The sequence below is a fragment of the Akebia trifoliata genome, chromosome 3 (genome assembly GCF_017979445.1).
Source record: "Akebia trifoliata isolate Shusen 1 chromosome 3, ASM1797944v1, whole genome shotgun sequence".
NCBI lineage: Eukaryota > Viridiplantae > Streptophyta > Magnoliopsida > Ranunculales > Lardizabalaceae > Akebia > Akebia trifoliata.
This window is the reverse complement of record NC_141377.1, coordinates 37,428,486-37,557,509: the sequence shown is the minus strand read 5'-3', so window position 1 is coordinate 37,557,509 and position 129,024 is coordinate 37,428,486. Positions and strand designations below refer to the sequence as shown.

The following is a 129,024-nucleotide window of genomic DNA, read 5'->3' as shown; positions in this document are numbered from 1 at the left end:
GTAAGATGACAAATGTATGCATGAGATGTTAATCTATAAGCATAGTAAAACTTTATAACTAGTGTGCATGTAAAGGGAGTGTATGCATGTGATGTTCCCTTGTTGGAGTTTAACGTTGGAAAGATGACATAAGGATTATCCTATAAATGAGGATATTGTTTTTGTATTCCCTTTTTAAGATGTAATGCATGCGATTCCCTTTGTGCCATGGTCTTTTATTGGCAAGTTGCATGGGAATCATCTTATGAATAGAGAAACCCATTTCATTATCATTATCATGCATGCATAGATAAAACTAGATATTTGGTGGCCTTCCTCGTAGAGAGGAATCCCATTTATCATCATCACCATGAATGGTGGGTGTGTGTGCCAAATGTGTACATATGATGAATGATGAGATGAGACTCTCATCCTTTTTAGTCAAACCACCTTACACATTTCATGCACAAAGTTTAAGTTTAATCCATCAGGGATGAATGACGACTCTCTATTACATCCTAAGGTAGTCTAAAAAAGAAAATAATAAATGACAGTGGGGTAGAAGAGGGATAGGGGGATGCAAGACCATTAAAATTAAGCTACCCTAACCCAACTTGGAGACTAGATTTTTTTGTTCTTTTTATCTTCCTTCCAAGGCTTTAATGGAAGTTGAAAAGTTAAAAAAAGGCTGGAGGGCACGTAGAGAGTTAGTATGAAATGAGAGAATTGTGGAGAGATGTTGGCATAAGTCTAAGGGTGAGAGAATGGTGTGTGTCCCAACTCAAGGGAGGGTTCCTTATTTATAGAGTTTTGGGACAACATTTAGGGGCAAAAGGGTCAAATTCTAAAGACTTCAGATATTGACACGAGATTTACTTGAAATGCATTTGGGTTTTCTAACTTTTAAAGGGTAAATAATGGAATGTAACATGGACCTCTAAGATCAAGTCATTTGGCCAAACCCATATGACATGATCTTAATAGTGATTGGGTGGTAGGTAAAAAGTAGTCTTGAGAGAATAAAATAAAGGGGAGACATTTGGAAATGTGTTATTTTGTTTTTGTATAATTATCTCAAAAAGTATGAGCAAATGGGAAATGTGAGGTGGTTGGTGAAAAATAATTTAGGAAGCATATATAGGTGGATGCAGTGTGTAAAGGTGATGTGATTGGTGAAAAGTTATTTTTGGACCATGAATTAGAGGATGTTATATGTAAAAATAAACTTTGATTCTTTCGTAAATATCTCAAAAAGTATAAGAAAAAATATAATTTTTAAATGGGCTCTCTTAGAGAGTGACATGTGGCAAAAAAAAAAAAAGACTAAATACATGAACTTTAGTTCCTTTTGTCTTTTGAGGGAAAAAAGTCTATTCCCATGTCTTTTGAGAAATTTACAATAAACCCAAACATTTGTCTAGTTAACTCTGCATTCAAGGAGGGGTATTATAGGAATTTTTCTAAGGTAGTTAGCTCACCAATGGGCTTTGAGTATCAGCCACTAATGAAAGGTTTCTTGAAAATTGAGAGTTGAAGGAAAATGCCAAGGGCCTGTGTGGATACACCTCTCCGTGTAAGAGCAAAAGCTCAATCACTCCCCGCAAGAGCAAAAAACCTATCCGCGGAAGAGCAAGTCCTTGAAGCTTCTCCACAAAGAGCAAAAAACCTCTCCCCGCAAGAGCAAAAACCTCTCCACGCCAAAGCAAAAATCTATCCAAACGTTTGCTACCTCCCAGCAAGAGCAGAAGTCGTTAAGAAGCTCTATCCAAACGCAGTGCAAGTGACATAGCTTTTGGGAGTACTAATGGTAGGATTCAAAGTGTCCTGTCTTTGAATAGATTAGTGACTCATGGGCCAACCCGATACACTTTGGGCTTCTTAACGAGTTGTTTCATGCTTTATGGCCGAATTGATTGTGGGCTTTTTGGGTTACAACTTGTAATGTAAATATTGGCCCAATAATTTCAACCCTTTGACTTGTCTAGGCCTTGGCCTTGGGCTTTAACCAAATTCTTAGAACCTTCTGTTTGGGTTGGGCTCAAACAATTTGGGGTGTCTACATTTCTATCTCTCCATCTATTTGTCTTCTCAAAATCATTGATTTGCATTATTTGATTGCCATTTATAATTATGTTTCACGATAAACTAAACAAGTCTCGCGACAACAATATAATGGATCAAATTAGGACTAATAATCATTTTCATATGAAATAATAGTCGTAACCAATGGATTTATACATGTAAGAAAAAAATGGTTGTAATTCAACAATAAAATTTGTTGAAACTTGTTAGTTTGAAAGTGCCAAAAATCAACGAGTGCTCTCATATCATGTGTATATAAGATTTCAATTCATGTTTAATTTGATGTTCTAACATGGATTTTCATAGTGGGAGTCTAATTTCTTTCTTTTATGGGTCCATTAACTTATAAGACACAAGAAAAAATTCTTGGTCTATTTTATCCTCGTGTTATAATTATATTGCATCAAAACCCATTCATAAAAAAAATGTTTTCTTATATCTTATTCATCCATGGGGTTACTGTTAGTAAAATTAGAGAGCTGTTGTTGGTACCCCAACTTTTACTTATTACATCACACCCTAATCAAAGATTGAAACACAAGTTTTTTTAATTTCTTACTTCAACAAAGCATTATTACACATTCAAACAGACTTCAACAGTTGTTTACAATTAGGATTAGGCACGTAAAATCCTAATCTAACAATTAAAAAATCTAAACAAGAGAGAGAGTTTCTATTGGCACCCCAACTTTTACTCATTTTCAACCATTGACTTGTATTTTTTGAATTGGGGTGTGATAAGTAAAATTTTGGTGCCAATATTAGCTCTCTAAAATTAAGGTAAATAATTGGCATCCATATGATGATCACCATATTTATTCATATCATTTTGGGTTTGTAGGTAATACACAAAGTGATGGGAAGAAGGTGAAAAAATGCAATTTTCATATCTGATAACAAAGTTAGAAACGTTTCAAAAGAATTCACAAAAGTGGAGAAGTAAAGGATTGTTGAAAACATTTTCCACAATGACCACAAAAAATAAAAAATAAAAAAACAAAAAAAAAACGAAGAACATTTTCTTTAAGGGTAAGATTCTCTTTTTTGCATTATAAGATGTAACACTCCATCTATAGTACATGGGCCTGCATCATTATAAGGTAACTTATTATCATTTCTACTAACAAATGAGAAAAAAGAAATAGGAACCCAAACCTTTTTTCTTTCCCTCCATCTAGTATCTAATTCTTTTTTATTATTTTTTTCTTTTTCTTTCTATTCTCTATTTTCCTAATAGCAAGAATGTCTAGTGAAATGCTCATTGCCCCTAACCATTTTCTGTACCAAGTACTGGATGAAGCCGAACTCTCTTGTTCTTAATCCAATTTCGAATCCAAATCGTCTCCTCCCCGGAGATTGGGAAGACCATTTCACTTTTTTCTCCATGTCGTTAAATCCTTCAGTGTGCTCTAAAAGCGCTTATGAGGGGCCATAAGAGCCAAGGTTTGAGATTGGATTGGTGCCCACCAAGTCCAATTTGAAAGATACCAATCTAATCCAAAAAAAGAAAAAGAAAAAGAAAAGACTCTAGAAAATCTAATGATCTCATTTTATATGTATCACAATAATATATTATTTATCTATAGAATAAATCTTAATCGTTGAATTGTGTGCATATACTACATTTTGCCGTCGGCACATCATCATCTTTGAGAGTTAAGGGGGGTAAAAAGAAAAAATAATAAAATTGAAGGGATATTACTAAAAAAAAATCTTTGGAGTTGAAAGGGTAAAAGAGAATAGATAGGAAATTTAGTGGGGTATTATTGAAAAAGGGAAGGAAATTGGGGAGGAGGAGGAAAGTAATTAAGACAATAAAATTAAGAGTGTTGATATTTTAACTAGAAAGTCTTCACTTAGTTGAGGTGTTACAGATATATACACTATGTGAAAACTGAAAATTTTGACAAGAAATTCAATAACTTAGAGCCATCAAATTTCTCCCATCCCCCATCGAAAAAAAAAATTGACAATGAAAAATTTGATGCCTTGATCTGTCAAATTTTATGAAATTTGACGACCTTGGACTGTCAAATATATGATTTTTTCACATTGTGATAGAACTGTAGATCTATTCCGCGGGATACACAAACACATATCTTTTATGAGAATTTGCATTTGTATACCCCGAGAAAATAGATCTATGGTCCCATGTCTGTAACACGTTAACCAAGTATTGATTGAGTGAAGACTTTCTAGTTAGAATATCATTATTTTAAAAATAAAGGGAGAGGGGAAAGTAATAAAGTGGAGTCATAATAGTTGGATGAGACACAAATAAACCCTACCATTGTGTTTTATTATATAAATAATCAGATCACGTGTTTTCTTGAGTCAATCATGTTTGTGGAAATGTCCCATATTATGTTGATCGACACATTCTCTCTACCATCCAATTTTTGACTAGAGATTTCTAGGCCTGTAAAATTCGATAGAAATTAGTGTGATTGGATTCTTGATCTTACTTGTGAACATAGACACACTGTGGAATTAAGTAAATCCTTACATTTTTTATATAATTTTTATTCTTTCTATTGCCTTGTTTTTTCACAAATCAAATACAAGACTACATATTTTTTGAAAGAAAAATACAAAAAATGATCGAATCGATCAACTCAATTGACTCACTGTTTCGACACGTTTAAATCAACTGGGACTGAGTCAAGTTCGAAAATCATGGAGCTATGTTAATGATGACGACAACATAATTTCCCAAGGCCACTCGATAATATTCCAAGTTGTAGGATAACTTATACTCGTTTTCTCTTTCATGGTATGTAGATTTACACGTGGCAGAGAAATACTGACTAATATCCTTTACTTTTACCACCACAAATCTTATGTTGTCGCATGCGTTATCTCTAACCCATATTATGCCCTATTTCCTCAGCCACAAAAAATTATATAAACATACTGCAATAACATGAACCCTGTTATTTAAGAAAATAACAAAGATACCCTTTAATGCTTATAAGGGATTCTATACATGTTAAAATGCACTTAATACACATCCAAAACAATCTTTTGAAGGTATTTAGGTAATAAACAAAATTTAAAAATAGTAAAAATATAAAATTTTGGTGCTATATATTTAGAGAAAAAGCCTTACCCCGTCCGCATTAACCCACCCCCCCCCGGAAAAAAAAAAAAAAAAAAATTGTAGTTCAATTGGATTCGATTGGATTTTGTCTAAAATTGACTAGAATGCAATGTGTCAAATCAATTGAATTAAGGGTTTAAGCTCATGGATACTATCTTTATATGAATATAAATAAAAGTATTTTAAGAAAATTATACAAATATTTTTAATTAATTTTATAAACATATATCGATGCAACCAAATTGTATCAGGATCCAACCAATTTGACAAATACTCGATCCAATCATTAGTTAGATTTTCAAAATATTGATTTTTTTTTCTGTTGACCAATCTGAAAAATGTGTAATACTGCTAAATTCTTTTTTTTAAAATGATTTTTTAATGGGTAAGCTGGACTTCAACCCATGAGTCTATGGCAACCCTAACTAATGAGTATTGACCATAGTTATAAACTCGTTTTGACATCTCATCTCAGACGAGTTTTCTAATACGTTTGAAATGTCTTGTTCAACAATGAGAAAAATGAATGTGGATTTTAAATCTCGTCCAATACATTAACTTGTTTGTCCGTCTCATTATTGGGTGATGCCGAGACAACTGGGGGGATAAGTCTCAGGTAGTGTTTGTTTGCGCTATTTTTCAGCGTTTATTGCTGAAAAAAAATTAAATAGCGCATTTTTTGTCAAAATAACGCATTTGTTTACTCTATATTTTCAGCGCTTATTACTGAAAATAAGGTAGTGTTTGTTTGCGCTATTTTTCAGTGCTTATTGCTGAACAAAATTAAATTCAGCACTTTTTGTCAAAATAGCGCATTTGTTTATTCTATATTTTCAGCGCTTATTGTTGAAAATAAGTGAAAAAAAATTCAGCACTATTTTGATGTTGAAAAAAAGTGCCGAAACAGTAAACACTTCACTTTTTTCGACACGGACAAGTATGCCCTTCATTTTTTTAAGTACGGACAAGTATGCCCTTAAACTTAAAATGATATTACCTTTTATATCCCATGGATAAGTATATAAGCACCTCACAAATTAATAAACCCACACCATGGCTAAATTATTTTGTCTTAAATGTGTTAAAATTTTTGGAATGAGTTGATTTTTGGTGAGGATGATCTCCTCATTAGTATATAAGCACCTCACAAATTAATAAACCTACACCATGGCTAAATTATTTTGTCTTAAATGTGTTAAAATTTTTGGAATGAGTTGATTTTTGGTGAGGATGATCTCCTCATTAGTATATAAGTACCCCACAAATTAATAAACCCACACCATGGCTAAATTATTTTGTCTTATATGGGTTAAAAGTTTTGGAATAAGTTGATTTTTGATGAGGATGATCTCTACAATGAAGAGATCATCCTCACCAAAAATTAGCCTATCCTGAAACTTCTAACCCTATCAAAACAAGTTCAAGGATCGCAAATCGTCATTTTTTTTTTTTTGAAAACTATTTTTAACGGGTTAGAAGTTTCAAAATGAATTGATTTTTGGTGAGGATGATTTCTGAACCATATAGACCATCCTCACTAAAAATTTGCTCATTCCAAAAACTTTAAAACAAAAAATATTGGCTATGGTGTGGGTTGCCCTTATTAATTCATAAGGTGCTTTTATAATTATACATCATTCATTTCCATCGAAAATTATTCATCCAAAATTAAGTTCCTTTAATGTTAATTTTAAATTTTGGTGATTTGTATGACATTATTATTTTTAATTTGAAATTTGTGGGTTTTTATAAATAGAAATTATTATTTATAAATTGAAGATTTGAATACTATTTATTATTTAAAAATGAATTGTATTTTAATTTTATAAGAAATAATATATTTTATTGTGTTTACTAAGAAATAGACATTTGAAACATACAAAGAATGTACAATATGATTGTAAAAATAACAAAGACAATTTACTAGCTTTAATAATGTGTAACAAACATGATTCAACATCTAAACAAACAATTTTTTCAATACTTAAATTCAGCGTTTAATGCTATTTAGCACTTATTTTTTTCAATTTAACAAACAACACCTTAGACGAGTTTTGAAACCATGGTCTGACTGAGTCACTTTGCATTCGTAATTTTAGTCAAAATGAGGGTCATTTATTAGGATATTTGAAAAAAAAAAAATCCCCAATTTCAGGCTGTGCTTATATAACTTCAGTTCTAAAATTAATCAGACTTTCACGGGCTCTGTGTTTCTCTGCAACTCTTTGAGAGGAGTTCAAGAGAAACTCGTTTTACCCTAATTCACCTTCACCTCTTAATTCTTCTCTGTATCTCTTTGAAACCTTAATTTCCTCTTACGAAGACACCAATTCTCTTCTACAACAGATTTCAACAATGGATTTAGCTTGCAAAATTCAATGTATGGATCTCCGATCGAGTTTTCTCACTGGTTCAGCTCTTTTGGATGCTCGAAGAACCAATTTTCAATCTCGTTTCCGCCCCATTTCATCTTCTTTAATTCAGACCAGGAGAAGCACTGGTACTGAGGATTTAGTTAAATTTACTACTATTTTGAACCCTAGACAGAAAAACCCTATAGTTTCAACTAGGGCTTCTGCGGTTGCTGTCGAATCTACAACTGAAGAAGATATAGAATCGCTGTTTTCGGATACTTCGGTTGATGAGAAACAGCAGAAACGGAGTCACAAACAGTCGGGTAGTGGTGCTTCGGGTGTTTCTTCGGGTGTTAGGTTAGAAAACATAAGTAAAGGGTATAAAGGTGTCACTGTTCTGAAGGATGTGACCTGGGAAGTGAAGAAAGGTGATAAAGTAGGGTTAGTGGGTGTTAATGGTGCAGGGAAGACGACCCAAATGAGGATTATTGCCGGGCAAGAGGAACCTGATTCGGGGAATGTAATTAAGGCAAAACCCAATATGAAAATCGCCTTCTTGAGTCAAGAATTTGAGGTGTCTCCGGGTAGGACAGTGAAGGAAGAGTTTCTGAGTGCGTTCAAGGAAGAAATGGAGATTGCAGGGAGGTTGGATAAGGTGCAAAAGAAGCTCGAGGGTTCGGTGGACGATTTAGTTTTGATGGGTAGGCTTTTGGATGAATTGGATTTGCTTCAGAGACGGGCGCAGGCAATTAATTTAGATGTGGTGGAAGTTAAGATCAATAAAATGATGCCTGAACTTGGATTCACTCCTGAAGATTCTGATCGATTGGTAGCTTCTTTCAGTAGTGGATGGCAGATGAGGATGTCGCTTGGGAAGATTCTTCTTCAGGTATTTTTCGTGTTTGCTTGATGTAATGTTCTTGAATTTAATGACCTTGTCAACTTGATTGAATTGGACAATGGGTGACTTGGTATATTTGTCTTCTTGAATTATTGGCTTGAAAGTATGTTGCTTTTGATTATATGCACGGTTATAAAATTGTTGTTATTTGTTGGTTGTTGACAATTTCATGTTTGCTTTGATTTTGTATACCTTGTCAATTTTTTAGAATTGGGCACTAAAGGATGCTTTATGCATACTAGATGTTCCCTGATTTTGTCCGTGTCAACAAACAATTCGAAATGACTTGACTTTTTTTGAACAAGTCTGAGTCAAATAGCAATGATTTGAAGCACTTCTTTTTATTTTTACACTATTTCGGAAAGCCAAGGACTTAATCATATGGATATGTAAAATGCATGATTTCCAATCCTAGTAGGAATAGTAGGGAAACTGATACTCAATTTTTAGTGAGTAAACAGAATTCCATACTTGATCTCAGAGTTGCCATGGCATGGAAGAAGGGGGAAAAAGCACACTTGGACAATGCAGTATAACAGAGAGTTGTATGCTGCATGTGGGAAGGATGAATTGCTCCCGGGGAAAAAAAAAGTCCATTGATTCTTTTCTAATTGGTTGGATTGTAGATGTAATGATTTAATTCATGGGTTAGGTCTCTGGTTCAAGTCCAGGATGGCTTCATATATCCATGTTCTTGAATTTATATCCTTGAAAGTACATTTCTTGGATGGACGCTAGCTTTTGATTATATGCAGATATCATTTGTTGATTTTTGACAATGTATGATCACTCACAGGACCCAGACTTGTTACTTCTGGACGAGCCCACCAATCACCTTGATCTTGACACAATTGAGTGGCTTGAAGGTTATCTTAACAGACAAGATGTGCCTATGGTCATCATATCTCACGACAGAGCTTTCCTTGATCAATTGTGTACAAAAATCGTGGAAACGGATATGGGTGTTTCCAGGACATATGAGGGGAATTATTCTCAGTATATTGTTTCAAAGGCAGCATGGATAGAAGCTCAGTATGCAGCATGGGAGAAGCAACAGAAACAAATTGAGCAGACGAAAGACATAATAACCAGGTTGAGTGCAGGAGCGAATGCTGGCCGTGCATCCAGTGCAGAAAAGGTATATAAAGATCTATTGACATTATTTTAGGTTCCAACAATTGAATAATTTGACATTCATATATAATATAACTTTTTTTTTTCAGTTTCATATCTGAATAGAGTACCATTTTTCTTGATGTACATCTTGTTGTTTTAAAAAAAATAAAAATGGTACACTCATTTGGCTACTTCAAAGACTTGTTTTTTTACTCATGAAATATTTATATAATTCTAATATTAGATTATTTATAGTTTGATTCTCTAATCTCTTTGACGTGCCATCTATTCCATAGTATTACCTATATTGGTTTCTGTTCATACCAACAATTTCTGGAATGCTTGTGTAAAAACAGAAGCTGGAAAAACTTCAAGAAGAGGATCAAGTTGAGAAGCCATTTCAACGGAAACAAACAAAGTTCAGATTCCCAGAGCGTGGGATGAGTGGAAAATCTGTAGTAATGATTAAAAATTTAGAGTTCAGTTATGGGGAAAAGGTGGGTATATTAGCATTATTTGTTTCCCCCTGTTTATAATCACATCATATTTGCCTTTAAGATGTGTGCGTTTGCTTTTCAGGTGCTATTTAACAAGGCAAATCTTGCAATTCAGAGGGGTGAGAAAATTTCCATTATTGGCCCAAATGGATGTGGAAAGAGTACTTTGCTTAAAATGATTCTGGGTTTGGAAAAGCCATGCGGAGGTGAAGTTGTGATGGGGGAGCATAATGTTCTCCCAAACTATTTTGAGCAGAATCAGGTTTGTCATTTAGTAATGTAGTTTTGTTTGGTATGATTATCATTGGGGTTTTAGTTTAAGCTTTATCGTAAGCTGTAAGTTCTACTCTTCTACTATTCTACATTGGCATTTATTGCTACTGATGGACTAATTAACCTCCATGTCAGGCTGAGGCTCTTGATTTGAACAAAACAGTGCTTGAAACAGTGGAAGAAGTTGCAGAGGATTGGAGACTTGATGACATAAAGGGACTCCTTGGTCGTTGTAATTTCAAGTCAGACATGCTTGATAGGAAGGCTGCCCTTTTGAGCGGTGGTGAGAAGGTAATTTGGATGAGTCTTCTAGTGTTTTTTTAGCTTATCATGGGTATCCCCACCCTTCGCGTGAGACTAATCCCACAGTCACATGCACCGCCCCCTCAGAAAGTCCTACGAGAACAGAATAGTACCTGAACAGTACAACAGTACCAAATGAATGTTTGGTGAATTTTTGGAAGTATTGAAGTCTGTTAACTGCCAATCACTTCGCTTTGGAGAGATTTTTGAAGGTGCCAGTGTAATATTGTAGTAAGGCAGATATAATAGGGGAGGAATATATCTAGAAATAATCTATGAAAAAATCAAGAAATAGATCTATGTTAAGAATAAACACTAGAATTTTAGAAGGAAGAAAACATGAATTGGCTGTACTAATTATTATGCTCTTGAGGAGGTAGTTTTCCATCTCTGGTCAGGTCTGCTATTTTAAATTGAGAATATATCTATCGATTGATTCAGGCAGCATTTTCTCTAGCCACACACCTCCACTTATTTTTAGAACTTCTTGTTCCTATCCTATTATTTTAGTTTGCCCGTGATCCTTGTCCCCTTTTCCCTCTGACTTCTTATTAGTAGTCATTTTCAGCGGTCTTAATCTTATATATAGGGTCCCATTCGGCAGCCAACGTTGGGAGCCAAAATTTGTCCTATATGGGTTAGAAGTTTCGGAATAGGCTGATTTTTTGTGAGGATGAGCTCCTCACTATAGGGGATTTGACACATTGCAAAACAACTTTGAGGTCGTGGGTTCAAGTCCAGCTTTACCCGTTAAAATTTTTTTCGTTGTCCTTCAATATTGTTTTTCTTTTTTCAAATTGTCGTTAAAAACTTTTAAAAAAAAATGGTGATATGTTTCATGCGGGTCCTGCTTCTGGTAATGGGTAGCTATGATATCAAATATTGGCTGTATAATTGAGGAAGCCAGTAGATTTTGTTGTTCGGGATGGATTGTGGAAAGGCATCTTTATGCAATGTTGGTTTAGTTTTTCTTGTTCATTTAATAGATGGTGGTTAGAAGTGTGCTATATTTAGGATTACTAGTTGACATGTTATAAGGGTACATCTCATTAGAGTTTTGCTATGAACTGGCTTTTGGACATTAACTTTAACGGTGGATAGTTCCTTTAATGAGTTATGGGGTGCATGCATACTACCTACATTTTGTGGTTATGATTGTTCTTTTTATTACTAAATTGTTTACTAATCTTTTCCACATTTTTTGGCTTAACTTTATATTCTGCCAATCAATAACAAAAATTATTTCCTGCTGACTGGTGTAGGCACGACTTGCTTTTTGCAAGTTCATAGTAAAGCCATCAACTTTGTTAGTCTTGGATGAACCAACCAACCATTTGGACATACCATCAAAAGAGATGCTCGAGGTACAGCTCTCTTTTCATTTTTATCTGCAATAAACGTTATTTTATTTGTTCTTGTTTTCTTCTACCATAATGAATATTACTATGTAGTGATTCAGAAATTGGAACCCTTCCTTTAGTTATTGTGGAAATTTTTTCTGATGTTCTAACAGGAAGCAATAACAGAGTACAAGGGAACTGTCATTACTGTTTCTCATGATCGGTACTTCATAAAGCAAATAGTTAATAGAGTAGTGGAGGTTAAGGATTGCAAATTACAAGATTATGCAGGCGATTATAATGTAAGTTTAAAAACCCTTATGCTGTGATTCTTTTATTAGAACATTTTATTTTGCATAATACATTATTGAAGATTTTTCTCATGTAAGGATGGGAGGAGTCCTAGACACTCCTTTGAGCTTCCTTTTCTGCTTGTAACTGCTTTTCACAAATCAAATTCTCGTATCTATGAAATAATAAGAAATCAGATGCTTTCTTCTCTGATTTGAATGGTAAATATGAATTACCAACTGACTTTGATAATTTATCACTTAGCTACTTAATTATATCCATTTTGGATCTGATGGAACTTTTGTGGTTTACTTCAATTAATTTTTACTTAAAACCTGATTAACAATTACTTTGAAATCTTGCAAAATTACCTATATCCAAGTGTCAACTACATTGAGAGTTGATGATTGTTGTGAATTACAGTATTATCTGGAGAAAAACTTGGATGCTAGAGAGAGGGCGCTTGAACGAGAGGCAGAACTTGAGGAGAAGGCCCCTAAAGTAAAATCCAAGTCTAAGATGTCGAAGGTAACCACTCCCAACCCATCTTAAATTTCAAATAATAAAGAAAAAATAGAATGACTTTTTTTTTAAAAAGAATGTGATGGTGCTGACTTTATACTATTTATTCCTTTACAAACGAACAGGCAGAGAAGGAAGCCCAGAAGAAACAAAAAAGAAAGGCATTTCAGGAGGGAAAAGCAAAATCGAAAGGATTGAAGAATGCAAAACGTTGGAACTGATGATAGATGATGATGCTCTTGCCTTCTCTGTTGATTGATCATCCACTGTAATTATTTCCCTCATATTAAAAGTTTGAGCAACCAAACCAGCCCCAGGTTCCCATTGCACTTGTGTATATTTTTACATAAAATGAAAAGTACATGTTTCATGCAAAATCTATGATTGGGAGAAGCTGACCAAGATTCAGAGCTCACCAGGATGCCTGATGATCTTATTTAAGCAATTTCTTGTATTTTTTATTTATTTATTTAAAAACTCCACAACTACCCTCGTAAATAAAAGTTATCATGAATTCGCGTAAAATCTTTTCTTCAAAAAGTCAGTTTTACCGATGGTGTTACATGGTATTACTGTTAGCTATATTTTTATTGAGGTAAAAGTTTGGAGCATGGTTTTAAATCTCATCCAATACTGAGTATCGTTAAGAAACGATACCGATATATAGGGTGTCTCAACAATCACATCATCTCGTGAGATAAATGAGATGTCACAGACGATATTTTACAAATATGGGATGAATCAAGAAAACTCGCCGAGTTAATCAAGGTTTTGTACATTTTGATTAAAATAATTAATGTTCTTTTAGAATTATGATTTTATGACTAAACATCTTCTAATTTACCTTATTTCATTAAAAAAATATAATTATTTTAATTTAAATATATATAAATCAATCATCTAAACTGAGTGAAATAGTTTGTCTCATCCAAGACAAGTTGACTCATCTAAGACAACTCAGTCTCGTCCCTGGACAAGACGGTGAAACTGAGTTTTGAAACCATGGTTTGGAGCCAAATTTGAAATTTTAATGCCAAGTTTTATACTGCTCTTAAGCTTTTGATAACTTTTTGTTAATAACCGAGGTATCCTTGTAGATAGCGGACTGGGCCTGTATCTGAGTTTAGCACAATCCATAGACCATGGCTAATCTCAGGGCATGTGCGACGCCCGCACATCACTCACACACACGGTAAGTGAGGGTGCTCTCTCATGAGGTTTGGACAACTATTTGGTGTGTCAAGTCATTCTGTTAGGGATGCAGTTCTGGCTCTCAAGCCCCATTATGAAGCTTTGGGAGCTGATCGTTCTCCAATACCTACTAAAAGCACATTGAAATCCATTTTCATAAAGTAGGAAATCTGCTCTTTATGAAGAACCTTACTCCAATGGTCAATTTTTTATCCTGAAAGATATAACTATATGTTTAATTGAGAGAAGATGGTGAAGGTGACCTGGAATTACATATTGGACCAAATGAGTCTTGAAAAAAGATGCCCTTGAACTAATATCTAACAGTGAAGATAAAATTCAAGAAGCCAATAATAATAGTTCCTGATTCCTTTCCAATACACCAGAGCAGATCAAATCTTTTTGAAGTTTATAAATAGATATTAAACATTCACATCGTCCAAAATAATAATTATAATGAAAATTATGGACGACTATTGCAACCAGAAAATAATAGTGGAATGAAAAATTAAAATGACGTTACAACTACATTATTCATTCGAAACCTTTTCGATATATGAAATTTTAGGTGTTAAAAATATATCAAGTAATTATTATATTTTATTTTTATTAGGATATGCATTGATTAGTCAAGTCATAGCAAGATTGAGAACTCCAATCAAGTTATAAACATAACATGTGATTTTGAACATGAGTTACCAAAATTAGTCTTAGTATTTAGGAAAAATTACTTAAAGGACCTGGACGGAGGGAATTTTTTCTAATTGGCAAAAATTTCTTTTCTAATTGGTCTTTGAATTCCACTCATCACATTTTTCACAATTGAATGCTTTAATTGTTTGATCTCACTGTTTTCGTCCAAAAAAAATTAGATTTTTGACATTTCAATCAAGTTTCAAACTCCATTCCGTCAAAAATGATATAAGAAGAAAGAAGAAGTCATTTTCAAGGATTTTTTCAAATTTTTTGAAGACGTATGTAAAAAATTAAGATTTTTTTTTTCTTTTTTAATAAAAATTGATCAAGGATGGTTTTTTTTATATTTGAAATCATTTAGACAAGTTATTATCTCAAGTTTTTAGTTGATTTTTCAATGTTAGTAAAAAAAACTCAAAAAAATGAAGATGAATAAATTTTACCAATGTCAAGTTCATTTTTTATTGTCGAATTCAACATTTTTTAAAAGATTATCGAATTCAACCAAAAAATTGTAGAACTCGACAATAAAAAGGGCGAGTTCAATAATATAAATGTTTACCTTGACAATAAATAAAAAGTGGTGACCTCGACACTAAGAAGGAACCACTGAGAAATTAAAAAGTTTACTAAATAGACTAATATTTATATGAAGTTATAATTGTCTTGAAGGTGTTTGTCTCATACCATGCCCCAAGCCACGTGCCTTTTGAGAAAGAGACCTCATTCGTTATTTTTCTACATTTAATATTTTTAAAATATATATTATTATTTTTTTGTTATGTTTTTTCTATCTTCTATTTCTTTTCTTTTTTTACAACTCAGCATGCAAAATAATTTAAATATTTTAAAATAGATTTCACAGAAAATATAATATTATATAAATTTATTGAATCAATTTGACACAATAAGTTTTTTGTAATATTTAGTGTTGTTAGAGTGCAACTTGGTTTGGGTTGATTTGATTTTGAGTAAAATCAGAATCCAACCGACCAAGATCAGTTCTATTATATTAAAACCAAAATCGAACCGAACTGAGCCGATTTTAATTTGATTCGGTTCCATGGGTTGCCAAAAAAAAAAAAATCATCAATTAATTAAAACAATGCATTTTAAAATGAATTTTTGAATTGCACGAGAGCTGTACGGTAGCCATCCCAAAAATCTTTGGGTTAAGCCGATGATGATACAACAAAACTTGCAATTATTCAAAAAAATAATATGCTTCAAATCTTGTAGAAAACATTGCTTTACATTGACTCACCATTACATTGAAGATGTGGAAGAACAGAGATGAAGGCGTACATGCTAAAAGAGAGTAAGAGGCTGAGATTCTGAGCATAAATTTAATTATAAATAATGAAAATTGTGTGTTATTATTAGAATAATAAAGGAATGTATAATTAAGCTTGATTAACCTAATGTACATTGTACCTGTAAACCAGAACAAAAAGAGTCAAAGAGGTAAGTAGGGCCTCACCCCATAAACATTATATTACAGGGCCTTCTTTCTTGCTGCTTGAAACAATGGTAAGCCTCTCAAGTGACTAGATCAAGAATAAATTAAAAAAAAAAAAAAAAAACCATAATAAACCATGTTAGTTGCCAAAGCCAAAGGGCGATTTTCTCCTGCTCCCACCTTCTCCATACTGCTCGTTCCATTTCCTCAGCTCATTCATGCTTGTAGCATCATATGCAACTGACGCACCCACCTACTCAAAACCAAGGGGCAGTCATAAACAGGCAGATTTCCATAATTAGAGATTGAGCAGAAATGTTGAACTGCTCTTCTGCAATCCTGAATTTTTATATTTGATATGTTAAAAAAAATTCATTAAAACTGAAAGAGCTAGAGCCATAGTCACGAAAGTCGCCGTCTTTTTAAAAAAATTATGTTTAAATTACAGTTTTATAGGTTGTCAATTAAATCATGAAGTTTTGAAAAAACAAACGCATTTTAAATGAACTTCACGATTTAATCATCCAATTCTTGGAGGGTTTTTTCATTACGTGTTTTATTTTTTTAGAATTTAAAAAACCCCAAAGGATGTTTTAACAATTTAATACAAAATTAAAAGGTAATGTTTTAATAAAAATAACCTTCTCCAAAACTAAAATTGAACTCAAAACTCAGAAATCATAACAGAGCCGTAATTTTTTTCTTTTATGATATATTCTTATACTTTAAAATAGGATTTGATGATATAAATGATAACACCACTTAGTACCAAAAATTATGTTGTCCTAATACTAATTGGATTTTTTTTTTCCCTTCTCTCTCCTTTGCCGACTTATTCCCGAACCCCTGACTTGGTGACTATGGCTAGAACTGCAGCAATACTAAATTGCCCCTTCTACTGGATGGATGTGTTTTGACAAGATACGATCGGAAATTCAATGCAAGAGCCATGCAAATTTTTATTGTTTGTTCTTCCAAAGTCAAGAAACTGGTGCAAGTTTAGAGCCAACCTAAATTTGTGAAACTTTTAAAGCAACATTTCCCATTATTGAGTGCTTAGGAAATGCTCTCAGCCACAATGAAGAGGTACTGTTCGTGGATTTGGCAGTATTCCAATTAGTTTTAAGATAAAAAAGGTTAAAGTATACTATAGTATGGTGGAGTGCACATTGGGTTTATGCTTTGTATCTTATGATAAGAACATGTATGGATACAGAGATTGAGTTATGCATCAACATGCCTGCCCTGGACCCAAATAAAACTATCTCCCCATAAAAGAAAAGAAAGAAAAAACTATTTTATCTAACAAAATTGAGGACAATAATTTTCTAAACCCAAGCAGCTAACATAAAATTATCAATTTTTTTAAACAATGACATACAATGAATCCAGAACCTATATTTCAATTTATCAGTGGACTAAGATAAATTGGATTAAGAGAAGAATACATACAAAAGAATAATGCTGAGGGAAAAGGGAAGGCTCAAGACAAGGTTAGGTACAATTCATAGCATTGGTCAATTTGTTATTGGACTATATAAATTGAATTAAGGGAAGAATACACAAAAAGGAACAATGTTGAGGGAAAAGGAAAGGCTTACAACAAGGTCAGGAAGAATTCATAGCATTGTTTAAATTATTAGTGGACTGATACAAACTAGGGGTGCAACTTAATTCAGTTCAAACTGAGAACCGAACCAATCCGTGAGTTTTGGATTGGGTTGGTTCGGTTTCGGATTAAAAAAAATTAAGAACCGATAGATTCGGTTCGGTTTTCGGTTCAAGGTTTGTAAATAACCGAACCAAACCAAGAACCGAACCAAAATAATTTTTAAAAATAAAAAACAAAGAAAGCCCTAACCCTCTTTACTCTCTCTCTCTCTCGTCTCTCGTCTCTACGACGGCTGCAACCTGCAACGCGGCAATCTCTCTCTCTCTCTCGTCTCTCTGCGACGACTAGTGCCTCTCTCTCTCTATCGTCTCTACGACTTGCAACAGCCGGTGCCTCTCTCTCTCTCTATCGTCTTTGCAACCTGCAATGACCGGTGGCTCACTGCCCCTCTCTCTCTCTCTCTCTCTGCAACGACTGGTGCCTGTCTCTCTCTACCGCCTCTACGACCTGCAACGACCGGTGCCTCTCTCTCTATCTCTCTATCGTCTGTGCGACCTGGAACGACCGGTGCCTCTCTCTCTCTCTTTCTACGGCTACGAGTTGCCTGTAATTGCGTCAACGATGGTTCATTTCTCTCTCTCTCTCTCTCTTAAGCTGCAAAAACAGATGAGAGAGATAAGGGAAGATTCGATCGGAAACAAGGGAAAGAGGCAACCCATGGGATCGAACCGAACCAAACCGAATTAAGTTCGGTTTGGTTCTAGATTAATTTGGTTCGGTTCTGGTTCTCATATAATAGAACCGACTTGGTCGGTTTGGTTCTGATTTTACTCTAAACCGAACCAACCCGAACCAAGTTGCACCCCTAACACAAACTGAATTAAGGGAAGATATGTACCAAAAGGACAATGCTAAGGGAAAAGGAAGGCTTAAGACAATTCCATGTATGATTCATGGAGTTGGTGAGTGGTACCTCTAGCAGTTTTTCAAAAGCTTAAGACGCCTTAGGCAAAGAAACCCCCTATCTCCTTTTCTTTTCAATACTGTGGCTGAGACACTTGGAAGATTGGTGAGTAGGGCAATTGAAAGGGGTAGTTTTCTTGCCTATTACCCAATGAAAGAAGACCAATGATTTCTCACCATCAATTTGCTACGACACTCTAATTTTTGTGGATGCTTCCCTTATTCAGCTTAGATTCGTTAGAGACTTATTATATTGCTATGAGATGGTGTCTGTTATTGCCATTAACCTGTTAAAAAATAAGGTCTTTGGGGTTAGGGTCACGCCTTTTAGCCCCCGAATTAGCTAGAGTACTGGGGTGTGAGGAGGACAATTTCCCTTCTCACTATCTTGTTCTCCCTGTAGGTCCTCTCCATACAAATAGAAGACAATTTGGGATCCTATTATGGAAAGAGTGGAAATTTAAGTTCTTATTGAAAGGGGTTAAATTAACTCTAACGAAAAGTAACTTAGTGAGTACTCCAAACCATTTTTGTTCCTTATTTCAATTCCTAGAAGTGTGGCAAGGTGCCTAGATAAGTTTTCTCGTGAAACCTTCACCATCTAATTACTAGACACCAACTTCGCTTGCAGAACCACCACCTAACAGCGCCCCCCCCCCCCCCCTCCAAAAAAATAAATAATAAATAATAAAAATAAATAAATAAATAAAATTAAAAATACTAAGCACTTACTTGTGACCAGTGTTTTCAGAGGTGTAAGCCTCGAGGCGCGCCTCAAGGCAACGCACACCAAAAGGGCACCAAGGAGTTGGGGTGATGCGACCAAACATCTAAGTGTGGTTGAGGCGTACGGCTTATTGCAAATAATGTTTACTGTTTAGTGTTTTTATCTTCTATTATTTGTACAGGCGTTTACGTCCATTTACTCTTTTATATATATATATATATATATATATATATATGGGTAGCATTCGGAGGCCCTAAAGAGAGCCAAACATTTTTCAATGTATGGGTTAGAGGTTTTGGAATGAGCTGATTTTTTTTTTTAGGATGATCTCTATGATGAGGAGATCATCCTCACCAAAAATCAGCCAATTCTAAAACTTCTAACCCCATCAAAAGTGGTTTACAAAAATTGGATGGTCCACAATTCTTCAACTTGTAAAATAGGGTTAGAAATTTCAGCCCATTTTGAAACTTCTAACCTCTATTTTCAAAAAGAGCCTCCGAGCGCTTCCTGATATATATATATATAGGACTTGACAATCACTTTCTACAATTCTTTTTGGTATCAGAGCCCTAGAGGACCCATCGTCCCCCCCTCTTTGGGTTCCTTCTTCGATTGTTTTTTTAGGACCTTGAAGTCTCTCCCCTTCTCTTTTCTTCTCTTCTCAACATCTCTGGATCTTAAGACCTAATAACCTAGGTACAACTTCATTAGAAGGTCTCCCCTTCGGGGGATTTTTCTTATTCATATTCCCTTAATCGAGTGTTGCGATAGGACTTCTATTTTTCTTCCACATGCTGCGACAGGTTTCTGCGTTGTGTTTTTACCCTATGTTAGAATTTGTGCCTGTGATAAGGCTATTTGTGTGACGTCTAGATCCAACGATAGGCTTCTGCCCTGCTCCACCCTGTGACAGCAAACAGCCCCTGTTAGGCTGTGTTCTGCCCTGCGACATCAAACAGCCACTGTTTGGCTGTGTGCAGCCCTACGATAGCACCTAGGGCAGTTTTTTGTGACTTGCGACAGCAAACAGCCACTGTTTGGCTGTGTACCCGCGACAGCACCTAGGGTAATCCCTTGTGCCTTGTGACAGCAACCAGTGCTGTCTTTGACTGTGTAGAACCCCCTGACAGTGGCTAGGGACCCTGCGGCAGCGGCTAGGGACCTGCGGCAGCAGCTAGGACCTCTGTTTGGTGGTGTGAAGTTCTCTATAGCACCTAGAGTGACAGTGTTGGCTTGCGGCAGCAGCTAGGCTGAATTTTTTGTGGTTGGTTTGCCTTGTGACAGCTACCATAGTTGCTTGCAATAGTTCTTCGTTCTTTGATCGAAATTATTAGAGATCTCCCTTCAAGCCAAAGTTTCTTCCTTCTTATTTGTAATAAGCAATGACGTCGCATCAAGAGACCAAGTACTCCAACACCATTCTTGGAGCAAATTCCTCAGCCCAATACATTACTAATGCTCTATTAAATGGTCGAAATTTTCAGTCCTGCTCTCGGTCTGTAAGACTTTATTTGGGTAGTAGAAGGATATCTGGATGGCTTTTGGGCACCATTAATAAGCCACCCCTTACTAATCCCAAAATTGAACAATGGGAGCTTGATAACTGCACCATTTTTTGTTGGCTTGTTAACTCCATGGAGTAGCGCATCTACACTATGTTCATGTTTCATGAGACTGCCTCCCCTTTGTGGTCAATCCTCACTCAGATATATACGCATGCTAGGAATGACTTAGGGGTTTATGAACTTTATTAAGACATTGCCTAGGCTACTCAAGAGACTCAAAACGTCGTTGACTACTTTGGACTTCTTCAGTCCCGTTGGGAGGAACCCTCTCACTATGAGTCTATGGCTGAGTTGTCTGCAGAGGCAGCCGGACATGTGGTTATGAGGATTGCTCGACATCAGACATACTAATTTCTCATGGCTTTACGTATTGAGTTTGAGGCATTTCAAATTCAGATCCTTAACACAGCCCCTTTACTTTATTTATTTGAGACATTTGCGACCATTGAAAGTGATGAGCGTCTTTGTCGTGTAGTTCCTTCTTAAACAAAGGCCCCTGACATTATCTCTACTCCAGCTACAGATCAGATGGCTTTAGAAGCCAATTTGGGTTTTTTTGACTCTCGTACTCAGGGATCTAGGAATCGAGGTCGTGGAGGCCGTGGCCATGGTAAAGAAAGTGGTCTTACTTGCAGCCATTGTGGGAAGATTGACAATGAGAAGGCTCGCTGCTTTCAACTCTATTCTCATTTGTTGTGATCTTCTGCCACCCCTTCTTTGGGACAGTTTGCTCCTCGTGCTACTGTTGTGGAATCATCATCAATTCCTCCTACTAATACGACACTATTAATTTACAACAACTTCAAACTCAAATTGTGATTATTATACGGGATCAAATCCATTCTCATACTCATTCATCTTCAACTGTCACCTGAATTACCATGCCCCCAAGTACATCTTCTGCATTTCATGTCACTCAGTTTGGCTCTACTCGCCTGACTTGGGTAATTGATTCTAGTGCCTCTGATTACATAACCGGTGAGTCTAGCCATTTTACTTCTTCTATTTTTCCTGATACTCATAAGGAGATTCGCCTTGCTGATAGCAAGGGTACCATCCCCTTATCCTCTGACTTTTCTCTTGATCCTGTGTTTCATGTTTTTAACCTATCTTTTAACTTCTTGTCTGTTAGTAATACTACTAAGTCTCTAAATTGCTCCGCAACTTTATTCTCCTACTCACTGTATTTTTCAAGACCTAACTTCGAGTAGGATTTTTGGCAAGGGGTATGAGAGGGATGAGTTGTACATGTTTGGATATCAACCAACTGCTGTTCCGACTTCTGTGCTTCCTCTCTCTGGGAGCCATTTTTTTTTCTCAAACTTCAGATTTATGGCATGCTCACTTAGGACATGCAAATTTTCAACACTTATGTTCTTTATTTCGTGCGTGTTTGATTTAACTTAAAAACGCTGCGTTTTACTACTTTTTAGCGTGAAAACGCAATTACGTGCCATGATGCGCGTTTAATTCAACTTCAAAAATCCGCGTTTCAAAGTTTTTAACGCAAATTTGTGTTTTTAATCGCAGTTTTGAGAAACGGATGAAAGGAGCTTCTCAAAATTGCATTTAAAAGCGCCGAAGTGAAATGATGTAAATACCCTTCATCGATCTCTCTCTTCTTCATTCAATGTAAGTCCGACTTTGTAAAATAGTAAAACCCAATCGATCTCTCTTCTTCGTTCAACCTAAACCCCACAGTAGCTGATGATCGCCATTAACGACCGTAGGCATCTCCGATCAACGCCATCGACTATAAATTGACGATGGCATCTCCGATCAAAAGCATAGATGCGATGTGTAGAGGAGTTTCAAAGATGCAAGAGATGATGGTTTGATCTAAGAAGAGTGGATCTTCTTGAAGTAGTTCAATTAAGGAGGTTACGCTCCCCTTCAAAGCTGCTTCACAAAGCTTTTTCTCCATTTTGAGATCTTTCTCTCTTGCTTTCGCTCTCTCTATTATGGATTCAAGTTCTACAGCATCATCTTTGAGAAGAAACTTTGAGAGTTGTTATTCGTACCTCATACTTTTACTTATTACACTCCAATTAAATATTTAAACGGTCTTGGTTTGACTCAAATTATAATTTTAACATCACAAAACATTATAACACTAGGCACCCATTTTTTTTTTACTTATTTATATTATTTTTTTAATCGGGTGAATCTCCCAGTCGTGCATTGAATATGACAAAATTATGGTTTCGATACATTGTTCATTTTTTATAGAATTATAATTTTTTTTTAATTAAAATAATTATTTTTATAATTTTTTAAAATTAAAATAAATTTTTTTATATAAATTTATTATATTCAATGTAATTATGTATTTATAAGGGTATTCTGATAATTTTTTATACATTCTGTGTGCACTATCAATCTTAAGGGTATTTTGATCATTTTACCCTAATACAGTAGAATCCAGAAGCTGTATCAAACAATAATTACCAAATTCTGGTAAACAACACAACACGTTTACAAAGCTTTATCAAACAAGCTTTTCAATGTTCCAGCGTTTTACAATTGTTTCTGACAGCAGATTCTAGTAGATGAATCAAATGGGGCCCTCCTGTTTTAAAATTTTCTTGTAGTAAACACAAGTTTTAGTGCTCTGTGTGTGAGCTTTCTAAATACACATACTTCTTATATTCCTCGCATGCATCGATTAAAGCAATATTTGATTTAATTCATTTTGATGTGTGGAGACCTTCCTCTGTTACTATTTTTTATGGTCATAGATATTATGCTACATTTATTGATGACTATTCTCATTATACTTGGGTTTACTTGATGCATTCTTAAAATGATTTTTAATAATTTTCTTAAAATGATTCAGGCTCAATACAACATCACTGTTAAATCTCTTAGGTTTGATAACAAGGGGATATATTTTTTATGGGATTCGATCCCATCTTCATGAGTATGATATGCTTCACCAGTTGACTTGTCCCTATACTCCTGAACAAAACGGGGTAGCGGAACCCAATAATCGCCACCTCATAAACATTGTCCGTTATCTTCTTCGAGAGATGCATGCTCCTAAGTTATATTGGAATATGACAATCCTCATTGCAGTTTTTCTTCTTAACCGCGTTACGAGTCGCATCTTAGGGGAACAAGTGCCTCTTCATGTTCTTCGACCTAATAGCATTCTCTTCCCCATTACACCTCGAGCTTTGGGTGCACTTGTTTTGTTTGCGAAAGGATCCCTCATCGCACGAAATTGTTAAAGTCATTCGGTATGTTTTCTTAGGTTTCTCGTCTATGTCAAAGGTATATTGTTGTTATGATTTCATTTCTCATCGTGTAATTCATTCTTTGGATGTCACCTTTTTCGAAAATGTTCCCTACTACTGTGCTATATCTTCTTTGCAAGATCCCTATATGATTTTCTCTCCATCTCCATCTTCGTCACCACTGCAGGTTTACTCTCGTTACTCTCATCCCTCTCCAATCTCCTCCTTGGACTCAGGTATACCCTTGCCGACACCTACTCCTATTCCTTCTATTTCTGACTCTCACTTGCCTATTGCGCTTCACAAAGATAAGCATGGGTGTGTTACCAATCATCCTATTGACAAGTTTGTTTCCTATCAGTGACTCTTTCCCTCTTATCAAGCCTACTTTGTCGCTATTGATTCTATTCGAGTTATTTGATCTATATTAGAGGCGTTGCTAGATCCTCAATGGACTAAAGTCATGACTGCTGAGATGGATACTTTGTAGAAAAATCACACCTAGAAACTTGTTCCCCTTCCATCTGGGGAGCGGATTATTGGTTGTAAATGAGATTTCATTATTAAATATCACGCAGATGGCACTGTTGATCGGTACAAGGCACGACTCGTTGCTAAGGGTTTTACCAAGATTTCAGGAAAAGATTTTAGTGCTACATTTGCTCCTGTAGCCAAACTCTCAATAATTTTCTTCTTTATCTCTTTAGCTGCATGTCACTCGTGGCCCATTCATCAACTCGATGTAAATAATGCTTTTCTGAATGGTGATTTAACTAAGATTTTTTACATGTACCCCCTCTTAGGTTTCGTCTTCAAGGGGAGAATTCAGGGAAGGTCTGTCGTCTTCTCAAATCTCTATATAGCTTGAAGTAGTCCCTGCAAAACTGGTTTCAGAGTTTCTCTGAGATTATTTTATTTATAAAATTTTCTTTATGCCACTCAGATCATACTTGCTTTGTTCGTCAAGGAGTGGATGGTCGTTGCATCATTGTTTTGGTTTATATGGATGATATTACCATGACTGGAGATGATGCACAAAGGATTGACAGAGTAAAGTAAAGATGCAATTAGATTATGCTTTTGAAGTTAAGGACTTGGTTCCTCTCAAGTACTTCTTGGTATAGAAGTAGTCCGTTCTTGTAATGGTATTTTGCTATCTTAGCGTAAATACACATTGGATCTTCTTCGGGATACTGGGATGCTTGGTTATCATCCTGCCTCCTCACCTATAGATCATAATCATCTTTATGCCGAATTTGGTGATTTTTTAACTGATCATTCTTATCAGAAACTCGTAGGCCGTCTGATTTATCTGACTAACACTAAATCGGATTTGACATTTGCGGTTAGTGTAGTCAGTTAGTTCATGCATGCTCCACGCACCTTTCATCTTGATGTCGTTTGTTGTATTCTTCACTACTTGAAGTCTCGTCCTAGTCTTAGATTTTTTTACTCGTCTACTACTCAGTCATATTTGTCCTGTTTCATTGATTCTGACTATACTGGTTCTGTTACAAATATGAGATCTACTTATGATTTATGTGCTTTCCATGGTGGTAACCTGATCTCATGGAAAAGTAAGAAACAAAATGTTGTTTCCCGTTCATCTGCTGAAGCTGAGTATCAGGCTATGGCCTTTGAAACTTGTGAGTTTATTTGGCTTAAATCCTTACTGATGGAGCTTGAATTTCCTCTCTAGTTCTTCCACTTTATTTTGTGATAACAAGTCTACCATCATGCTTGCCTCTGACTTAGTTCTTCACGAAATGACCAAGCATATAGAGGTTGATGTTCCCTTTCTCAGGGAGAAAGTTCGATCTGGTGCTCTTCAAACGGTCTTTGTATCTTCTTCAAATCAGCTTGCCGATATGCTTACTAAGTCTGTTGGTCTTTCTGTCACTAACTCTCATCTTGTCAAGCTAGACTTAATCGATATATTTGCCCCAACTTGAGGGGAAGTATTGCCAATAATGATTACTATTTAATGTTTTTCTGTTTTTCTATGTACGTTACGTCCATTTACTCTTTTATTAATATATATATATATATATATATATATATATATATATATATATATATATATATATATATATATATATATATATATATATATATGTCAAGCTCTCATTATGAGACTTGACAATCACTTTCCACAATTCTTCTCGCCTCAACTGAGGCGCAAGTATTTGTGTTGAGGTGTAAGCCTCAGATGTAAATCTTTTTTTAAGTTGGGACTATCTTTGGAATAACTAGGTTGGGAGTCATAGGATTCATTTGATTGGATGAAATTCAATTGGCACCCTAGAAAGGGATAATGGTCTGAGGAGACAGGTTGTTCATCAGATAAAATATAAACCTGTTCGGAAAATCGTAATGGAGGTTTGGTTACAAGAAGGGAAACTTGTGGAAGCAGCTGATTAGATAAAAATAACGTTCTACGAATTCAGGTTAGGATCTCATACAAGTACAATGTTTGTTAGGGAATTCTAAATGTTAATAAATGAATTCAGAAAGTGAATCGGCTTAAAAGTAAGAAAGGGTGACAAGGTCCAATTTTCCAAATATTGCTGTTGTGGTGAATTCCCCCCTAGAAGTTCCATTTGGAGAGTTGTATGTGCTTCTGATATAAAATAAGACACTTCAGAAATTCATTGTGTGGTATGAGGGTGATCTTTCTAGGAATTTTGGCTTCAGGAAAAGCTTCAATGACTGGGAAATTGACTCTCTGGCTTGCCTATTTAGTCACATCTATGAGAATCCAATAGTTCCTTCAAATGAAGGTATTCGGGTGTAGACCAGTATGCCTCATTTAGTAATATATTGGAAAGTAAAGAGAAGAAATTTTCTGAAGACACTCTTTTGGCCACAACATTGGACATGAATTATGTAGCTATTTCCTAAGATGCCTCATTTAATAATAATTAAGGTAATCAAGGGAAAAGAACTTTGTATACCTTCGCTTTTGCTTGAATAAAATCCTCCAAATACAGCGGTCTTAGTACTGGAGCTACAATGTTCATGCCCACCTGAAGAAAAGATGGTGATTAGGCATTAGACCAATGACCAAATCATAGAAAGTTCAGTTCATAACCATTTCTTGTATTGAAGGTGGTCGGTGGCAGCACACACATGATTAGCTATGACTTCCAAACAAATCCTCGACAATACGATACCATTATGAAAATATTTTAGTCAGAAAAGAGTATTTAAATGTTAAATTACAACTTCCAAGAAACATGGGAGGAAAAAGTCTTCACTCTGATTTAATCACATTTTAGTGCAAATATTTTTGTCTTTTTTTCTTTTTCGATAGAGTATCAACTGTTTGTTCAGGTTTGGATTGGACATCGTTTAGTAGGAAAGGTAGTGCAAGGGAGAAGGGAGTAAATGTTAGGATGGAAATGATGACCCACAGTATCAGAGTGTAATTTTAGAGAGGTAATCAGAGCTGCTCTAATATCTGATTTTCCAGGACAACAAGAACCGATCAGATTCGCAGCATGTGCCCACCCACCTTTATTCGCAGCTGTCCCAGATTTTTTACCGTTGCCAACTGAACTAATTTTTGGGTATTTCATTGTTGATTATGCAGCCAAAGAAGCAATGGTGTGTACCAACTTTAGATGCATCTAAGGTACATGGCTAGACCATATTAGGCTCCTCACAAAACAGAGATGTGGCTTCAACTTTAAAAAAAAAAGTGGGTGATTGTCACACATCTATTATTAGTAGTATCTGAGCTTGTTAATTTTAATATTTGGAGTCTTTGGCTCAATTATATTTTGAGAAATTCAAATTAACAAAGAGTTCATCCATCTCACTGAAGTATTGGCCACATAGCACATGTTTAAGAGTTTTTTTTTCCGTTCTCTCATCTTTGAAAGGAAACCACAACAGTTGCAACATGTCAGCTTCCTCATAGGATACATCACCCAAGGGGCTTAAATGGGGGTCTGACATTATCAATCTATTGAATATTAGTGCATTAGTGTTTAGGGCCAACAACAAGAGTAATATCTATTTCTGGTCATAGTATTGTCTATACACCATTTATAAAGGCTGCTTCTATTTCTTCTTTGATTAAAAAAAAAAATAGAGTAACTGTTCTATAATTTTGGATGATTTTGAAGCAGTAATCAATTATTTGCATACACAATACGAGTAAAATAGCCTGTATTGCCCCACACAGTTACGAGTTTTTTGTGATCACTAAGCATTTTCATTTTCAGGAATTTTTCCAGTAAACCCATGGGGGATAAAGATCAGGTCAGGAATGTGTAGAGGAAGAATTGAAGGGTTCTTCAATGAACAGGAGAACTCACAGAAATGATGGTTCTTCTTCAATCATCAAGAGCATTTGGTAAATGCCTGGCTGACCAGTTGCATTAAATATCTAATTAAAGAAAAAATTGAGTGCATGCATGTATAATCATGGTTTTAAGTCCATCTCAGAATGTCTCATACGTCTAGGGTTTGACAGAGACCACTTATGTCAAAACATCCATTTTCTTTTGGAATGTCTCGATTTAGACAATCTCAATTTTCTCTTGACAAACAATGCCTCGAGACAAGACTAAAAAGTTAAAACCTGTCTTGCACCAGTCCATGAGGAGGCGGCAAGTTTGGGTCAGTGTCTTAAAAATATGATTCAGAAACAGAGGACAGTAAGATCGGGCATGTAAGTTCAAGGCCCATACCTTCTTTTCTTCTTCAAGAAGTTCTTGGATGGGCCTATATGCTGCAGCAGTACAGAGGTTCTGCACAAGAAGAAAGTATAAAAAAAAACAAGCATAGACACCCTGAAAGCTCCTAAATAATTACGATGTTACCTTCAAATCGCTCCCAGAGTATCCTTCAGTAGCATTGGCAAGTTCGTCATATTTGAAACCCAATTCTAGGTTTTCTTGGGAAAGAAATATTGTTAAAATTTTCACTCGGTTCGCAGCATCTGGTAAATCTACATATATCCTGCAAACAAAACTCAACATAGCTGTAACTTGTAAGCACAATTCTTTTTTTGATAAGTTAAATATTTTATTGATAAAGAAAAAAAGGTGTCAAGGTGATCCCCAGAATACAACAAAAACTTATCAAAGAAGAGCAAAAAAAATACAACCCCCTAGTCAGCCTCCAAATTACAAATATGACCCCACCTTACAACAAAATCCTCAACGGAAATCCCTTTAAATTCTTTGAAAATCTTTCCCCCAAAAAAAACCACCACCCCAGAATTAATGAGACAAGATCCTGCAACGAAAGCTCCTTCCCCTCAAAAGTGTGTTTGTTTCTCACCTTCCATAACCCCCAGCAAATGACGAAAGGAAGAAGGCTCCATAAAATACGCTTGAAAGCTCTGAAGGAAACACCCCAACACACCCAAGACTTGAAAAGATCCCTGACTGACCTTAGAAAACAACCAACCAAGCCAAAGAGACTGAGGAAATGTACGCAATGCAACAGAATATGATCGGCAGACTCCTCGTTCGTAATACATAGCAAACAACAATTAGGAGTATCGAAACCTCTCTTGATCAATTGGTCCAATGTGGTTAATTTGGTCCAGAGTTGTGGTACTAGTATTGGTAATAACATCTAAAGATGAAAGAAGACTGAGCTCACAGACAGGGTGTGGAGTTGGCAATGACACGCACACACAATATATCTCCTAAATTATGAATTAATCTAATCACATGAGAGCAACCATCGGAGGCATAGAATATTGATCAGACATTTGCTGAATTTTTTTCACAATCTAAAAGAAAATGATAACATCAAATGGATAGACATGCATCATGGAGACCCTCTCTCCAAGATGGAAGTCATCAATAGATGGGCGCAGAACCACTGCCTGCATGCTAAGAATTATATTATTCTGTGTATAAACAGTAAACTCGGTGGAACACACAACTATGGATTTAGTCAAAGATTGAATTGGGAAGCACATGCATGTCAACAATCTTACCTTCTTGGCAAGCGGCGGATGACAGCATCATCAAGGTCGAAAGGTCTATTCGTAGCACCAACAATGAGGATTCTTTGACTGTCTTTTGTCCTCAGTCCATCCCAAGCTGCCATAAATTCATTCCTCATTCTTCGAGTTGCCTCGTGCTCAAATGAACCACCACGGGCACCGAGTAAACTGTCAACCTATATGGATGAAATCAAAAGACTAAGAGAAACAATTTCTTGTGATATAGTGAAGAAAGTGATCCTGAGGGGAAAAATAACAAAGTTACAGATTGAGAATGTCCTTAATAAGAAGCTTCCCTAGAATAAGATCTGTGCATAATGTATGCAGCTACTAATTTAATTTGCTATCCTAAAATCCTCACCTCATCAACAAATATAATTACAGGGGAAAGTTTGCTGGCAAAGGAAAAAAGAGCCTTGGTAAGCTTTTCGGCATCTCCAAACCACTGATTCAGAACAAATGGAAAAAAGAACAGTTAATATATCTTACTTGCATAACAGGAACAATCATCTGATCAAAATAAGAACCATGATTATCAGTCAAATGGACTACTAGCAGTCAAGTTAAACAGTGAACCACACAATTAGGCTCAATTCAACCTAAAATACAACCTTTGTCCCGTGCTCCTCAAAACAAAAATTATTTTTGCCAGATCTTGTGAAGTCCCTAGTAGTGTTTAGAACATCTGAGCCATTATGCTTAAATATTCAGATTAGATTTCCTCATTGTGCTTACATAATTCACATAATTTTTGCTACGTAACAAAACATTTATTTAGAAAGCTAAAGACTTATTCAGGGAGAGAATTCTCTATGCATGAAGAACCACAGTTTAAACCTTGATTTGCAAGATGATCAGTTCAATGGCTGAAGCAAAAAAAGAATACTTATGTACAAAGACGTTTTATACTTTTGATTTGCAAGAACATTGACTAGATGCTAAACATCTAACAAATTGGTTAAACACCAAAAGGGAAGAATATAAGACGTGGTGTATGACAATCTCACAATCTTCACAACTCCCTTTCATAGGTACCAAGGAATGGTTGACCACATAAGCAAGATGGTGGGTAATCATTCACTTCACATGCTCCAAGGCAGGCTAATCATTACGTGAATACTAGAAAATTTGACATAAAAATTTGACGGGCCAAGGCCCACGAATTTTAGACATTAAATTTTGACGGTCTAGGACCGTCGAAATTCTTGATGTTCCCAGATTTGATGGCTTAGAACTGTCGAATTTCTCTCATCCTTCATTAATTTGATAGTTTCGGCCTGTCGATTAAAAAAAATTTGACAATGAAAACTTTGATGCCAATTCAACCTCTTGGTCCGTCGAATTTTGTGAAATTTGACAGCCTAGAGCCGTCAAATTTGGGCTTTTCTCACATTGTGAATGTAATGCTCCAAGGACTTCACAACTCCCTTCCGTCAGTGTATTTAGGGTTGCCTTTGGGGGCAGGCTCAAGAAGTAAAGAAGTGTGGGATCCTATAGTGGAGAAGGTGGGGAAGAGATTGGGCTCGAGGAAAGCAAGGTCTCTTTCAAAATTGAGTAAATTAACACTGACCAAAAGTACCTTATCCGCTATACCGGTATATCAATTATTTTTATTCCCGTTACCTAAAAGTGTGGAGGTAAGATTGGAAAGGTTGATAAGGGATTTTTTGTGGATTGTCTCGGATGGTAAAAGGAAGTTCCATTTGGTGAAATGGAAGACAATTTGTTCGCCAAAAAAGAATGGGGGCTTAGGGATAAAAGGTTTTAAAATGAAAAATGTGTTATTACTAGGTAAATGGCTTTGGAGATTTAGAGAAGAAAGGGTGAGCTTGTGGAGGAAGGTTATTAGCGGGAAATATGGGGAGAAATTGTATGGATGGGATAGTAAGGAAGTGAAAACACCATATGATTGTAGTTTATAAAGGGGAATTATGAGTGTGTATCCAAAATTCAAAGAGTTGGTGGCTTTTAAATGGGGAAGTGGAGAGAGAATTCGTTTTCGGGAGGATAGTTGGTGTGGAAACTCTTCACTCTCTATACAATTCTCAAGGATCTATGTGTTGTCTTTGAAAAAGGAGATCACGATTGCTGATTTTCTGAACAACTCTATTAACGAGGGTGTATGGGATTTTGACTTTAGAAGGGATTTTAATGACTGAAAAATTCAAGAGTTGGCAAAGTTGATCTTCAAGCTTGACCAATCCTTCTCGGAGATGGTGGAGCCTGATATAAGGGCATGGACCTGTACGAAGGATAGAAAGTTTTCAGTAAGCTCATTCCTCGAGTCGATTTCACTGCAAGGTGCTCCCTTCCTTCCTAGTGGGTCCCATATGAGGTCACAAAATTCCATCAAAGGTATCTTTCTTAATTTGGTTGGCGGCATCGAATAAAAAGTGTGTTCCTTGTGTTTAAAAAGTGGGGCATCGATTCCTCATTTGTTGCTTCATTGTCCTTTGGTGTATAGGATTTGGATCCATTTCTTGTACCTATTCAATTGCTCTTGGGTGGTTCCTATCACAGTTTTGTCTCTTTTCCAAATTTGGCACAATAATCCTTTTGTGGGTAAGAAAAGGTTCTTATGGTCTATTACCCCCTTTGTGGTGTGTTGGGTGGTTTGGCAAGAAAGGAACAGAATAGTTTTCAATGGGAAGGAGACGGGGCTTCAAGATATTATCATGGAGGTGCTTGGCCTCATGTTTTTTTGGAGTAAAATGGAGGCGGATTTTAAAGGGGTGTTCTTTGATGATTTTGTACTTAGATGGGATGCTTTGTGTGATAATTATTTGCTTTCTTTTTAATTTGCATTGTATGCTGTTGTTGTACCTTGGCTGGTTATCTCAACCAGTCCTTCTATTCATACAATTGATCTACTTATCAAAAAGAAATGTAAGGGTGGATTCACCAGCAATGGATGTAAAAAACAAAATGGAGATATAGAATTTTTGCATACAAAAATCTCTTCCATAATTTTATAAGTATCTTTTATTAATACAGTGTATTTAGAAGGTTACGTCTCAGGGAAAGAGGAAAAAACAGTGAATCGAGAAATTAATAAATGCAAAAAAAGAATTCTATCATGGGTTTCAATTGCTTAGGAGTTGCTCTCTCCCTTCCTAGAAAAGCCAATAATCCAAGTGATAATAAATGAGTCAGCAACACATGAAAAGGAGCAACATTCTGACTGGAAACAGTAAGACCATCATAAATAAGGGCACATGGCTATCGCTTTGTTCACACCCTATTACTGGTGACATAATAGGCAGTCTGTCTGGCATGTGAACATTGAAATTAAATGGAGATAGAATCAAGACTTCATGGTACCTTTGATGTAAGGGTCGAACCAGTTATGCTAATAAAATTGGCTCCTGCTTCTGTTGCAAGTGCTTTAGCAAGAAGGGTCTTCCCAGTCCCTGGAGGGCCAAAAAGTAGTATTCCTTTGCAAGGCTGTTACCAATTTTACATAAATTTAACTCAGTCAAAAGCGCATTTCATGGGGCTATATATAGTTAGTTAGTTAATTAGCCTCTATGTACTACCCATAGTATTAAATTTCAACATGTTTCCATGAAATATACTGAAATGTTTCCATTTCCACAAGTTCCAACTCTAAATTTAATCGACAGTTTCTTTTTGTATATATTTGGTGGAAAACACTCTTCATTTCACGAAATATGCTGATGAATAGTGAATTTCGACTGAAATTATCAAATTTTAAGTATAAAAAATGCAATATTTCAGTGAAAATATTTCGATGAATAGTAAACTTTGATAATAAATTTTTTTTAATGAAACTGAAAATTTCTTTTAGAAAGAACATGTAAATTACACATAGTATTTACTAATAAAAATTACATATAAAATATTGTTGATATTCAATTTCGCACTCCATAGGATAATTTATTGTATTGTGATGACTTAATGAGTGTTTTTAATGCCTGTTTTATCATTTCCTACAGGGTCAATGTAAATTTCTTCAATATTTCTGTCATTTCCATCATTTTAAAAAATTGTATTAATTTCAAAACCGGTCGAATTATTTCCATTTCCAAACTAATTGAAATTTACGTTGGTACTACCTTATTCTTAGTCCCTGTTTGTATCTGGCATACGAATATCATGTTCGATTATTGAAAAATATCAGACCATTCTGATATTCCCAACTTCATGAAAATTGACTTGAAATTGGAAACATCTGGATTGACCCATCCAACCGATAATCAGGCCAACTTTTGATATGGTCAGTAATTTTGAAACAGAATGGTTTTGGATAGAGATGACTATCATAGTTATACAAACTCATTGTAGGGTATGACAATATTCATATGGGTTCCACGGGAAGAGTACAAATGCAAATAAGAACAAGAAGTATAGTCTAAGTCATATATATTACCACGATACCTAACAACTAGAAACAAGTGCAAAAGAAATACAAAGCAACATATACCCGCAATAGACTTCCACGAGAGAAAAGCTCTGGTCTCCTCATTGGGAGAGTTACAAGTTCATGTAGTGTCGTTTTAACATCCTCAAGAGCACCAATATCGTCAAACTTGACTCCAATTTCACCGGGTGCGACCACTGCTGAAAGGAAGTTGCTCTCATACTCATCCTTAGCAAGACTCTGTCATAATTCAAAGGTGTTAAAAATAAAAATGAGAACCATTCATTCTAATACATAATTTTGAAAGTCGACCAATTGGGAAATATATACCTTCAGACTTTGAGAAGGTTTCTTGGATATCATCTCTTGTTCCTTTAGCCTCGAAATTGCAATTTCCAGGCTTCACATGGAACATAACAGTAATCAACTAACAGTTGACACCAAAAAACAGTGACTAATAATATATACAAAGAGTAACTACCTTTCATGGGGCACATTCAACCTTTCCCCTTTTATAGAAGGAAGAAGGCAGGACGACAAGTAATGATTCCTAGCCCACCCAACGACTTGCTCGGCTTCTACATGAAAAAAAGAAACCAAAAATGCAACGGGGAAATAAATTTAATATGGTTATCAAACTTTCAACAAAAAAAAAAAAAGTAATACGGTTAGCAAGACATCTAAATCTCTTAATGATAAACTTGGGCACTTGAATTTTTTGTATAATCAGTTAATGAAGATTAACAGATTGTTAATCCCGAAGAAATAAATGTCAAATGAAAAGCACACAGCCGGTACACAAACTTAACCAACAAATACATAGTGAGTCAATAAATGTCAGTCTTGTCACGTTGTCAACAATACACACCCACCCACCCACCCCCCCCCCTCCCCCTGACCGCGCCTGCGCCCGCCCACCCACATATATATATATATATATTAAGGACCAACTATCTCTGTGGACCATATGTCAACGTGGTGCCCAACTACACCATCGGGTACCACATGTATGTAGAGCATAAAATTTATGAACTCTCTAAAAAACAGAATTGAAAACATAGATTTTTTTCACCGTTGGATTTAAATGTTAAATTTTAAATCTAGGATGTCAATGACCGTCCATTTTTAAACTAAAGATCTGGCGTCAAAACATGTTTTGTTTTTTTTTTTTTTTTTTTTTTTTTGGGGGGGGGGGGGGGGGGGGGGGGTTTCAAGCCCAATCTAGACCACAATCAAGAGGCTGAGTTGTGATTTGGAACAATGGCGCAGTCCACGTGGCCCAAATGTTGACCTCGGTCCATGCAACCTTTTCCCCATCTATATATATGGATCGGGTTCAAGAACCAATAACATAGCCAACGTGTTTTGTCCAATCTGGGCTAAAAGTTTCAGAATAGACTGATTTTTTGTGAGATTAATCTCTATGATGAGCAGATCATCCTCACAAAAAATCAGCCCATTCTGAAACTTCTAGCCCCATCAAAAGTGGAAAACAAATTAACGCCAAAAATTGACGGACCACAGTTCTTCAACTTGTAAACTGGGGTTAGAAATTTCAGAATGGGCTGATTTTTTGTGAGGATGATCTCCTCACTATAGAGATCATTCTCACAAAAAAAAAAAAAAAAACAGCCATTCCAAAACTACTAGCCTATATAGGACAAAACATGTTAATATATGTATAAACTATAAATGGGGCCCCAATGACCATGCTGGACAATTCTTAGTTCAAACTCATCAATCTTGACAAGGTAAATGTAACCTATTCACAAATGGGAACCCAAGACATGAATCCACGGTGCTGTGCTTTTGATACGAATATTTCCTCTCGTTACTACTGATTGTAATCTAAGTATGTTAAAGAAAAAAAATAATACAAGAACCTAGGTCTGAATAATCAAAGATAGAAAAAGAGATACATTATGACATCAGAATTAAAATGGCAACTGATTCCCTATGGATTCTCTCTCCTGTAAGACTGCATACCTCAGAATTTGACTCCTGAAGGATTTGATTCACATGTTTCACCATAAGATGAATTAAACTAATGTGACTAATTAATTTAGCTTGACATTCATGCATTGGCTAAGTCATATGTTTGATCATCTGAGCATGTGAGCCTACATGAGAATTACACCCCACTTAAAATTTGTACGTTAACTTACATGTTAAAGTATTTGAAATCATCATATTATTAACAAAGAAATTTTGATGACAATATCACATAATGTTCACAGAGTTAGTTTTCAAATTTTGGCACTTTTTTTTTGAATTCATAGTAGTATGAATTACTATGTTTTTTAAAGATGCATCACTATAATTTTTTTCAGTAAATAATCATTATAAAAGTAAACCTATAACATTAGTAGCAACCGTCAGTTAGGAATTGGTTATTTCAGAGAATTGGTCCTTAGTGCATTTATGTCTCTCCCTAATAATTTGAATGTATCTTTTCTTTTTCAAGGCCTTTAGAGTCTAATTTTTCCCAGTATTCATAAGCAATGTTCAATGATTAAGCATGCATATGCATCTTAGTCCTTACTTGATAATTCATGGAACAAAACCACTTGCAAAATACCGTACTATGAGGTACTTTCTAGTTTAATATTTTACAAGGCGTCGAGTGTTGCTGAGAAGTACAACCAGATATCTAGTCAGAGTTTTTACAACATTCAACAAAATACAAAGAAGAAGGAACACATTTTTCAAACAGGTCCACAAGACAGTACAGAACCATCCAACTAACACGTGAATTTTCAGGGATTGGTATAAAATGTTCAATCACATATGAAGGGTTGAGACTCATTGCAATTCATTAACAAATGCAATCTCAAGACATTGGCAGAAGAAATGATTGATAATAAACCTAACATATCTGTCCATCAATGTTGAGAAAAATAAAAACCGATACCATTTTAAGCTTGCTCAAACTAGAAAAGTGATTCAAAAGTTAGGCAGAAATAACAAGAAGGAAGTCCAAAGATCCGAACTAAAAGTTCTTGTGAACTTCCAGATAAAATGCCAAAATCATTCAAGTCCAATATAGATGCATGAAACTATGTTGAAACATGATAATTTTTAGGTCAAAGTGGAATATGTAAAAATTGTGGCACTTTAATTCCTTACTCCGCTTAGTAAGGATCACACCATCAGTATTTACATGAAAAAGCTCCATGCATGATAGCTCATGCTCCTCTAGAACCTGCAATTCATAAAAATTAAGTAATTAGTCCAACTGATCAAAGAGATTCAGTAATGTATGAACCCTAAACCAAAGGATAATAGAACACACAAGTAATGCACAAGCCAATCAATAGATGTGACAAGTAAAACTGAACTAATAGTAACCCACTCCTACAAAGCATTCCTTACAAATATGATCCTTACCTTGTGTAGTTCATTTATATTACTCCTTGATATCACAATTCTTCTGTCTTCTTCAAGCTGTTTATTGAATGTTCCAAGTAGTTCCTCTTCCTGCTAAAAACATGGACCAGTAGTAAAACAAAACAGGCATAGCTTGCACTGAAGAAGAAACACTTGTGATAAGAAATGATTTCAACAGTGTTGCAAATAAGTTATTATTTCCAGAAAAAGGCATATCTTGGTTGTTCTTCTAGTTTGTCTGTTTCTTCTTGTTTCACAGCCAATAGAAGAAATAAAAGTTCCGTATGTGATTTCATAAGTTCTAATATAGAACAATAAAATAATTACTAACCACTAACCCAATTGCTTATCAAAATAAAATAAAATGCTCTCAGTTGAGGAGTATTGATCACATAAAACAGAATAATTTTAAGAATCCCATTAACTCATCATTTATTCTTCTGAAGAGCACCCTCTCTCTCTCTTTCAAATTCAATCTTATCTTGGTTCCCCCACACATAAATCACTATCAATGGTTGACTAATCCTTTTGTGAAATATATGGATGCACGATGTACATACCCAATTGTAAAATGCTAATAAACTCAGTGTGTGTGCGTGTGTGTGTGTGTGTGAGAGAGAGAGAGAGAGAGAGAGAGAGAGAGAGAGAGAGAGGGGGGTTAAGGCTGGCATAAGCCATGGTTGAAAGTGAAACCTTTAAAGTTATTTCAATCACCAACAAGGAACTAGTTTTGTTCATGTTTTTCTACAGAACACTAACCTATCCCAGGTCAAACAAGAAAAGTTAGTGCTTAGTGATTGTGAGATCATGGAAAAATGATTAGTTTCCACGATTTAATCAAGATTGTCAGAAAATGTTGGTGTTTGGATGCAGTTGCCTTGGATAAATTTTTCCTATAGCCCAAAAATAACAGAGTTCATCAGATTCAGACTACTTCAATTCATGAAAAAAAATTGTCATAGACATTTCTTGTGAATTGTTTTTTAATTTCTAGAACTTAATCATAAAATATAACAATTAATATAATTTTCAATTTGATCAACAAGCACATGCATTTTAAACATAGGTACTCCATTTAAATTTCAAAATCAACCTGAACCTGGATAACCCCAAAACGGACCCAATATCTAGACATTAATTACAAAATTATTTCTAACATATTATGCCTCATCCAGGTAAACATAGAAGTTACACACAAAAAAATTATTTGTTTATTCTTTTTTCTAACTAGATGCTTTATTATAACAAATTACCCAGCTATTTACCTTGGGTGGATGAATGCCTACAACATTGGTGAAGAGATTATACAATTCACTATTATGTGATCTCTTTGTTGCTTTCAATCCATCTGTAAGCCGTTTCAATGAAAGAGGCTGCAGGATACAATGTGATATAGTGGTCAATGTTAAAAAGAAGAACAGTAAAATGCTTGATGAATGGAACAAACTGTGTCAATATCATACTAACAACTAGTGTACACATTTTTCCATGACTGATTCCTTCTATTAAAGAGTATAATGGAATAAAAAGTAGTCTCAGAAAATTTTAAAAAAAATGTCTCAGAACAGGATCATCATATTCGGGAAAAAAATATACTAACAGATATATGAGCGAGAGAAATATAAAATTCCGATGAATAATGTTTGAGATATCAATATAACCATTAGAAAACAGACACCTATGCACATCATAAGATGGAGTAGCTTAAAACATGTTTTTATATTCAACAAGGAGATCTAAACCCTATCTAGAGTTCAACCAAACTATAGTTTGATTCTTCAAACTAGGAAGCATTAATAAAGTCTATCCGTGTAGAAGAAAAATGCCAGGCATCACAATACCCTTCCTCCATTCATCTAGCGTCTTATATTTTCTTTTCTTGGTTTGATCCTCACGTCATGATTTTCGGCCTCATGAACAATATCAAAGATGTATACAAAACTGAAAAAAATATCGCAATCCACACTCATTGGTGAATAGCTCGCTAGTTGGGTATTTCGAAAGCTTCAGAGGCTGAGGAAAGGTGATCTCTAATAGAGGAAGCCCTAAGCAAGAAGACGAAGAGAGTAATAGTGTAGTGTCCTATAAGGATTTAGAGTAGGGGAAAGGGGGGCATATATATCCCGCCTACACTTTGTCAATGATACTCTTTGTAGGGGTGTCTCACTCTCAATTACTTTGAGATGTCCATCATTGACTCGAAATAGTGATTGGGTCGTGTAATAATCAAGAAAAACGCTAATGTTCAGGGTATGGGAGGTGGGAGATATTGGTTGGCTAGTGGCAAATTCGGGATGTAGGGTGAGGTTTTTCCTTCGACATCTTCACCTAGGCTAGCTACAAACCAAAGGAAATCTAGGATCCAATAGTGGTAAGATTTAAGAGAATGTTGCCATCATGAAAGAAAGGCAACACGTCGAATGGGGGTAAGCTCACTTTGCTTAAAAGCACTTCCCCCAGTCTAAATGTGCATTTCTTATCCCAACGTGCAGCTATCAGGCTAGAGTTGTGGACAAGAAAGTTCTGGTAGAAAGGTCTAGGTGACGAAGATAAATACCAACTAGTAAAAATGGTGTTTTCTCCAAAGAGGGGAAGGAGGGTTAGGGTTAAGAAATCTTAAGACTTATCCATGGAGGCTTGAGAAAGTGGCATGAGAGGCTTGGGTAGGCAGTACACAACTTGTGGAGGTCTATAGTCGTGACCAAATAAAGACCTGTCCATGATGGTTGGGAAAGAAACATGGTTAGATAGGCACTTTAAAGTACGTTTAGAACTCAAAAGGAATTTGTGATTCATTATTGAGAAAGGGGAATGGGTTCTCTATTGGGAAGGGTGTGAGGTCTCTCTTCTTAAAGTAGTTGAATGTTTTTATTGTGAAATCAACAAAGCTCCTTAATTCTATGTGCCATCAAAGACATGCTTGTTTTTTTGTTTACATATGTTCTAACAAAACAAGAAACCTTGCACCCTATATTCATATTGTTGTTTTCATTTATAAGGTTTAATTTCATCTTCTTCTAGGTATTTCTTAAACACATGCAACAAAAGTGTCGTCGTTTTGGCGCTTCTGACATCACATAGCCCTGTGTGGCTTACACACCAATGGTTGACCTTTCAAGATTTTCTCCCCTTCTTTTAAAGCAGAAGAGCCCTCCATTGAAGGATTAAATGAATGAAGGCAATGATCTCTAGGAAGGGAAAGAGAAGTCGCAACCACTCATGTATCATTTACTAGTACTAATTTCTCAATAGCAATGTATCCATACATTAGTTACCAATCCACAATACCAAGGCGAATTAAATATAACCCAAGAGCAATGAAACGGCAATATCAAGGATTTGTGGTTGAAAACCATAGATTATAAGTTTGTTCTACTTTAGGAAGAGTAGGGGAAAGACTAATTGGGTGGTGACGAAAAAGAAAGAAAAATTACAGAGAAAAGGTTTTATTGGCCATTGTGAAAGATTTCAACAAGGCTAATTGGATATGTGAAATGTAAATTTTTGTAATAGGGTGTTGTAATTAGGTTTCGGGGTATGGAATAGGATTAGGTGACAAGGTATAAAGTAGATTTGGATAAGAGATTGATGGTATAGGGTGTTTATGGTGAATGATGATTGGATGGATTTCTTGATGGGTTAAAATCAAGAATAAGAAAACAAACAATAAAAAAATATCAAAAGAAGACGTGGTAGATTCACCTTGGGATCACAAGAATCACACCAAGGGCTTCCATGGCATCAGTAAGTTGGATTCCTCCCAAATCCAAGCAAACCAACAACAACAAAAAAACGGAAACTTCTGGAAATATATATATATATATATATATATATATATATCATATATATATATATATATATATATATATTCATTCATTGTCTTCCTAAAACAATCTTGCATTATGTAAATAGAAAAGACCAATTGCTAAAACCTAAATGACTTCTAACTTGACTCTACCCTATACTCCAAGGTAATAGTGTCTTTCCTGAAATAGAAACTTTCCAATATAGTAAAATTTTCAATTCGACAAAAAACTCTTCTACTAAACTTAAAAAACCTAATAATAAACTTCTAAAATAAGACTCAAAATAACCTAAAACAGATTAAGAGTTTAAGGAAAAGAAGAAAAGGGGATTATTTAAAAGGCATATCTTGATTTGTGTCCGGCATTAACCTTCTCCCTTATAAATCTATTTATATTAAGGCATATGGAAATGTTTTCTTTCACTTACCATTTATGTCTTTATTTATTTTTAATCTAAAAATTCTTAAATATAGTGAAAACAATTATTGTATTATATATGTGTCTAGACATGTCTGCATTTCAAGTTTCCCGAAAGTCTTGTGTCAGACACCTCAACTATGTAGCAAACACCAACACATATCTATGTTGCTACTACATAGAATGCAGCCATCAGAAGAAGAGGGGGGGGGGGGGGGTTCATGGTTCAATACGAAAACCAAAAGACAAGCATCATCACGAGTAGGAACTTAATGTAACTGATGCACAATTTGTGTTATGGTTGAAAGGAATTACCAACTTGCCAAGACGACCGAGATTAGGGAGTATCATCGTCTGCCAAACACCATACAGAATAATTGTCATCCATAGAAGAAAGATCAAAGGTAAAGAATTGAACATATCCACATAAACAGAAATTCCTACAGAAAGCAATCCCAGGATGCTTAGACAAAATAAAGAAAAAGGCACTACGTCCTCTACAAATTCATATTGAAACAAACAAATTCATTGAGAAATTCTTGAAACTTACAAATTTCTCCTTCTCCTTTGACCCTGCTTCCACTTTGTTCTGTCCACAAATCAAAACAACAGGTCCCGATAGCCGGTCAAACATTTCCTCCACCTTGTGGACAAACTCTTTACGATTTGACTTTGGAACAGCCCTCGACAACCACTGAGAAGAGTCTGGAAAATAGACAATAAGTGGTTCCAAGGATGGCAGAATCTGAAAACATGGCAAAAGTTCTTGTTAACATTTTATGAAAGAAAATTTCGTACAAAAACAATAGGAGCAGGAAAGATAATAATGAACTGTAATAATCCACCAAACATTAGAAAGGCAAGACATTATACTCGATATTCCTAAATCTTACATTAAACAGCCAATCAGTTTTCCTCTTGTCTAGTTTATAACTAGGTTGAACATCTCACCTCACATAGTGCCTCCATTGCAACATACCAATCTTCTGCCTGAGTATCAAGATCATGCTCAATATCCTGAACTGGAAATAAAACAAAAACCACTCAGACTTTCTCAATTTAATGGACATGTCAAGTTCAACAACTTATTATGACCTTTCTGAAAAATGAATTGAAGTTGACGTGTTCATAATTCAATGTAATCTCTACTGTTAGTAATCTATGCACATATAAGAAATTAAGAACGAAGGGTTATAAAGACCACAATCTCCCATTTGACGTTGAAGAAATACAAGGAAGCACTGGAATCCAGTACCATCCTAAACCTGTAGAAGATAGGTCTTTAGATACTGAAGCAACTGACAAGCACAAAATCTTCCTTGAGCTCAAACTTAACTGCCAGCATTGGCAAAGACACTAGACCCATATTTACCATAACCAGCTTAAGATGCAACATGGATGCAAAACATCAAAGACTGTAATAATAATTCTTTTATACATTCGGAAGTCCAAAGAGCCGGTGAAAAAGTCCAACCCTTGAACAGCATTGCTATAAACCAGGAATGTAGCAACACCATGAACCAGGAAATAGAGACCATTAGTCATAGATTTTTATAATGGTTTACGGCCTTGGTCTCGATACCCGGATAGTCAAGGCTGATTCAATGTGGTTTCCGAGTCATACATGGATCATGACCCAGCTCGCGGTGAGACCAAGATGACAGAGGCAAGTCAACATGGTTTTGAGCCAAACTTAAAACCACAATTGTATCCAATAAATCTTAATAACAACTATCCTAATCAGGATCTTATTGGAAGTAGGACTAAATCAGGTCATTACCTGAGAGGCCATAATTCAAATTTAATGAATATTCATTAACTGAATTTTCATCATCTTAATAATCGAAGCCTTGTCCCAGATATTGGAGGTCAGTTAAACAAATCCTATTGCTACATTCAATTTTGTGCCACATCTTTTGTTATTCAAAATGGGTTCACATCCACTTTTAATATCCCAATCCATGTTCTTTTAGGTTTTCCTCTCTCTTTCAAAACCTTCTAACTAGGGCTATAATTAGTGTATGTTGAACCTGCCCAAACCCAATCAACTTTCACTTAGTTTATTGCCTATTGGAGTTTCTCTTACATTTTTCTCGAATGTGTTCATTTCTAATATTATTCTTTCCAAACCTGTCCACCCATCCATCTCAACATCCTCATCTTTGCCACGTCAATTTGCTAACATGATATTTCTTGAATGCCCAACATTCATCTACATAAAGCACAGTTGATCTTACTGCCTTATAAAAAAATTATCACTTCACTTGATTGGCATGCATCAGTCATATAACACTCTAGAGGTGCACATCCATTATAATCATACAACTCTAATTCTACTGACAACTTCCTCAATCTCCCCATCCTTATTTATAATAGGCCTGAGATAACAAAGGATTGGCTAAATTTTCAGACAATATTTTATCAATATCGCTTAATTCAATTAGCCAAAAAATTAAAGACACAAGAGCAAATTTTTTTGTAAATGGTCCGAAGTTATGTCCATTAGCTTGAGCTGGATAATTTTAAATTGTTTTAACTTGGAACATCTAAATGATCTCTTGCAGTATGTTACAAAAGCGTCATTTCCATGCTTAGAACAGCGCAGGTTTTGATGGTTTTACAGTTTCAAAGAGTGAGAGAGAGAAGAGAGAGAGAGCACCTGAACAAAAAAAGCAAACTAAAAGCAACAATGAAAAATAAAATATGAAGATAAAAATCTTTGAAGTCCAATTCCATCAAATACATTTATTATGTTCAACTCACTATGATCTTCAATTTATTGTGCAAATCCTGAAATTCACCTTTTTTTATGAGTATTGATTAATGAAGAGGACAAGGAGGACTTGGAAATACAATAACAACACAAATAATCTCTCTCTATGTACAAGTTCCCATCTATACATAAAATACTTAAAAAAGAGCTCTCTAAACTCTTTGAATTGTTTATGTCAGAATTTATATTATTGTAAAAAGGGCATATTGGTCTTTCGACCAAATTTAATATAAATAGGGAGAGAGGGAGACCTCTCTTCTCATCTACTTTTCTTCTTCTCTTCGCTTTTCCATTCACCTAGATTTCAGAACTCTAATCTAAGATAGAGATGTAGGGTTCTTCCTTTCTTATTCTTTTTTCCTTCCTTCAATTTTTTTTATTTTTTCTCTTGGTTGTTCACTTGGTTTTGATCTTAGTGTGAACAAAACCATGTGTTCTAGGATTTGTTGGTGTGTGTTCCAAACCTAGATGTATATGTAAGGTTTGGTTGAAGGTTTTTTAGTGTTGGATTGAAGTTTCAACGCGATTGGAGCTAGTTAAAAGTTTAGAGGTTGAAACCCTAACTTTTGGGTTTTTGATTTTCTTCACCACCGTGTGCATCTAGGCATCCCTACCCAAACCACACCACTCATAGGCTATTCCCTATCATCCTCCACCTTTATTTTGTTCATTTGGTGCTCCGGCAAGTTTTCAAAAAAAAAAAAAAATCGAGTTTTGGCTTCGACGAATAGTGGTTTGTGAGTTGAGTCATTTCTTATGAAGTGAGGGTAAACATTCATGGGATGGTGTTGGTGTCTGTGTGATAGCAGTTAAACTGAATGACACCAATTATCTTCATTGGTCATCCTCCATGATGATTGTGTTAACCACGAAGGAGAAACTGTAACATATCACCTCTAATCCTCCAACCACAGATGATAAATCTAATGAAAATTGGGTGACTGAAGATGCTTTGGTTATGAGTTGGTTGTTGACTAGTATGGAGCCAGTGATCAATGCCAACATCGTATTGTCTTCAACTAAGGCTATCTGGGATTCTGTAAAGGAGATGTACTCTAATGAACGAAATGTCTTCAGAATTTATGAGATATGGGAATCTATCTTTACCCTAAAGCAAAACGGGAAGCATGTTAGTGAGTATTACAGCTCGGGGACTTTGGGAAGAGTTAGATAAGTAGAACCTCTCACCACTAGTTTAGAAGCACAAAAAAACAACATGAAAAATTTTATACAACAAAATTTCTGTCTGGATTGGATGCTGAAATTGAACCTATAAAGAGTCAAATATTGGCTAGCGAAACTTTACCTACAATTGTCAATGCCTTTTCTCGAGTTGTACAGACTGCACCTACCTCATTTGTGGCTTCGGGATCTTCATCTCCTATTGGTAAAGATTCCTCCGCTCTCACCACAAGCAGCCCCCACGGTGGTGGTAGAGGATGTGGTAATCTTAGTGATCATGGTGGTGGCCACAAAGGTCATGGTGGTGGCCACAGATGTCATGGTGGTCGTAACGGTGGTAGAGGCACAAACAGTAATATGAAATGCACATATTGTGGTTTCAATGGTCATACTGAGAATTTTTGTTGGGACAAGTGAGTAAGCCTACTTGAGCCAATCAAGCTACTGAAGAGTCTTAGCAGATTGGAGAGTCTACCATTCTGTTTGTGCCGATTCAACATGAAGCATCAGATGGTTCACAATCTCAGAGAAATCTAATTGTCCAGATGGCTCAGCTTCTTCAGATTTCTTTGCGTCATCTAGTACATCCAATACATCCACACTTGCCAATACAAATAATTCTACTCTTGTGGTTGCTTAGTCACCATTTACCTGGGTAATTAACTCAAGAGCTAGTGCCCATATGTCTAGTATACATTCTCTTTTTTCCCAATTTTGTTATTCTAAGTCTAATATTTTCCCAATTGATGGCTCTACTAGACCTGTTTCTGGAGTGGAACCATCTATCCCACGCCATCTATATCACTGTCATCTAGCTTGTATGTACCTAATTTTCCTTTTAATTTGCTAATTGTGAGCTAGGTTACTAAATCCCATAATTGTTCTATGACATTCCTTCCATTTTCTTGTGTTATCCAGAACCTCAAGGCGAAGAGGACGATTGGTTTGGGGTATGAAGCGAATGGTCTATATTACCTAGATATGAGAAAGGTTGAATCGGCACTAAGCACATCTGTTTTCCCATTGCAATTGCATTATCATTTGGGTCATTCGTCTTTAGTTAAGTTGCGCCAATTGTTTCCTAATTTTTAGCAGGTATTGAGTCTTGAATGTGAGGCTTGCCAATTGCACAAGCGTCACTATATTTCTTTCCTTCTAGAGTTGAGAGTCGTCAATTGAATAAATTTAATCTAGTCCATTTGGACATTCAGGGACCCTTAAGGATAAAAAGTATTTATGGTTTCTCTCACTTTCTTATCTTTGTGGATGATTTCTCTCGCATGACGTGATTATTTTTATTAACGAACAGATCTGAATTTCACCATGTTCTTACTACATTTTATAATGTAATTCGTGTTTAGTTTGGTACACTAATAAAGAAAAATTCATTCTGACAGAGCCCTTGAATGTATGCAGACTTCAGTTCAGAATGTTTGCTTAGCTCATGGCATTATTCATCAAACCTCGTGTGCTTATACATCCCAACAAAATGAGGTAGCTAAGTGCAAGCATCATCATTTATTAGACGCTAGCACAATTATATTTAACATGGATGTGCCCAAAACTAATTGGTCTGATGCTATCCTCACTGCTTGTTTCCTAATTAACAATATGTCATATGCTATTCTTGGGGGGACCATTTTCTGTGTTATATTCTTTTGGTCAGCCCTTTCATCTTCCACCGTGTGTATTTGGTTGTGTCCTTTGTTCATAATTTGGAACTAAGTCAAGATAAGTTGACTCCCCGAATTATCAAGTATGTATTTGTGGGTTATTCTCACACTCAGAAAGAGTATCGCTGCTATAGTCCAGAAAATCGTTGGTTCTATGTGAATGCGTGTATGTCATTTTCTTTGAGTCAACACCTTTCTTTTCAGAAAGGAGGAAATTTTTTGAGTTAGATTTGTTCTCTTTGAGTCGGGTAGTTTCTTCAATCTACCCTTATTCCAGTTATTCCTTCACCTATAGATGATATTTCAGCTCCGTTGCAGGTGTATTGGCGAAACAGTATGAGAAAAGTAACATCAGAGATACCAACCCCACATCTAACGTCTTCTAGTCTTGAGGCTCCGAGACCAACCAATTGCTCACAGAAAAGGTACTCGAGCATGCACCAAACATCCTATAAGTAATGTTTGTGTTTCTTCATCGTATCTCATCCACGATAAAGTCTTTTACCTTGTCCTCTGTTTCTATTTTTCCATCTTGTACAAATGCATTAGCTTCACTTAGTTGAAAGTTGGCTATGGATGATGAGATGAGGAACATTACAGGACAGCCAAACATGGGAGCTTGCATCTCTACCTCCTAGTAAGAGAACAGTGAGCTATACATGGGTCTATGCCAACAAATATCTCCTCGATAGGTCACTTGAAAGGATAAAGCCAAGGTTAGTAGCTAAATGCTACACTCAAACATATGGAGTTGATTACGTGGAGACTTTTTCCCCAATAACTTGCCTCAACTCAGTTAGGATACTATTATCTGTGGCTACATGTTGTGATTGGCCTCTTTATTAGTTAGATATCAAAAATATATTTCCTCAAGTAGATCTGCAAGAAGAAATTTATATGGACCAGCCCCTAGGATTCCTGGGAAATCAGACAGACTAAAGAAGTCCATTTATGGACAGATGCAATCTCCAAGAACTTGGTTTGACAAGTTAAGCTATTTGGTGTTAGATTATGATTCTCAGAGATCACCTTATGATCACTTAGAAGAAGGTACGTTATAGTGCTTATTGTGTATGTTGATGACATAAAGCATTTCTGATAGTAACTCTGTAGGGATAGCTGAGTTGAAAACTCATCTTACTAAGGATTTGGGGGGTCCTTCAGTATTTCTTGGGTATTGGGCAACGTTCAGCAAACAATCTTAGGGGGACAACGTTGGGAGACAAAATCTGTCCTATATGGCCTAAAAGTTTCGGATTGGGCTGATTTTTTGTGAGGATGATCTCCTCACCATAGAGATTATCCTCACAAAAAACCAGCCCAATCCAAAAAATTTAAGCCATATAGGACAAATTTTGTCTCCCAAAGTTGTCCCCCTAAGATTGTTTGCCGAATGCTCCCGTATACATATATATGGGTCGGGTTCAACAGCCAAAACTTAGGGAGCCAAAGTTTTGTACTGTATGGGTTAAAAGTCTTGGAATGGGCTATTTTTTTTGTAAGGATAATCTCTATGGTGAGGAAATCATCATCTAAAAAAATCAGCCCAATCTGAAACTTCTAACCCCATCAAAAGTGGTTTACATAACCTTGGCTCCCTAAGTTTTAGCTGCCAAACACTATCCTAAATATATATATATATGAGTTGATTACATACAAAAGATGATAATTTTTTGTATTAAAATGAGATAATGCAATCAAATAGAATCATACTGTGTATCCAATAAATAGATGGTTTTGCAGCAGTTTCTGCACTTTTTTCATCTGCCTCTCCTCTTGTTTTCTTTTCCTTACTGTCTAGAATAACCGCTACTCGGTCCCCATTCACCTCATACACTTCTCCACGTTGACCGCTGGGCAAAGACCTGCAGAAGTATCAAACTCTGAGTAGGTAACTAGATTTCACATGCAATGATCCAAGAACTAATCACAGCAAGCTTTTAAAAAGCCAAGAACTAATGGCATAATTACTAATATACACAAGTGAAATATAGTTAAAATAAAAAAATAAAAAGAGAAGTAGGTGCCAAAGACATGGAAAGGAGGTGAAAGAATTTAATCAGCAAAACAGCAGATGTCTCAAGCCAAAGCAGCATAGTTTTTACACAGCAAGAAATGAGATACCAATTCAACAATAAAATTTATTCATAAAGGACAACAAAGCACTTGGAAAGAACCTCAAAAATCTTACTACACTAATAGAGGCAGATTTTCAAAAGGGGTTTCACATGCTGGGTTACAATCCTTGGCCTTTGTGTTGCCATGCTTAGAAGTTGGAAACCAATTTCACCATCCAGGCAGGTTAAAAATCATGTAATGTATGATCATATCATGCTTACTGTAATCATATAAGTGTTTCCTTACAACAAAACAAAGATCTGTTTCACCCTCAAAAGGGGAAGGACAACCACTCTCCAACCTATGAATGAAGCTCGGGTGCTCAAGTCACATGTTCTATAAATGGAAGGGTGTGGGCCGTTGATGCAAGTTAGAAGCCTCAAGTAAAATAGGAATGTGGTGAAAATCTAGTCGAAGAATAAAAGTTGGAAAACAGACGAGAAATGTTCCATCCACTCACTTGAGAAAAGAAATCTATCTGATCTACTGAGATCTGGATTCTCCTAATTGTTGGACCTTGAGGAAGCTGCCCACCCCCCATAAGCCAGTTTTAATTGATAAAACTCACCAAAATCGTGTGAACTTCTTGTCACACAACTCCTTACTCTTTTCCAACCGAAAAATCTAATGATATTGCAGTCGATCCAAAAGACCAGTGACATCATCTAATGCATTAAAAAATTGGGTTGTATATCTACTGTCATTAGGACCATACACCCCCGCAAAAACCCAAGGAAGATCCTTATTAACACAACTACATGAGACGAACAGAAAAAGTTCCCACAAAGGTGCCTATGGTTGGAACGTCTCACCACCAACATCCTTCAACCCCACACTTCAAAGATGATTTGATCATGCATGCTCTCGAGTTTTGTTTCATATAAAACGATGATGTAGGTCTTCATAAATTGATCAAAGACCACAACTCCCTATCCGTATTACTTAAGCCCCTAGGCATTCAACAAGAAAATGTTTTAGCTTCATTAGATACCATGAGACCTTCTCTCACTACTATGCTCACTGAACTTAGTGGATGAATCCCTTACCAAGTTAGCTTTCGAATTCTAAACTTCTTTGGCTAACTTAGAATTTCAAACCTTCCTTCTTGAATTAGCCTGAGGCTCATCCACACTATCCAGCATGTGATGATAAAAAACATCTAATTCCTCCTACTCGCGATTTGAATTACTGTGCTTCCCACAGGTCAAAAACTTAGTTCATTTCCAAGCAGTCTGATTCTCCACTTCGCCAACAAGCACAACTCCTTATTTTCCCTTCTCATGGTGGATTTGAGAAGAGAAAATAGATCCCCTTCGCAATTTCAGGACGATTTTAGTAATGCCACCAAAACGACCACACCTGCCTCCTAGGACCTTTATGGTAGAACAATGAGTTATTTTTCTCTCCTCTTTAGGGAATAAGGAATACAAAGTGACTTTGATACTATACAACCTCATTTCTGATATCTTTGTCCTTCCAGTTTCTGAATCTTCCTCCAAATGTTTTTACCTCATCCCACAGGTTGGAGTAATTCTCAACCAAATTATTATTATTATTATTATTATTATTTTGATACATGGGTATCAAGACTTAGTTCACCTAATCCCATGAACAAGCCTGTTACCACTTCCAGCACGTGCCTTGTGTACCTGGCCTTTTAAAGCACCAAGGTGGTGGCTAACAAGGGGTGAAGTGATTCGAACTCAGGACCTCTACTTCCTGAGGCATGGTCCTGGCCATCTAACCAACCCCTTGTTGGTTATTCTCAACCAAATTATCTCCTCTGGGTGAAGATGGATAATGGGAGTCCAAGGCTCCAAGCTGCAACTTGTGGTTCTTCATGATATTTTAAAATTGATAAATTCACTGTAGATAGAACCAAGGTATTAAATTTCGATTTCGGTGTCTATTTTGATTAGTCTGGAAATGGAAATATTTCGTGAAAATATTTCAATCACTGGAAATCAATACAATTTTTGGAAATGACAAAAATATTGAAGAAATTTTCATTGACCATGTAAGAAATGATAAAATGGGTATTAGAATACTCTAATTAAGTCATCAAAATATAATAAACAACTATATGAAGTGTGAAAGTGAAGATGAACAACATTTTACTACACATAAGCGCAAGTATTCAGAGTCTGACAGTGAAAAATAATAACACTTTAATAGTAACAACTAATAAGAATAATAACATTGCGTTAACTACATAGAACTTAATATGTGAAACACTATAATGAAAAAATTATTAAGTATTGCATTCATGTGTTATTTCTTTCATTTTTTTGAATAATATGAATTAAGTTGTTAATGTGTCAGTGTATCTAACTAATTAAAACATGATTGACTGTGTGCATGCTCATATACACACTAATATGCTTTTAGAATACATCAAAATAAGATAAAATTGATAACTAACTACCATAACACATTTATACTAATGGACGAATTTTATAAGCAATTTTTTATTAGTAAATACTGTGCAATAACTATTAGTGTAGTATCTTCATTCTCGGGCAAATTGGTTGCCCAAGAAAAAAAAAAATTTCTTGTTTTTTTATAGGTAAAAGCATATTATATTAAGAGAGCTGCTATTAACACACCAACTTTTACTTATAGCACAACAATATATATGTAAATGACTGCTTAGTTTCAAAGGATTGATGTGTTGTAAGTAAAAGTTGGTGTAGCAATAGAATTTCACTACATTGAGATGACCAGTAAAAAGTATACAACCAGAAACATACAATTTAGACACAAGGTAAAGAACAAACCCAATCCCATCTACCCAAGAAATCTTCAAAAAAGAGACTGCATTCTCAGGCTAGTTGGTTGCACGAGGAATAAATTACCCTTATTGTTGTCATAAATATAATTCTGCATATATACAATAGTTACATACTTTGTTTTGTCTGTGAACATGCATATAATATATAAGGTCATATGTCCTCTCTATCTTCGCACATATATGTTTGCTTCTATGTTATTCTTCAGTAATTTAGTTTTAAGGTGCTTCTGCCTTCTCACTTTATAACAATGCTCTCTCTGACCACACTGCAGCTTTAGGAACTTAAAAAAGCATGGTTCCAAAGTTCTGTTTTATCTAAGCAAGGCCAAGGTGTCTCAGTCTTGGAGATTGAAACAAAAAAAGGCGGGGGTTGTGTCAGGTATGATGTCGCCATTGTATCGATTTTTATCATCTCTTCTCAGTCAAAACATCATGGTTTTTCAACTGATGGAGACTGTAAATCATACTCAAAAGCTTGTGTTGCCTATTGCACCCTATTGGATTTTGTTGTTGGCTTGATAAAACAGTTCGCAGAAGAACCAAAGTACCATAAACACTAAACATACTGCTTCAAATAAATTCTCTCTGAAAGTATCAATATTGCTTGCTTTCTCACATAGCTCTGCAGCCTAAGTTCAGATGTGAAGCAGGGTCATAAAAATCACATAAAATACGTCAACCAATATGTAGATGATAATCTTACATCCTGAGCTTGCAAGTTGCAATCTTACAGAAGCTAATACGAAAATGTATTCAAACTAGAAATTTTTTTTTTCGAGGGAAAAAAAAAGAATGTCGAAGTTTAGAATTTCCCAAAGGAAACAATAAAGTTCATTGCTCATAATATGCCCAGAACCACTGAAAGGAACTGGTATAAAACCCACAATTACTTTGCTTAGCTGGGAAGCCAAACCACTAACTTAAGTGAGGATGACGAAACTTAGTAATTTGCTCTAATGGATTTGAATATATTTATTGCATCCTGACAGATGACAGACATTTAGACCCTATGAAAGAGATGAACATCTAAATCTTTTATATCCTAACAGATGAGTGCACACAGTGTCTTCTCCAGAATATCATTACGGTGCCATCCAAGTTTATCAAGATTGGATACATCTACTAGCCCCTAAAAATCCCTCAGCATCCTAGGAACATCAATAATGACTACTAAAGAAATAATCAAATCATCTTAGATCCTCACCCGAAAAAAAGAAAAAAAAAAAAAAAGTAAATAGCACAGTGTAGTTTCAATAAAGTGCCAAGAGTTAGAGGATGTCCAACTCTCTACCCAACATTTATCCTCTTTACAATGGGAAGACTTACCAACCCACCTGGAACGGATAATTGTATAAGCACTTGTTGGACCATCGGATGTAGGTATTTTCCCCAATATGATCCTGTGATGCAATATATATGATAACAGTTAGGACTGGGTTAATCAGCTAATGGGGAATTAGATAATGATTAAAAAGGATTTTGTTTAGAAACATCAAGGTAATGGGGAGGGAACTGAAAGACGAAAGAATTCCTCTCAGGAAACAAATTTCCCAGTAAGTATGGTTAGAAGGCATAAGTCATGCAACAATAACATTAGATTCAAACAAAACTCTTCCAAATAACTATCCAGACACCACAGGATCCCGAGAACTCCTAGCTGTTAAAAGTATGATTCTCAGCAGTCTCGCATGATGGCCCTAAAGCCACTACTAAAGTGCATAACTAATCTCAAGAATTTTATAAAAGAGAAGCTCTTTTACCTAAGTTTTCCTAAAAAATATTTATTATCACATCTGTAAAATAAAAATTAAAAAGGGTAATTTTAAGGTCATTTTTTGGGGGGCAGATGCTAATCTTACAATAAAATTCTGTGTACCCTTTGTTATAGAATCTAAAAGAAATCCATGTTTCATCATTTTTTTCAATGGGTAAATTAAAAAGGGAGAGTACCAAAGATACAAAATACAATAAACCTCTAGGCATAGAATGAATCACTTAGACGGAATCACACCATAATACACCAGCAGAGTAATGGCCAATTGGAGAATCCCACCAAATAGACAAAATCATCAAAATGACAATCCTTGAACTCCAGAAAAATCGACAACCATAAAAATAAAAAGCTTTGATCATTGCAACCATTGCTTCAGCATTCCCTTTCTTGTCCTCAAATACTCCTCTATCCAAATTTTAAGGTCTTGTCTTGAGGCAATGTCTGAGTCAGGAGATAACCGAGACTATATTGATCAAAACATTCCAAGAGATACCAAAACATTCTTAGATAATCTGAAAATTTGAGTGTTTCTCTGTTAGTGTTTAGTTTCACACTTGACCGAAACTGGAATGTCTTGGAAGAAACATCCAGAGTCGGTATAAATCTCCAAACCATGCTTCAATCATTTATGAATGGACAAGCATACAACAAAAGGAGGGATCTCCAAAGTTGTTTATCTCTTCCATAGACGGCCTTTACATAACACCCAGCAAATAACTCATAACCAAATTCATCAATGCCTATCTCATTGCAAAGGTCAGGGAAAACTCCAAACAAATACCCCAAGCGAAAGATTAATGGATGAGTACCTCTATCTCATCTAAAACTTTATATACATGATGCACATGTTTTGAATATAAATCCTCTGTTGACCAAGTCATTTATATTGAAATCGTTGTCCACCATCCAAGCAAGAAAACACCATGTACAGTATTGGGGATCTCCAAATCAACTTTGCTGGGAAAGGTTCAATCTCCTTTGATATATCTCTGAGAAAAGATCTGACCAAGAATTTCCAGTTTGAGCTCCATTTCCAAACTCACTCATCTGAATCTGAAAGATAAATATCATTGCCATTGATCTTATTATTAAGTCATCATAGTATCAATCACCCAATTAGTTAGCCTCTTGATACTCAATTCCCAAGAGGCCAAGACACACCAGCACCATCAACCTCCACACATTAGCCAACCATGCCCTATGGACAAATAGTGATCATGGTTTTTAAACTCGGTATCTCGTCTCGTCTAGTTCAGCTCCGATACCAAGTCATCTCGGATGAGTTTTCCGATACGTTTGAGACGTCTCGTGAGACAAATCAAAAAATTGAACGTGACTCATAAATCTCAGTCAAAAAATGACTTTGTGAGTTGGTCTCGTCCAGCTCTGATACCGAGTTAACTCGGGCAATACGTCTCAGTCTCGAACGAGTTTAAAAACCATGATAGTGATTAAAGCAAGGGGGAAATCAAGCCTCATGGTAGTCTCACCCTTAAGAACGAGAAAGTGTCTATAAGTTGGATGTGGGAGGGAAACTAGAACTTGAACTATTTTCTAACTGAAAGCGGGAACGGGAATGGCATGCGAGGTTAAAGTTTCTATTACTAGGGTCTCACCAAACCATATATCCTCCCAAAACCTTACTTAGGCACTCGAACAGTTGAAACCACCTTGAAGCTAATAAGTTCTTGAATAGATTGAGATACCTTATCACCCCTTCCCATTTTCTGTCCCATAGGAGTCCTCAGGATTTTGTATACCACCCAAAGCCCTCATTACCAAACTTGCAATCAATCACCCTCCTTCACAAAGTATTTGTGCCATCTACTTAACACAATAACTATTTCCCAAGCAACACACGGTTCAACTCCTTAAAAAGTTAAAATACTAACTTCCGGGCAACCACCCTATTTAGAATTACAGATCGTGTCACACTACAAGAATTGGCGGGTTATTATCATTCCCGTCTCCACGCAAGAAATCCATCACCCACTACTCTAACCGGTTGGCTAAAAATCATGAAATAAAAATAAATTGATGCGGGAAACAAATCAAGCCAGCAATCACAGTGAAACCGGAAATTTTGGAATTATTTAGGTTATAACTTGTTTGGGTCTAGAGTTATTTTTTATCCCATTTTATTTTATTTTATTTTTTAGATGTCTTTTAATTATTTTAGAAGTCATATTAGTTTCGGTACTACTCACGTTATTTTTACTTACGTCTTATTTTGAAGGGTCAAAACAATTTTTGTGTCATTTGATAGGTTATTCAATTACCTATCCAACAAGCCAAAGATCTCAAAATTCCAATGAATTTTGAGAAAGTTATGGCCTAAATACTGATGGAGTGTCTGTCTTATACGGGCTTGACTTCTCAAGGTCAAAAGAGTCAATTTTTATGTAATTTTAGGATTAGGGTCTAGATTCTAACCTATATGTATCCCCATTGTAATTGTTTTTAACAGTTTATGGAATAAAAATAAATTTTGCAGCTCTTCCAATGATTGGAGACCATCCATATTGATGTGATTCCAAGATACTATCTTCTTTTTATCTTTTCTATCTTCCTCTTCTTCATCTTCTCATATTTGCCATTTAAATTGTTTTCTTGATTTTCTTGAATCATTGAATCTTGATTTTCTTGAATCTTTTTTCCCACAAAACTTAATCCTTACCCAAAATCCCAAACCAAATTTCCTTGATCCCCTTCTTCGACCTTCTTAACCACCTAATTAGCCTCTCCACCACCCTTCCCAACGTAGAATAACCTTAGAATCGAACAGATCTAAGTTGTCCTACATCATAAATAAAGAGGCATTCTTGTGAATGTACCTTTGATAAACCAGCCTTCTCCCAAATCTATTGATGACCAAATCCCAAATGGTCATTCTCTTGTAATTCGCATTCAATGAATGACCATGATAAGTGAAGGGCAACTTGCCACCAGACATCCAAAATAAACAGCATATTCCTCCAAGGTATCACAAACAACCAACCCTGGTTGTTCAATCTTTTTGGCACCCATGAAATCATACCTTATTTAACTTCCTAAAAAGACCTACTACTACCATTTGGCTTCAACCAATATGGCATTCAACCAAGAGAAACTCTCAGCTAAGAAGGGCACCTTCATCCATAAACACACTCTCATTATTGAGAAGATGTACTCCCGACCGCATCCCTCCCCCCCCCCCCTAAACAAAAAAAAAAACTCGTAAGGGTGGGTGAAGGTCCTGAACCCTACAACCACCAAATGTGGGCTTCCTTCTCCCTCTTCTAGCATGATCCTTAAAGATGATCACTTCTATAGATCTGTCATTTTTGGTGATGTAACCCTCAAGTGAATATTCAAAAATAAATAAAAAAGCATGCTGGCCGCCTTCAGTTGGAAATATATTCAAAGTTTAACAAAGATACATTTTTGGGTGCTACTCCTCTTGGAGGATGTGAGAAACACCATCAACCTAGGCAACAAAAGATGGTAAATCACATCATGATGCAAAAAAACCATCATTGTTTCAGCATTTTCTTTACAAGTACCTTCAACATATTGAGATGCCCCAAAGGAGCAAAATACATAAAAGTCAATTGTGATGGCTTGACATTCACAACGATGATTGTAACCAAAACAATGACGAGTGATATTGTGCACATTGGAGGCTCTAAATGGATGGATGAGAATAGAGATGAAAAGGGTGTGGATTATGGTAGTGAGAAAACATGTGAATGAATGAATTCTAAAAGAAAAAATGGACCAATATAAACCGGCGGAATAGGATTCGTGCAGACAACCCCAAACATATGGTACACTTTGTTGATTAATTGACCATTTCAGTGTTTTATTAAACCAAGCTAACAATGGCATGCTTCATTACCTGAAAATTACGTGCAGATGTAGAGCAATGATGACACAAGATAGCTACTAACAAGACTGACTCAGTTAAGAGCAATATGCTCGGATTCATCCCAAAAATTACCTAGTGCATGTGGGGGGGGGGAGGGGACAGCACATGCCCCAAGGATCAGTCGGGTGCTCTAAGAGGCCCGGATACCTCGGTTCCTAAAGATGGAGAAAAAAATAATATCAATATGCTCTATTCACTAAATATTTAAGCTAAATTCTAAGATACTCTGTCCTGATAAAGAGTTGAATCAGTTTCAAAATTCTATCTTACCAGAAGGATAAAAACATTTATTATTATTAAAAAAAAAAAAAAGACCAACCCATAGTCCAATAATAGCATAAATCTTAATTGTATGCTCATGGACTACACCACAAATACATTTGTATTATGTACTTCATATTTCCAATGAAATTGGTCAGTTGTCAGGTGGGATGTCCCATTTCCAGATCTTAAAGAATACCATCAAACAAAAACAAATATATGCCTCAACACCAGAGGCTTTAACCTCCACCACCGAAAACGATAAGGGAACACATGCAAATGAGAAATGCACAGCTGACAGTAAAAAAACTAATCAATGTTTGAGACAAATTGGATTAAAAACAAACAGTCATCTGATTACATATATATACATATAGCAAATCTTTAAACCCCATAAAAATATTTCATGGTGTGAGATCTATTTGGGAAGATCCTATGGTAGAGATCAATTTCCTCTAAAACAAAAAATCTACTTAAAACTAACCCTTTTCTATTTTTTTCAAATTCTATAGACATTGTGCGGTGAAAGATGATGTTGCACATATCCAACAGTGGGAAACTCTCCCAACAATAACCATCTAAAACTAACACAAGTACAAGAAACCACCCACTCTCTTCAACTCTCTCTAAAACCACTTTCCACTCTCTACAATAATACTTAAATCAAATAGATAAAAAATCAAGAACAACACAAATTAGAAGAGAAGAACAAAAGAGATGAGAAGATTAAGCGATGGATTTGTCTAAATCATTGGGGGGTTTTTCTAAAGGTATATTCTCATTTATTGTGATAAGAATCATCTTCTTGGTGTTTTTGTTGCTCTGTAATAAAGTTACGTCTTTGTAAGGTTTAATTTATTTTATTTAAGTTTTTCTCTCTGGATTCTTGTCATATATTTTTATTTTTAACGCGCAAGGAACACATGCACAAGAAATTTAAAGGGATTTGGTTTTTGAATCACTATTGTTTAACTTAATTGGATTTAATACCTTATCAATTTGTTTAATTTTCAACGGGTAAGGAATATACAACATGCAAGGAACAAATGCACAAAATGACCCGTGGCATAGGCACAAGCATCTGCTAGTATATATAATATGTATAGAGTGCTTCAAAACTATAAATATCACAAGAGTGTCATCCATAATCAGATTAGTGCTCCAAATAGAACAGTGATCTGAAAACGGAGAAATTTCAGTGATTTGGCATTGTGAACATCTTACAGAGACAATCATGATAACTGTACAAGATGAAAATATGAAGCATGAGGCACCTGTTATCAGCTTCAACACGTACAGAAGGCCCAATGTATTTCACCCGATCCCCTGGAACAGATAACCAAAACTAATAAATAGAACTCCACAACCATATAAAAACAGCCTTACAATAAAACCAAAAAACTTCACTAAAATACAAATGCAGGAAACTGGGTTTTAACAAATAGCTACAAGGAATGTGGTTGACTTGAAATTTGGAATGACACGCATCCCAAGGATTTAGGATCCAGAAAGGACTGTCTTTATCCTCAAAATCAATCCAACATTATCAATAAATAAAACTATTGTTTAAATTGTTGTCCGCTTCAAAATATCATCACTGAAATTTCTTTGTTTTCATATCATTGTTCTATTTGGTTAGTCTAAGACACTGTTCATTAGGGAAATCTTTTAAATGTGTCCAATTATAGAACCATTTGCATTGGAAAGAAAAGAATTATTCTACATCTCTTTTAGTAACTAAACCCTCATATTCTACATCTATAATACGTATCTACCATAAAAACCACTCAAAAGAAATCAATTTTTTTTTTTTTTTTTTTTTTGCATAAGTAGAAAAGAACACAAATTTTGCTAGAGTATGCACAACTTGCATTCCTATTCATTAACGTTGGAAAATGCTAATTTGTGCACACCTTGCATGAATTTGGAATGCTAGAAAGAAAGCAAGCTACTCAAAAAGAATAAAAAACAAATCCAAGGTGTGCAGAATGTAAGATGAATTCAAATGCACTTATATTCATGTTTGGTACATTTCCTGTGGCGTTTCTTAAGAGTTTCCAGCTCATTACCTATAGTGTGTTTCTCAGATTTGGGAAAACTAGATTGCAATAGTTTCCCTAATGAGATTTTGCCTATTGGTGTAAGTGTGAAGGCAAGGTTTTGATCTGGGTCTGGTATTTTTTATTTTTTTTTATAAATATAAATTTTATTGACAGGAGATAAAAGGATACAAAGGCCAGCCGAGAAAATCAACCAAAACTAACTCTACCATACAACGAGTCCCATCTAAAAAATGAAATCATCAAAGAACACCCCTTTAAAGTCAGGATTTAATTTGCTCCAAAAAAACAACCTAAGAATGTTGATCACTATGTCATGAAAGTTCGCTTCTTCGCCTTTGAAAACTCTCTTATTCCTTTCCAGCCAAAACCCCCAACAGATTGCAAAAGGTAATAACATCCACAAGATTTTCATTCTCCCCGAGAGAAAGTTCAAATCCCAACCTTGAAACAAGGTGAGAATCAAGATTGGAAGGACCCAACAAACTCTAAAACAGCCGAAGAAATGGGTCCAAATAGCAAAGGAAAGATTGCAATGTAAAAGGATGTGAGCCACAAATTCTCCAAACAATTTACAAAGAAAACAAAAATTCGGAGACACAACCTCTAAGAATCAAAAGAACAAGCGTGGGGAGTCTTTTTGTGCATAGCTAACCAAGTAAAAAACGCACCTTGGAAGGAACCTTGGAGCCCTAGACTAAGGCCAACCGAAAAATTGACAGCAGATCTATTAGAGTTAACCAACTATGAGGCAAAAGATTTAACAGAAAAGGTCCTCCTTTTAGTGAGAGTCCGCTCCCTCTTGTCGTCACTCATGTTCTCCCATCGAACCTAATCAAGCTAAGTCATAAGGTCTATTAGGTCCTGAAACTCCCAGTCATTGAAGGATCTCCTAAAACCCAAATCCCACGCAAGATCATTCCCTCAAGTTTCAAGAATGCAGCACAAGGCAACCCCATTTTAGAAAATAGATTATAAAGGCGAGGGAATTGTAAAGTAAGAGTTGCATCTTTGCACCACCAATCCTCCCAAAATCTGATTTTGTCACCCTTACCCACCCTAAACTTGACCCAATTCCTAAACTCGGACCTTACCTTCATGACACCCCTATACACACTACACCCATACAAAGACTTAACTTCCTTGCTCTCCCACCCCCATCCTTTGACGCCCAAACTTGGCTTAAACGACCCTATCCCACAAACTTCTATTCTCAACACCATACCTCCACAAGCATTTGCCTAACAAAGCCTTGTTTGCAACCCTAAAACCCCTAATCCCAAGGCCCCCGATCTTCTTAGGCTCACAAATCATCTGCCAATTTACTACGCGCATCTTCTTATCCCCATTTTTATCATTCCACAAGAAGTCCCTAACAAGCTTGTTCAATTTTTCCTCAACACTCCTCGGGATTGAAAACAACGATAGATGGTAGACCGGGATGCTAGAAAGCATGCTCATAATCAAGGTAAGTTTGTCACCCTTAAATAAATACTTGCCTTTCCAAGAGCTTAATCGTTTCTCCATTCGCTCAATCACCGAATCCCAAATCGTCTTATTCCTATACTCTGCTCCAATAGGCAAACCCAAGAACGTTGATGACATGGTCTCCTATTGACAACAAAAAAAAACAGCCTATCTCAACACCCCTTCAGTCCCTCCCAGTCCAAACATCTTACTCTTATGGAAATTGATTCTGAACCCCGAAACCGCCTCAAAGCAACACAACACAACACACCCCTCAAAAACTTCACTTGCGACTCTTTTGCGTTCAAGAAAACTAATGTATCATCAACAAAATGGAGGAACGACACATTAGACTCATTCTACCCAACCGAAAAACTCAAGATCATTCCAAGACTAGTAGCTCTCTTAAGGAAACGACCTAACACTTCCACAACCAACACAAACAACAAAGGAGAAAGGGGATCCCCTTGCCTTAAACCCCAAGAGCTTCTAAAAAAACCAGATGGAGTCCCATTCCCCAAAACTGAGAAGGAAGATGTAGAAACACATTTCATCACCCAATCAATCTGATTAACCCCAAAACCCATGCAATGCAATATGTATCTCAAAAAATCCCAATTCACATGATCATAAGCTTTATGCATATCAATTTTGCAGGCTAGGCCTTGGTTCCCTAAACGTCTACTAGATTCGATGTATTCATTAGCAATTAGAACTTCGTCTAGGATTTTCCTACCTTTAACAAACACCCCTTGTTCCATGCCAATTAAACCTTCAACCACTTCCTTTAATCGATTTGCCAACACCTTCACTATTAGCTCATAAGTCGAACTCAAAAGACTAATACGGCTAAAATCCCCGATATCCTCAACACCTTGCTTATTTGGAATCAAGGTGATGAAGGAATTACTAAGGCCATAATCCAAATATTTCCTCTCTTGAAGATCCTTAATCACCAGCATGAATTCCTCTTTTATCGTTCCCCAACAGCTTTTGTAGAAAGTCATCTGGCCCGGGCGCCTTTTCCCTACTCCTTGAGGCTAAGGCCCTAGGCACCTCCTCCTCCTCAATAGACCTTTCTAACCAACTCCTTTGCTTGTGACTAATCGAGTCAGATTGTAGTAGCTCTGGCATAGGGCGGAATGGTTCACCCTCCTCAAAAAGCTTCCTACAAAAATCAACAAACCCCTCTTTAATGTTACCCCCCCCCCCCCCCTAAATGTCCCCTTCAATTATTATGTTACAAATATGATTCATACTTCCTTGGGCATGTGCCATTTTATGGAAGAACTCTGTGTTGTTGTCCCCTTCCTTAACCATTTAACCCTTGATTTCTGTTTCCAACACACGTTTTCCATTAAAGCCACTTTTTGAAATACCGCCTTTAGATTATTCATTGTCACAATTTCATTATTTGTAAGACCCTGACCTTCTTCCTTCCAATCCAAAAGCCTTATGTCTTCCAAAATTGATTTCTTCACACCCGCAACTCTCCCAAAGAATTCCACATTCCGAACTTTGATTTTATCTTTCAAAGCCTTAAGTTTTCTTTTAAAGATAAAGCTCGGACTCCTGTTAAATTGGAATTCTTTTCACCACCCGTCTACCTTCTAACAGAAATCATCATGAAACAACCACATGTTTTCAAATCGAAACGGGTGAAATCTTAGAGGAAAAAATCAGCTTGAAGGACTATGGGGCAATGATCCAATATCGGGTTAGAGAGAGCAAATTGAGATAACCCTAAGTAGTGCTCTTACCAATTAGGGCTACAACTTGGGCAAGCTAACCCAAACTCAACTTGAGCTCGACCTAATTGATGGGCGAGCCTAGGTTGAATCATATGGAAAATGAGTTGAGCTTGGGCTAGGAAATCTCAATCCGAATTAAATTCGGGTTGAGGCTCTGGGCAACCCAACCCGAACCCGATGCTATATATTTATATACAAATATTTTTATTTATTTAAAAAAAATATTAGTTTTCTCTTCCTAAATATATTTGTAAAACTAAGGAAAAAAATTTATGGATTTGGAGGTTATGTGCAAATTTATTTACTAGTGATTTTGTTTTTTTTTATATTGTATTTCTTTTTTAAGATATAAAATAAAATTTATGTGTTGATCAAAATGAAATCAGATTTGCTCAATTAGTCCAACCTGCCCAAAATTACCTAACTTGGGCTAACCCGAGCTCAACCCAATTTTAGAAGCTCAATCTCGGGTTGAGCTTAGGTTAATGAGCTTTAACTCGATGGTCGGATTGAGTTGAGCTTGGGTTGAGGGTTCTACAACTTGGGTTGAGCCTCGATTGACCCTCCAACCCACTCAGGTTGTAGCCCTATTCCCAATCCCCTGAAACCAAGAATCTATCAAATCTAGACATCCTAATTGATTCTTGATTGTTGGACCAAGTAAAAGACTTTCCTTCCAAAAGAGGGTCCTCTAAGGCAAACTGATTGATAAAGTCCCAAGGTCCCTCATATTTTTAGATATGCCTCTAGCGCCAAATTTCTCACTCATGAATCGAACAGTGTCAAAGTCACCTCCAATACACCACGGATTATGCCAATAACCCGCCACATCCCGCAATTCCTCCCAAAAATGATGTCTCTCAAGCCTTTTATTTGGGCCCAAAGGTTGGCGAACTACTACGATCTATAGATTCCCCATCTATATCCAATCCCAACAAGAATAGAAGCGAGTCACTTCCGGCTTGGCTTGTAGTCGTAGTTTTTTAGTCTCCGTAGTCGGCATTCCTACACACACACGCTCGCCATAGATTCCATGAAAACCCAGCTAAAATCATCAACTAAGTCCTTACACAAAATTGAAACTGTGAATGCCCCAACCAAAAAATCCTCCACTTGAATTCTATTTCTATTCCACATTTCAATAATTCCCCCAGAAGCCCCAAGAGAGGATTGTCAATGCCACCCCACAATTCCTTGATCAACGACTCATCACACTTTTTTTAATTTTGATTCCTAAATAGCTACCACACAAGAGTTAGAAGATCTGATCATAGATTTTACCGCTACCCTTTTCTTTCTAGTCCCCAAACCCCTAACATTCCAAGAAAGGATTTTTAACATTACGAAACTAAACCCTATCATTGTCCTTCTCCTTAATCCCTCAATATTGAGCAATGCGTCGCTCACTCCTAACAAGACCCAAAGCCTCCTTAACCAACCTTGGTCTCTTCGTGGAGGATGGCTTTAGAGCTACTTGGTCCCCAGTCATCGTATCCTGAGAACTCCCACACCCCGAAGGTGTGTCAGACCTCCTTTATGCATCCACTTGTAAGCAATTTGTTCAGTTTTATAGGAACCTTCAACTCTCTGCTATCTCCGACAAACACCTTAAGAATAAGAGTTGGTTGGCACTGCCTACCAATTGGATACACTCCCATTGACACTGTTAAACTCGGTAAGCTATCCATGAGCCATTGAAGCATCTCTTTTTCTAAAACCTCCCTACCCTCCTTGTCAGTAAGATCATCCTGTTGAGATGGACCAACTAGGTGACTCAACACGGGAATCACAGCTTCTTCCACACCCTTGTTTGCCTAAATGATGCCCTCCCGAACCTTATGGGAAACCGACCCTTCCTCCCACAAGAGATCTCCACACTGATTGGGATCCTCAATCCCCACAGACCTGCCGGCTTATTATGCCGCTTACTTACCTAATGTATACACTTCGCTACGCTTACTTTCTTTCAATACAAAGAGGATAGCGGCAGACTCAACCCAACCTTGGCTACCCTGGAGAGACCTCATCATACTCCTTTGGGGTGGAACCTCACTACCAGGACCCTCTCTTCTGTTAAAGCTCTCACAATCAGAGGAGAGCAAGACCCAAGAGATTCTGAAAAAAGGATAAAAAAGTGAAGGAGAAGAAGAACAAGACAGGCCAAAAACTATTAAACTTGAACCAACCAGCTAGATTTTTCATACAGGAAAAATTGAAAGAGATTAAGATCTCACCCGGTATTAGTTTACCACACACAGCCTTTACCACCTCCCCAATCCTTTTGGGGGAATTGTATTTCTTGGTGGGAAGGTAGAATGCCCAAAGCTATTAAACTAACTAGACGGTCCACCACTTTGTCAATTATGATTCTAGATCACATTTTACAATAAAATGAAAGTTCTTTAGCAATTATTTCTCACAACCACTTTTGCACGTTGGGAAACTTCTGTGGGGTCGGGCACGCAACCGTAGTGATTGATCCACATCCAAAGAGGATGGGGGGTACCCTGCATTATCAGAAAAAAAAAAGTATGTCCCACAAAACTGCATTTATTTTCAGCTCAGTAACTATGTTACCAGGTTTGTCAGTTCACTCGGTTTGTGGTTCGCCACTCTAGAAAGAACCCGGTTTGTGAGTGTAGGAAGAGAGAACTAGTTTCTCAATTTGCTAGTTTGGTTCACTTATATATATAATTCATGCATGTAAGCAAGTTACAAGTACAATCATAATGTTTAAATAGTCATAGTGTATACAATGATCTAGATTCCAAAAACAGTATGCTTAAAATAAAATGTCCAAATATCAATTGATTAAAATGTTCATATTGGAGCTAATAAAAATATCTTACTGACATAAAATTCCTTAATCAGTATTAATTTCAATTACTTTGTAAGTTCAATTTCAATTGGTTTTTAAGTAACATAGAGCAGAACCTCATTTCCTGCTATCTATTGAATCAAAGGAAGCAACAAAAACATTGCATACCACGAAACTCCTAGTCAAAAATAAAAGGGTGGTAGGTAAGGCCAGAAAATTGCCTTTCTTAAGTGGCGGTTTCGATTGCTCTGGCGATTGAGTAGTCTCTGATTTCACTGATTCAGAGGTACTTTCCGATTCTCCAGAAACTCTCTGACAAAAATGTTAATCCAGAAATAAGGAAATAAATACCATTTTAGACGCTCATGGATCAAAATATAAATGTTAAATGTATAAATACGGCTCTCGAGCTCTTAAAACCCTAGAATCAAATCTAGATAGAAATCATAGTTAAAATATCAGTCTTGAGATAGGTCTCAGTCAGTTAGTAAAATCATAACTGAGACAATAGGGGAGACATACCAAGATACACCCCCAAGGCAAACCCAAATTCTCATTCCAATAATCCACCGAGACCGAGATACCTCCATCAAGACATTCTAAGATAACAAAATTTCGAACCATAGTTGGTATTATGTTTCTAATTTAAAATATGTTAAAAAGGTGCCATTTTCTCTTCATTATGGTTCACGAAATCCCCATAATGAGTAAGCAAATATCATTCAATAAAGAATTACTTTTATGGAGTAAACATTTTGATATGAACAATATCTATGTTATTTTTTTTAATAAGCAATAACAATATCTATTATTCATTACCTTCTCAAAGTCCTCGAGACTGTATGGGACCAGCTTTTTAAGGGCTTCAGCAGATGCCTGCACATCAATACTATCATCTTCACTGTCTGATTTGACCTCATTGCCACTTGCCCAGTCTTCTTCATTGTTTGCATCATTCTCATCATCAACCTCTGACTCCGAAGTGCACTCTTCCCCAGATTCTGCATTTTCATCATCGGACTCACTTTCAGAAGTGCCTTCTTCGCCAAAATCCTGAACCAACATAACAAATATTCAAAATGAATGAAAAACAAATATATATATATATATATATATATATATATATATATATATATATATATATATATATATATATATATAAAAACACAATAGCAAGGGCCATTTTCATGCTTACATAAGGAGCAAGAACATGGCTGTCAAGCACCAGTAAAGGGACTTGTAAATCCCGTGCAAGTGCCTTCACTAATCTTTCTCTGTAGAGCTCCGTCCCTGTAGACAGTTGTTATGATCCAAACAATTAACCCAACATAAAAAAGTATTGGATAATAAATCTGAAGGGGGGTTATAGTAAATGACTTTGTAAACAACCTGGGATGCTCTGAAGTAATATTCTCCCACTCGAAGAGTTCAAACGAGCACCATAAGACTCGGTAAACTTCTTGTGCTTCAGATGGGAGGTAGCACATTCCACTAATAACCTTTTTGTGTACTCACTACAACAAGAAAACTCCAATTACAATAATATATAAAATCACAACATATTAAAAACAACTTAGAGAGGAGGAGAAGAAGGAAATTACTGAATGTAGTATGGAAATGTTTCCCATGAAACCATAATTTTTTCCCAAGGAACCACTCTTCGCATGAACTCATTTTTAAACCTTTCCCGTCTAGATAGAAAAGGTGAATTTCTCTTTTTACTCTCAAAAGATAATTTCTCATTATTCAGCCACTCCTTCTGATCTTGTTCTCCAAGCCGAGCATGAGCATCACTGTTGCTTACATCTGCCCTAACTTTCTCATGTGTTGCCTTCCCCTTATCAAAGTTAGCAGCATCTTTTACCGGTACATGTTTATCCTCACTTGCATTCCTTCCATCACCTTTGGAGCTATAGAACCGCGATGTATTACATGCCCAACGTGTATTAAACCCCCCAACTGTGTAATTATTCCGGGTAACTATAGTTGGTGACAAGATCAGATCTGACACAAATTTTCTGATCAAGCTGTTCTGTGATTGTTTATCTCCATATAAAGCCGTCTTGCTACAAGATCGACATTGGGAGAATTCCCACCGATTAGACCTAATTAAATATTTGCATGGTTGAAATATAGAATCCCAATTTTGATTCTTGGACTTGAACCGCCTTGCATACATTGCAGCTCTTTATTTCAAAATGTTGAATTTTATGGCACAAGTATGCTTCCTTCAGTTCATCTTAATTGCCTGAAACTTCAAATAAGTGAAACTTAGATTAATTCACCACATTACTTAGTAGTATAAAACTATACCCAATACAAATATATCTAAGGAAATTAGCTATGCTGCTTAATGGTAGAAAATTGTAGACAATGCAAACATATCCAAGCATCAAAAACGAATATTAACAATAGTAATCCCTCAAGAAAAAATTTATTAGTGTATGTATCGAAAAAGCTGTAAGCTTCATCGAACTTCTGGAAATTCAAATCTCTAATCGAGTTTCACTTATCAGATCTCAAATACATGGATAAAAATGTGAGCTTTGAATAAAAAAACAATCGAAAATAACAAGCAATATGGATTTAACACTTTGGTGAAGCTCAAAACGCCCAAAAAATTGGATCGAGATCTAAAAAATACGTTATTTGATACAGAATACGAAATCAAGTACAATAGAAGCTAAAATTGATGAGTTTCTGTGAAAGAAATTACTGGGGGAAAAAAACGAACTTATGCAATAAATTCCTCAATTTCGAAGAACAAACAATATACAGTAAACTACAAACACATAAAAATACATATTTGATGCAGAGAAACCCTAACCGAAGAAAATATACAGAGAGAAATGGGAATAAAAACCGACGTTTCTAGGGTTTGTAAGAGGTGAAGATGAGAGAGAGAGAGAGAGAGACGGTTTACCGAGTTTCCTTGTCTGGTCTCGTGGTTTTCGAGCTTTCCCCCTCGTTCTAAGGATTGAGTTTAAGGTTTTTTTTTTTTTTTTTTTTATGGTGAGAAGAGTATCTCATTCAAACAAACTCTCCTCAAATCCTTCATACTGAAGAAAAACTAGAAATAGAAAGCGAAGGGAAGGCTCCAATGATCCACAAATACACACTGGACTTGGATTAGGGCTGCGGGTGCGCGGTTCGTGCGGGCTTTGGTGAGCCCTAACCCAACCCTAAATAGCCGTGTTGTACTATCGACCAGCCCAAACTTTCATTGGGCCTAAGTTGGTTAAGTTCATGGATCTTATAATTTTGTATAAATTCAAGCTTTGGTGAGCCCAAACCCAACCCTAAATAGCCGGGCTGTACTTTGGACCAGCCCAAACTCTCATCACACCTAAGTCGGTTAACTTCATCAAGCGAACCACGAACCCACCGAATTTTGATTGAGTTCAACAAACAAAATAATTTTTTAATTGGTTCATTGAACCAAATCTATTTATTATATTTTTATTTTTTATTTAAAATTTTGATTAGTATATAAATTTATTTATATTAAACTTATAATTTTTAAATATATGATTGTACTTGAATTATATATATATATATATTTGCTCTGGTGAGCCACACGTGTCATCCCACCCGACATGTGTACAACATTAAATAGCCACCTTTTGGTGGAAAGGCATATAGAGTTTCGAAGGCATGACCTAGGAGCAAACCCAATCAGCGTTGATTGTACTTGAATTGTATGCATGCACAAGTGAACCAAGCTAGCAAATTGATCTGGGAAATCATAGCAAACCAATAAACGAATTATCTCTACCTACCCCTACAAATTGGATTTATTTTAGAGTGGTGAACGACAAACCCGAATTCAAACCGAACGAACCAATGAACCAGGTAACATAGGTTTAGAATCAATTGATGTTGCTTTTTATCAAAGTAGGGATACAATTCCCATATTAGTTGAAAAAAGTTTAAAAATAAGAATTATTTTTTGTTTTGTGGGTATATTTATTTCTTTGTTACAAAGATCATTCATTTAATTATATACCATAAACATAGATAAATTGTAATTGCGGGCTGGATTGGATTAGGTTGGGCATTGTTAGGCCTCAGATCGGCCCGGATTTAATGGGCTGGATAATTTTTAAGCTAACCCTACATAAGTGATAATTTTTTTTTTTTTTCTTTTTGATTTCCCTTTATACTTATGGTTGAAAATTGGATTTTTTTTTTTTTGTTTAATTTATATGATTTTATATTTTTTAAATATTTTTTAAGATTGATAATTTGAAAATAAGGCATGTGTTCGAACCAGTTTTGGATTAAGGGTGAGATGAAACAGATCGGATTCGATTTGCACATTCATTAATCTGATCGAATTGGGTATATGTTTAAAAAAATTCGGATCAATATTGGAGTGGTATTGATCCTGTACCGAACCGATCCATTATCAGCCCTTACCATCCCCCACCCCCTCCTCTCAACCCACACACATCAAATATCCACATGTTTCATGAAATTCAAATTATTATCCAAAGAAAATTTTCATTTTGAGAGGGAAAATGTTTTCTGATTAAAACCATTGGGACAATGGGACCATTACTCCAACTCCCAAAACTAAAAATCATAGTAAATTTTAAAACTAGGCCATACAAGGACATTCAACATTGAGTTGAGTCAAATTGACAACCTATATATGAGTCAACTCGATTAATCAAATATAAAATATACTAAATTTATATATATTTAAAAAAAATTAATATTTTAAAATAAACAAAACATTTATTTTTATCAAATAATATATAAAACCAAATAATGTGGCCAATTTTTATTGCTTGACTGGGATAGTTGGTTCCACCTAATTTTGGGATTGAATCACCTTGAAATCCAATTGAGTCGAGCCAACTTAGTCAATCTTCAAGTTGACTCGACGATTTTTAAAACTATGCTAAAAGCCAACTCTATCTTCTTCTTTTCAAAATCCTAAGTCCACTTTCCTAACTTAAGCCCACTGAATCCCTAAAGTCAAAACCAACCATTCCCAAGTCCATACCATTTTTAAATTCATCATAAACCTTAAACCCCTTCACCCTAAGGCCATCTCAAACCTATACTAAGTCTAAGCCCCATCAATACATTTCTTATACACTCTCATAACCATTTTAAGCCCATTACCCCAGCGTAAGCCCGATCCCATATCCAAGCCTTCAATCCCGACCCATTGACCCATGTTAAGACCTAAAAGCATAAAACTCATTCTCACACCTCTCCAAAATAGGGCATAAGTCACCCTCCAATTGGTCTAAGTCAAAATCCTACATTTACTCTTACTTTTCGATTTTTTTACAAATTAAGCATATTTTTACTCACTCCATCACCTTGTTACATATCACACCACCTCCCCCAATATCTAAAATCAATCTACCAAATCCCATCATTTCCCCCGAAAAGTTATTTTCCAAAATATTATGAAAACCATCTATTCTCACAAGTCACCACCACACCCTCTTTAACTTGACTTTCACTCAACCGTCAAGAATGACCCATATGATACAACTCATATGGATTTCAACTAATAGCATAAATCGAAAGATTCATTCACCCATTTTCCATTTTCATGCCTCTAAAATCCAAAAATCCCATGTCCTTTTCCACCTTTCTTAGGTTTTGACATTTTTGACCCTTAAAGTCTCACATAACCTCTATTAAAATCTCCCTATCACATGAGAAAATTCATGCTCTCAAGCCCTCCCTTTTCAAACTCAAACTTTACAAATTTCTTATTCAAAAAAATCATTATCAGTTTCTATCTTTTTCCTCTTAAAACCACTTCTTAGAACAACTCCATTGAAGAATTGAGAAGAAAAAAAAAATCAAGCATACAAATTGGGTATGGGATATTAGTTTATTTTATTTTATTTTTGCATTCCCCTCTCCCTCTTTTATTTATCTTCCTCCTGTTATTTACTTTCTTAGACAACCCTAGGATATTTTGAACACTTTAACTCACTATCGGTAAGTTGAACCTCAACCTTGGGCATAAAATGCTTGAGGCGGCTAAACCAAAATGGTGAGGATTGAAGCCCTCTTAACCCTATATCATGCATCATAATGTGTAAGATACTCACACCCACATATGCATGGCAATAATGAAGACATGTGTTCCCCTCTTTTTGTGTTGAAGCACAAAGTTTCTAGTCATGACCTGCATGCATTAAGACTAAAGTGTTAAGGGAATTTCAACCATGGAATGTCCCTAAAACACATAGCCCAATATCTCAATTTCATGCTTTTAAGGTGTAGACTTGCAAAGGGGTGTCCTTCTCAATAAGATAATCCTTTGTGTCTCACATCAACATTAAACTTTTTTTTCCTCAAAAGAGTACATTATTCACTATTTTCACACACCACCTCTAACATGCATTCTATCATGCATTTTACTTAAAGTTAAAATACTAAAAAGAATGACAAAGTTTGAAGGTAACCACCCTATGGTGGAGAGGATAAGGGTGTCTAACATATTCCTTATTCTCCAATTTGAGTTTCTTACCTAGACTCTAGGTAGACGTTCCCCTTATCCATATGAGAGTCATTATAATGCCAATGAAAATCAATTTTTTTCAAAAATATCCCAAGTAACCATTCACACAATTTATTAAAAAAGAATGGTAACCACTCCAAACAAAGAAGTAACGTTTTATTCTTAGTTAAAAATCATGTAACTACACTATATACGTTGACAACCAACATCACCGCCATTGAAAAGTTCCTGCATGATGATAAATCTTTCTTTTTCTATTTCTCAACTGCAAAAAAAGGTTTCTCTCTAAACTTGTTTGATTAGATTTTAGTTGTTTAAGCTAGGTTTTGTGGTTGTAATCCATAGGCAAAGTTCAAACTTCAAGTTTCATCTATGTTGAGGATGAATGTATATTCTATAATGGTTTCTTTGTCCAAAAGCCACGATGTTCCTATCATGACAGTTTTGATTTCCCATGTCTCCTGTGGCAGATCCGTATGGTTTTCACATCATTTGATGACATATGTTGAACAACAAGATGTTAAACCTATAATTTGGTATGCCCCCAATGAATCACACATCTTTCCTTATTTTATAAAGTTGGAAACTATCAATAAATGGTTCAATCAATTATATAAGGAATCCCAATTTTATTAGATTTCTTAAATGGGTAGATTCTTTTAAAGGGAATTAAAAGTCAACCTTGATGGATAGGAAATCTTCTAATAGAGAAACTCTAGGCCCTTTTGCTATCATCTATATAAGAGGAACGATACTATCTTATCAATGATGATTTTGAACTCTTAGGCATCCTTGTTCTACACTAGAACTAAGGTTTTGGTGATTGAGATTTTGGCTTTACCATCAATAACAATTTTTGGCCATTCCATAAAGTAAAAAATAGTGAAAAACGAGTGTCTAGATAAAAGATTGCACACATAAGGAGTTTGACCGATTGGTTTATGCGTTTGGATTTTTTGACTCTCTCTTGATCCATTCATTGATAGGCAACGTGGAAAAGTACATTATAAACTCATTTAATATTATATGCCATTGGTGTGAACTTTTGATTTGGATTTGATTCAACAATCAAAGAGACATTGAGTTCATGATTATTATCAGCCTTTTTTGCATTATTATAATCATGGATTCAATGTTGTAATGTAGATTTTAGTCTAACAGTAGGTATCAAAGTGTTTGTTTTCGAGTAATAGATTGGTAGGAAACTTAGCTTGAAACGCTTACAAGTTTAGGATTGTCCAATAGAAACTTCAATTTATAACTTACAACAAAAGAAATTAGATCTAAGGACATTTTTAGGGTATTTCATTTGTTGTCTGAAAAAATCTAATAGATATAAGTTTTATTGCCCTAACCATAAGACGAGGATTGTAGAAACCAAAAATGCCAGAATCCTGGAAAATGACGATATTAGTGGGAATAAAGAACTAATAAAGGTAATTATTGAAGAAGTAAGAGTAGACATCTTATTAACTCTTCCTCTTCAAGAAAATGTTGATTCTCAAGTTGCTTCACAACTTTAGGAGGATGGTCAACATATAAACGAGAATGATTATCCACTTCATGAAGAAATAATTAAATCACCTCAACCACTAGTTTTGAGATTTGAAAAGGAAATGAGACCTACCATTTCAGATAATTGTGTGGTGTATCCACGAGAATTTGACTTTGACATTGGGGTAAAGAAAAACCAGATTATGTTTTCACAAGTCATAAAAATAGTAATTATACTAAATTGATCGATTCTATAAAAGAAGAGTTGAAATCAATTTATCAAAATGAAGTTTGAGATCACATTAAATTACTTCATAAATATAAGAAAGTCAATTGTAAATGGGTTTTAAAGACTAAGTTTGACTTAAAGGCAATATCGAAGGATTTAGGGCTAGACTAGTGGCAAAATATTTCACTTAGAAGGAAGGCATTGATTATAGGAAAATATTTTCTTCAATTTCAAAGAAGGATTCCTTAAGAATCATCATAGCTCTAGTAACTCATTTTAATCTTGAATTGCATCAGATGGATGTGAAAATAACATTTCTAAATGAGAATTTAGATGATATAAATATACATGGAACAACAAAAAATATTTACAAAAAATAAAATGAACACTTAACTTATAAAATTAAGAATTCCATATATGAACTTAAATAGATTTCCAGATAATGGTATATTATGTTTAATGATACCATAACTTCATTTGGATTTAAGGAAAATATTGTTGATCAGTGTATATATTTGAAGGTCAATGTAAGCAAGTTTATTTTGTTGGTCCTATATGTAAATAATATTTTACTTGTTAGTTGTGATCTTAGTTTATTATGTGAGATTGAAGATTATCTCACTAAAAATTTCAAGATGGTTAATATGAGTGAGACAACTTATGTGATAAGAATTAGATATTTAGAGATCGATCTCAAGGCCTATAAGGATAGTCTCAAAAATATTATAACAGCAAAGTCTTGGAAATGTTCAATATGCAAAATAACTCAATCGAAGACACACTCGTAATGAAAGGAGACAAGCTCAACATTATTCATTGTTTGAAGAATGATTTAGAAAATAAATAGATAAAAGAAATTTCATATGCCTCAGTCATGAGAAGCTTGGTGTATGCTCAGAATTGTACCAAACTAGTCGTTAGTTTTGCAATGGGGATGTTAGGAAGATACCAGAACCATCCAGTGATGAATCTTTGTAAAGTTGTAAAAATGGTTATGAGGTGTCTTTAGGGAAGAAATGACTATATGCTCATTTACAAGATATCACGCCATTTAGATATTGTTTGTTACTCAGACTCAAATTTTGCGAGATGTTCAGATAACAAAAAATCTACTTCAAGTTTTCTTTTTCTGTTGGCCGATGGAGTTATTCATGAAAGAGTGTAAAACAAACAGTCACTGCTTCATCCACAATGGAAGTCAAGTTTGTGACATACTTTAAGGCTACAAGTCATGATCTTTGATTGTGGAACTTCATCTTAACACTTGGTGTTTTCGACTTTATTGTCGATCCATTGAAGATATTCTATGACAATATTGCAACAAATTTTTTCTCTAAGAATGGTAAGTACTCAAGTAGTTCAAAACATGTGGAAATGAAGTACTTGGTGGTTAGAGCAAGAGTCTAGAAACAACAAGTGTCAATTGACAATTTAAGCACCACTCTTAAGATTTCTAATCCATTGACGAAGACTTTACCATCAAAGACATTTAAGGAACATGTTATTAGGATGGGTCTGTTGAGGAAACTATGATTGTAATGGATATTTGGATTGAGTGGTTATTGCAATTGATATTAGCTTTGTGCAATAATAATATTATTTGTTTTTTGTTTTATTCCTGTTTTCCAATAAAATATGTACATATTATGTTTGGATGTGTGTTTAATAGGAATGTAGTGATAAGGCAAATTAAAGGGGTTATTTTTTTCGTTGCTAAAAGCCTTATTATGCTTATTCCTTATTTTGGAGTTGGATCAAGGTAGGTTATTTGGGGTGTGATACGTGAATGAGAGTATGACATAGATGACATATGATCGCCATGAGTTACATGAATAATCTAACTTAATTAGATGTCATTGTATCTAATAAATTGGGTTATTAGGAAATTTTAAATTGTGATCGTGCAAAGATTTTTATGATGGAATCCAATATTATTTTCAAACATCTCAATGGGCCAAGATGGAGAATGTTAAACCCATGGTTTGGTGTGGCCCAATGAATATCCCATTTTTCTTTATTTTAAAAAGTTGGAAACCATCAATAAAGGGTTCGGTCAATGATATAAGGAATCCCAATTCTATTAGGTTTTTTAAATAAGAAAATTCTCTTAAAGGAGACTAAAGGTAGTCTTTTTTTTATACTAGTAATTAAAAGCTAACCTTAATGGATAGGAAACCTTCTAATAGAGAAACTCGAGGCTTCTTGCTCTCATCTATAAAAGAGAAACGACACTCCCGTATCAATGACGATTTGAACTCTCAAGCATCCTTATTCCACACTAGAATTAAGGTTTAGGTGATTGAGGTTTTGGCTTTACCATCAATAACAATACTTAGCCATTTCACAAAATAGAAAGAGAAAAGTTTGTATGTCTAAATAAAGGACTGCACATGCAAGGGAGTTCGACCGATTGGTATATGCGTGGATTTCTTTAGCTCTTTCTCTCTTGATCTATTCATCGATAGGCAATGTCGAAATGTATGTTCTAAACTTACTTAATATTAGATTGTTAGTGGTGTGATCTTTTGATTTGGATTGTATTCAACGATTGTAAAGCTATTGAATTCATGATTATTATTTACTTTTTTTCGCATTGCTATAATTATGGATTCGACATTGTTAAGTAGATTTTAGTCTAATACCAGAAACTTTTAATGAGTATTCCTCGAAGGATGAATATCAAAACATCCAAAATGTACTGAGTAATTGTGACTTAGAAATTAAGGGTAAAAATCAAACACAACCCTCCTGAGATTGATATAAAGAAATTGCCCATATATTCTCTTTCATTGTCGCTTAGTTTTTTAATTTTTATTTACTCCCTTCACCCTCTCCATCTCTTTCTCTTTGAGAAATTAGGGTTTCTATATGAAAATTTTGGATTTGGATTGGGGAAGAAAAATCAAGCGAATCAGATCAATTTTGGATTCTTTGAATATTTAATCGGATCGAATTCAATTAAGAATTAGTTAATCTACTTGAATCAGATCGGATTTGGATAATAGAGGAGAATTTTTTGTTCGATATTAGATTGGTACCAATCCAGTACCTAATCGATTCATTGCCAGTCCTCATTGAAAGGCATGTCGAAAAATGCCTCAAAATAATATTTTAAAAATAACCCTTATACGAGGCTTAGGGGTTAAAAAGATCTATTTATATGTCAATGTTCATGTTTTATTGGGATTCACATCAGAATTAGACGGAGACTCAACAACATTTCCTGTACCAGAGATTAGAATGATTGTTGAAAGTCGTTGAAAATTATATCTATTTAACACGCAAAATTGATAGTAAACGAGGAAAATAAAAAAAAAAAAAGAAGAAAAAAAATCAATGGAATTACAAATATTGCTAAAATACTGTGTAACTTGCTAAGAGGTATATATGAGAATCTATATTGTATTGTTGCATTATTCATAGTTTGAGCAGCCTTTGATAGGTACCTTTCCGTTGTTGAATTCAAGGTATTAGAGTAATTTCAAATCTTTTGAAATCATGTAAAGTAATTAAGATTTTCTACCTACATATTCAACATTAAACACCCTAAAGAAGAAGCCGTTTCTCTTCACATGTTTGACTCGTGCAATAATGGAAGAGATGGATGAGAGTGACTTGTGAACAATAATAGATATTTCTTTGGATTATCAAAGTATATATATATTTGAAAAGTATTTCTACTTATTCAATAAAAATATATTCTAAATGAACCTAATTGAGCCTGAATTACAGTCAGAGGGCAACTAATGGATTAAACAAGATCTAAAATGTGAGGAAAATAAAAGAAGAAGAAAAAAAATCAATGGAATTACAAATATTGCTAAAATACCATGTAACTTGGTAGGAGGTGTACATGAGAATCTATATTATATTGTTGCATTGTTGGTAGTTTGAGTGGTCTTTGATAGGTACGTTGCTGTTGTTGAATTTAAGGTACTAGAGTAATTTCAAATCTTTTGAAATCATGTAAAGTAATTAAGATTTTCACCCTACATATTCAACATTATACACCCTAAAGAAGAAGTCGTTTCTCTTCACATGTTTGACTGGTGTAATAATAAAAACTCGTGCAATAATAGAAGAGATGGATGAGAGTGACTTGTAAACAATAATAGATATTTCTTTGGATTATCAAAGTATAATATATATATTTGAAAAGTCTTTCTACTTATTCAATAAAAATATATTCTAAATGAACCTAACTGAGCTTGATTTGCGGCTAGAGGGCAACTAATGGATTAAACAAGATCTAAAACATGATTTATTTTACCAATAAAAAGGACTTAGCATCTGATATGTTCAAATTAATTAGGGTTTAAACAGCCAATTTGGGTGCAAATGACAACTTACAAGACCAATTTTCGATCAATAATGTCCTCATTCAATAATTAAGATCAAATGAGATAAAATATATAAATTATATCATAAATCTGTTGAAATATAAATTATATACCTATATTTTGTATATATATATTTTTATCAAATTTGATTTTAATTAAAAAGTCAAAAATCTGACAAGGATCAAATCCAAAACCATCAGCTAAAAAGGTCATACTTGGATTAGATTGGTTCCATATCGATCCAATCCGGCCCATCAATTGATTGTTATTTTTTCAAGGGCCTAAATAAGGTAACGTAGAACCAAAATCGTTAAATTTTACTGATTTTGGTTCACAAATTAATGGAATCAGAATTAGAATCATCATTTTTTTTTTCTCAAGGGCTTTTGATTTTCAATCGATTTGATTCCAAGCAATCGATTAATAAAATGGATCCTGAACTGGTTTTCTTTTAAATGGGTATGTGTTGAAATCCATATGACCCATCTAACCATAAATATTCCAAAATCAAGGGTATTGTGGTCCATCTAAATAAAAACAATTACATTTGAACAATCATTATTATTGTTGTACGAAGAGTCTGACATCGTGGGCTCCGTTGCATTGTTGAGATGTCAAATATCGGCTTTGGAGAATTCAATAATCGAACTTTAACTGATAATAACATGCCACGTGTCTATTGCATTGATTTTGGTGTAATTTTTGTCGTTTATGAGTTGCAACAACTACTATTTTCCGGATCGCACCCGAAGCGCGGCGGATACGCGGACCCTAAGAAACGTCAATTGGTAGTTAAATGTACTTTTCGAATCCGAAACTCTTACTCGTCTTTCGTGCATGTGTCCAATCAATGAAAACCACGTGTCAATAAATGAGTCTTCTTCTCACGTGTGCAAATGAATCGAATAATATCCTAAACACCGTATAGGAGACACAGAATTGGTTATGAATCCGAACCAGTCGAGCCGAATCGAATGAGGACATAATTTGGTATATGGAAAAAACTTGGGAGCCGCTAGGCTGCTTCAAATTTTTTGAAAGAACCCTCTCATTGAATTACACGTGGCATTTTCAAGAGGTAATCGAGTACTGGTAATATGACACTGGTTTTGGCAGGAGTGTAATTTGGTTTGGTTTGAGGTCAAATCATAACCGACTTGACCTAGGTCAATTCTATTAAATGAGAATCAAAACTCAATCAAATTGCCATATAATCAAATCAACCCAAACCGAGATAAGGTTGGTTTGGTTCGGTTTAATTCTACGAATTGTCAATATCTTAAAAATCTAATTGAATAAACACATTTTTAATAAAAATTACTAAATATGAATATGAAATCTCATATAATGGGTTATTAATCTATTCATCAATAATAATAAAAATCAGTAATGCATTTATTCAAAAAAAAAAAAAAAATCAATAGTTTTTCCATCAATTAAAGAAAGTCATTAATCATCAATTCAAAAAATGTTATTAATCTATTCATAGAAATAATAATTAATTTATCCATAAAATATTTGTATAGTTTATTAAAAAGATTAATAATATTAATTTATAAATTTATTGATGTAAGGATTTGGTTTGATTCTATACAAGGCATGAACTAAGAATCAAACTAAATTGGTCGGTTCTCTAATTTATTAAGCTGGAACCAAACCGAAATTCATTATAAACTGAATCAAACTAATCCAAAGTATTCAATTTGATTCAATTCTCGGTTTGAACCAGACCAAGTTGCACTCTTAGTTTTTGGCTTATGCTCCTAATGTGTTTGTTAACAGTTCAACAAATATTTGACATGTTGCGCGAATGACATCAACAATAGGAAGAGCCTTTTTCTGTTACTTATAAATTTATTTTTTTAGATTTCAAATCTTAAAAAAAGTTGTTGGGCCCACATTAATTATCACATTAACAATCCATCACCACAATCTTTTAGATTTCATGGTAATACTCATATTAAAAAAAAATTAAATAAATCTAATTTTTCAAGTTTGATCCTAGGTGTTGAAAGCAGATAGCCACCGAGTACCAAATTTAAAAATAAAATTCAACGATAAAAAATAAATATTTTTTAATTTTCTTTTTAAAATTTATATAATTTTGTCTTCTATAATTCCATTCTATCGAAACATATTTTTAAATGTCAAAAGGTGATCAATAAGAGAAAATTTCCTTTTTTTTTTTGTCACTATGGACAGGAAAGAGAACAGGGCTAAGGGACTTATGTTAAAAAATGATATCATATTATCAAAATTCTTCTATTATGATTCGAAGGTGTGAAATAAATTTAAATTACCACGTGTCTTGCAATAAGAAGGATTTCTTCAAAATTTCGAAGCGGCCTCACCGCTTCAAAATTTTGATGAGCCAAAAGGTCGCCAGACGTCATCCAGCACGCCGTACAGGGAGTGGGCCCTACAGAGTCGGAAGCTTTATTGGCGCAGCGCGTCATAATCAAGCTAATTGACAAGCCGCCGTCTGACAGCTCAGCAATTTTTGTGTATTAGGGAAGCCGAATCCAAATATTCCATAATTAACAAATTAGTCCCTCTATTATTCCTTGTATTTGTGCTTCGATAACTCTGATTTTTTTTTTTTTTTTCATTTGTACTCGTAGGTCGTCACATCTCTCTCTGTCTGTCTGTCTCTCTCGTGATTTTGTGGTCGAAATCGAATTATTTCTCTGTAAATCTGCAAATCTTTCCACGGATTTGCTTCAGATGCCTCTGCAATCTTTTAGGTACCCGCGCTTTGCTTTCGATTTTTCTATGTTAATTCTAGTTTGAATTGTGGAAGATTCGGTTTTTTTTTTTCTTTCTGGTGCTAGGGTTTGCTCTATTTGATGATTTGGTTTCTGATGCATTATTCTTTTCTGTATCTGTGTCGGTTGTTTGATTGATTGGTGACATGTTTTTTATTTCGTGATTTTTTTTTCTGGTTCTTTGGTTGCCGTTCTTGTGAATTTCAGGTTTTAAGAATTCGGTAGTTTAGAGTAGACAGATTTGTTGTGTTTGATACTGTTTGAGCTGTTCTTTTGCCTTTAATTCTCTTTTTAAATGGGAAAATATGTATGTTTGGACGCAATAATAGATCTGTGAAAGATGTTTTTCCCTCTCACTCTGAAGCTTGAACTTTTGGATTAGATCGAATTTCATAGGGGGATAGTTATGGATACCCTTTTTTCGTATTAGGAAGGAGAATTCCGATCTGAGATTCGAAGGTAACTGTTGAGAAGACCTCGGAGTTTACTTTTTTTTGTTAATTTTTTTTTTTTTTCAGATTAAAGCTTATTGTTTTCCTTCTTTATTTTTCCCCTCAGTCTGAAGCTTGAGCCTTTGGTATAGATTGAATTTCAAATCTAGATAGTTATAGGTACCCACTTATTTCTACCAGAAAACTGATTTGGTTTCTCGATTTGATTTCAGCTGCTGAAAAATCCGTTTGATGTAGTTTTTGTTGAGTTTATTATTCAAGAGCTCAAAGGGATAATAGAGTGGAACAGGTTGCCCTTGGATTTTCTTTTACAATCTTTACGGAGTTTTTCCTCTATACCTGAATTTTGAACTTTAAACTTCTAAATTAGGTTGGAATTCAGAGAGACAGTTATACATAGCATTTTTTTTACTCTCTTTGGGATGTAGATTTTCATTTTTGGTTTGAATGCGAGTTTGTAAATAATGGTGGGCCTTTTGGAGTCCTTATATTCATTTTTAGACTTTCATGTCTTAATGGAAATAATGAATTATAACAGTTGATGTTGGAAGAATAAGAATTATGTTGGATAAAAGTCGTTTAGGGATTATTTATTGGATTATAATAATAAAATGAGAATAGAATAGGTTAGGGCTCAGGCCCATAGTTCAATTGGTTTGACACATTGCAAAGCATCTTTTAGGTGGTTCAAGTCCAGCTTACCTATATAAAAAAAGAAAAGAAAAGGTCAGTGCGTTGTAGGAATGGGAGGGTGGTAATGGGATATTTTTTTTGATATCTGGGTATCCCTGTAGACAGTGGACCAGGCCCGTATCTGGGGTGTGCTCAGTCCATTGACCATGGTCTTGTCCAAGGACTAGTCCCGGGGCATGTGCAACGCCTGCACATTACACGCACCTGGTAAGTGAGGGTGCACCCTTGCGGGTGGCCTTATACTGGGTGTTGAACTCATGACCTACATGCATTAACCGCTTATCTGTCCGAAATTGCCATTGAGCCAACCCCTTGGGGTATTTATATTAAAAAAAAGTTAAAAGTTTTTTGCCTAATAGGCAAAATTTTGACTGTTGGGCAAATAGGTTATTGCATACTGCAGATGCAATCACATTTTGTAATATCTAATGGTATAACGATCTAATCTCATATGCCATCATGCCATATGTGATCCATATGACAACTGTGTTAGGAACGAATGAAAAGGTTCAATGATGTTTTACTTTGATGGGAAGATTACCTTGTTTCCAAATTTCGTGTAATGCATTGTTAAATAAAGGGGTACGCTGAGACAAAAATTTGCTTTTTCAGTTTTCTTTTTCTTATATATATTGTTTCTGTTGAGCTCCCTATTCTTTCTACATAAGGGTGGTAGTTTTTGTCAAAGGAAAATTTAAAATGTTGGAGTGGATATGTGGATCAAAAGAGGGTTGGTGGAAAAAGTATTTCCATAAATTCAATGCTTGATTTTTAGTAAGAATTATATGATTTATTTATTTTGTGTTGTTATATAATCACATGCGCATGTAAACTTTTTCTTGTTTTCCAGGAGTTCTTTGAAAATTTCCTTTTTAGATGGGATTTTTTTTGGTATGGTTTTTTGGTCTGTTTGTTTTGTTCTTGGGTTGCCTTATCTTTCTTGTTGCTTTTTGGGTTGTTGCTTTGACCTTGCTTTTTCTTGTCCCCACCCCGACTCCCTTGTTCTCTTCTATTTTCACTATATCTATAAGAAAAAGAAAAAAAAACATAGAAAATTCTTATAAAGTGGTGATGTGGAGGAGATGACGTGACCTTGATTATGGATAGTGGGGAGATGGTTCTTATTGATTTGTTACATCAATTGAGCAAGTCAGCTGTAGAGTAGACAGTTATTTTCAAATATATTGATTTGGAGGCAAAGCACACTCATAAATCATCAGGGTATGAGTAAACTTGGTGTTTCTAAAATGCCATGTTCTGTTTGAAAAGGCCATCTAGTGATTTTATATAATTTATGGTGGATAACTGGTTGTTTCTTTTCATGAAGTTTTGTGATTATTAATTAATTTGCACTTTCTGTTAAGTTGTTTAAATGGATTATTATTATTTACAAAGTTGTTATTTATTTTCTTAACTATGAAGGAACATGCCTCGATTGAAGATACATTTCATGCTACAGTTAAATGGCAACATAGGATTTCATGTTGCCGACAGTAATTGGGTTAAGGTGTAGACAGTTATCATGATTTGTTTTTTCTAGAGTTTCATGGGGGTGTTAGATTGACGCCTTGCATAGTTTTATGAAGTATTTAATTTCTTGTTTGTGTCTAGGAATATTGTCTGTAGCTTGCATATACAGTAGCACAATTGGACAAAAATCATCTCAAGTTAGTGCAACGAGTCTGTTGCTATAGATCGGGAGAAGGATGTGGTTCAGTGTATGAGTTCTCAGTTGCATCCATTTATGTATGAATCCATTCTTGGAATTGTGAAGGTTTTCCTGTAAATTACTTGTTTGGATGAGTTGATGGAAGAAGGAAAAAAGTCTGCAAAGAGAGTCGCACACAGGAGTCACAACAGTCAGATTTTATAAACAACATGGTAAGGAAGAATGTCAACCACTGATAAAAGAATGTCTTTTCTGACAGGGAACATACATGATTAATGCAATAAATTGGGAAATCAGAACACTCGAGGATCTGAAAAAAAGACTATTGAGGGTTTTTCCGATGGGTCAAAGAAAGAAGTGCATGGAGGCCAACAGTGTTTATTCAGTTTCCTGGTAAGTGTATTATAATCGAGCAAATTGGTTAGTGGCATTAAGTTTTTCATTCTTGAGGATGCATGCTGTAATTCTGTAAACAATCTCGCCTTGTATTTTTCTTTGTGGCATTAGGAAGGAAAGGAAGAGAGTAGTCTTAACTATAAATTTGATTCATGTATAAAATTAGGTAGAGTAGATGCTTTATTATTCCACAGACCAGTGACAAAGATTTCTATAGGGTTTGTGCTGGACTTATCAAGACAATGGCCAGAGTTGGCGAGAAGTAGCAATAGTGCAAAGAATCCATGGGTAATGTGCATGATACCACAAATTTGGATGGTAGCTCCAGTGGTGGAGCAACTATCATCCAGCCCTGGTGGAGTGTGGAAGAAGCCACAATGATTAAAAGATATTTGTATAATTGTTCATTAAAAAATTGAGATTTTAATATAATTTGTATTATAGGTTATCACACAGTCTAGCTTAAAATCTGTAGAAAATGCATGCAGGTCCCCTAGTAGAAGGAGATTCTCTGAATGAGGCAATATGAGCAAATGGGCACTGAGAATGGGTCTGGGTTTAGGAGGATGCATCCGTGCTTGGTTGATACTTAGTTGGATTCTTGGACATGTTTTTCTGCTATTGTTTCCTGTTGTATAATGCATGTCCATAAACAAGCTGTTCCTTCAGGCATTTTTAAATAAGTCTGCATAGGTGGTGTTGTCTAGCCTCCTTAGGTATGGATATGGAAGATGAAAAGGATTGGTGCCAAACATGAGACCTACATTCTTCACCTATCTGGACAATATGGAAGAATATCCTTTGATGGGCAATAAACCAAAATCCTGCGAGTGACACAACTCCTTAACATCTGATGTATGGCCATGGATCATAATATTGTATCTTAGTGCGAGTTGAACCCTTTTATACAATATATATATTGATACAGAATCAACATAGAAAGAATTATGATATAATTCTCTATACATTCACAATGCTTTGATACATTAGTCCAGAGTCCTGTCTTTGTTTGATGCATAGATAACCTAAAAATGCAATATGCTAAGGCACAGTATGAGCTTACAATTCTGTATAATGCCTATATAGTTATAAGTGTAGTGTATTTTGTTCTAAGATATGATAAGTTAGGCTAATATACGCTTAGATACATGACCATAAACTTATTTTATACTTCGATATGTTAAATATAAGCAAGTATATGCGTGACAAATTAAGGAACAAATGAGAAGTACATACTATGGTGGGATCTACATGGCAAATACATCTTTTATATATGTGGGGCTGGAGGTCTTCATATGGTCTAAATATATTTAATAATGTAAGTTCGTCGATCTTCCATATACACCTATATATTACATGACATATTTATGCACTTAAGTCTCAGAAGATGTGTTTTGGCTTCTTGCCAAATGAAACTAGAGTTTCCTCTAGAAAGTACAAACAATAAGAGACATTTCTGAACATCCTTGTAAGATTAAGTATTTGGACCATAATGTTATATTGAATTAAGACTCTATGAATACTGGTTGTATTAGTTGGGTAATTATTAGCTTTCTTAGTCAACTAATCATTGAATTGAGAGTTATCTGATAGTATAATCTGATTTCCTTAATGTTTGTTTAGATGAATTAATTATTTTAATATTTCTTATATGGTTTACCCCCTTCTTTATTAGGATTAATGAAGCGTAGTGGTTCTCTGACAAGTAGCAAAAGGCACTCTGCAGATTTTCTCAGTGCATCGATCTTGACGGCTCTCATAAAAGGCTTTTATCCCAGAAACGTGATAAGATATTTGGGGAACTGAGTGCTTAGACAATAAGTTCGGTGCCAATTGGTGGGCACCCAGTAACAATGGACAGGTTGGACACATCGGGCTTTGTAAGTGGTGGAGCTCACATATTACAATTTCTTAAATTTGTACATGCAGTTTTACTGTACAAACCCACTTTGGAATAATGGTTGCGAGTTTGTTTGGCTAAGGGGGCTTTCATTCCTAGGTTAGGAGGTTCTCTTGCTTGTTCTTAGGTGCAACGACGCTAGTGTTTTCAGATCCCAGACATCCAGTTTTGGTCTGTTTTTTCATAGACATCAGAGAATGGATCTTAACTTGTCAGGTTTTTTCTTCCCTGGTAATGGTGAACCTGCAAAAAATGACAACTTTGGTGATACTTCATTGTGTCTGGACTTCCTTGGCTATAATACAAGCAAAACGGCTAGATCTGGTAATTTTCTAAGTAACAACAGTGTTCTTTCCACCGAAGTCCCGGATGACGGTTGCAGGTTGGTCCTTGGATTGGGACCCACTCCAAGTTCTTATTGCAATGATTATTACCCTACTGGGGTTAACACAAGCAAGAACTTTTCCACTTTTTTTGGCCAAGAACTGAATTGTGAGGGTGATTTGGGGATTCTAAAACTTGGACTTTCTAGGGGCGCTGAAGTGGGTGTGCATGAAAATTCAGTTTTGGGTCCTGCACAAAGTGATCGGAACACATCTTACCTCAGCCAAATGTCTACTGATGAAAATAGATTTTTCATTCCAGTTGATGAGGGTTCCACTTCAGCCAAGAAATCTGGTGGTTATATGCCGTCCCTTCTTCTGGCTCCAAGGCTGGATAGTAGCAAAAATTTGGTGGAGACCCAAGAATTTATGGATCTTGGGGAGAAGGCCCATTATCATCATCGTCCTCACCCGAGTTCCGAGCCTTCAGCCACCACAGATTACTCAATGGGAACAATGTCTGAGCCTGCAATTGCAAGGGAATCTTTAGAACATCGGAGCCACCATCCTAAGAAGTGTAAGTTTGATAGATGTTCAAAGGGAGCACGAGGAGCCTCAGGTCTCTGTATTGGCCATGGGGGTGGGCAGAGATGCCAGAAACAAGGGTGCAACAAGGGTGCTGAGAGCCGAACTACCTACTGCAAGGCCCATGGGGGAGGTAAGAGGTGCCATCACTTGGGTTGCACCAAAAGTGCCGAAGGGAAGACTGATTATTGCATAGCACATGGTGGTGGCAAGAGGTGTGGGCATCAAGGATGCAACAAGGCAGCCCGGGGTAAGTCAGGGCTTTGCATAAGGCATGGTGGGGGCAAGAGGTGCAAGGTTGAAGGATGCACTCGCAGTGCTGAGGGGCAAGCCGGATTGTGCATTTCACATGGAGGGGGGCGCCGATGTCAGCACCCAGGATGTAACAAGGGGGCCCAAGGGAGTACCAGGCATTGCAAGGCTCACGGTGGTGGTAAGCGGTGTGTTTTCGCTGGATGCACCAAAGGTGCCGAGGGGAGCACACCACTGTGCAAGGGTCATGGTGGGGGAAAACGCTGCCTTTTTGATGGAGGGGGGATATGCCCGAAGAGTGTGCATGGTGGGACTGATTATTGTGTTGCACACGGTGGGGGCAAACGTTGTGCCGTTCCAGGCTGCACGAAGAGCGCCCGTGGCCGGACTGATTGTTGTGTCAGACATGGTGGGGGCAAGCGGTGCCGATTTGATAACTGCGGGAAGAGTGCTCAAGGGAGTACGGATTACTGTAAGGCGCATGGCGGGGGTAAGCGCTGCACATGGGGACAGGGCACATGCGAAAAGTTCGCGAGGGGAAAGAGTGGGTTGTGCGCAGCACATGGAAGCATGGTCCAAGAAAGGGACTCGGGCAAGAGCAATCTGATTGGGCCGGGACTCTTCCGTGGGCTTGTATCCGTTTCTACACCATATGGGAGCAGCTTTGACAATGATTATTCTTCTTCAGGAGTTAGTGCTGTTTCTGATTGCATCGATTCAGCAGAAAAGCCGACGAAAGGGAAGCAGCAGCTCATACCTTCCCAAGTCTTGGTTCCTCTGTCGATGAAGCTCTCGTCCTCTTCAGGACAGATGAGTGCAGAGCAGGAAGAAGAGGGAGGAGGCAGTGAAGGTGGTAAGAGCAATAGCTTCCACTTTGTGATTCCTGAAGGTAGGGTACATGGTGGTGGGCTCATGTCTTTACTTGGTGGAAATCTGAAGAATGCTATTGATGGAATGTGATTTATACGTATGTTGGTGTACTGTAATTCAATCTCTCTCTCTAAGGGTGAAAAAACTGTCTATAGGTTGTTTTGTCATTGTTTTTGTACAAGACTCTCCTTAGTTTCAACCTTTGATATACTTGTGTGGATTATTATTATCATCATTGGGGGAATCATACTTTTCACCATTTATAGTTTGTTTTGTTTTGTGTATATAGTGGGGGTTTGTTTCTTCTTAAAGCTTTCAAGCCGTAAATTTCTGTAAAAAATTATTCAAGCTAGTGACCCTCTGTCATCCTTGGCTTATAAATTAGGTCTTGATGAATGGATTCTTGGTTCATTGTGGGTTAAAACAACAGATTTGCTTCTCAGCAAACATTGTTTCCATATCATGATAGTATACAAAATGTATCTAGGGCCGTCGATAGATACTTGAAATTTCCAATTCGATTTGAAAAATTGGATATTAAAAAATACTGGATTCCAATTCGGATAATATTTTAAGATTCGAATGAGTTTCAGATTTGGATACATCTGATTAGATATAATGTTATATATAATAATAATAATAATAATGATTATATTTATTAAATAAGATAATTATTTGTTTTTTGTTTAAATAGAGATATCGTCCCTTCATTTTCTTCCTCGTCTCGCCTAAAGGTTACGTACCAACAAATGTTTGTGATTAGTAGAGATTCTCTGAGAGATACTTCATCCAACGGAGGGGTGGGGGGGATAATTATACGCACAGAATATTAATGCTGCATTCATCACTCTATGAACATGTCTACAACTGTTTCTCCCAAATGTTGAAATAATTCTTGCATCATAAAATTTCCTTCATTATAATCCAAAGTACAAAGGAACACACATGATCTTGCACAAAAAGACATGAATCATGATCATCAGATGGTGAAGAAGGAACATGCCTTGTCGGAACCCAAAGAGAGGGACTTGTGTTGAGATAGGGATGATGCGACTATGAGTGTGAAAATGATGTTGAAGTTGAGTGGGTAATGACCGAAAAAATGGGAAGTTCTGTGGGTATTCAGGCTGAAAAATCGAATGGAATGGGGGGTCTGGGGGGGGGAGCTAAATTGAAGGTAAACGTAAGTGTTGGGGGGCTGTTTTGGGGTGTCAAGAGAGAAGGGAAATGAATTGTTGGGGTGTCAAAAGATAGAAGGAATAGGGACTGTTGGGGTTGTTTTGGGGTGTTAAAAGGAAGGAGGAAAGGGACTGTTGGGGCTACTATGGGATTGCTATGAACGTATGGAAGAGGTGCTATGGGGCTGCTATTAATAGTGATTGAGGGGATTGCCAATGGCAATGCGTGGAGATGATTGGAGAGGAAGATGAAGGTTATTGTTGCTAGTGGAGCAAAAGAAGAAGAACGAGGATGTGATCTGTGGGCTTCTGGCCAAACAAGATAGGAAAAAAGGACAATGAGTCTGTGGGGCTTCTGTCCAGGTAACTTTAGATTCTTCCTTTTCTCTATTCTATTTTTTTTTTCTTTTATTATCTTATTCTCCATTCATTGTCGTGAGTCTCCCTAGTCATCTCCTTCTTCTCTTCAATTTTTGTTGTTGTTACTATCCAAAAATGTGTGTGTGTGTGAGAGAGAGAGAGAGAGAGGAGAGAGAGAGAGAGAGAGGGGGGGGGGGGGGGGGGGGGGTTTATGCTCCAATGTGTGTGTCGGGTTAGGTCTGTGAAAGAAGGAAAAGAATGAGATGAAAAGAGAAGGTGATTGAGAGGTGATGAATGGGGAAAGAAGTGGTTAGTTTGTTAATGGAATGGCTGGAAAATGAGGTAAAAAACATGGCTGAAAGATCGAGGGAGATAAGATCTTTGAAGGTGCTACAATAGAGAGGTTGTGAGAGTGAGAAAGAGAAAGAGAAAGAGCAAGAGGAAGTTGAAGAGGGGGGAGAGTTTAGCCATCCCAAGAGCATATAAGAGAGTTTCTAAATTTTTTTGATGTGCGTGAATATTGTTAAAAGTTTATTTTTTATTATGTTTCTTAAGAATCGAGGTTTCTAAGTAAAAATCGGATATTAAGGGAGTATTTTGATAATTTTTGTAATTCGTTGTAAAATTCTCCGTTTTCATAAATTTTAGTCTCGTTAGACTCGAAATCACATTCCGAGACTAATGAAGATATATATTTTTTTTAACATTTCATAGGTGTGGAACCCATAAGGGGTATTTTCATCATTTTATTGATTTTTTGAATTTTGGTAAGTGACACCTTTTAGTCTCAATGTGATTGTTTCTAAGTTTTGAAGTCATATTTTCCTAGCATTGCGAGGTATCTAGGTTATCGAAATGTGTGACGAACCTAAGTATATGTATTTACTAAATCGAGTGTAGATTGTAGCAATTTTAAGAGTGCGTAATTTCTAAGTCAAGTATGTCAAGAGAGAGAGAAAATCACAAGGAATAGGAAAGAAGTAAAGGGAATCGAAAGAAATCAAAAGAGGGTCTGTCACAAGCTTTCGACTTTTCACATATTTTGAGCTTATCATTAGGAATTTACAGAAACTGGGTGATAGATTGTTAAATCAGACATATACAAAAATAGGGTGTCTACACACTCATTGCCAAATTTGCATAATGAGTAGAAATTGACTAGAGTAACTCCCCTAATAATGGTAGATCCAAAATTGACTAATGGATTTTGGGTACATCAGGTACTATGTGAAAATTAAAAATTTTGACAATAAAATTTGACGGGTCAAAGCCCACAAATTTTAAAAATCAAAATTTGACGTCTCATGGCTATGAAATTTTTTTTATGTCCCCAATTCAATGGCTTAGAGCAATCAAATTTCTCCTATCCTCCATTAATTTGATGGTTTTGATCCATTGAAAAAAAAAAAAAAAAAACTGACAAAGAAAAATTTGATTCCTTGGTTCGTCAAATTTTATGAAATTTGATGGCCTTGGCACGTCAAATATAGACTTTTTCACTTTGTGCCATTGACATCCTTACTCTCAATCATCGAAAGGGAGACATATCTATATTAATACATACTTTTCAATCATTTATAAATTAGACCCCACACCTTACCTAATTCCTACCAATCTGACTCAATTATTAAATGTTTCGTGTACATTGGGTAATTGGGTAATCGAGTAAACAAAATCGCAACCTCCAAATACATCATTGAAAGAATATGTAGACAAATTAAGTAAACCTAAGGCCACATTAATAATATCCAATTATTCGCAAGCCAAAATAATAAAAACTACTAAATTGAATTTTTTTTGCTTGATGGTGCTTCCTTTCACTCTTTAGTCCTTAATGTTAGTACCGTTAAAGAAATTACTATTCATCTTCAAGAAATCTATGCATGTAGGACAAAAAATGTTTGTTAAAGTGTAGGGTAAAGCTTAGGGTGCTGAACATTTCCCATATATATATATATATATGTATGAACATATACAGCAATGGAATAAATCAAATTGAAAGAAAAGTCAAATTTAAAAAAAAAATAAAAATATATAACTAATATGAAAATATTTGTATATTAATATGTAGCTTGTGCAAACCCTCTACCCGAACTCAACCAGAATAAAGGTCAGGTTGAGATATTCCAACCCAGGCTAAACTCATTTTCTACATTGCTCAATCCAAGGTTGCCCATCAATCAGGTTGAGCCCAAGTTGAGCTCGGGTTAGCAGTCTAGGTTGTAGCCCTAATTGCAGTATTGCTAACTTCTTTGATCCTAAAAGATTGTTGAATCCTGAGAGTAGACATCCAATCAATTTTGTAGCATCTGTGTGGAGGGGACAATTTTGCCTTAGGACAACGAGTTGGACTCATGCTTCAATTTCCAATATCGATTCTGATTCTATTAAAGACTAACTAATAAGTCCTTCATTCTTAATTTTTATTTAGATTCTAAAGAAAGGAACCACATTCGTCTGAGAGATAGTGTGGTACTTTTTACTCCTTTGGTTTATTTTTAATTGCAACATTATACATTTTTTGGAAACATCATATTTAAGCATGACTTTCAATCTCTGGGTGTTTGTTTGGCTATTATTTTATATGTATTTTGTAAAGATTTAGCCCATGGTGAATTCATCACTTTTAATGAACAGACTTAATAGTGTAATCAGCATTCCTTAGGACCCACCGATCTCCATAACAAAAAAAAGAAAAACCATCTTATTATATACATTCCCATGGTTGAGATAATGTAACAGCTCTAATGGTGATAATGGGCTTCATGGGGTATGCAGAGATACTCTTGGCAATTTTATGTTTCTTATTTCTTAGTCATCTGAAGAACAAGGGCCTCCCGACGAATTGGCCTCTCACTGGAATGCTACCTGCTATTCTTGTTAACATCCACCGCATTCACGATTGGAGCACACATCTTTTAACATTGAGTGGGGGCACCTTTCTGCTCAGAGGACCATGGTTTACTAACATGAATCTGGTCCTTACCAGCGATCCATCAGATATCCGCTATATCATGAGCACGAACTTCTCAAATTACCCCAAAGGGTCTGAATACAAGGAGATTTTTGATGTTTTGGGAGATGGAATTTTTAATTCAGATGATGATTCATGGAGAACCCAAAGAAAAGTCGCCATTTCTCTCATTAAAAATCACAAATTCCAACGGTTTTTGGAGAAGACTAGTTGGGAAAAGGTGGAGAATGGGTTGATCCCCATTCTTGATCATGTCTCCAAACAAGGCCTTGTGGTGGACTTGCAAGACTTATTTAAACGATTCACGTTTGATAGTACGAGTGTGTTGTTGTCTGGTGTCGACCCTGGCTGCCTCTCGAATGAATTGCCAAATATTCCGTTCCTAGAGGCCTTCAATGATGTTCAAGAGGTGATATTTTATCGAAATATGGTGCCAAGTAGCCTTTGGAAATTGCAAAGGTGGATAGGAATCGGGAAAGAAAAGAAAATGAGTAAAGCTTGTGATATCCTTGATGATTACTTAGCTCAGTGTATCTCTATAAAACGAGAACAATTACTGAGCAAAAGTGCAAGAAACAAAGAACAACAACGACAAGAAGAAGATGATAAGGGTATGGATTTGTTATCATCATACATGGAGGAGGAAGTTGAACCTTCGGGACTGAAATCTGATAAGTTTTTGCGAGACACAATATTGAATCTCATGCTTGCGGGAAGCGACACAGTCAGTGCATCTCTCACCTGGTTTTTCTGGCTGGTTTCGACTAACCCGTTGGTGAAAATTAAGATTATTGAAGAACTCAAGTCATTGACCTCATCAGTGAGTGAAGCAAACGAGGTGAGGATGTTTGACATAGAAGAGTTAGGAGGGCTGGTTTATTTACATGGAGCCTTCTGTGAAGCTCTACGACTCTTCCCATCGGTACCATACGAACACAAGACCCCTTTGTGTACAGATACCCTTCCTAGTGGCCATAGAGTCAATCCAAAAACGACGATCTTGCCATGTCTTTATGCAATGGGAAGGATGGAGGGGATATGGGGAAAAGATTGCTTGGAATTCAAACCGGAGAGATGGATTTCCGAGAAAGGGAGAATCAGGTATGAGCCATCCAATAAGTTCATAGCATTCAATTCAGGACCCAGAACTTGCCTAGGTAAGGACATCGCTTTCACTCAGATTAAGTTGGTTGAGGCAATCCTGATTTATAAGTACAATTTTGAAGTGGTGGAAGGTCATCCTGTGACCCCAAAAAATTCTATAATACTTCACATGAATCATGGCTTGAAGGTTAGGGTTACAAGGAGATCCATATGATGAATGGGCATGGCCATATGTAGCAATTTGTATGATGTTTTGTTACTCTAAATGTTGGGTTTCTATTTGTTATATATTGTTGAAGTGATAAATGGTCTATCTTGCCTCTAATCTTTTGCTTTTGTTTTGTTGTGTTGTTATTCTATTGATGAGTACTGAAATTTGGGTGCATCTCACCTTTGGCTGCAAGGCCTTGGTTGGACTTTATCTTTCAAATGTATCATACAACTGGATGATTTTTAATTTTGGAAACCTGCCCATTTACATTGGTGGACTAGAAATCTTTTATCAGGGCTTTCGAATTTTATATCAGTGTTAAACCCTGCGGACATGTTTTAGCAGATAGTGTTTTGATAATCTCCATCAGTGTCTTGGTTATGTGAGAGATCTCGTAAAGGTAGTTTTGTTGATTGGTTCAAAGTTTCTGTATTTGCAGTATCTCCATTTGATGTTGGACAATAGGACAAGTAGGCTTACTTATAAAACAAAAGGAGAGTTAGGTTTTTCTTCCTTTGTCTTCCCTTACTAAAAGAAACTAGTGCTAGGATTTGGATGCTAATGGGATGAGTTTAAAACTAAGTTAAGGATAGGGTTTAGGGTTGGGAATTTGGTATTAGATAAACTAAACAAAAGAAATGTGTTGTCTACAAGGGCGACCAATTGTTAGGTTAGGATAGTACAAAATGTGGTGCCTACAAGATGATAGTTGATAAATTCCCTAAGTATTAATTTGGTAGGTCTTGGGGAAAAAATCCAAGCAAATATATTGACAACATCAAGGATATGTATGTTGGAGTCATAACTATTGTTATGACAAATGGTGGTAAGATTGGGGATCTTCCAATTGCCTTCTGTTTACGCCAAGAATTTGCACTAAGCACGTCATATCTTTTTCATCTTGTTATGGATAGATAAATTGGTCATATTCAAGGACAAGTCGGGGTATATATTATTTGCGGATGATGTAGTGTTGGTGGATAAATCTAGAGGAGTAAATTTAGCACTAGAATTATGGAGGGAATATGAATACATAAAAAAAACAAGGGTTTAAGATAAGTACACTAAAATAGAATCTACACAATGAAACATTAGTCAATTCACTTCTAGGGACGAGTCACTAGTTAAGATTGACGGGCGAACAACATCCCAAAGAGACAAATCCATTATTTAGGTTTAGTTATACATAAAAATGAAGGAATTGGTGAGGACTTGACCTATGGAATTAGTCCCAGGAGGATTAAGTGGAAGAATGTTTTTGGAGTTATGTGATCGATTTGTACAGGCATTTCTTGAGTGTTATGTGGTTGATATGTACCACTCAAACAAGAGGGAGACATTATTTAGATCAGGTATGCTTTATGGAGTTGAAGGTGGGCTGTAAAGAAACAATACGTTCATAGAATGAGCATTGTAGATATAAAGATGTTGAGATAGGTGAGTGGTAAGACTACAAAATATAAAATAATCCGTGAGTGTATTCAAGGAGATTAGGAATAACTCTGGTATGGGATATTGAGATAGTAGGGAAAAGTCATTTGAGATGATTTGGAAGGATACAAGAGGAAGGCCAAATATGAATAAGATGGAGGTAGTAAGAAAATATACAAATAAACATGCCTTGACTTAAAATATGGTTCTTGATTGAGTTAAATGGTAAGATAAGATTCATGTTGCTGACCCTAGTAATTGGGATAACGTGTATACGATGGTGATAATGGAAGCTGTTTATCTTAAAGTCCTTAAAACATATTTAGAAATGAAAAGTTCATGCTAACCTGACCGTTCTTTTTAGCTACCCATATCCAAGGGCTTTGGTTTCCTGTGCAAGCTACCATCAAAATTTAGTTTAGAGATTCAATAATCTTTCATTGGGCTTCTCTCTTTTCTCTCCTAGTTGCTACTATCTAATTCTGGCCAACTATTTCTTTATAATCTTGTAATTCTACTGCAGCGGTATCTTGGTCGATCTTTTTATTCTAATCCATAATTAACCGATTATTTCTTTCCTTGAAATTTTTCCTAGCAAGTAATTCCTTGTGGAAGATTATGCTATTGACATATTGTTTCATTTTCTCTATTTAATTTCTTCGCATTTTTAACGTTTTTCTTCGTAGGAGCTCTAGCATGCTTTGTAACAGGGAAACTCCATTTTTTGAAAATTTCATCTGTTGGACACCTTGTTGTACTCACTTGCTCAAATTGCGTCAATAGACTTGGGGGTGAGTGTGTTTGGCATTTGATACTTGTGTCCCACACCAAAACATTTGTTTCTATGACACGACTAGCATGGGGTCTGTCCTGTTTTTCCTCCATAGGATTTCTAGCATACAACATAAGAAGGTATTAAATTTTCATAATTTTGTGAAAATTTCGCAAAAATGTCCCTTTATTGACATAGAGAGGCACATGCGTTTCTTTGAGCAAAAAATTTCTATCAAAATCACAATTAGTTTTGTGAAATTATTGACGAATAGCGTATTTCCACTGAAATGATAGAATTGCAGCATATAAATTGCATTATTTCCTCAAAATCATGTCAAAATATTTTGAAATTTAAGGAGATCAAACTTTTCAACCTTGTAAAACCCATCCAAATGGTATTGTTCCTTAAAAATAGAGTGTTGCTTGCAATTAAGGTAACAAATAAATAATATTTAATATTCTAATTAGTTGAAAATATTAGTATTTTATCAATTAAAAATTATAAAAATAGATAAGGACGTATGAACTGAATGGTAAACAGGAAGGTGCTACCTTCAGTACCTTGGTGAGGTAGTCAAGTCTATTGAGTGTAATACTACAGTCCCGAGATCAAAATCCCCCCTTCACCTGCTTGCTTATTAAAAAAAAATTGAATACGGTTATACATTTGCCTAGACTCCTTAATAGTTGACCAACAACATTATGAGAGGGTTAGAAAAGAAGATGATTTTAATAAAGCATGTAGTAGCTTATCTTGTGTTGAGTTATAAAGGAAACATAGGTCTATGATGTAGTTACAGGGCATTTGATCTTTGCCTTATGCAGCTAACAGTCATTTTCTCATTCTTCGTGATAGTTTAGTATAATTTCATGGGCTAAGGATGCGTTCCGCAATTCTTTTATAATTTCCTAAAGTTTCAATAAATAATTTCTCAACATCTACATTATTTCCACGATGTCTCCATCATTTCTTTTAAAAATGTATTATTTACTTTCCTCTATAACAAGATTTTTGAAAAATTTCCCATGTTAGACAACTTGTCATACAATGTTGGAAACACATTGGGTTTGACTCTTGATATCTGTTTGACAATCAGTGAAATACCCTATCTTCTTTGGGTTCTCCATGAATCATCATCTGAATTGAAAATCCCATCTGCATAAACATCAAAATTCTCCATGAATTCAGAAGACCCTTCTGGGTAATTCGACAAGTTTGTGTTCATGACGTAGTGGATATTGGCAGGATTGTTAGTGGCCACTAGGTTCATGTTAGTGAACCATGGTCCTCTGTCCTCTGAACACACTCAGTGCTAATATGTGGGTGCTCCAACTGTGAATGCGGTGGTGGACGTTCACAAAAAGAGCGTGGAGCATTCCAGAGAGAGGCCAATTCGTTGGAAGCCCCTTGTTCTTCAGATGGCTACTAAGAAATAAGAAAAATACAATCGACTAAGAGTATCTGAGTATAGCCCATGAAGTCAATTATCACATTTAGGAGCAGTTAAACAATTACTTAGCACAGTTTGCAAAACTGGTGGGGGGGGGGGGGGGGGGGGGGAATGCTAAAGTGACTTGAAATAATACTCAAAGTAGCACTTGAGTGTGGAGAAAACTGTAGACACTTTTTCTCCAAGTACGAGTGTTATCACTTGAGGGCACTCGATGATTCTCTGCGCAATCATGTGCTACTTTGAGCCACTGTATCAAGGCTCTTATGATAATTAGCCATGATGAATGCACGTGGTAAATCATATGCGGTTGACGTGGCAAGGGCACAGAATTATAGATCTTTTTCTTTGGGATACATAGGAAAAAGATCAACGGTTCTATGCCCTTGCCACATCAGCCGCGAACAGTCGGAATATGATTTACCGCATGCATTCATCATTAGTTTATGATAATATTATATAAGGATAGGAAAACAATACCATTAACCCACAGGTTGAAGCTATGTTATATGGTCCATTTGCACCACATTAATTTGGATGGAGCGCTTCTTATAATTATTTTAGGGTATCTCTCCAAGTTTTTTCACCTCAAAAAGGATATTGTCTTCAACATTCACGAAGTCTCTTTTTAAGTTTTTCTTCAACAATCAATCATTTCAAAACTTGATTTATTTGGTAAAATCATCTTGGGTAGAAATCTTGCTAATTTTCTCTCATTAATTAAAAAAATTAAACAATAGACAAAAAAATAGTATTTAATCAAGATTCATGCTGGAGTGACTTTGAAATTCATTCCGCTTCTTTGGGTGTGTCATGCACCAGTTAAGACCCGTGACACTCTTATATTCGCAAAGGTGATGTGGATGCTCCAATTGTGAATGTGGTGGATGTTAACAAGAAGAGCATGGAGCATTCGAAAGAGAGGCTAATTCGTCGGGAGCTCCTTTTTCTTTAGATGGCTAAGAAATAAGAAACATACAATCACCAAGAGTATCTGAGCATACCCCATAAAGCTCAAGATACTCCTTTTTAGTTTCTAGGGTATATTTCTTAGCTCGAGATTCTTCTTTCTAAGTGGATTCAAAGAATTAGTTGATTTGGGGATATGAACTTATAATCCGATGATCGAGTCAATTCCATGATTACCATTATTGCCATTAGAGCTTTTATTTTTTTATTATTGTGGGTTTCCCCACCCTTCAAGTGAGATTAATTCCAATGTCATACACATTGCTCCCTTTAAAAGTCCTATGTGCAATTGGTTCGGTTGATGGTCAATTGGACCATGGAGGGTAACCTCAAGGAATTCATTGTTTTGTGGGGTTTCGAGTTCTTAACCTACCCTTCTTGAAGAGCTTATCAAGGCTCGGCTTGCCACTAGGCAACGCCTTGGGGTTCTATCGCCATTAGAGCTATTATTATGTGGCACAATTTCCTAAGCTTTTGTGGGTGATTGCTTAATTATAATATAAAAAAATACTAAAACTAAGGGTCTGGATCTGTAGACACATGAAAGGTGAACTCATATGTTCACACACAATCCCAACCGTGTACATGTGAGATCCAATAGTTCAGTTAAAAGAAGTATCTAAAGAAAACTTTACAGATCTCTAAAATAAATCTTAACCATTGCATCTCGCACATACATAACTGGGATTGTGTGTGAACATATGAGTTCACCTTTATGAGTCTACGGGTCCCAATCCTAAAACTAAATCAGACCAAGGTGTAGTTACAAGTCACATCATTTAATAAAAATTGTCCCTTAACTCTTGGGGAATACAATTTTTATTTTCAGGACGGAAAAACCCAAGCGAGCAAAAGTCAAAAGCCATATTTACTTGTTTGACTAGTCTTATTAACTTCACGAGGAAATAAATCTCCAGATTTTGTTTTGACGGAGGATGAGACTTAGTAAGGCATTTTTTTCCTTACTATATTAGTCAGGAAAGAGTTAGTCTATTTACTTCTCTCCCATAGAATTTAAAGGCACATGGATCAACATTTCTTGAGAGCTCTCAAATTTCCTTCCAAGAAGAGTCAATCTGTCCCATGATGCTTTTAATAGGAGTACATAGATCTCAAGAAATAAGAATATTATAATCAAAGCTTCTTTATTCCATGCTCATCACTTGGCCAGGCCAACCACCCCAACCTCCTTACAAAACTTCCCTCCTCCATTATATGATAGTGAGTCATCAATGTTAATTTTAAAAAGTTATCCTATCATTTAGGGTTAGATAATGGAAGTAGAGCAACGATTTGCTGTTTTGAAACTTCTGTGCTTAGCTGATGAACCAATGACATGATGTCATGTGTATTAAATGAGTAAGAGTGATTGATTTGTAGATCATCGTAGTCCATTTTTCCTGCATGCAGCTCTTTTTAACAATTGATTGTGTACCACATCATCAAGATGATTACAAATTTAAGAGTTTAGCGACCGTCCATTTTCAAACACTCGATCAGAGGAAAAAAATACAGGTGTTTTTTTGTTGTTGTAAATCTGATCTAACCATGACTCCGTGAGTAGTGAGTTGTTTTTCTTAAATGTGATGTTCTGTGGAATGTAAAACAAGACCTACAAGGATAATGGGCAGAGGATCAGCTCCCTTAGATAATATTGTATTTCTTTTATTTTTCTCTTTCTTGGTAAGGTAGGAGATAAAATTGGTGAATGATCATTTTATTTAGTAATGGAACCCTGTTGAATCTGATGAAACATCCTAAATAACCAACTTCAACTAGAGCTACATGACATAGTACTCTTTATTTCTTTGGAAACCATAAAATGAAGAAAAACATTATTGACTAAATCAGTCAGGAAAGTTTCTTGACTACACCTCTTTGTGGGATCCAAAAATATGATCGATCGGATGCCAAAGTGATGTAGATTGCGAAATTTTGAAAAAAAGAGGGTTATTTTCATTGTTGGATTTTAATTTTGAATTTGGGAGTTCTGTGGTCGTTTAATTTCAAAGTCTTGGATAAGATAAAAAAAAGGTGTTTTTTTCTTACTTCAAAACATCTGATCTACAATATGCTCTCTAAAGGGTTGAAGTGTCTTTTTTGAATTAATATGACAATCCACATGAGCCCACAGGGTGGTGGTGGTGGAGAATAGTAATAATAATAAGTCACGATAAATTGACTTGAAAGAACCCACTCAAAATTCATTCGTTGTTGACGTGCACAAAACCATTAATCTTTTATTCTCTGCTTGCACTCCACTTTTCTCATCATCTCTACTCATGCTCTATTTTCGTGTGATTGATTTTACTCGTGATCTCTTTGACTCTAATTATAAGTACTGATTATCTAATTTCTATTTAGATTTTTTTTTGAAATTAATATGAACTTGCTTTTGACACTCATCTCTTGATTTCAAAAGTGTAGATATGGATTCCGACGAGAGTATTAAGCCCTACAATGATTTTAGAATCGCAAAAAGTAATCATTGGTCAATAGCTATTGGTTAGGCTACCACTAGGCTCTGGGGATAGTTTGTTCGACTTCAACCATTTAACCCTTCAATTCATGAAAGGTTTTGATCAAGCACATTGAATGCCACGTATTATGAGGCAGAGAAGATAGAGATAGGCTTGGCACTGTTGACTTTGCAAACCCACGAGTAAATTAATGATCGGTCGACCTCTTTGCACTGTTGGGAATTACTTGTCCCTTGTCGATAAATATTCAAGACATGAAAGTCTGGCCTGACCCCTAGTCATCTTTATTTTCTATTAATAAGATAAGAGTTGTGCTGAGGTGACACAAAGGGAGATACAAGGGTGACAAAAACTCGTGGTGTTGTGCACATTACTATATATATTTTTTTGTAAGATACGATCGAGTAAAAAGCATCTACGGTAATGTGTGCACACCATCATATCATTTTTGTCACCTTTGAGTCTCCGTTTGTGTCATTCCAGCATTTTCCATAAACTTATTAGGAGAGAGAGTGGAGTATGGGTAGATCAAGCACATTCTGGAATCCACCAATCACATGTACCCACGTCTATGGAATGGCAATCCTAATTTACAAAAATACTCTCTTTAGTTACAAAACTACCCTTATATGCTTGACGTGGCAAGTGCTAAGGAGTCTATGAGCAAAAAACAACTCATCACCTTCTTGTGATGAGATGAGTGTGAAGAAAAGAGTCATATTTTGCTCAAAGTGCTCACAGATTCGCTTGACATGTCAAACATAGAGTAGTTTTGTAACTAATCATGGTACCTTTGTAAATTAGGAATGCCATTCAATACAGGCGGGTAGAGGTGATTGGTTTTATTTCTGTGATGTGAGAAAAATAAATAAAAAAATGATGTGAAATAAAATAACAAAATAAATTATAAATACCGTAAAAATATTATCTTAATATTGAAATGAGTGAAGCTTGTATTGGACACAATAGCCTTAAGACACATTTCACCCATATGATATGCTAACAGTCTTTGGACGTTTGTCTCCCAGGATACAACGTTTTACATGTGTACAAAGCAGCATTCCTAGTGTACACATACAATTAAATTTGTACTGTAAATTTTATTATCAAGGATACATGAAAAAATATCTTGAAAACAGAAGAGTACTATGCAAGTAATAACTCGAAAATTAAATGAATGCAAAAAAGGGAACACATGAAAATTTATAGAATTAGAAGTGTTTCTTTGGATAGTCACCAAGACTATTGAAAAGGGTTGTGACTTTCAAACAGACACACGTCTGTAGAGTTTGGGTTGTGAATAAATACACATGTCTGTAGAGTTGAAACACCATTTGTGTCTTTTAGAACAGTCATGAGTTGATTCTACTTGAATTTCTTAGAATAGTCACAAGTTGTAACTCATTGACTCTACTTGAATTTCTTAAAATAGTCAAAGTTTTAGCAAAAGTAGACCTTTCATGTGCACCCACATGAGGTTTAACTCTGACAATTTGCTTCCCTTCTACGAGTGCATCCCATGCGCATACACTCACCAAGGTTTTTTAGACCAATGGGTCCAAATCCTTTTAGATCCCATAGGCCCTTACGTGCACGTGGGCTTGACCCATATCTTTCTTATACTTACTATACTATGTGAGAGCTTCTATATAATGGTTGCACTCTTTAGTTGTTTCTATTCGATGTGGGACTAAAATTTTACACAACTTATAAACAAATCATTTAACTCTTACTTTCATTTTTTTTACTTTAACTTTAACTTTTCTTCCACTTCCATTCAAACATTAGGATAAATCCCACATTAATCCAACAATCCCCCACATGAATGGAGAAAATCAAAATTAGATAAGGAATACGATAAAATATTCTAAAAACTACAGAGAATACAATAGAAAATGTACTACATCAAGAGAAGTAGGTTGTGCCTTTGAACTTTCATTTGTAAAAGTTTATTGGATTTACTAGACTAAGTAGTGAATATAAGTTTTGAACTATTCAATATTTCATGTAAATCAAGATAACAGACTTCATACATTTCCTTTTCAATCATAGTAAGTTCTTACAATTGTGTTCATTTTGGTCATGAACAATCCTAGATTCATGAATGCTCTAGAGAATCAAATATTTTAAGATTCTTATAGAATCGACCCATTTCTATACTCACATAGGTGATCATATTAAGAGTACCCTGTTGTACCTCACTTGTAAATAGAAGATATATGTATTATTACAAGCTTAGTTTATCCTAAATACTTGTTTCAGACAACACTTAATGCATTACAAAAATTGGTAGAAGAAAATCTTTTTAGTGCTATCGATTGAGTCACTCACACTTAGATTTCTTATTGAACCTAATACATTGGATCTTTAATTGCTAGGTAAGATTTTCATTGAGGTGAGTCATAATTATAGGCTTTAATCCCATTTCTCTTGATATATGATATATTTGCTCTTTACACATACCTTTAGTAAGTAGATTTGCAAGGTTTTTTTAGACTTTATAAAATCAATAGAAATAACTCCATTTGAGAGTAATTGTCTAATGGTGTTGTATTTACGACGTATAAGTCATGACTTCCCGTTATAAACAAAATTCTGTGTTCGGGCAATAGCTGCTTGATTATCACAATGTACACAAATTATAAACACAGGTTTTTCTCATAATGGAATATCCTCTAAGAAAATGATGAAGTCATTCCACTTCTTTACTTGTTTTATCTAAAACAATAAATTCGGATTCCATTGTGGAATGTGTTATACACGTTTGTTTCGAGGATTTCTATGAAACGATTGTACCACAAAGTATAAATACATAATCACTGGTGGACTTTGACTCTTTAGAGTCTGATATCTAATTACATTACTGTTTTATTCAAGTACAACTGAATATCTATTATATTACAATCCATATTCTATGGTGTACTTCAAGTATCTCAAAATCCTAACTAATGCTTCTCAATGAGTAATTCTATGGTTATTCGTACATCTACTCAATTTTTTGATCGAGTAAGCAATATTCGATCTTGTGTAAATATACATTAGACTGCTTATTATCCAAAAATATTCTAGTTGAGGTATGCTAGGATCAATATTTTTCTTTAAATTATTCTAGGGTCAAAAGGTATTTTAACATGGCTAATATCAAACTTTTTGAATTTCTTTAATATATTCTCAATATAATGTGATTGAGATAAAATTAGTTCATCTAAAGTTCTTGTAATTTTAATTCCACGAATAACATCAACTATACCAAAATCCTTCATATTGAAGTTACTGGTCAACATTCTTTTAGTAGATCTAATGATATTCTTATTAGTCCCCATAATAAGCATATCATCCACATAAAGACAAAGAATGACACATGCATTATCAATATTGATCGATGTAAAAACTTGATGTGTAAATTGCAAAGATAGAGATTAAAATATGAACTTTGGGTAAGTCAGATTCATTCCACAGGGACAATGAAGATTTAAATGTTCATTCAAATTGAGAACTAAAACAAAATTGAAAACAGATTAGTTTAAAAACAAAACAGATTTGTAACACAATAGAAAATAGAAATTAACTTGTAATGGAAATTGAAACAGGAAATAAAGATTTAAGATATAAGAAATGGGGTTTAGAGAATTCAATTCAGCCTTTGCAAACCATCCATAATACATATTAATTCTAAAAATAACTCAATCTATGTAGCAAGTCATTGCTCATGGATCGAAAGGTGGAGCAGTTTAATTATCGAAAGTAACCAAAGATTATTTATGAAAATCCTGATTTAATTGAGATTGCCTAACTTATATTTAAATTCTTCACAGAGCATAGCCATTCTTGAACTTATCTAAGCAATAACTATCAAAGTTTGAATAAAAAAGTAAGTTAGATCATCTAATCATAGGAGAATTTTTAGAATAATTAACATGTAAAGTTAGAATATAGAATTAAAATTATATTAGAGGGATGAACTTGCTCTGGCATTCTTGACCTCTCTAATGAGAGTTTGGCCACTAATTGTAAGGTTCATAGTTGCAACAATACAAAATGAAGAAGATGATACAAGATGAAGAAGATGATGTAAGATGAAGCTACACTTTTGATTTTTTCTTTGATGGCTTCTCAAAAGAATTACAATGAGAACTAATGAGGGAAACTAATTCAATTACTCTTGATGTTCTCACTACAATCAAGAGTTCTCTAAAAAAATCAAAGAAACTATAAAAAATTACAGAAAATTTACACTAAAAGAAAATAGAGATGATCCTCAAGGACACCTTCTTCTAGGGACAACCCCTCAATTTATAACATTCATGATTGGGTTGTCGGGTCAGATTTTTGTTTGATTTGATTCGAAAGGACCATTCAGTTACAACTACCGAACCATTTAGAAACTTCAGTACAAATCTCGAGGTAAGATTCCTCGAGGTCGGCGCGGAGCATTAGGGTGCCACCAAGGAGCGGTGACGTGGCGACGAAGTTTTTTGAGATTTTGTTCGATGCTTTCTTTTTGCTTGTACATTGTAACAACATTTGTTATATGATTTGTTGATTTCTGAATGCACCTTATTTACCTGTAATTAGCAAGAAATTCTCATTAGCTTCATTAATTTGAAATTTTCATATATTTTGCTATTATTTATAAGAATTTACATTTATACTTGATAATATTCGTGGAATTACGATCCCAAAATTGAATTATTAGGACCTTATCAAATATTTTTATAGTGGATACACTTATCACACTCATTGATTTTGAACCCATTTTTTATCATAACACTGTCAAAATTTTCATGTCATTGCTTGGGCGTTTTTTTAAATTTATAAAGTAATTTGATAAGTTGGCAAATTTTCTTTTCTTATCCTGTGACAATGAACCCTTCTAGTTGCTCCATATAAAATTTTTCATTTAATTCACCATTTAAAAATTTTATTTTCATATCCATTTGATGTATTTCAAGTTTATATAAAATATTAATTGCTATTAACATCCGAATAGATGTTATTCTCCTAATAGGTGAATATGTATCAAAATAATCTAAACTTTCTTTTTGTTTGAATTCTTTGACAACAAGTCTTGCCTTGTATTTATTAATGGAATCATCGGGTTTCATTTTTCGCTTAAAGATTCATTTGCAATTTATTGATTTGCTTATTGGTGGAAGACTTATTAGTTCTCATGTATGATTTTGCATAATGGATTCAATCTCACTATTCACAACTTCTTTCTAATATGGTGCTTCAGGTGTGGATATGACATCCTTATAATTTTAGGGTTTATTTTTTAACAAATAAATTAAAAAATCTAAATCGAATGACGTAGAAATCCTTACACTCTTCACTGCTCCTTAGTTCATTATCATAATTTATATTATTATCATAATCATCATTTGATGTAATATCCTATGTTCTTTTATTAGAATGTACATCATCTACAAGTTTGGAAGGAAACTTATTTTCAAAAAATACTACATCTTGTGATTTAATGATTATATTTTGTTGCACATTAGTCACATATGATTTATACATAAGAAAATGATATGCACTATTATTATTGGCATAATCAATAAATATGTAGTCACTAGTCTTACGTCCTAACTTGGTTGTTTTAGGAACTGTGATAACTACTTTTGCTAGGTACCACCCACGCTTTCAAGAATTTATTCGAAGGTATTTTGTTTTTCCATAATTCATAAGACGTCTTATTAATTTTATTGTGGGGTATTTTGTTAAGAATGTAATTTGTGAAAATCAAAGCTTCTCTCACAAGTTTTGTGGTAAACTAGAATTAATTAGTATCGCATTCAACATTTTTTTTTAATATTCAATTTTTCCTTTCAACAATTCCATTTTGTTGAAGCATGTATGATGTTGTTGTTTGATGAATAATTCCATGTTGTGCAGATAACTTATCAAAAGGTAATGAATCATATTCACAACCTCGATTTGTTCTCTGGACTTTAATCTTTTTATTAAGTTGATTCTCAATCTCATTTTTATAAATAATGAACATGTCTAAAGCTTTATCTTTACTTTTAAGTAAGTACATATAACTATATCTTGTGCAGTCATCAATAAAAGTAATGAAATACTTTTTACCTCATCTAGTTTGAACATATTTTAGATCATAAAGACTATTATGTATTAAATCTAAATGTTTAAAATTTCTTTCAATAGATTTGAAAGATTGTTTTAAAAACTTAGATTCCACACAAATTTCACATTTATGATTAACATAAAAAATAAAGTTATGCAACAATCCTAAATTAGTTAATCTTTTTAAATAACCATTATTAACATACCCTAATCTATTGTGCCAGACATTAGGTAACTCAAACATGTAAGCAGAAGAATCGATTTTATTAATATTAAAAACTTTGAGTACAATAGTCATTACATCCAGTTTAAACATACTATCGGTCAAATACCATTTGCCCACATACATCCCATTCTTAGTAAATACAAATTTGACAGATTCAAAAATCAATTTAAAACCCTTCTTACTAAGTAATGATCGAGATACAAGATTTTTCCAGATGTCGGGTACATGCAACATATCATTTAGAGTTAGATTCTTCCTTGAAGACTATCCTATAAGGTTAACAATTAATCAATGGTTATACAACCATAAAAGAATAAAAATGTGAAGACTCTCTCCAAGATTTTTGTGACTAAAATCCATCAAGAACAGAAAATTTCGGTTGATCCAAATAATAGAGCAAAGAGGAGAAGGTGAGTCTAGAATAGAATAATCAAAGGGAAAGTTCGTTTACTTGCACAACAAGTCACATATTTTATTTTGGATTGCAATGGCGCAAGGTATGCTTTTTAACTTCTTGAATAATATGAGAATGATTATGACAAATCAATCTTGAGATATATGTTAGATTCAAAGACTAGAGATTTTATGTTTCATGAAAATATATAAGTGAATGACAAAATATATAACATCATATCCTAACACTGGGGAAGTACTAATAAATATTAAAGAGATAAGAAATATGACTAGATTTTAATCTTTTATGAGAAAAGACAATAAATGAACAATGGTGAATAGATTTTGAAAGCGCCTTCGAGACTTTTTTTACTTTTTAAAATAAAATGTATCTACTGATAATTAGGGGAGTTAGGAAATAAGGAGTCGTCACCTAGTTTAGGTCTAGGAACCATAGATAATTCCAAAAATAGATCGGGTTGGTCAAAGGGGAAGAGATTAGGGTAAGGGACTAGATTACGAGTTTCAGAAGATATTAGGCACTGAACCTGCCCAATCGAGGTGATCGATCTCTACTATGATCCAACAAAATCCTTAGGTCAAATGAGGAAGACTGTGATCAAACTATGGTCCACTTATTATCATTAATTTGTGCACAAGTAAATTCCTAAATCGGTAGATATCATATGTACAAATTATCTCCAAATTGGTAAATATCATGTGTGCAAACAAACAAATTCTAAATAGATAAAAATCCACATAAATAATTTTCCAATCAAGTAAGCATATCGTCACACGCACAATTAATTTCCAAACAAGTGAATACATCATCACATGAATACTTTCCAATTTCATCTAAATATCACATGAATAATTTCCAATTTGGTAAGCAATACCACATGCTAATTAATTCCAAAGCCAATAAAAAAATATCACATGCATAAATAAGTTTCGAAATTGGTAAACATGTTACATTCATAAAATGTTCAAATTGGTAATTATATCACATGCACAAAATTTTCAAATTAGTACACCATTACATGCATACAATTTTTAAATTAGTAAGCATATCCCATACATAAAATTACAGAAATTAATAAAAGTATCGTGTGCATAAAATTATCAAAATGGATAGGAATATCACATGCATATATATAATTCTCCAAATTAAGTCAATATTCATGCATTCATAATTTTCAAATGAGTAATCATCATAACATGCATGAATAATTATCAAATCGATTAAAATGTCATCATGTGCATGTATAAATAATTACCAAAACAGTCATAATTCCTAAGCACTATAATTACCAACTTGGAAAGTGACATGATATAGAATGAAAATCAAAGAAATCCTTACCTTGAGCCCAATGAGGCGATTGGGATGATGTTAACTATATTGATTCCTTAGATAGTTAAGCAACAACTAGAAAAAATTAACAATATACACGGTGTGTCTGTTATGGAATATTCCTCAGAACTTTCAAGAATGATGGCAAATTAGGAACATGTCTCGTCCGAACCCAAAGAGAGAGAATTGTGTTGAGAGATAGGGATGATGCGACTATGAGTGTGAAAATGAGGTTGAAGTTGAGTGCGTTATAACTAAAAAAAATGTGACGTTCTGGGGGTATTTAGGTTGAAAAATTGAATGGAATGGGGGAAAGTGTTAGGGGGCTATTTTGGGGTGTCAAAGAGAAAAGAAAAATGAATTGTTGGGACTGCTATTAGGGGCGTCGAAGATAAAAGGAATATGGATTGTTGGAGTAATTATGCGGTGTTAAAAGAAAGGAGGAAAGGGAACTATTAGGGTTGTTTTGGGGTGTTAAAAGGGAAGAGGAAAGGGACTATTGGGGCAGCTATGGGGTTGCTATGAATGTATGGAAGATGTGCTATGGGGCTACTATTAATAGTTATCGAGGGGATTGCCAATGGTATTGGGTGGAGATAATTAGAGAGGAAGATGAAGGTTATTGTTGCTGGTGGAGCAAAAAAAGAAGATGAAGAACGATGATGTGATTTATGGGCTTCTGGCCGAACAAGACAGGAAAAAAGGATGATGAGTCCGTGGGGCTTCTATCCAGGTAAGTTAGATTCTTCCTTTTCTCCATTCTTCTTCTCTTCTCTTTTATTATCTTATTTTCCATTCGATGTCGCGAGTCTCCTTGTCATCTCCTTCTTCCTTTTTTCAATTTTTGTTGTTGTTGCTGAGAGAGAGAGAGAGAGAGAGAGAGAGAGAGAGAGAGAGAGAGAGAATGTGTGCGTGGGTGTGGAGAAGAGGCGTATGCTCTTATGTGTGTGTCGGGTTAGGTTCGTGAAAGAAGGAAAATAAAGAGATGAAAAGAGAAGGTGATTGAGAGGTGATTTATAGGGAAAGAATGGTTGGTTTGTTAATGGAATGACTGAAAGATGAGGTAGAAAAGATGACTGAAAGATGATGGAGATAAGATCTGTGAGGGTGCTGTAATAGAGAGGTTGTGAGAGTGAGAAAAAGAGAGAGTTCAGCCGTCCCAAGAGCATAGAGGGGAGTTTGTAAGTTTTTTTTTTTATGTGTGTGAATGTTGTTAGAAGTTTATTTTTGGTAATGTTTCCTAGGAATCGAGGTTTCTAAGTAAAAATCGAATATTGAAGGACATTTTGATTCTTTTTATAACTCATTGTAAAATTATCTATTTTCATCAATTTTAGTCTCGTTAGACTCGAAATTACATTTTGAGACTAATGAAGATATTTTTGAGACATTTCAGAGGTGTGGAACTCACGAGGGGTATTTTTGTTATTTTATTTATTTTTTGAATTTTGACGAGAAGCTTCTTTCAGGTCCAATGTGATTATTTCTAAAACTCAAGGTCACATTTTTCTAACATTGCGAGGTCTTTAAATTATCAAAATGTGTGGTGAACCTAAACATATATACTTGCTAAATCGAGTGTAGAGTATAGCGATCTTAAGCATGTGTAATTTCTAGGTCGAGCATGCCAAGAGAGAGATAAAATCACGAGGACTAGAAAAGAAGTAGAGGGAATTGGAAGAAATCAGAAGAGAACTTTTTACAAGCTTTCGACTTTTCACATATTCTGTGCTCACCATTAGGAATCCACAACAACCGGATGAAGAATTGTTGAATTGTGCAGTTGCAAAAATGGAGTATCTACAGACTCATTGTCAGATTTGCATAATGAGTAAAAATTGACTGGGGTAACTCCCATAATAATGGTAGATCCAAAATCGACTAATCGATTTCGGGTACATTAGGTAATCGGGTGCCCATTGACACCATTACTCTCAATCATTGAAAGGGAGAAATATCTATTAATATTAATACATACTTTTCAATCATTTATAAATTAGACCCCACACCTTTCCTAATTCCTACCAATCTGGTTCAATTATTAAATGTTTTATGTATATTAGGTAATTGAGTAATGGAGTAAACAAAATTGCAACCTCCAAATACATCATAGAAAGAATATTTAGACAAAATAAGTAAACCAAAGCCCACATTAATAATTTCCAATTATTTGCAAGCCAAAATAATATAAATAGTACCATTAATGAAATTACTATTCATCTTCAAGAAATCTATGTATGTATATATATATAGATGGTGGGGTTCCTATGACCCCCATTACGACTCATATTGCGACACACTGTTTGTCTTATATGGGAAAAAATGTTTGGAATGGGCTGATTTTTTGTGAGAATGATCTCTGTGATGAGGGGATCATCTTTGAAAAAAATCATCCCATTCCAAAACTTCTAACCCCATCAAAATTGATTTACAAAAATTGGACGGTCTAAAATTTTTCAATTTGTAAACATGGGGCTAGAAGTTTTATAATGAGCTGATTTTTGGCAAGGATGATCTCCTCACCATAGTGATCATCCTCACAAAAAATCAGCCCATTCCAAACATTTTTGCCCATATAAGACAAAACAGTGTGTCGCAATGTGAGTCGTAATGGGGGTCTACGGAACCGACCCATATATATAGTAATGGAATTAATCAAATTGAAAGAAAAGTCAATTTTTTTTCCTTAGTTATAAGAAAGAATAATTAAAAATTATTTTAAAAATAAATAAAAATGTATAACTAATATGAAAATATTTATATATTAATATGTAGCTTAGGATTTGGGTTGCCTAAACCCTCTACCCGAGTTCAACCAGAATTGAGGTCGGGTTAAGATATTCCAACCCAGACTCAACTCATTTTCTACATTACTCAATCCAAGCTCGCCCATCAATCAGGTTGAGCCCGAGTTGAGTTCGGGCTAGCCCGTCTAGGTTGTAGCCCTAGTTGCAGTATTGCTAACTTCTCTGATCCTAAAAGATTGTTGAATCCTGAGAGTATACATCCAATCAACTTAATTTGTAGCATCTGACAATTTTGCCTTAGGATAACGAGTTGGACTCATGCCTTAATTTCCACTATCGATTCTGGTTCAACTAAGTACTAACTAATAAGTTCTTTATTCTTAATTTTTATATGGATTCTAAAGAGAGGAACCACATTCGTTAGAGATATTCAGAAATAGTAAGTCTATCTTATAAATGTAGTACTTCTTATTCCTTTGGTTTATTTTTAATTGCAACATTACACATTTTTGGAAACATCATATTTAAGCATAACTTTCGATTCGGGTGTTTGTTTGGCCATTATTTTATATGTATTTTGTGAAGATTTAGCCGGAGGTGAATTCGTTACTTTTAATGAACAGACTTATTATGTTTTCGTCCAATAGTTAAGGGGCACTCTATCAAAAAAACCCTTATTAAGTCCATGTCACATTCGTTTACAACAACATGCCCAAATGAAAAGAAAAAATTTGGCTCTTAAAGGGTAGATTGTGGTTGGTTTTGATAAATTCTGTAAAATTATTATTATTTTTATAAAATATTCTTTTTAATAGTTTTTTTTTTTTGTTGATAATTGTCCCCTTTGGTTTTTAATGCACACAATGTGAGATATTTAGGTGGTTGCTGATTTAATAGTGTAACCTACGCCCTTAGGTATTTGTTATCAGCACCTCTTAGGACCCACCAATCACCGTAACCAAAAAGAAAAATGATCTTATTATATGCATTCCCATGGTGAGATAATTTAACAGCTCCAATGGTGATAATGGGCTTCATGGGGTATGCAGAGATACTCTTGGCAATTTTATGTTTCTTATTTCTTAGTCATCTGAAGAACAAGGGCCTCCCGACGAATTGGCCTCTCACTGGAATGCTCCCCGCCATTCTTGTTAACGTCCACCACATTCACGATTGGAGCACACAAGTTTTAGCATTGAGTGGGGGCACCTTTCTGTTCAGAGGACCATGGTTCACTAACATGAATCTGGTCCTTACTAGCGATCCGTTAGACATCCGCTATATCATGAGCACGAACTTCTCAAATTACCCCAAAGGGTCGGAATATAAGGAGATTTTTGATGTTTTGGGAGATGGAATTTTTAATTCAGATGATGATTCATGGAGAACCCAAAGAAAAGTGGCCATTTCTCTCATTAAAAATCACAAATTCCAACGGTTTTTGCAGAAGACTAGTTGGGAAAAGGTGGAGAATGGGTTGATCCCCATTCTTGATCATGTCTCCAAAGAAGGCCTTGTGGTGGACTTGCAAGACTTATTTAAACGATTCACGTTTGATAGTACGAGTGTGTTGTTGTCTGGTGTCGACCCTGGCTGCCTCTCGAATGAATTGCCAAATATTCCGTTCCTAGAGGCCTTCAATGATGTTCAAGAGGTGATATTTTATCGAAATATGGGGCCAAACAGCCTTTGGAAATTGAAAAGGTGGCTAGGAATCGGGTTAGAAAAGAAAATGAATAAAGCTTGTGATATCCTTGATGATTACCTGGCCCAGTGTATCTCTATAAAACGAGAACAACTAAGCAAAAGTGCAAGAAACAAAGAACAACGACAAGAAGAAGATGATAAGGGTATGGATTTGTTATCATCATACATGGAGGAGGAAGTTGAACCTTCGGGACCGAAATCTGATAAGTTTTTGAGAGATACAATATTGAATCTCATGCTTGCAGGAAGTGACACAGTCAGTGCATCTCTCACCTGGTTTTTCTGGCTTGTTTCAACTAACGCGTTGGTGAAAATTAAGATTATTGAAGAACTCAAGTCATTGAACTCATCAGTGAGTGAAGCAAACAAGGTGACGATGTTTGACATGGAAGAGTTAGGAGGGCTGGTTTATTTACATGGAGCCTTCTGTGAAGCTCTACGACTCTTCCCAGCAGTACCATATGAACACAAGACCCCTTTGTGTTCAGATACCCTTCCTAGTGGCCATAGAGTTGATCCAAAAACGAGGATCTTGCCATGTCTTTATGCAATGGGAAGGATGGAGGGGATATGGGGAAAAGATTGCTTGGAATTCAAACCGGAGAGATGGATTTCCGAGAAAGGGGGAATCAGGTATGAGCCATCCAATAAGTTCATAGCATTCAATTCAGGACCCAGAACTTGCCTAGGTAAGGACATCGCTTTCACTCAGATCAAGTTGGTTGCGGCAATCCTGATTTATAAATACAATTTTGAAGTGGTGGAAGGTCATCCTGTGACCCCAAAAAATTCTATAATACTTCACATGAATCATGGCTTGAAGGTTAGGGTTACAAGGAGATCCATATGATGAATGGGCATGGCCATATGTAGCAATTTGTATGATGTTTTGTTACTCTAAATGTTGGGTTTCTATTAGCTATATGTTGTTGAAGTAATAAATAGTCTATCTAGCCTCTAATCTTTTGCTTTTGTTTTGTTGTGTTTTTATTCTTTTGATGAGTAAATTACTTTGATTTTCTATTCAAATCAAAGGAATTTTCCACTGTCTCATGTCACACCTTCCAAATGGCTCTAAACAGAAAATCCTCTATGATATTGGAGTAAATTTCTCGGTTTTAGATGATAATTATATGAAACCTAATAGGGTGTTTATTGTGGTTTCATGGACCAATGTATAAAATGTTAATTTAATATAACAATCCTAATTGACATAAATCACTCAACTATTTGAACTCAAATTCTAAGTGATCGATTTTCTCTTTATTGAAGATGATAATTGATGATATATACTAAATATGCACTTCTCCATCCCAATTAACCTAGCATTTGTGATGAGATAGATTAACAATGACCTATTGTGTAGCATGCATCTTAATTTATACTATGCATCTTATTCTCAAACAATAGGTCAAGATAATAATTTTAAGTCCCACAAAGTTTTTCTTTTATAAACCATAGAACACTTGGGTACTAGTGAGTCAACAAGGACATCTACGTAGAGGAAAGGTTGGAGGTGGTGGATGAAAACAGGGTGAAGAAACTAAGGGTAAGGTTAGCTAAAGAGGTCCAGGAGTTGCAAAAATCAGGGGCTACAGTTAAGGCCGACGCATCTCTAGTTTTACGAAGTGGGAGAAAACTCAATGGGACAAATGTCGATTAGAATTATATCTTGGAATGTGCGAGGGCTTAATGATAGGAATAAAAGGGCTTCGGTTAAAGCAATCCTACAATCATTTAAACCTCACATTGTAACCTTACAAGAAACGAAGTTGAATCAAGTGAACAAGGTGATTCTACAAGACATATGGGGTGGCCGGAACATGGGGTGGAAGTATCTAGCAGCTAATGGGACAGTAGGGGGAGTTTGGGTGTTATGGGATAAGGAGATGATCGTGGTTGAAGATTCGTTGGTGGGTGCCTTTTTTGTGTCAATATTATGCAAGTGTGTTGGGAAGGAAGTCAATTGGGTGTTTTCGGGTGTGTATGGCCCTACTAAAGAGTGGGAACGCAAGCAATTCTGGGAGGAATTGGATGATGTGGGAACGTATTGGAACCGTCCGTGGTGCTTGGGGGGAGACTTTAATGTCATAAGATTCACTTGTGAAAGACAAGGGGGATCGATGATTACTACTAAGATGAGGAGATTTGGGGAATTTGTGAATCGAAACAAGTTAGTGGATATTCCCTTGCAGGGCAGAAGCTTCACTTGGTCTAACCGTCATGATGTACCCACTCTTAACAGGTTAGACAGGTTTCTTATTTCAGATGATTGGGCTTTGTTGTTCTGTCAGCTCTCTCAGACGGCTATCCCAAATCCCGTGTCAGACCACTGCCCTATTCAATTAGAGGCAGGGCCATTTGGGAGGGGACCTATTCCGTTTCGTTTTGAAACTATGTGGTTGAAACACCCTAATTTTAAGGAGATGGTAGCAGATTGGTGGAGGAGTTTTGTTGTTACAGGAAAAGCAGGGGAGGTGTTTAGGAAAAAGTTGAAGGCCCTAAAGGCGGTGCTAAAAGAATGGAATAAGGAGTCTTTTGGCAAGGTGGACGTGCAAAAAAAAGAAGTTTTAGGGAGAATTGAGGAGATAGACCGAATTGAAGAGTTGAACCCGATTTCTATAGAAGACAGGACAATGAGAATGAATCTTCGTGAGAAATATCAAAGGTTGGCACTGATGGAAGAGATTAGTTGGAAACAGAAATCCAGAGTGAGATGGCTTAAGGAAGGGGATGGCAACACGAAGTTCTTTCACGGCATGGCCAATGCTCGAAATAGGAGCAATCGCATTACAAGAATATTTGTAAATGGGGAATGCTTGGAGGGAGAAGTGGCGGTCGCCAAAGGAATCGTAGACTTCTACTCGAAGTTGTACACCGACGAATCTTATATCAGACCAAAACCCGATCTGTTGCAATTCAATAGAGTCTCTGAAGTTCAACGGGTTTGGATGGAAAGGCCGGTTGATGAGGATGAGATTTGGGGTGTTATCTCAAGCATGAAGAGTGATAAAGCTCCTGGTCCAGATGGTTTTCCTGTGGAATTCTACAAATCTTGTTGGGAGATCATCAAAGGTGATTTCTTCGCGATAATTGAGGAATTCTTTAGAAATGGAGTATTAGACCTCGGCTCTAACTGCATTTTTATCGCTCTGATGCCTAAAGTGATGGGGACTGAAGATATCAAAGATCTAAGACCAATCAGTTTGGTGAACACTAGTTACAAAATTATCACGAGCATCCTTGCGAAAAGATTAAAAGGTGTTATCCAAGGGTTAATAGGGGGTAACCAAAGTGCGTTCATTAAAGGGAGGCAGATTTTAGATGGGGTTTTAATAGCAAATAAGTATATCGACTCTAGATTGAAGTCTGGCAAAACAGGGGTGGTTTGTAAGGTGGATCTTGAGAAGGCTTATGATCACGTTAGTTGGCAGTTCTTGGAATACATGCTGGGGAGAATGGGTTTTGGTAAAAAATGGATATCCTGGGTCATGACATGCGTGTCTTCCCCCTCCTTCTTGATTTTGGTGAATGGATCACCCCACGGCTTTTTCAGGAGTACTAGAGGCCTTCGACAAGGGGATCCTTTATCCCCATTCTTGTTTATTATTGTGGCAGAAATGCTTGGAAAGATGATGGAAAGAGGGGTATCGAATGGCTTTTTTGCGGATTCTCAGTAAGATCTAATGTTACTGTTTCACATCTCCAATTTGCGGACGATACACTAATTTTCTTAGATGACTCTATAGAGCAGACAAGGAGACTAAGTGGAATGTTATGTTGTTTCGAAGCGGTGTCAGGTATACCAGTAAATATGAAGAAAAACAAGATTTTTCCGGTGGGCATGGTTAGACGTCTCACTCTTCTCGCGGCCTCGATGGGTTGGAAAGTGGGCAGTTTACCGTCCACTTATTTGGGGTTGCCGCTAGGGGCCCAATATAGAAGGGTGGAGATCTGGGATCCGATAGTAGAAAGGGTTGAGAGGAAACTAGCAGCGTGGCAAGCTAATTATCTCTCCAAGGGGGGCAAATTGACGCTGATAAAAAGTGTCCTATCTAGTATCCCAGTCTACTTTCTTTCTTTACTCTCAATGCCCCGAAGTGTGGAACTAAGACTAGATAAGCTTTTTCGCAACTTTCTTTGGCATGATAGAGTTGGGAGTAGGAAACATCATCTAGTTAGTTGGAGACAGGTTTGCTCGGACAAGAAGTATGGTGGCCTCGGAATTAGAAGACTCGGGATAATGAATTTGGCATTGAAGGGAAAATGGCTTTGGAAGTTTAGGACTGACGGTGATAGTCTGTGGAGACAAGTTGTAGAAGGAAAGTTTGGCACTAAACGGACAGGGTGGGAAAGCGGGTCAGTTAGACATCCCCATGGTTGTGGGATGTGGAAAGGTATCATGAAGAGCATGTCGATGTTCAATCCGAGAATTAAATTCAAAGTGGGTCAAGGTAACCGGGTAAGATTTTGGGAAGATATTTGGTGCGAAAACCGATCACTTATGGAGGTATTTCCGAACTTGTATTCCTTATCCTCAAAAAAAGGGAGTCCAATCACATCAGTCCGACGATCTATAGAAGGAGAATGTGCATGGGACCTTGGGCTTCGGAGAGGTCTCGACAATTTGGAACTTGAAGATGTTGTTAGATTAGTAGATGGAGCTTCACGCTTAGAATTTCGTTCGGGAAGGGAAGATGAGAGAGTGTTGTAGACATGAAATGTTCACAATGAACTTCAATACTACATTGTTTGGAGTCGCCACCATTCTTTTTTTAGAAATGGGTGTGAATGGGCACCCGAATTGATCATTTTGAAAATTATTTTTTCCATGGCATTGTAGTGACTCTCATTTGTTGGAAAGGACAAGGTCTACTTAAGATCTAGGTAAGGAGGTCCGGTTAGAGGATGGGGAAGGTGTTAGGCACCCCATCCTCTCCACCAAAGGTGGTTACCTTGCTTGGCCATTTTATTTTGTAAAAAATTCAAAAAAACAAATATTAAAATGCATGAGAATATATGGTAAGAGTGGTGTGTGCATTAAGTGGAATGTTCCCTTAACAAAGGGTTTTGATTTTAAAGTGACATTAAGGGGGCATTCTATGGAAGAGAATGACCCATGTAGTCACATTGCATTTATGAAATGAATGTTGGTTTGAACTCTTAGAGAGACTCCATAATGGAGTTCCCTTGAAGTCACAACCATGATGTATGTATGCATGGCTAGAAACTTAGTGTTTCACCCCATCAAGAGGGTGACACGTTTCTTCATCATTGCCATGCATAAGTGAGTGTGTGCATTGTGTACAAGATGATGCGTGAGATTGGGATGAAAAGGGCTTCAACCCCCATCCTTTCGATCGAACCTTAGTCCAATCAACCGGGGATGGGAGAGGGTGTGCATTACATCCTAAAGGATTTCTAAACGAGAAAATAAAATAGAGGATTAGAATAAGAAGATGCAAGCTTTAAAATAAATAACTACATCTTATCCCCACCTTGTCCCTTAATGAACTTGAACCTTGAAGAGTAGGCTTGAGAGATGAATGAGATGATTGAGGGTTGAGTTGAAGTTTAGAAGATGAGAGAATGAGTAGGAATTTTTGTAGAGTTTTAGGTTGAGAGATGGGGGCTTGAGAGCATGAGTTGTTCATAGAAAATGATGGTATTTATAGAGTTTTTGGAGGACTTTGGGGGATAAAGTGGTCCAACCCTAAAAATGAAGAAAATGGACATGAGATTTAGGTTATTTCTTTTTGGATTTTCCATTTGTATGAGGGTAAAGATGACATTTGTGAAGAAACCCTAAAAGCATGCTTTGATCCTTGGTTTTTTGGTAAATAGAGGTGAGAGAACAAAAGTACTTTTGGGAAGGTGAATGGGGGAGTGACATGTGTAAAGGTGGAGTGGTAGGTAAAAAGTAGATCTTGGTTTATTTGTAAATAACAAATAAAGCAAGGGTGGAAGTATAGTTTTGAAATGGACCAATGGAAAAACAAAAGCACATTTGGGAGGGTGAATAGGAGGATGACATGTGTAAAGGTAAAGTGGTAGGTGAAAAGTAGACTTTGGTTCATTTGTAAATAACAAATAAAGCAAGGGTGGAAGTATAATTTTGAAATGGACCAATGGGAGAACTCTATGTATGTACTTGAAGATTCCCACCTTTTGAGGGCATAATGGGAAGTTCCCTCACCTTTATGGATTATTACCAAAGACCAAACAACCTTTTTTGGTTTGACTAAACCTTTTGAGAAGGGCATTCTTGAGTTTACACAAAAAGGAAGTTGACCCTCCAATTAGATGATGCATTGGATATTGAGGGCTTATGAGGTGTCAACATGTGTCATCTTATGAAGGGGTGAGAGGATGGACTTGGAGTGGGTTTGATATTGGGCTTAGAGAATGGATTTTGTCTTGGGCTTAGGTTGGGCTAGAAAATGGATTTAGGTTATGGGTTTAGAATGATATTGGGTTTTAGGCTTAGGTTGGGCTAGGTAATGGATTTAGGTTATGGGTTTAGAATGGATCGGTTAATTGAAAATGAACACGAATTGGGAGTGGGTTAGGGACAAGGTTGAGCATGCAAACTATATAACATGATGCATGCATGCATGAAGATGATGCCAAGTGGCAATGCGGGCCTATTGAGAGGCTTAAGTCATAAACTGAAATCAATTTGAAGAAATATGAATTTTCCTAATGGGTTCGTGCAAATTGGGGTGTCTACAAGTGTGGATGGCAAGTAAGGATGGGAAGTTTTCGGTGCGCTCGTTTTATCACTCCCTATGCGATAATGGAGATATTTCCTTTCCTCACGTGTCGATTTGGGGTCCTAGAGTACCAAGTAAAGTTGCTTTCTTTACTTGGACGGCGTCCTTAGGAAGAATTCAAACGGTGGATTTTCTGATGCGTCGTGGTTTGTGCGGGGCGAGTTGCTGTGTGCTATGTATGGACAATGGAGAATCTTCGGATCATCTTCTTCTTCATTGTAAGTTTGCACATGACATATGGACACACTTTTTGAACTTGTATGGAGTTATATCCTGTCTACCACAAACATTAAAAGAACTCTTCAGTTGTTGGTCTTCAATTGGCTATTCGTTTGGTGGTACAAAGAGATTGTTGTGGAGTATTACACCATTTGCAATCTGTTGGGGAGTATGGCTTGAGAGAAATAGGCGTATATTCGAGGGGAAGCAGAAAGATTGTAGAGATACAATTATATCCATTGTGGGTCTTATCTTTTTCTGGTCCAAAGTATTCAAAGAGTTTAGGGGAGTTTTCTTCGAGGATTTTATTTTTAATTGGGATGGGATTTGTTGTATTCCTTATGAGTAGTCCTCCGATGTAAGGTCTTGCTAGGTCAGTCATCTCGACTGGCCTAGTTTTGTTTATGAATGAATTACTACTTATCAAAAAAAAGTAATCACAGTATTTTATTTTTCACAAAACAAGAAAAAAAAAATTCAATTGATTGGAGACAATATTGGAACCTTAATCTTATACATGGTGTCACTTTTAATCCAGGAGCCCATTTAGCTACTAGTATATATGCATTTTTGGTATTTAGTGACAATGATCTATTCTTAGGGGAATTGATCTCTTTCAAAAGCATTGAATTTGCTACTTTGATAGAGATGAAATACAACCCTATTCAAATACAATGGATCATCATTTGATAAGAAAATCCTATATTAAGGTGTATAAAGTTATTTGCCCTAGAATTTTCCATGTAAACACATTCTTGCAATTAAGTGCTTGCCCAATCCATTTTTTTTCTTTGGTTTTCTTACTTTTTAGTTGATCAAGGAAATATTTCAACCGGATTCATTATTTCTAATTAACAGACTGGTTTCAAACATCTTATATAACTACAAGAAAATTGACCTTTACCAAGGCTCAAGGCCAACGCTAAAAGCATTATAAAACGTTGTTGAAAGATATAGCAACGGCCATAGTGACTATTGTTGCGCATCGCAAAAGCCTGTCGCAAATATAGTTTTAGTGACAGCCACCATTGTAAAAGACCGTTGTTGTAGACCAATTTTAAAAAAAAAATGGGTTGGAAAATCAGTTTTACCAACTCTGCAGATTCTTATAGCTACAACTGTGACCGTTGCTATATCACGAACAATTTCTTAACACCACCTATAAAGACGGTAGACTGGCTGTCGCAATATGTTAATTTTCTTATAAAAAGTTTTTTTATTTATTATATTCATCTAATTACTTTGAGCACCCACTAAGTTCTAGAACACCCATTGTCTCTAGCACATATTTGAATTTTACTTTGAGTACCCACTAGTTAAATTGATATGATGGCCTCTTAGAGAAAAAATTAATATTTCATGAAAACTATTTCACGTCAGCGTTTTGCAAATGCTGCCACAGATTTCCCCTTCACGGTACAACCTTCTTCGTTCCATACGGATTCTTCTAGGAAATAGCAATTAAATGATAAAGTAATGAAATTAATTTAATTTACCATCACACAAAGTATGAAGCATGAGCTCCAATTAGGGAGACTATCTTTACAAATTATTAACACTGCTTTTCCTTCCTAAGAATCTCAAATTCCAACTTCAGAATTTAATTAAATAAAAGAATTACAAATGTGAGATAGTTTGTAGAACATTCAATCTCAGTCACCATCAACTTGATCACTGGGCAAGGGATGGGACCTATAAGGAAATGGTAGACGCAAGATTGTCCAGTTGAGAATCGTCATTTTATCAAAACAAATTTTAAGGCATCTAAATGATTAAGTCACGACATTTCCCGAGAAGGAATTCGGGGAGCTCCTCGTGTTGATAAGTTGGGGATTATAAAGGAGCAAGTTCAACCGGTATAACCTCACCAATGAAGAATCAAACAAGAATCGTATGCTTTAACAGTATTGAAAAATGAAGATGTAGTCGAGTTACCCGAATCAGAAATGCCATTTCTATTACCAGATTGTTCAGGTTACCAAGAACAAGACTGACCACACCCCTTGCAATTGTCAATTAACCAATGTCAATCCCAAGCTGAAATTTAATGAAGTGTAGGAAGTTAGCGATGAGAATATGACAATTCTGACGTAGGTTGTATATATTGCCGTGTAGAATACAAGTGCGTGCGTGTGAATGCAATGTGGGTCCATACATATGTATGTTGTATGTATTGCCATGTAGAATTGACTTTAGAAGAGACAATATAAGAGTAGGCGTGGAGTCCAACCCTACACAGAGTACTCAGTGATATGAGATATATAGTTTACAACGATAAGCGGTAAGAGTTCGAGTTCCTCTAAGCCTGGGTGGAGGGTAGAAAAAGTCTTGTTGTTCAGGTTAGATACAGAGAAGATCACTCCGTTTTCGAGTGGAAGGCGGTAGCAATTGCTCTTTCAGCTAGGTCAAGGTGGACTTTGCAGTCTTTATCTCGTGCTGTTGCATAAGCAAGTTCAGCCGCCCTTTCTGGTCACTTGCTTCCGACTCCCCTTCTATTACTATAATCAAATTGAAAGTTGCTCTGTTATGTCAAGTGCCAAGATTGGCTAGAGAGATTCCGGTAATCATGGGCAGAAATAAACCCAAGCTTCAACTCCAATTCCAAGATAGCAGTATCAGTGTGAGTGATCTTTGCAACAATTTTGTTTAACTACAAGGGTGAATATGATGAAATTAAAATAAAACGGGAGGGACCACAAGTCATGATTTTAATTTTGTAGATGAAACTACCTAGAGACCCACCTCTAAAGAATTGATCCCTTGTGTCTCTAAAATGCTATTTCTATGCAAGTATCTTCTTGATGCAGCAATTCCTACATTCTCCAATCATCATCTTTTTCAAATTCTAAAAATACATTCAAGACAATTTCCAATTGTAATACAAAATAATTCAAGGCTTGAATTGAATTGTTTGCACAAAGTAACAAGAGCCTGCCGAAGATCGCAACAAAGCACTTGAAAGAGATAAACTTCAGCTATACGAATGATATAGGTACTGTCAAGTCAAAATACTAGGCGTCCTCATTGACCTAGAGAAACTTATGTACCAGACATGTCAATTGAGTCAGAATGAGTTGACCCCAGGAAGAACTGGGACATATTTTCAAAAAACAGTGACTAATAGGTCATATAATCTTCAATTTTATGAATCCAATACCTTATGTGTCAAAATCTAGAAATTAATTAGAATCCCAACATTAATATCATAGCACCAACAAAAAAAATACAACCCCCACATTCAAAAAAAAAAAAAAAAATACAACTTATCCAAATATTCAAATTTAAGGAAAAAAATAAACAAAGGAAAGACGGTATAATATTAGAGATGGAGAATTGAAACTAAATGATTCATCTTCATCAACATTGCAAGAGGTTGGCCTATGCCTATGGCGACTTTGAATCCAAGTGCCCCACCTTTTGCTTGACAATTCACTTGCCTCAAAACAAAACTGCCCTCCATCTTTCATTCCATAGTCCAAACAACATATAACAAAAATCAAAATCCACGACAAAATTTCATATATTTTGGATGTGATTCAAAAAGAATTAAGAGTCCACAATAAAAATGGCCCCTCAAGCATCTTGTAGTGTCAAACAAGCATTAAATCAACATGAATTTTTTTAATTTTACATATTTCTAATTTTACAACCATCAGTTGTTAAAGAAGCTTTAAAAAAAGTTTACACAGTTCTCAACATTCATTAATACTTCAAAGGAGCAATTGCAAATAACTCAAAGCAGTAAGATGTGCATGACACAATATATGAAAATGCACCTTACCTAACCAAATTCTCTTTTGCTAATATTCTTGTTGATAGCATGACTTGAATTTCAGATCTTTCAATTGAAGTGATACCCTGACTTGAACTTCAGATCTTTCAATTGAAGTGATTTTAAACATCTATCGACAATCACTTGAAATTTTACCATCATTAAATATTAGTCTACTATGACCACAAGTATATAATGTTGAAAAATAAAGATACTCCCTGTTTATATGAATTAGGATAGAGATACTTCCTTGTTTTAGACATCAGGAATTGTATATGCCTTAAAGACAGTCCTTACAAAATTTCAATCCATTATGACATACTTTATTAAAACTTGACTTGAAAAAACTGGATTGTTCCATTGAATCCAAGTATCCTAGTTCCAATCACAATTTGCTATACTCGTCTAACTTAATCCTTGGTTTTTTAGATTTATTATATATGAATTATATTTCTGTAAGACTTAGATGTGCATACCCATGGTTCTTTACTGCTATGAATTTGTGCGATTTATTATCAAGTTTGCATTTTTGAATCCATTAAAGCTTCACTTAAAGTTGAAAACGCTAATGGAGTCCTCATAAAATCGATCACATTTAGAAATAAATTGGGAAAAAAAAAGGATCTTGGTAGCTCTGATCGAAATTCAACAAATTAAAATAAAAAATCTGTTACTAGTTCTACTATTTCTACATTTGATTCAAACAAAAGCATAAACTTTTAACTTCACACATGCATTTTAGATCAAACAACACCGAATCGAATCCAATCCAATCAAATAAACCCTTGGAATCAGCTTCGGACTTAAATACTCTAAACTTTACAACAAATGCATCAAAATCAAACTGGAAACTTCTCTCTAAATTCAAATACATGTTTGAACACTTTAGATTCGTAAACGAAATCACAGATTCAGCCACAATGATAGAATGTTGTCGATTTAATACGTTAAAGATCAGAAAATTTGATATCCGAGTTTGAATTCAATTGAAAAAGTACAGATCATAAAGAAATATAAGCGTTGAAGCTCAATTAACTGTGACAAAGGTAGGGTTTAAATGCATAATCGCACACCTGTAAGAGAAATTTCTATTATTTTGAGATCGAAATGGTTTATTGAATCCATCTCTCTAACTTAAATTGTTGTCGAGAATCACAACACATGAGTAAAAAATTGAAACCTTAACATAATTTAGGGTTTAAGATGGTGGCAATGGTGGCGAAGATTCTTAGGTCATTGATCGAGGAAACATGAAAGAAATTGCAGATAATCCAAAATCAATAATATATATATGGGAAATGTTCAGCACCAAACATTTTGGCAAAACATTTTTCAAAACATGGGTTAGAAGTTTTGTAATTGGCTGATTTTTCTTGAGGATGATCTCTACGGTGAGGAGATCATCATCACCAAAAATCAGCCTGTGGACACGGGATTTTCAACATTTTTCAAACATCCCTCCACTTTGGGGTGTTTTGGAGTCGCCACCATTCAAATTCGAAAATGGGTGTGAATGGTCACCCGAAGTTGTATTTTTGAAAAACATGTCATTTTGACATTTTTTGTTGACTCTTGTAGGATAGGGCATATGGTCCAACCTTGATTCAAGGTAAGGGGGTCCATTTATGGAGTAGGGAAGGTGTTAGGCACCCTACTCCATCCACGTGATGTGGTAACCTCGGATTCGGTCTTGTGAAAATAAAAAGAAAATAAAAATGAAAAAGAAAGAAAATTGATATGTGCCCTCAAATATGAGGGACTTTCAATGTTGGATTCAATCATTAAGGGCACCCTTATATAGAAGGGGCCCTTTTGTGATTTAACCCATGGTGGTGTGTGCAAATGTGTGGGAAAAGGGAGAGTAGAGGAGGGAAGTTGAGGGGGGTGTTCTTGGTCCAAACCCACCTTGTCCTTGAGTTGATCTTCAAATGTCTTCTCTTGAGTTGACTTGGACTTGCTTGAAGTTGTAGAAGATTGAGTTGAGTTGAGAGTGAGGTGTTGAGATGAGATGAGAGAGGGTTGAGTGTAGTGAAGAAAGTAAAGTAGAGTGTTGTAGTGTTTTTAGGATTTCTTCTCAAATTTTCATTAGGTGTGGTGAGGGGAGAATGGAGGGGTTTTTATAGAGGTTGGAGAGGTATTTTGAGGGTATAATGGGGTGAATGAAGAGAATAGTGGTTAATGGCATGGGTTTGAGAGGAAAAGGGTATGAAATTTGAGATGAAAATGAGGGTGTTTTTGTAATGATGGAAATGGGTTGTGTTTTAACCCAAATGGTTTGGATCTTACCCAAATCCATTTGGGTAGAGTGTTTGGTGGGGTGAGATGAGTGATGGTTGATGGGTGTAAGAGAGTTGTTTGGAGAATGAGTGTAGAGATGGTTGAAGAGGTAAGGTGTTAGATTTGAGATGATGTGTAGTGTAAGAGGTTGATTGGTTGGATTTTGGGAGAGGTGAAGGGATGAAGACATGTGGCAAATGGGGAGATGATGAGATTGGTTGATTGGTGATGGTGGTTAGATGATTAGAGAGAAGAGTATGGGAGGTATGGGTTGAGGTGTGGGTGGTTGATAGTGTTAGAGAATGGGGAATAGGTTAGGTTAGGGTAGGGTTATGGGTTATGATGTTGGTGGTTGATGATGAGGGATGGGGAATAGGTTAGGTTAGGGTAGGGTTATGGGTTCTGATGTTGGTGGTTGATGATGAGAGGATGGGGAATAGGTTAGGTTAGGGTAGGGTTATGGGTTGCGTTGATTTTTGGAGGGAAGTGATGGAGTTGGTTAATGATGGTGAGATGATGGGTAATCGGTTCGGTTAGGGTAGGATTATGGGTTGAGTTGATTTTTGGAGGGAAGTGATGGCGTTGGTTAATGATGATGAGAGGATGGGTAATAGGTTAGGTTAGGGTAGGATTATGGGTTGAGTTGATTTTTGGAGGGAAGTGATGGCGTTGGTTAATGCTGATGAAAGGATGGGTAATAGGTTAGGTTAGGGTAGGATTATGGGTTGCGTTGCTTTTTGGATGAGGGAGGTGGAAGGAGATGATGACATGTGTCATTTTGTGTATTTAGTTGGTGATTGGTTTGATGCGATTGATAGGTTGGATTGGGTTTGGGTAGTGAATTGGGCTTAGGTTAGGAGTTGGGTTTAGATTGGGTTGGGTTAATGTTGGATAAAGTAGTTTGGGTTTGGGTGTGGGCTTGGATAGGGAATTGAATGCTAATGAGGATGGACTTGGATTTAATAGAATGATTGGGCTTGGATGGAATAGATGGTTTTGGGATTCATGGGCCACGTGAATAGGACTGGCCCATTTATTTTGAGGAAAACAAGACTTTTGAGGGTATGGGCTTTGAGGGCCCAATACGGTTTTTATTTTTGTTTTTGGGTATTTTGGCGTCGAGGCCCGCTCAAATTCGGGTGTCTACACAGCCCATTCCAAAACTTCTAACCCCATAAAAAATGGTTTACAAAAAATGGACGGTCTACAATTTTTCAACTTGTAAACATGGGGTTAGAAGTTTTGGAATGGGCTGATTTTTGGTGAGGATGCTATCCTCACCGTAGAGATCATCTTCACCAAAAATCAGCCCATTCCAAAAGTTCT

General features: G+C 35.7%; 3 protein-coding genes and 2 pseudogenes across 8 annotated transcripts; 4 read left to right on the top strand and 1 right to left on the bottom strand.

Moving 5' to 3' along the window:
• The first annotated feature begins 7,350 nt into the window (after positions 1-7,350).
• On the top strand, positions 7,351-13,203 carry ABCF5 (general control non-repressible 5). The gene is made up of 9 exons (XM_086434915.1): positions 7,351-8,404; positions 9,213-9,554; positions 9,889-10,029; positions 10,112-10,291; positions 10,438-10,593; positions 11,868-11,969; positions 12,119-12,247; positions 12,660-12,764; positions 12,884-13,203. The coding sequence occupies exons 1-9, from the start codon at positions 7,517-7,519 to the stop codon at positions 12,977-12,979; spliced, it is 2,139 nt and encodes a 712-aa protein (XP_086291041.1). The 5' UTR covers positions 7,351-7,516; the 3' UTR covers positions 12,980-13,203.
• Positions 13,204-15,977: 2,774 nt separating this feature from the next.
• LOC147406736 (uncharacterized) lies at positions 15,978-69,812 on the bottom strand. Of its 3 annotated transcripts, none has more exons than XM_086434912.1 (25): positions 69,671-69,812; positions 68,349-69,001; positions 68,137-68,261; positions 67,943-68,037; positions 67,567-67,800; positions 66,969-67,059; positions 59,926-59,977; positions 54,044-54,109; positions 49,514-49,665; positions 43,124-43,194; positions 42,723-42,917; positions 42,488-42,526; positions 39,215-39,322; positions 37,950-38,039; positions 37,689-37,764; positions 35,044-35,140; positions 34,893-34,962; positions 34,626-34,802; positions 33,503-33,625; positions 30,543-30,626; positions 30,173-30,357; positions 29,040-29,178; positions 28,908-28,967; positions 27,165-27,236; positions 15,978-16,357 (listed from the first exon to the last, which is right to left on the bottom strand). In XM_086434912.1, exons 2-25 carry the CDS (start codon positions 68,924-68,926, stop codon positions 16,244-16,246), a joined length of 3,093 nt encoding a protein of 1,030 aa, XP_086291038.1. In that variant the 5' UTR covers positions 68,927-69,001; positions 69,671-69,812; the 3' UTR covers positions 15,978-16,243. The 3 variants fall into 3 exon arrangements, with proteins under 3 accessions (XP_086291038.1, XP_086291039.1, XP_086291040.1); XM_086434913.1 differs by having other exon boundaries at positions 68,349-68,995; XM_086434914.1 differs by lacking the exon at positions 54,044-54,109.
• Positions 69,813-81,893: 12,081 nt separating this feature from the next.
• LOC147406735 (uncharacterized) lies at positions 81,894-89,498 on the top strand. Of its 4 annotated transcripts, XM_086434909.1 has the most exons (4): positions 81,894-82,053; positions 85,148-85,281; positions 85,773-85,865; positions 86,960-89,498. In XM_086434909.1, exon 4 carries the CDS (start codon positions 87,382-87,384, stop codon positions 89,302-89,304), a length of 1,923 nt encoding a protein of 640 aa, XP_086291035.1. In that variant the 5' UTR covers positions 81,894-82,053; positions 85,148-85,281; positions 85,773-85,865; positions 86,960-87,381; the 3' UTR covers positions 89,305-89,498. The 4 variants fall into 4 exon arrangements, with proteins under 4 accessions (XP_086291035.1, XP_086291036.1, XP_086291034.1 ...); XM_086434910.1 differs by lacking the exon at positions 85,773-85,865 and having other exon boundaries at positions 87,011-89,498; XM_086434908.1 differs by lacking the exon at positions 85,773-85,865.
• Positions 89,499-93,082: 3,584 nt separating this feature from the next.
• Positions 93,083-95,167, top strand: LOC147406734 (alkane hydroxylase MAH1 pseudogene; annotated as a pseudogene).
• Positions 95,168-113,809: 18,642 nt separating this feature from the next.
• On the top strand, positions 113,810-115,710 carry LOC147406733 (alkane hydroxylase MAH1 pseudogene; annotated as a pseudogene).
• The last annotated feature ends 13,314 nt before the right edge of the window (positions 115,711-129,024 follow it).

Excerpts from the sequence above, each read along its gene's own strand:
- ABCF5 (XM_086434915.1), top strand. The coding sequence starts at position 7,517 with ATGGATTTAGCTTGCAAAATTCAATGTATGGATCTCCGATCGAGTTTT. Across the intron at positions 11,970-12,118 it reads CATCAAAAGAGATGCTCGAG|GAAGCAATAACAGAGTACAA; the intron begins GTACAGCTCTCT and ends ATGTTCTAACAG. Across the intron at positions 12,248-12,659 it reads ATTATGCAGGCGATTATAAT|TATTATCTGGAGAAAAACTT; the intron begins GTAAGTTTAAAA and ends TGTGAATTACAG.
- LOC147406736 (XM_086434912.1), bottom strand. The coding sequence starts at position 68,926 with ATGTATGCAAGGCGGTTCAAGTCCAAGAATCAAAATTGGGATTCTATA. Across the intron at positions 35,141-37,688 it reads TGTGATCCTTACTAAGCGGA|AAGCCGAGCAAGTCGTTGGG; the intron begins GTAAGGAATTAA and ends TTTTTCATGTAG. Across the intron at positions 27,237-28,907 it reads TTCTTGAAGAAGAAAAGAAG|GTGGGCATGAACATTGTAGC; the intron begins GTATGGGCCTTG and ends TCTTTTCTTCAG.
- LOC147406735 (XM_086434910.1), top strand. The coding sequence starts at position 87,382 with ATGGATCTTAACTTGTCAGGTTTTTTCTTCCCTGGTAATGGTGAACCT.